Below are 144,179 nucleotides of genomic sequence, written 5' to 3' on the forward strand. Positions count from 1 at the left end.
TAAAAGGAAATGGAGCATGGGCTTCAGGGCTGGCTTCCTGGTGAGCTTCCTAGGTATCTAGGGTCCCTGGGAGCTCAGGCTACCAAAGAGCTGCAAGCCAGAGCTTCCAGGCTTGCTCTTTTCCCCCTCAAGCTCCATTGCCAAATTGCTGGACTGGTGAGGTGGCAGGAAGCCAGACAGGTTTTATAACGTAACTTTGTTGAAATCAAACCGTCTCCATGGAATGTCTTGATTTCAACAAACTGGCAAATTCTGACAAACATGTTTCATTAGAATTTTTCCGATCAGCTGTAACTGTAATATAGCAGAAGCTTTAGTTTTTGGCTAGTGATTAATTTTTTTACCAAGTGATGTGTAAGGAAAATTGTCTCGTGCCTCAGTTAGAAGCTTGTCCATGAGTAATGTTAGGGCTCAATCATCCCTATTATGTGGATTTGTTCCCTGCGGAGTGTCTGATATAGAGGTCCTCATGGCATGAACAGAGCATGAGTGTGCCAGGAGTGTTCCTAGAGCCTCTGGGATGTACCCACGGTATTGCTGCTGCTCTCACTTCCTGCCTGCCACTTTAGGGGCCTTCGGGCACTGGTGGCCCAAGCAGCCCTGGCCAGCCCAGGATAAAAGGCACAAAAGGGGCATAAAGTCACCATTATCCTCCCTTCACTGATCCCTGTGGTGAGATCAGCTCCAGCAGAGAGAAGAACCGAGTTCTAATTGCGATCCTGAAAACTCATTTTGATCAAAACCTTCAACAACAAATTTAAACAGAGGTTTTCACTGGAGATGCAAATAGTTGTTCACTAATAGCCATGTACAGCCAATGCAATATCTGTCTATACTGAAAGGGAAGAAAAAGGAAGCTTAAAAAAATAGGCCATGGACTGATGATATGAAGATGGACCCAGTTTTAGCTATAATTCAGGCTGAATTTCTGTTATACAAAGAATTTTTCCAATATGGAACAAATTGCCAAAGTCAGCAGTAAAAAGCAATGCATATCAGTTCAAGAGGGAAATAGACAAATTTATGGAAAATGAGGAAATCCAGAGAGATAGCCAGAGGCCAGATTTATGGGGATAGGACTAAATGATGAGATACAGATTTATCTGTATTTCTTGGTGTTGTAAGTGTAGGTCTTAATGGACCAATAGTTTCTGGCTCTGGACATACCTATGTTTTAGTGTAAATGTTTGTCTCTAATGCAGGAACAAAAACAACAATGGGATGATAAAATCTAACTGTGGTGGAAACAAGCTCTCCATATGCAATTGTGGTTTGACTGTTTTGTTAAGCTTAGTTTTTTGTCGTTTTTTGGCAGCTCTGGTTATCCCAGTGTGGGTGTGTGTGTGTTTGTGTGTGATCCTCATCTTCTTCTTGGTTTTGACATAATGATGGGATCAGTATCTAGCTGTGTTTTCTAGCAGGAGAGAGTGGGGAGAAAGCATTTTATATTTTGTACCCACAATGAAACTAATTACTTATAGGTGCGAATTAGGTCCAATTGCAGTCAAGGGGACTACTTATGGTAAGTGTTAGACCCCGTAGTAAGTGTTTTGTGGGATCAGGCACTAAGAAACGATGCTACGAGCAACATGTAAAATGCCAACAAATTTTATGGGGTGCACTAGCTTTAACCATAAAAAAACGTTCTGAAATGGGAATGTGTCTCTCTGATGTTTACTTTCTTGCATATGGATTTTCCAGTTGGATTTTCACCTTTTTAATAAACCCCTTTTTGGACACACTTTTACCCAGAAAACAAAACAAACAAAAAAGCCCAGGAGCTTAGGTGTTTTGCACTGTCCTCTTTGAAGTTCAGGGCTACTAGATTTGCTCTCCCTAGGGTTAGGGCTTCATGTAAATATAGTGAATAAATATGATGTAGCTGGGTGCTTCCATAGCATGGTAATCAGCAGTGATATTGCAGTCTGCCTGAAGAGATTTCATCTTTCATATGTGGGCATTTAGGATTTAATCCTCAGCTATTCAGAATTTATACTCAGGGCAGTTAAAGAGAATGAGTGGGGGGACGGAAGGTGGCTCTCAACCATTTTTCCATTCCCATTATCCTGGGCTAACTATAGGCCACAATGGCCCCTAGCATAAATTAGAACAGCCTTAGAACTGCTCGAAGTTACCCCCACTGCAGCCGGACGCTCTCTCTACCAGCTAGGGATCTCTGCACTTCTCTCTCCACCGTCCCCACCCCCGACCCTTGGTACACCTCCTCCCTGTTACAAACATGCCTCCGACCTGGAAGAAGAGAGGCAAGGGAGGTGGGCGGCATAGAGCTGATTATGTTGGCTTTATGCCACTCAAGGATTTTCCTGTTTCCAAGGAAATCTGTTTACCTATTAAAAAGAGCATTCTTGCTGCTTTGTGCTGCCTTGTAGCACAACTAGAGAAGGTGCTAAGCATGTGCCCTTAATATTCCCTACTTGGTCAAAATAAAGATAGCAGGTCAATCCTTCGCCAGGCCTAATTTCTACTGATGTCTGCAGCCTTTGCCTAGCAATGTTTTGTTTGCACTAAGAGGGAGATCAGAAAATCTAGGATAGCTGATCCTATGAATTTTTGCAAGGCCAGTTGCCTATTAATCCCCATGGATGTCTTATCTGGATGCAATCACATAATAGGAAGGCAATAAGCCTATTAAGACTAACATACCAAACTTGGGCTATAGAGTATCCTGTCATAACTTTTTATCAGCCGGCAGACAATGTGATGGATTGTATAAACAGTAGTGACTAGCAGTATAATGCTTCAGTACAGATGAATAACTGGCCACGCCATCTATCAGGGCTAAGAGTTGCATATACCATGCTGCACTAGTGGAATATAATCTGCACTGCAAGGAAACAAAAGGAAATCTTTGAGACCTTCAGATCCTTGTGAGATATGAATGTATTGTCATGAGAACCAAAATGACCTGTTAACTTCTACAAAAACAGCATATGCTCAGCATAGAACTTCATATTAGAACCAAATGTGCTCATGTTAGTTTTGAACCATCATGTGAACATTATAGAAAATAAAGTGTTGACTGCACATTAGAATTTAACTTTTCAGGGAAAAATCTTTTAAACATCTCCTGCTATAGTACCCCTTTGAAGGAGTATCTTTTAAATGTTCTTTAAGGATGTATATTAAAACCCAAACCTCACTTTCTGAATCTCCCCTATTAACCAGGGCAGAAAAGGGAAGAGATTATGAAGTAACATTGACTGATTTCTTATAATCTTGCAAGAATTGTGATGTTCAAGAGTGCCTTTTTAATGAAAGCAGGGCTTCCAATTCCTGTAACATCAGTTGGGAACATAATCTAAATTAGAAACATATGCTGAATTTGGGGGGTGGTGGAAGGGGAGAACAGGAGAGGGAGCGGTCTTCCAGTACTAGGAAGTATCCAAAAAAGTTAGTGCTGACATCAGTTTGAAAATAAAATGCATGACAGAAGAAGAATTCACAAACAAGTATTTTCTTCTTATTATTTGGGGATGGGTCTGGGAGCTAGGATTATCTGCATATTGACAGAAGTGTGTGTTTGCTCCTGGCGAAATGAACCCAACACATTCATTCCTAAATAAGAAAATGCAGGAGGAAAAGGCCCTGTTCATCCATCACTAAGAGCTATTATCCTTCTTCTTCTGGGAGACAAGAGATTTTTGCTTATTGAACCAGGGGATGATACATATTTTATGGGGGGAGGGAGATATTAAGGAGGCTTATTGAGGTTCCCTCTCCCTGTTAATGTTTCATATTTCCTCCTCAAACTAAATATGTTTATGTAGCCACAGCAGAATCAAACAAACTGCTACCCACCTCTGTTCCTATAAGCATTACCTGACTGTAAGGTGATGATTATGAATAATTTCTGGAATACTTAGGTTGAGGTGTACCTTCATCTTTCCTAGATAGGAAGAGCTGTCATTAGCTTGACTGTACCTGTGTTGGGTTTTTTTTAAAAACCCTCTTACATGTGCTTTATGTCTTGCCTGAGCTCAAACATGTCAAAGTACTTTCATTCTCCTCATAAAAACACCTTTGTATTCTGCCTAATATATGTAAACATCACGATCCATGTCTGAGAATGTTGGGAATTTTATTAGGTCCATAAAGTTTTTTAGTTGCAGTCTAGTCCAATGGGTCCAAAATAAACACACACAGAGCAAGAGTAACAATTTTTTACTTACTTCTTTCCCTTCCCTTCCCCCACACCCCTTAATACCAGAGAAGCTCTAAAACAACTTTGCCACTGTAGTTTCTAGGGTTATATCTCTTTGCTATCTAAGTGAAGGAAGAAATAGGCAGTCAGAACGGGGTGGGAAGCAGCTGAAACTCAGCTATTCACTGATTCATTTTTATCCTGGAGTAGTGAAAAAAATTGTGAATAATTTTATAACAATTCTTTTTTTCTTCCTTAGTTCTACTCTTGGGAATCTGGTTTGTTGAGAGTGCTTTTGTAGCACTCTCAGCTCTGCAAGTGGAGGGAATGAATGACCACGGTGGTGAGATGGAAAAATGGCTCTTATGATGGCGCGGAGTATGAACTTTTGGACTACAAGGTCAGCCTGAGGTCCTGTAGAGTTTTTGTTCAGGGACAATCCCCTCTTGCATCTTGGTGTCCCTCCCTCTGGCTCTGGAGGTATCTTCTTGAGTTTCTCAGCACAGTTCTTGCATTAGCCAAAGAAGTCACTCAGTGTAAATTTTTCAATCCATAGTGTCTCTGCATTATGCTCTTCTCTGGAAAAAATTCCCACTTGCTAACGCAGGTACAGTTCCACCATTGGTAACAATGACCAGCATCACTGTAGGCAAGACTCCGATGGCCATTGACATTTTAAGAACAACGTCATGGAAACCTACTCAAGACTTCAAGCTGCTTGAGACCCCAGTCCTGCAAGCTGCTTGAAGAGGCTGCTGGTGGATAGCGTTAGCAGTGTCTGTCAGCCTAAAGCAACCTGTTGGGGATCGTAGGGGGCCCATGTGTCTAAAATTATTTGTGTGTGTATGCCTTTGTTAAACCTCTGTGTGGAGCATGTTGTGTTATGCCTAGACAGTTTAACAGTACCTCAACAATCATACCTTTTAAAATCATTCTATAAGATGAGAGAGAGTACACTTATAAAGTTTGCAGATGATACTAAATTGGAAGGGGTTGCAAGTGTTTTGGAGGATATATTAAAATTCAAAATGTTCTGGGAACAAACTGGAGAAATGGTCTGAAGTAAATAGGATGAAATTCAATAAGCACAAACGCAAAGTACTCCACTAAAGAAGGAACAATCACTTGCACACATACCAAATAGGAAATGACTGCCTCAGAAGGAGTACTGCAGAAAGGAATCTGGGGGTCATAGTGGATCACAAACTAAATAAGTCAACAGTGTAACACTGTTGCCAAACAAAACAAAACAAAAAAAGTGAACATCATTCTGGGATGTATTCAAGACATGAGAAGTAATTCTTCCACTCTGCTCCATGCTGTTTAGACCTCAACTAGAGTATTGTGTCCAGTGCTGGGCACCACATTTCAGGAAAGATCTGAACAAACTGAAGGAAGTCCAGAGATGAACAACAAAAATGATTAAAGGTCTAGAAAACATGACCTATGAGGGAAGATTGAAAAAACTGGGTTTGTTTAGTCTGGAGAAGAGAAGACAGAGAGGACATAAAAGGTTGTTACAAGGAGAAGGCGGAAGAATTGTTCTTAACCTCTGAGGATAGGACAAGAAGCAATGGGCTTAAATTGAAGCAAGGTCAGTTTAGGTTAGACATTAGGAAAAACTTCCTAACTGTCAGGGTGGTTAAGCACTGGAATAAATTTCCCAGGGAGGTTGTGGAATCTCCATCATTGGAGATTTTTAAGAGCAGGTTAGATAAACACCTGCCATGGATGCCACCTGCCTAGAAAATACGTAGTCCTGCCATGAGTGCAGGGGCCTGGACTAGATGACCTCTTGAGATCCCTTCCAGTTCTGATTTTATATTTTCTTTTTTGAGGTTTCCTTTTATACCTATCAGGAACATATTACTGATTATACTTTTAAGGTTAAGGAATCAACAAGGATGGCTGTCAAGTTGGAATCAAAATAATGGCTCAGAGCAGCTCCAAAGGAACTATTTGACTGTCTATCCAATAATTGCAGCATCAGAGCCAGAAGATGTTATGATGAATTTGAAGGGGAAAAAAATTTGAGGCAAAACTATTTTTAAGGGCCAAGACCAAAAGGGATTATTTGTTTATATAATGCAGCCATTCCATTTCAACATTCTCAGAGAATTATTTCTGGAATGCAATAATTGGCATGCTACATGTTACAGTTCCCATTCTTGGTTTGCCATAAAGCTTATGGTACATGCCGTGTGAATAGAGATAGGCAGCTTCCTTTTATCATTTAGGAATTTCTACAGAGAATAAAAAGTGAATAAAATTTTAAAAAGTGAATAACTATAATTAACTACCATTAAGAACTAAATAAGATACTTATTTTTGATCAGAGCATCAATAGATATTACAGATGGGTTTAACTCTAGCAAGAATGAGACAAATTCTACTGAATGCTATGGGCTGGAATCTCATTTGCAGTAAGGGACCTCAGTGTAAATGAGATTCGGGCTCTTTATTTTTCCAAGGCCAGATTGCCCCTGATCTTTGTGTTAGTGTCTAGGGCATGCAGGGAAGGCTCATGGAGCCACCTGCCCCTTGGATGCTCTGTGCAACAAACAGACAATTGCAGTCCCTGAATTCACACAGCGACTACTCCCTCAGCATGTACCTGGAGGCACAAATTGCTGCAAAGGGGTCGGATGTAAGTGCGCCCATCTCACCACACCCAGTTTGGCAGTAGCCTATAGGGCTGTTAGTCAAACTGGGTTGCACCATCCTACGGCTAGTACAGAGGGTTCAGTATATTCACTCCCCTGGGCATGGGTTGTTCAGAGAACCACACCCAGTTTGGCAGTAGCCTATAGGGCTGTTAGTCAAACTGGGTTGCACCATCCTACGGCTAGTACAGAGGGTTCAGTATATTCACTCCCCTGGGCATGGGTTGTTCAGAGAACCACACCCAGTTTGGCAGTAGCCTATAGGGCTGTTAGTCAAACTGGGTTGCACCATCCTACGGCTAGTACAGAGGGTTCAGTATATTCACTCCCCTGGGCATGGGTTGTTCAGAGAACCACACCCAGTTTGGCAATAGCCTATAGGGCTGTTAGTCAAACTGGGTTGCACCATCCTACGGCTAGTACAGAGGGTTCAGTATATTCACTCCCCTGGGCATGGGTTGTTCAGAGAATGGTTGTACCCCCTGGGTCGCAATCCTTTCCAAGCTCCCCTGGGTTGATGAGGCTTTGGACGCTACCTCATCAGATCTGGGGCTAACTGCCACAATCTAGCTCATAATGGGTAATAAAGCCTCTTACATTATTTTGCAATGCAAATGCAAAAGCTCAAGCTGACTAGCCTGCCTTCCAGGGAACCAACCACAAAACAGAGAAGCAAACCCACAGAAATGTTTTCTTTTCAGGGCTCACAATTCAGCAAGCATTGCTTCTGCTTATGTCAAGGTGATGTATCCAAATCCACTGACTTTTCAGCTCTGCAGCCTAAAAAATGCAAGTGTATTAACACAGCCCTGCTTGCAGATAGAGCAGCACTTCTAACCTTTAAAAAGGAGTACTTGTGGCACCTTAGAGACTAACAAATTTATTTGAGCATAAGCTTCCGTGAGCTACAGCTCACTTAGCTCATGAAAGCTTATGCTCAAATAAATGTGTTAGTCTCTAAGGTGCCACAAGTACTCCTTTTCTTTTTGCGGATACAGACTAACACGGCTGCTACTCTGAAACTTCTAACCTTTGTTAATCTATTCGGTCACCACTCCACTTTGAGCATATAAACCTCCCCCATGGCTAGCCTTTCTGCATATCTCTGGACTCTGCACATATGTTACAAGACTGTCTTTTAGACTCCTAACACATTTAATGAGAGCAACTGAATGCTCAATACAGTCTCAAAGAATATGGGAAAAATACTTTACTAGTTCTACCCCCCCCCCCAAATCTAACTAGCTCTCACTCTTGGAAAGGGTAATGTTTTCTTTTGTCAATTACATTATATTAATTTTGTCTCTTACAGTGAGAAAAGAAAGAGCAGCAGTCATCAGGTGTACCCTTTTAAAGGAAAAAAAAAAAAAAACCAGAGAAGGCTGGCCTAGTAGTTAAGGAATCAGCACTCCATGCTCTTCCAGATTTCTTGTGTTAACTTGGGCAAGTCACTTGGGGAAAATTTTTAAAGGCATACATGGCAGTTAAGCAAAGTCTATGGGCGTTAGATTTGTGTCTGCCATCTGTGCCTTTGAAAGTCTCCCTGTTAAGGTCTCTGTGCCTCAGTTTCTTGCAATAAAGAGTACTTCCCTGCCCTCACATGGTGGTTGTGAGGATAAATACGCCAATGATTTTGAGGCACTCAGGGCATTGATATACCTAGATAGGATAAGAAGGTTACAAGCCACAGGAGGCCAAATCCTGAAGTCCTTACTCTGTTCTCATTCAAACAAAACAAATGTGAGTAAAGGCTGAATAGAAACTGACTAAAGACAGACATTTGGTGAGCATGTTTAGTTGATCAACACTTGATATGCGAGTGGAGCGCAGCAGAACTATTACAGGCGAAAGCTAACAGTTAGATCTTTATGTAACCATTGTGTCCTTCCACTGAAAAAAAGAAAAGGAGTACTTGTGGCATCTTAGAGACTAACCAATTTATTTGAGCATAAGCTTTCGTGAGCTACAGCTCACTCGATGAAGTGAGCTGTAGCTCACGAAAGCTTATGCTCAAATAAATTGGTTAGTCTCTAAGGTGCCACAAGTACTCCTTTTCTTTTTGTGAATACAGACTAACACGGCTGCTACTCTGAAACCTTCCACTGAGAGGGATAGTATCTATGTGGCATCTGTTAATGCTGTTGTTCAGAAAGGTAACATTTAAGAATGTTAGGAACTGCAACAAGGCTTTAATTTAAATAATTACTTTCACATAAATCAACACGTGCTTGAAAGTTAATGCTGCCTGGGGGGAGCCACACGCAAGCTGAGACTAGTGTGGGCTATATGATAAGGTACTTAGAGCATGATAATAGGTGAAGAAACAGGAAAATGAAGAGAGATTTATCATATTGATCAAGTTATTTCTGTCTGGCTGTGTCAACACTGAGTGTCTTGTGCCAGAATTGGATGCGTGACTTTTGTCAGTTTAACTTAGACTGCTGTCCGTGGCCCTAGTAATTTGTATGCTTCCATATGGAATTCTGCAGTCAATCTCCTTCCTCTGCTTCAACACATAAGGAATCCTTTAAAAATTGGCTTTTCTAAAGATTTAGGAGGAAAAACCATGTTCCTAGCCCTTAAAGGTGTATTTTAAAAAAAACTAATGAGCAACAAATGCTAGTAATCCTTGTATGGCTTGTATCTCCAAACATACACTGCATGCAGAAAATATGAACTAGTCATTGAATAAGTGGCAATGTGAGAGAGTTTTATTCCTGGTATTGAAATAAGTAAAAGAAATCCACTCTCGTGGGCATGAGATAATCCATCAAGATACCTGCCTGTTCAGGGTGACCATATAGCACCTGTGAAAAAAACAGGGCAGGGTGGTGGTGGTGTAATAGGCACCTATATAAGAAAACGTCCCCCAAAATGGGACAGCTGGTCACCCTCTGCATGGGTGATCCCTTGCCTCACTGATAATGCTAGTTCAGTTGTATTTTATTTTATTTTCGTGATGTCAGGAGCCCATTGAAGTCAATGGAAAGGTTCTTGCTGACTTTGGATTAGGCCCATCGTGCTTATAAGATCTACTGAAATGACAACCCTGAGGACTGAACATCTCTCTTTCTACTAAGAGTTGTGATATGGGCAGTTCAAGTTCTTGCACATAATCCAAGAGGCTTGGAGTGAATTCAAGGGTCATGCATGCATCCAATCGAGGAATATATAAAAGGGTTAATATACAGTGGACCTGCAATAGAACCCACAGCCATACCTTTTGACTTCCCAATACTGAAATGTTAAGAAATATTATTGGACTGTTTCCATATGAGTGTAAGTTGATGATCACATTCAAAATGATGTTTCAAACTACAAGGAATTATGGAAACACATGAAATAGGCAAAGCAAAACATTTAGGGCAACTTCTCTTTATCCTCATTTCCAGAATCGTTTTCCATTGTGACAGTTTCAGATGTCACTATCTAAACTCAAGAATGCTTTAGCAAGGAAGGATGATCTTGTGGCTTTGGCAAGGGACTGGGATTCAGGAGAACTGCGTTCATTTCCTATCGCTACCACAGTTTTTCCTGTGTGGTTAAACAAGTCACTTTGGCCCTGCTCCAGCTCTTATTGAAGTGGATGACAAGACTGATTACAGTGAGGCAGCATCAAGCCCTTAATCTCTCTGCCTCAGTTCCCCCATTTGTAATCTGGGGATAATAATGCTTGTTTTGACAGACTTGTCTATTTAGACTGTAAACTCTGAGGGGCAGAGACTGTCTCCTCCTATGTTTACTCCTACGGGAATTCTGTGCCACCAAATTAAAGATTCTTCCCTCGATATTTTAAAATTCTGCAAATTTTATTTGTCAGTAACTGTGGAGGCTCCAGCATGGCAGTGGGGAGCACGGGCCACCGCCTGCACAGAGGTGGGAGATCACCCTGAAGCCCCGCTTACCCTTCTGCCCCCCCCCAAGTGACGTGGACTTGGTGGTGAGGTTGCACCCAACCTTGACACAGTGCAATGACCAGGCCTGCCCCAGAAACAATCCAGGGCCCTACCTGTCCGTGCCAGGTGCACCAGGTATGGACAGGCAGGCTCAGCCTGGCAGGATCCAAGTATGTGGGGGGGAATCCAGGTATGGGGTGAGAGGGTTGTGTGGGACAGTCTGGGTGCCGGTGGCTGAAGGGGGGGTCTGGGTGCGAGGGGCATCTGGATGCACCGGGACTTGTGGGGGGGGCGGGGTTCTAGGTGCAGGGGCAATGGGACTCTGCAGGACGGTCCAGGTGAGGGAGGGGTGGGGTGGAGGTCCAGGTGCAATGGTTGGGGGTCTGTGTGTAGGGGGCTCATAAAGGTAGGGGGTTGAAGTGTGGGGGAGCTAACTGGGGTGTGGGGTGGGTGAAGGGGATGGGGTTCAGTGGTGGGGGTTCGACTGCACAAGGTGAAACTCAGCAGGTGGGGGTGCAGGCAGTTTGGTGGTGGGGTTCTGGGAATGCAGGGGTCCAGAAGCATGGGGATTGGGCACACTGCAGAGCAGCTCCCCATATAGTGATCCCTCCCACTGTGGCGGAGGAACAATGACAGTGAGTGTCCCAGGCTGCTCCTTTCAGGCAAAGAGCAAGTCCAGTGCACCCCACCCCAGCCCAGCCCAGCCCGGACTAGCAGCTGAGCCTGGTGCAGGGTAGAAGCCACGGGTTGGGGCATCCGCAGCCCCACCTCCTCCCCCCCCCAGTGATTTACCTCTCCATCAGCTGCTCCAGACGCCTGAAATGATGTGCCTGTATTGCTGGGGAGAGGCGCGTGACTGCTCTTGCGGTTTCCCTTTGCTTCCCCTTTACAAAGTTATTTTTCTGCAAGGAAGCGAAGAAATCTGCAAGGGACATGAACTCTGCACACGTGCAGTGGTGCAGAATTCCCGCAGGAGTACTATGGGTTTGTACAGTACCTAGCACAAAGAAGCCTTGATACCAGTTAACCTCTGTGTACTATTGTAATACAATTAATACCAAGAGCTTACTATGATTTGAAATATAAAATAGAATGCTTCTACATGTTGAACAGTGCCCAGCACAATGGGGTATGTACTAGTCCATGAGTGGGGCTCCTGGGTGCTATGATAATTCCATAAGCAGTTCTAGATACACTGACAATAAATGTACTATCACAAAATATCTCCCAGCAGCATAATTCAATAAGGAAAATTACTTGCTGCTATGGCAGATACCATCAGCTGGCTGATTTGTTAATCATCTCATTGCACCTAAAAGCCTCAGTCCTTCCCCACTTCCCCCTTTGTGAAAGCTCTGCAAAATAGATGGGTTTTACAGCATGTTCTGAGGGTCAGTAAAATGGGGCTATTTTGGACTGGAGGGAGCATGGGAGTGCAAATAATCAGTTTTGTATTGACTGATATATTTCTCTGTGCAACACCTAACAAGTTTTTGGCACTACGGTAATATAAAGAAATACAAAATAAGACCAGCTGTTTGTAAATTAAGACACATTAAACCAAGAGGCATGCACCACATTTAATGGTTTTTGGGTTAGATCCTAGCTGGAGAATAGAAAATGGGAGACAGATAAAAAGTTTTTATTGGATTCATCTAGCCAACAGGAGGAATTGTTTCCAGTTCTGCTACCACTAGAAATTCTCTGATAGCCTGCAGTAGCCCTCAATCCCCACCAGAGTTCCTAAGGTGCTCACTTCCCATGGTCTGCAGGTGGTGTGACATGGGGCTGGGAGAGCACTGGATTTGTAAGGCATTGGAGACATAGGGGCTGTTATGCAGGGGACAGTGCAGAAGGGAAGCAGGGGCAGTGGAGAATGGAATCATGGAGGGTGCCAGCAGACTGGGAAAGCAGCGGAGAATTAAGCACGAGGAGACGCAGCATGGTGGACATTCCACTACAGGGCTCTCCGGTTGACACTGTTTCCTACTACTGCCTGACCCTTTAGGACCAACCCCTTGACGCATTAGGATGCTTGTTGGGAATCCTTCTCGCCCTGGGAGCATTGCATATTACTGAGGGAAAATAATGCACTATTCTCATTTCTCATGTGTTGAATGTTTGTTTTTGTTGTTGCTTTACTGCAACAAGTGTGTGTGTGTATATATATATAGTGTAATGCAAGGATTGCCAAGATGAAAGGATTTGGAACATGGAGTTTTTACATTGTTACAGTGAAAATTCATGTAAATGGTTCCTGTAAGGTATTCCTGACAGCTTATCACTATGCTAAATCACTTTGAAACTCATCCTTGAACATGCATGTTGTGCTTACTCAGGCTTTGCATACACACAGTGAAGTTTCTCTTGCTTTCTTTTGAGCAGTTAAATCACAAGGCTTATCATCTTTCCCAGTTTGTGCACCATGGTTTTCATGACTGACTCTGAAGACTATAGAAAATTGACTTAATATTGCTCCCCTCAAAGTTATCATAAATAAGCAAATCACATTAATTTCAAAGTGAACAGGATCTGGCCAAGCATTCACCATCAAGCTGAGACAGCACTGTTTCATTCTTCAAAGAAAGACAAAACCCAACCAAGTAGTGGTTCTTCAGAAAAGGCATTTCTTTCCTGCTTTGAATCATGCGCTGTACGCTTACCAGATGCTGTAAACAGATTTTGAACATATCTTTACATAACAGTTTTGCCCACTGACTTTTAGATGTCATCAGCCTTTAAGGAGAATTTGGTGTGGATTGAGGATAATATGTAACCTATGCTGTGTGGAGTGAGTTGTAACATCTCAAGCCAAGTGCTACTGGACAGTGGTCACCACTCAAAGTTCAGCATTTACAAACAGCTTCACTGTAGACTTTGAATAGGAAATAATTGTAAAAACTGTAGACAAATGACCATATCTTAGATGAAGAGTGACTAAGTGAAAAAGAGCTTTTTAATTGCCTTCCAGTCATATGTTGTGTATGTGTTACTCTCTGGTAATTAATTTTATTACTCTTTATGGAAAGATATTTTTGACTGTTAGCAATTAGGCTTTCTAAAAAGTATAGAATTAGTAGATAACTGGGTGTACTGAGAGGCTAGACATGCTTTATCACAGAGATGGCACTAGTCTGGGGAGGAAACAGATTGCTGCATGAGATATGAGCAGGATATATGAATAGGACATGCTAGCAAAAGGATTACAGGGTTATAGATGGCTTTATAAAAAGAGCACATGTGACGGAAAGGGGTGCCAAGAAGATCAACAAAATCTCAGTGAGAAGTGTTGGCATGTAAACATTAAAGACCCCACAAGGCACCATGAAGAAAGGAGATGTTTGTCCAGGAATCCAAAACTGTAGATGAGGTTGCTGAGAGCAAGATTTCCAGGAGAGAGAAGGGGGAGGAGTATAGCAAATAAAGATATGCAATGCAGTACTGAAAAATTTGAGCCTTCAACAGTTCAGTAAGGAAATTCCAATTTACAAGTCATTATATTAAGGATAATAAGTGCAAGGGTAAAATCTAACCAAGAGAATCTTAAACAAATGAAAGAATTGTACATAATACTCTGTAATGCTGTTAAACATAATAGAATGTTGTTTTAACAAGGGTAGGGTCAAAAGGTCAGTTCTGTTGATCAAGTTTGGCTAACTTGTACTTGGGAGGTGTGTACCTCAGCTCTCGAGATGAAAGTGAGATAGGCTGAGTGAGTAGTTCACAGTCAGCTAGCTACAATCACAGCAGAAATGACGTGGAGTCTTTCCCCCCACATGAAGCCACCAAATGGACATGTTTGCTTATTCATGAAAATCCCTAATGCCTACAAAGTTGAAGTTCCACAAGGATATTTTTGCTGGGTTTTGCAATGTTATCTCCATTACATTTGGTAGTGGTACTTCTTTCTGGAACAAAAATCCATATATTATTTCTTACACTTCCAGTATATCTAAGCTAGTCACTTTCCCACACTCTCACTGCCGTTCAAATTCTTTGGTAGTAGCCAGTATAATAATAATTATGAATCAGACATTGGTTTTAAGGCTTACAGACCTCTTTCATAAAGAATCAGTTTTCTCAACCATTTGCAATGTTCATACATCTATCACCATTAAAAGGTAGCTAGACCATCTACCAGGACTTGCCAGGCACAAATACTGTATTATGTCTGTGGATTGTACCTCATTAGGCGCTAAGTAGTGTTTGACAACTCACTGGCACATAATCCAAGTCTTTGCTATTTACCAGGGGGTTTGAGTGGTTTGTGGTCAGTCAAAGTTTAAACAAATCGATGGAAGAACTATTTTGTAAATTTTTCAAATGCCTCTATTACAGTGAGAGGCTCCTCAGTCTGAGCAGAATAATTCATAGCATGAATTCTGAATGATTCAGTGTCATGGAGTAGTATGCAACTGTCTGACCACCATGTCCATGCTATTGTACTTTGTTAACTCATGGCTACTTAGAATCCACAAAAAGAAAAGGAGTACTAGTGGCACCTTAGAGACTAACCAATTTACTTGAGCATAAGCTGTCGTGAGCTACAGCTCACTTCATCGGAATGCATCCGATGAAGTGAGCTGTAGCTCACGAAAGCTTATGCTCAAATAAATTGGTTAGTCTCTAAGGTGCCACTAGTACTCCTTTTCTTTTTGCGAATACAGACTAACACGGCTGCTACTCTGAAACCTTAGAATCCACAGTTACAACAGTTGGCTGATAGACACAGATGAAGGTAAGTAGATCATAGATTGTAGGAGTTTCACTTTGCTGAATACTTGTTCTTGTATTATGCTCAAACACCAGGTGATTCCACTTTCTAGGAGTTCATTCCAAGGATGTATTGTTGTAAATCATAACCTAGGATTCATTTCATTTTTAAAATGGCTTCAGGAGATTGCATGAACTTATTATTTCCTTAATGGATTTTACGTTCATTGAATCTGATTTTATGCCGAGCTTGCTTATACTATGTCCCAAGAAGCCCACCTATTTCTGACACAGCGGCCAATATATTTATTGAGCTTTAGACCTGAAGACTTGGTTGTTTTCATAAATCTAGATAACCTTCTATGTTTTTTTTTTTTAAATGGGAATATACCAGGACAGTGTCCACACAAGCCACTACCCCTTTCCAGGTGCTGCGGTAGTTCTATCATTTCCTTTGGAAGGCATTAGTGCAGTAGCAATGCCAAAAGGAAGTCTGCAGAAATATTACCATCCAAAAGGCATACTGAAAATAATTAACCTGGCGCCATTTGGGTGTAAAGCAATCTGCCAGAAACCACTTGTGGAATCTAAAAGGGAAAATACTTGGGCATTAATCTTGGAAAGATGTCATCTAATGTGGGTAGGATGTATTTCTCTCCAATCTCCTCTGTTCAGCTGATTCAGGTCAATGTGTGTGCTGACTGTTCCATTTTTTTTATGTGCTATAAACACTGGTATACACCATTCAGTGGGCTCTGAAATCTCTTCTGTAACACCACATCTAGCCATTTGAGCTAACTCCTCTTTTACTGTAGGAAGCATTAAATTGAAATTTCTGTCACTGTCTAGTTGCTATAAGCTATTACTCCATCACTGAGTTTAGGGAATCATCTGCATAGTTCTATTTCCTCAAATTCTACGGTGTTCTATTTCTTCCACCCAGTACCCAAGCGTCATTGCCACAGCTACATCCGAGCTTATCAAGATACTACTTTTGGACCACTGGAGGCATATGACCTATATTTCCTGTAACATTGTTTTGGAGCTTTTGGTCCACCCATAGATATTTACATTCACCAATCACACCAAGATACCCAAAACATTTTTCTAACACATAACTAACTTAAACTACAGAATATCTCTCCCTTGTGCCTTCCTACCCCTGAATGCCATGCCTTTGCCTCTCTGTAAGTCTTTCTGCTGCTTCTCCCTCTGCTAGGGTTCCAACCCCTGAGGATTGCCCTGAAGTCTCCAGGATAATCTTTAATTCATGATTATGTCATGAGATGCAACCTCCAGGAATAGGTCCCACCAAAATTGGCCACCCTACGCTCTGCTTCTTCAAGCCCAGAAAGCTACCATCTGCTTGTCTGCTGTCCTACTCCAAGCTCTGCTGAACTTCTACCCTAACTCTCCTGTTGAGGAATTCGTCTTTTCTTCTTTAACGGCTGCAGTGAACTGGCGGACATCTTTGTTGAATTATCCAAAACTACTATTCTGTGTCTTCCTCAGAGGAGCCTTCAAATACAGATCCCATAAGATATCTGAGAGAGAGACTATTTTTCCAGCTATGCACTAATCCAAAAATGTAAAACAACCATCTGCCTCTATGCTACCTAATTGCCTGCTTTATTTAGATCTGGAATTTCTCACACACCTATTTTGTTTATGCTAAATTAAACAGTATTTTTGTACCATATGCACGTTTTAGCAGGTTGCTGTCCACTTCTGCACATCACTACCAAATATAATAAACATCACTGGTACAGTACTGGTCTCTGGAGTATCCGACTATTAATTTATATTCATTACTAGTCTTTTGGGGGCAGATCCTGCTTTTTTGTATTCCCCATCTGCTTTACACTAGAAGGTGGAAGTGTGGGGGTCAGAATACTAGGATCTCATAAAGGGAGTTCACACCCTCCACACATACGTATCTAGCATTCAGGGGAGCTTTGAAGACTGGCTCATGGCAGAGTGATTCTGTGTTCAGTGGAAAGAAAAGGAGTACTTGTGGCACCTTAGAGACTAACCAATTTATTTGAGCATGAGCTTTCGTGAGCTACAGCTCACTTCATCGGATGCATACTGTGGAAACTGCAGAAGACATTATATACACAGAAACCATGAAACAATACCTCCTCCCACCCCACTCTCCTGCTGGTAATAGCTTATCTAAAGTGATCATCAAGTTGGGCCATTTCCAGCACAAATCCAGGTTTTCTCACCCCCTCACCCTCCTCCAAAAACCACACACACAAACTCACTCTCCTGCTGGTAATAGCTTATTCAAAGTGACCACTCTCCTCACAATGTGTATGAAAATCAAGGTGGGCCATTTCCAGCACAAATCCAGGTTTTCTCACCCCCCCCCACCCCCATACACACACAAACTCACTCTCCTGCTGGTAATAGCTCATCCAAAGTGACCACTCTCCCTACAATGTGCATGATAATCAAGGTGGGCGATTTCCAGCACAAATCCAGGTTTTCTCACCCCCCACCCCCATACACACACAAACTCACTCTCCTGCTGGTAATAGCTTATCCAAAGCGACCACTCTCCCTACAATGTGCATGATAATCAAGGTGGGCCATTGCCAGCACAAATCCAGGTTTTCTCACCCCCCCCCACCCCCATACACACACAAACTCACTCTCCTGCTGGTAATAGCTCATCCAAAGTGACCACTCTCCTTACAATGTGCATGATAATCAAGGTGGGCCATTTCCAGCATAAATCCAAGTTTAACCAGAATGTCAGGGGCGGGGGAGGGGAGTAGAAAAAAACAAGGGGAAATAGGCTACCTTGCATAATGACTTAGCCACTCCCAGTCTCTATTTAAGCCTAAATTAATAGTATCCAATTTGCAAATGAATTCCAATTCAGCAGTTTCTCGCTGGAGTCTGGATTTGAAGTTTTTTTGTTGTAAGATAGCGACCTTCATGTCTGTGATTGCGTGACCAGAGAGATTGAAGTGTTCTCCGACTGGTTTATGAATGTTATAATTCTTGACATCTGATTTGTGTCCATTTATTCTTTTACGTAGAGACTGTCCAGTTCCTCAAGGGCTTCTTTTCCATGGGTCCAGATGATGAAGATGTCATCTGGATGTCATCTGGACCCATGGAAAAGAAGCCCTTGAGGAATTCCACCATGATTTCAACAATTTCCATCCCACCATCAACCTCAGCCTGGTCCAGTCCACACAAGAGATCCACTTCCTGGACACTACAGTGCTAATAAACAATGGTCACGTAAACACCACCCTATACCGGAAACCTACTGACCGCTTTTCCTACCTACATGCCTCCAGCTTTCACCCTGACCTCACCACACGATCCATCGTCTACAGCCAAGCTCTGCGATACAACCGCATTTGCTCCAACCCCTCAGACAGAGACAAACACCTACAAGATCTCTATCAAGCATTCTTACAACTACAATACCCACCTGCGGAAGTGAAGAAACAGATTGATAGAGCCAGAAGAGTTCCCAGAAGTCACCTACTACAGGACAAGCCTAACAAAGAAAATAACAGAACGCCACTAGCCGTCACCTTCAGCCCCCCAACTAAAACCCCTCCAACGCATTATTAAGGATCTACAACCTATCCTGAAGGATGACCCAACTCTCTCACAAATCTTGGGAGACAGGCCAGTCCTTGCCTACAGACAGTCCCCCAACCTGAAGCAAATACTCACCAACAACCACAAACCACACAACAGAACCACTAACCCAGGAACCTATCCTTGCAACAAAGCCCGTTGCCAACTGTGCCCACATATCTATTCAGGGGACACCATCAAAGGGCCTAATAACATCAGCCACACTATCAGAGGCTCGTTCACCTGCACATCCACCAACGTGATATATGCCATCATGTGCCAGCAATGCCCCTCTGCCATGTACATTGGTCAAACTGGACAGTCTCTACGTAAAAGAATAAATGGACACAAATCAGATATCAAGAATTATAACATTCATAAACCAGTCGGAGAACACTTCAATCTCTCTGGTCACGCAATCACAGACATGAAGGTCGCTATCTTACAACAAAAAAACTTCAAATCCAGACTCCAGCGAGAAACTGCTGAATTGGAATTCATTTGCAAATTGGATACTATTAATTTAGGCTTAAATAGAGACTGGGAGTGGCTAAGTCATTATGCAAGGTAGCCTATTTCCCCTTGTTTTTTTCTACCACCCCCGCCGCCCCCGACGTTCTGGTTAAACTTGGATTTATGCTGGAAATGGCCCACCTTGATTATCATGCACATTGTAGGGAGAGTGGTCACTTTGGATGAGCTATTACCAGCAGGAGAGTGAGTTTGTGTGTGTATGGGGGTGGGGGGGTGAGAAAACCTGGATTTGTGCTGGCAATGGCCCACATTGATTATCATGCACATTGTAGGGAGAGTGGTCGCTTTGGATAAGCTATTACCAGCAGGAGAGTGAGTTTGTGTGTGTGGTTTTTGGAGGGGGGTGGGGGGGTGAGAAAACCTGGATTTGTGCTGGAAATGGCCCACCTTGATTATCATACACTTTTTAAAGAGAGTGGTCACTTTGGATGGGCTATTACCAGCAGGAGAGTGAGTTTGTGGGGAGGGGGGGGCGGAGGGTGAGAAAACCTGGATTTGTGCTGGAAATGGCCCAACTTGATGATCACTTTAGATAAGCTATTACCAGCAGGAGAGTGGGGTGGGAGGAGGTATTGTTTCATGGTCTCTGTGTATATAATGTCTTCTGCAGTTTCCACAGTATGCATCCGATGAAGTGAGCTGTAGCTCACGAAAGCTCATGCTCAAATAAATTGGTTAGTCTCTAAGGTGCCACAAGTACTCCTTTTCTTTTTGCGAATACAGACTAACATGGCTGTTACTCTGAAACCTGTGTTCAGTGGCTCTACCAGTAGTGAATCCACCAGGCATTCCACTCGGCTGCAGAGTGGGTATGTAGGAACTGAAGGGTACATAATGCATAGTATGTTAATTTAACACTATCTGCTGATACTTAACCAAGCATACTATGTTCTGTGTGTATGCTCAGTCAGTTTCACTAGACTTGGAGGTGTTCCTTAACTCCATTTCTGAAGATAAGCATGTCAGTAATATTTCACTGTCTTTGCAATTTTTAAGCTACATATTCTCATCACCATAGAAGCAGCATGAACAAGTGGAAGGGGCAGGAGACTGGGACCTTAGAGACCTGTAGTCTATTCTCTGTTCTGCTACTGACTTGCTATGTGCCCTTGGGGATATCATTTAAATACTTTTGTAAAGTACATCTGAAAAGGCTTGTATTAGAGTTAAGTATGACTAATATTATTATTTACTTCAATACCCTAGGGAGAATGCCATCCGGGTCTGGTGTTTTACTGATTTTGAAATTCACAGGTTACTCCATAAATTCATCCATAGTCTTCAAACCCTTAAAGTCAGGCTTCGATTTCCTGTGTAATAGCAACTCCTCACCCCCAACCCTGTAATCTTCTCGGGGAAAGAATGATGCAAAGAATTAATTTAACATTTCTTTGACTTCATCCAAATAGATTGTCTCCCACTGCCTTCTGATATATTTAGATATTTCTTCATTGGTTATCCCTGTTTAGCAGATGAGAACGTTAAAAAAACACCAACAAACGTGATTCAGCCATAGAATTGACTAAACACAGGATTATGGGAAGGACACCCATAATTCTGCATACTCTCAATAGAAGGTCCAACTGAAGCAGCTTTCTTTTTCCAGAAACATTACAAATGAAGGCCAGGATTTTCAAAAGAGACGAACGATTTTGTATGTCTCTGCTTTGGTTGCCCTAGCAACCTTAAAAGGGCCTGATTTTCAGAACGTGCAGACCAGCTATCTTCTGAAAATCAGGCCCTCTAAGGTGAATCAGGTTAAGGGCACCTAAAAATCACTAGTCACTCTTGAAAATCTTTGCCACGCTCATAAAAGTATGCCGGGGCATTAAAAAACTATTTTGAATCTCAGATCTGAAATTTGCTTAAATCCTAAAATAACACCCAATCCTGATTTTTGTTGTTGTTGTTCATTTGGGTATGCTTGAATTCCAGTGGGAGGTCTCACATGAATAAGGGAATTAGGATTTGTCCTTGTCCATGCACGTGTCTCCTCACATGTGTCAAGTGAGCAGGATTTAGCCTGTGTGCATGTATATAAGCATACATGAAAGGTTAGCTTGCTAATACTGGGGAATTCTTTTGAACATACATACTAACATAGTGTTTGGTCCTGGAGGTAAGAGGCTGAAAAAAGAAATTTAGGAGACTGCAACCAAATAGAGAATTGAATCATCACCATCTTTCCACATGTGTGGGATATATTTTCATATTAATGCATACAGATACAATACATATTAATGCAAACTCCCTCTGCACAGAAATGGGAATATCTCAGAAAAAGAGTAATAAATATGAGGAATGTTATCAGACAACACTAGTGAGGTAAAGAGCTCTTGAGTGTGAGAAAGGAGGAGGAGATTGTTTTGTTTTAAAAAGTTCCCCAAGGAGAGAGATGAAGAAGAAAAAAGTTCTAGTGATCTTTTTCTGTGCCTGAGACTCATGGCATCCTTAGACTCCATACAGCACAAGTAACTCTAAGAGCAGTTTACTGTAAGTAATGTAGCATGAGTGCATACTTTTTTGCGGTCCATATCTCTCCAGAAACATAATTTATTCCTAACTATATTCCTGTTTTGCACAAGTTAAAATTGCTAGTGAACTGAACTGGAAACAAAATTAGTTTTTGGTAGAACTTTTGGTAGAAGTGCTTGTACTTCTACTCAACCACTTCCCGAATATAGATTCTTACTCTTGTTTCTATTTAGCACTAAATGTAAGATCAACAGAGCATGCATCTGAAATGTCATTTGAGATGGTATCTGTCTCTCTGGCCCAGACTGCCCTCTCCAGTGGGGAAAGCTGTGGGAAGGGACATTTTGCAAGGAAGTCTCCATGAGGAACTTCTCATGGAGCCTCCCCCCATTCTCCCACCAGAAGGAGGGAGTCTGCTCCACTGTCGAAAATCTGCACCTAAGCCTCTGTCCTCTTCCCCCCCCCTCCTAACCCCAATGGCTTATTCCACTCCCTGGCAGTATGGCTCTATTGGAGCCGTGTTACTAAGTCTTCCCCATGGCTGCAGCATGGGACACTGGGGTGAAAAAAATTATTACAGTCAGAACTGCATCTTCCACGTGGGCAGAAGAAATATATGACTAGATGACAGCGGTAACTGATAGTGTGTGTATGGGTGGGAGAAAGTGTGGAGAGGTAACTTCAGAATGTCCATCTGTGGAAGTCACTTAAACACCTCAAATCAAATTCTCTATCACATCACTTTCTCCCTGCAAATACTTTTGAAAATGGGATAGACCAAGATCTTCGGCATTATAATACCACATAGGGTACCTTTTTAAAACTAAAAGGTTGGGACATTGCTAGAATAAAAGATTTTAAGGGACAAAGACAAAATCGGCCAGACCACTCCGATGAGTTTAGGCCAAATTTTGTCCTTGATCAAGAAAATTATTAAAGATAATTAAACACCACAGAACTTGGTCTTCCATTAATTGAACTACTGGGAATTAAATAATCCGCAAATGAATAAGCAGATCCTCTTGTTAAATTATGATAGTCACTCGGAATTTCTGCTCATGCTTTTACTTGATTCTCTTTTACTGGTTATATAAATACAAAAATAACGCTTTTAACAAAGTACAACACAAAATTGAATATTTACAAACATTTTAACTTGAAAGAATTGAGAAACAGTATACTAACTACTAGGTTTTTTCTTATTACACCCTGGCTTTTTTTTGGCAGCTAGCTAACAATACTCATTTGCAAGCCTACATTTTTGTGAAAGGGGAGATAGCAATTTTAGTAAAGAATCACGTAAGTGGTGCTAGTAATTTCTACAATTCAGTACAAATATTTATGTGCAAAATCTGTCATTTGCAACTTAATTTAAGTTATTACGTGGAGTATGTTTGTTTATGTAGTAGTACAATCTCCTTACATTTTATGAACTGTGTAATTGTGTGTTTAGATCTCCTGGGGCCTAAAAAACCTCAACAACATAATGTTTAATTGTAACTCTTATAAATGTTAACACTATTAAAGTTAGAAAGGTTAGCATATGTAGCATAACAATGATAGTGTGAGGATATAGATTGACATTCAGTAACCAATATAATTTAATCAGAGACACACGTTTTGGGAATCTTGTCCTCCCTTCTATTTAAAAAAAAAAAGTTCTGCGTTAGTTAACCTTCCAATTCCCAAATATCAGGAAACAGATGCCAATGTTTAGAAAAATATATGCTGTATAATATAGTATAAATACCGCAATATTTCTTCACATTTGTAGCAGTCATTCCCTTAAGAAATTGGAAGGCTCAGGGCATTGGAAAAGAGATATACACAGGGTGAGATTCTCAGCTGGTGTCGCACCATTGACACCAGTTTAACTAAACTGTCTTATACTGCTACTGTCTGCTACAAATGTCTTAGGCCATGGGTACACTTACAGGGGATTGACGCTGCTGTGATTGATACAACTCTGTTACGCAACCGGAACAAGAAGAGTAAGGTAAGTTGACAGGAGAGTATCGCCCGTCAACGTAGCGCAGTGTAGACACCGCAGTAAGTCGACCTACGCTACATTGACTCCAGCTACGTTATTCACGTAGCCTGAGTAATGTAACTTAGGTCAACTTACCCCAGTAGTGTAGCCAAGGCCTTACCCTCTTTGTCTCATCTGTTTTACCATTTTAGAAATGAGGGAAGTAAGATGAGCTACTTACCAAATTGGTATGTGGAGAGCCTGAATTGGTTAGCATTGCCAAGGCATTTTGAGCCTCTCAGAAGGAAGGTAACATACATTCTTTAATTGGATGTCTTTGACATGCATGAAATAGTATTTGTTATTGGGCTTGTTAAAAGATTTGTTTCCAGTCTTGGAAGGGAATGGGCAATATCATCTGGATTGACTGTTATTGACAGGAGCACTTAGGGAGTGATGGGATGCTGGATTTTTTTCCCTTCGAAATTTCATCAACATTTTTTATTGAAAGTTGAATGCAGATCAAAACATTCATGTCCTTAACAACATAGGGGACACCAGATTTAATTGGTGGGGGGTCCTTTAATACCTCAGCCTGTGGTGAATTGCTGCTCATGTCAGTCATGAATAGATACCTATTAGAATAGAATAGACACTTGTGATAGACCTATCACTGGAGCTTCAAGATTATAGTGACTAATAATTAGTATAGCGTCTGGCCACCATTGCATGCAGTAGATATTTCAAAAGGAAAAAAGTGAAAATCCTGATACAGCTATATATTGTGCATATAAAATCTAATACAAATGGACTTGAATGCAGTTAAAAATCCTATCGTCATGCTCTCGACAGACATTACAAAACAAGGTCCCAATCTGCTATCATGTATGCACATAACTGCAGAATGTAGTCTTAAAATAATTCTGATGATATTTTTAATAAGGCCAAGTCCAAGGGTGTAGTGAATAGTTGGTCCAATGGCTTTATTGTTGCAAGAACAGCAATCTATTACTAATCTGAAAGTTGTTGACAATCTTTTCAAAGACACTTTTTTCCATGTTTGTTTTTTTATTTTCTGGCTGAGTTAGTATATATCCCGTGAACTTTCTCATAGTTCTTTGCATTCATCGCAGTGACATCTATGGTGAAGGGGAGAGTGAGTTTATTAATCACAGGCTCCCCTCCTGCTGAATGTAGTCAAGAGACAGCCTGTGACACATCCAGCAGCTGTTTCTGCTTTATAGATCAATGGAAATGTTAAAGGAGAAGATATTTCCCTGTTCCATTCAAAAGCAAATGCCAGCAAGTTTTGAGATCCAATAACTTGCTGTTGGACACCAAGAATTTTCTTTGGTTTCTTATATTTAAAAAAAAAATTGAGCTGCCAGAAAGTCATCAAAATATACACTGCTTTTAAATGACATCTTTTACAGGCATAAAACTACCCTGCAGTTATCAACAGCAGCCTTGCCTGCTCATGGGAGTATGAAGTGCAAGTTTAGGATAAATCCATATGCGCACATGCCCACCAAGTCCTGATCAAGTGTGGTGGTTTCTGCTTACAAGGCTGTATAGAATCCATGGAATAAATCCTTGCTGCAGAGGATGTAAAGAAAAGGTGATATTTAAATCCAAACAAAGAAAAAATGCACGTCTCTCTCTAAATTATCTCCGTCTTTTCTGACAACCCTACTGAGTGGGAGAAAGGGGAGATTTCATGTCTGCATTCCCTCATTATTACAAATAGATGGGAGCACAAGGTCGTATTCTCGGCTATGGTGCGATTGTACTTCAGGTGTGTTGGCAGCTTTCCAGCTACAGATTTGCCCTCTGTTTGGGAAACAATTGCTGCCAGTAAACAGGAAAAACATTTAAGCTATTTTGACCGGGAAAGCTAATCTGTGGCTTAAACCTACTCATTCAGCAACAATGAAATCCTTCAAGACTTTCTTTCGTCTTGCGCTTTGGTTTTGTGTAAAGAAAAATGTACAGGGTCACTGAAGGATCTGTTCAGTTCACATGTCTGGGTATGTTGCAGGAGAACTGGCATCTTTTGAGCCATGCTTTCTCACCCTCATCCTTTTGAGAGGGAGATACTGGTGCCTTTAGACTTTACATAAATTACTTGGGGAACTGTAACTTTAAAAACCTAGGGCCAGATCCTCATGTAAATTGGCATAGCTCCAGTGCATTTAATCTAGTAGAGGAGCTGTCCTATGGAGTTAAATGAGCTATTGCTGGCTAATTTCAGTAGCAAACAATAAGAAAAATGGACTTCCAGAGATCATATCCCCTATGGGAAAGGGGGTTTCCCTTCTTGGGGATTGGAGACATGACCCAACTGTGTTCAGGGATCTGCAACTGCCCTCTACACTACTCTCTGGGCTTCCACTCTTCCCTGCCAACATAGTTCAGCCTTTAAATGCTTTGACTCTGTGGCTTCACCCGAAGGATAGAGAAGCAGTCAGTGCCCAGAAATGTGAGAGTTAATTATGCAGTAAGCAACATTACCAGTGTAAATTAATTCCATTAGACTCTCTGATTGGCTTTTGTGGAATGTAGAGGAGAAGTCCTTGCTCTTCTGTGCAGCCTGTCAGCACCCTGCCGCCGCCCATGCACCGGCCTGCTGCCAGCATGCAAAAAAGAATAGCTGGGCTGGTGTGTGTGAGGCGGGGGGAGGGCTGCCCTAATTATGCTTCTGCATGAGGCCTCTAAATAAGAGTGCAGTCAAAGACCGTATCCAGAATGGAACGAATACCCTAGCACACTGGTAGGAAGTCCTGCTGCTGCTCAGCCATAGTTGATGGCATCAGAAAGGGGAAAAAATTCCAACAGTTTAAGGATAATTTATTAGATTCTGTGCTTAGCCTTTTAGCCTGTCAAGGAGCAAACTGTTCTGATTTATTAAGTGCTGTGATGGCACTATAGGAGAGTGAAGTCCCCTGTTTGTTCATTCGCATAACATTTACAAAACAAACACTGCAAGATTCTCAATAAAACAGCATCTTTTGAATGTGCCTCATCTTAGAGTGGTCTCTCCATGTCAAGCGCTCAGAAGATATTTCAGACTTCAGGCCCCTTTCATCCTAAATCTCTTCCTCCTTTATTAAGACTCTCAACAAGGGTGCTGTCTTAGGGGAGCCCTTCCAGGAGTTCCCTCCTGCAGCACAGCATGTGCCCTGCCTCAGTTTCCCAATTCAAAGTCGCCAGATATAGTTGAAACTGTCTTCTTAAGTATAAATATAGCCCTTGGGGTTTCATTTGTTATGAGTCACATGCACCTAAACCCTAAGACCACAAGTCCCAATGATCTATCAGCAACCAGACCCAGCATCTCTCACCGTGCTGCAGCATCCAGCCCTCTCTGGACTTCTGGTGTCAGCTCTCTGCTGCTCTCAGCCTTCAGTCCTTTCTCACCTTCTCTGGCAGGAAAAGCCTCTTCAGCCTTCTGGCTTTGGCTCCTGAAGGTCAGCATGCTAGCACCTTCCTTCTGCTCTCTGCAGCTTTCCCCAGAAGATCATCTCCAGTCTTCTGACCCTCAGGCAGCTCTCACCTGCCCCCTTTCCTGACCTGACTCCCTCAGACTGCTCCTCACTGGGACTCCACCCTCTCACATTCTTCCTGATCCTTTATAGTTCCAGTTACTGCTCCATCCTTCTGTTCTGGCACAGGGGAGCTGGTCCTACTTCATTTACAGGGGCCTGTGACAGGTACCAGTTGTGACTGTTTTTTCCCAAGTAAAGTAAAAACTGGATGGAGACCACAGACTCATTTCATTGAGGACATCAAACTGCCACTGGCTGATAACAGCTTTTAAACTCCACTACTAACCTGGGCAGGACTAGAGGTAACCTAAAAGTGAATGACTCCATGTGCCATTACCATTGCCCCAAGAGAGTTCTCATTAAAAATAATAGTGTGCTGGTCTGTATGTGCAATGCCAAAATGTGTTACATGGGTGAACTGGTCTTCTCATGCAGTTCTTGTTACTGTAGTGAATTTACAGCTCATATACGGTATCATACATGAGGTATGCCAAATACCTATTGAAATAAAAACAATATCCATCAAAGAGTAATCTACATCTGGTGTTGCTGCCTCGCAGATAGTTCTTGGATGAACAAAGGCTAGGGGAGGAAACGCTGAACCTAGTCTGAAAACATCTGGTGGTTGGCACTGCAGCTCAGCTCTTTCTTCAGGCAATGCCTGAAGCTGTGCTGTCTTCCAAACCTCTTGGTGTCCCAACCTTTGGATCCAGTCAGTATCACGGAGGTGGCAGGGAGGGATTTGATCCTAAGGCAAGCCTCTGCCTTCTTATTTTCATTGCCCAGGCATGTATGCCAAAGGTGCAGGCACAATGGTCTCTCTCTTCAAACATGTTGATTTGGAATGTGAGGACAATGTGCACCAGTACATTTAAATGGCCTAGGGGAGGTCAATGACTCTAAAAAGTCTGCCATCAGCTACAGAGAGCTGGAGAAATCTGACACGGATATGGCCGTTCTCTCTGAAATCAGACTAGCTGACAGAGGTTCTCTACACGAGACAAATTACACTTTTTTTCTGGCATGGAAAAAGGAAACAACACCAGTGTCAACATAAGGTGGCTTTTGCAGCTAAAAACTCATTAGCATCAAAGGTCAAATGTCCTGTTGCAACATCAGCATGTGTTTATATCTCTAAGAATATCTACTGCAGCTGGCATTGCCAATATCATCAGTATAGATGCTCCAACACTTTCCTGCATTTCTGAAGAGGAGAATTTGTTCTGTCAGCAACTCTATAACATCATCAGTAAGCCACCATCAGAGCGATTCTGTTTGCAGGAAGACTCTAGTGCTAGAGTTGGCTCAGATCATGAGGTGTGGCCACTGTGTATTGGCCATCATGGAGTGCAGGGAAAAAAGGAATGACAATGGGCAACAACTACTGGAGTGCTGCACCCACCGAGGACTGTGCTTTATCAACACCTAATTCAGAAGGTCTCATGGAGACACCTTGGCTCTGGACATTGGCACCAAGTGGATTTAATTGGCACCTGCAGAAAACACCTACAGGACGTTCTCCATACTTGTAGTTTTCACAGTGCAGATTGCAACATGGACCATGTGCTTGTATGCTACAAAATCAGGCTTTCACTGCAGAAATTCCATAGTAGCAAACAAACCTCTTGCCTACGTATTAACATCAACAACACAAAAGACCAAGGAAGGTGTTTCTAATTTACTATGATGATAGGGAAACTATGTCATTGATTGCACCTTCCCTGAATGCTGATGCAGCATGGAACACACTCACAATGAGTGTCTATACAGCTGCAGTCTTTCCTTTTGGAAAAAGGACTGTACAAGCAGATGTAACACTGGGAGGAACACTATCACAAAGGTCCAGAGGTCACCCAGAGGTCCAGAGAGGCCCGGGCCACTTCCAGCTTTTGAGGCCCCTAGCCATAATAAAAGTAAAAAATGATGACACATGAAAACAAAATAAGGAACCAAAAGAAGAGCAAGACATAATTTGAATATTTTTTTATTTAACAAATGCTTTTCTAGCCTTTTTCTGTGCAAATGCACTAATTATTGAGGAAAAAATCTAGCTTTTGTGCAATGTCACAGTTGATATTAAGCACGTTGAGCCCATTCAAATGCTCTTGTCCCATAGTTGAACAGTGATAGTTCTTTACCTGCTTCAACACATTGAAGGTGTGTTCACCTGAAGCCACTGATGCAGGCAAACTTACAAAAATATGCAATGCAATTGTGATATTAGGAAACACCCCAGAGAGTCCGAGTATTTCTTGAAGCAATTCCTTTGGCTTGCAATCCAATTTAAAGTTTGTGGAATATATTTGTTTAAGGAAGATGACCTGGTCACTGAGATCTTTTGAGATATCTTTGTTGTACTGTTGCTGAAATTATTCAGCTGCAGAAAGTAGATCTCCATTACTCAGTCTGTTGAACTGCCAAAGAAACCCGCAAAGGGTACAAATTAGTTGCAGTGACTCAAATCGACGTGTAAGACCTGACTGAATAGAGTCAATGATGACAAGGAATACACTGACCCTTCAAAGCTGCTCGGCATCGGATTCAGTAGGTAAGTTGCGATTGGTGGAGAACTCAGATGAAATGCCAGTATTCTGTGCTACTAATTTGGACTCTGTCAGGATCGCAGCCCATTGTTCATGAATCTGTTGAATGTCATTGATAAGACTTTTAATGTCATCCCTCTCAACATCAAGTGTAGCATTGCGTGCTTCAATTACCAGATTAGTTTGGTGGATCATTGTAAGTAGCTTCATCCGTAAAGATGACATCAGAATGCACTCAAATTTGGACATGTGCTTCTGAATAGACTGAAGTTCAGTTTGAGCCTGTGCAGTGAGATTCAAGCTCATTTAAAGCCTTTCTGACTGAATTCAAATGCTGTGCAACTGGTTGAACACCATCAACCTGTGCAGACCATCTAGTTCCTTGCAGTGAAAAGGAAGATATTGCTTCAGAATTTCCCACCTTTGTGGGAAATTTTAAATGTTTAAAATGTTCTAGTGTTAACAAATGTTCTGCTGTAAATAAGTAACTTATCCACACTTGAAATGCTGTACTGTAAATAAGTAGCCTATTTACACCTGAAATATTCTAAAGTAAATATGTAGCCTATCCGCACTTGAAATCTTCTACTGTAAACATGTACACAAATGCTGAATGGTAGACAAATGCTGAAAAGACTTAATACAAAGGAATACTAATTAAGAACACAAAATGAAACAATCAGACAGGTTATTATCCTTATCACTTAATCAAAACTCAAGCACGCAAGGTATAATATAACAGGCTGAGCTGAAGACAAAGGGATGACATATATATAGTAAACACAGACAGAGGGATAATGTCCAAAAATTTCAAACGTGTGTCCTCATGAAACTCACCGTGCAAGATTGTCACCACAAACTTTCACCTTGAATCTGGGCCTATAGACTATGAAAGCCTATGATGATGGCCAAGTTACTAAGCGAGGGTCAACCAACCAACCAGTCACCTCTTTTAGCTACCATATGAAGGTAATAATGAGGAATTCTCACACATAAATAATTCCTTAGTCAACTAGATGTAAAACTATAAAGACAGTAAAATGTAACAATTCTCTACCTTTCAACACGCACTTGATCCAGCACCAGCCACTAATAGTGGTTTGTTTATATAATCAGCTGATCTGAGAGGACACATTCATCATGGTCTAATCTTGTGCCATCAGAACCGATATATTTTTATTAATATTTATGAACATTTTAAACTCTTTAATATGACAAAATCTATATCAGTTAAAAAATATGTCTTTATCAAATCACATCTCTTATTTGGTTACATTTGCAGCTCTAAGCTGAGAGAGTGTGTCACATTTTGGTCCTATAGGGATATGCATAAAAACAAGTTGTGAAACTTATCAAATGCCAAAAAATTAACAAGTGTCTAAATTTGAGGCCTCCCTTTGAGCTTGAGGCCCAGGCCAAATGGCCCTCTTTTCCCACCCCTCCTGATTGGCCCTGCACAAACTTGATTCATGTAAAATCACTATTTTGGAAGTGGTGCTAAATGTAATCCTCAGGCTTCTGAATATCAAAGAACTTGATATACAGCCATCTAGAAATGAGCTTGAGAAGGCAGTCACCTCTCTAGTATCAGGAAAGGCCACAGCAAAAGATGGAATTCTAGCAGAAGAAACAAGGACAGGTTGTGCTTAAATATCTGCACAATGTCTTGCTTGTCTGCTGGAGGGAAGGAGTGGTGCTGTAAGACATGAAGGATACCATTATCATAACACTGTATAAAGTAAAGAAGATAAGTGTGACTGAAACAACTACAGATTAATCTCTCTCCTTAGTGTTGCTGGTAAGGTATTTGCATAGGTCATTCTCAATAAGACTGCAAGTTCTAAATGAATGTGTATATCCAGAAAGTCAGTGTGGCTTCTGTGCCGGTAGATCAGCTGTTGACATGGTCTTCACACTAAGGCAACTGCAAGAAAAGTCTCAAGAACAAAGAAAACCTCTTTATATAACCTTTATAAATCCTACAAAAAGTTTTTGACCTGGTCAGCAGAAAGGGCCTCTTTCAATTGCTAGGGAGAATTTGGCTTCCCCCAATGCATTTTAGTTTCATTCCAACCTTCCATGACAGCATGAAGGCTACAGTGTAGGTGATTAATCTGATAGCTTTGAAATCTGCAGCAATGTCAAATAATGAGGTCTTTTGGCACCAACACTCTCTTTTTCATATATTTTTTTTCTCTGCTGATTTGGTCATGATTTCTCATCTAGACAGATGCAAAACCAGATGGGTAAACTCTTCAATATTGCATGTCTAAGAGCAAATAGCAAGGTTGAACACCTGTTTCTTTTTGCTGAAAATACTGTGCTTGTCACACAAAGTGAAGGGGAATTCCAGAAGCTTTGCAATATCTTTGTGTTAGCTTGTGATGAACTTGTCTGTCTGTGTCAGACAAGGTGTGTTGTCTGCACCAGAAGTTTTAATAGCTGACATTATGCTAGCAGTTGTGCAGAAGTTCGGCTATTTAGGATCAACTATATTGAATGACCTATCTCTAGATGACAAGCTTAATTCTCACATCAGAAAGACTGCCACCACATTGACCAAGCTGACCAAGTGCATGTAGGATAACAGGAAGCTAACATTGAATCCCAAGACAGGATCCCAGATGTGTCCTGAGCATGCTGCTGTATGGTGGAGAGATCTAGGCCAACGACAGGAAGCCTGAGAGAAGGTTAAACATCTTCATATTTCTTCATATTTAAAATACAGTGAAGTTGGAAACCAAAGTTTTTGATATTGAAGTACTTGATTAGGCCTGGCAGTTTTGCTTTTTCACTAATCTGTATTTAAAAAGCCTTGGCTGGCTCAGTCATTTGAACAGATACATGATGGATGCATGTATGGAAAAGCTGTAGTGCTTCAAGGCCTCTGGGCCGACCTAAGCTCAGGTTCATGGATGTTTGCAAAAGGGATTTGAAAACTTAACATCTGCATTGCAAGCTCAGAAGAGGCAGCTAGCACCCGGCTACACAGCTGGGCTGTGCTTCACCAGGGTGTCAAAGAGGTGGTGGTGAGAGAGAAAGAGAGTGAGAGCAGTGCACCTCAAGTGCCGGTTGTGTCGGTTTCATCTTCTGACTCTGGGCTTGTACCTACACCATCAGTGGCAAGGACTGCCACTTGCAGTGCTGCAGCATGACACATAGTAAGTGAACTGTTTTGGCACTAATGCTATTGTCTTTCAAGACCTGCTTGCTCTCTGACATGAGAGGTTCAGGGAGGCCTAGCTCTGTCACCAGAGCCAATGGGTTGGCAGATGGGCAGATACTTGTAAGAAACCAGACACAGGGGAGTCTGGCCTCTTGGAAACCAGCCATTAGTCACATAAGTGCACCTATAAATTATCTGGGAGCAGTGTTGAGCAGCCAGTTCAGCCAGAAACCCAGCATGTTGAAGGGACTGGACCAGGAGCAGAGATTTGTTGGGGAGCACAGGCCTACAACTGTCAGCAAGAAGAAGAGACTGGGGCTGTGTACTGGTAAGAGCTTAGGATCTGGAAGAGACCCAGCCACATCTGAAAAAGAAGAATGATCTTGTGGATTAAGGAACAGGCTTGAGCATCAGGGAACTTGAATGATTTGCTGTGTGACTTTAGGCAAGTCATTTCTGTTTCACCATCTGTAAAATGGGGCTAATGTAAAGCAATTTACTTTGTAAAGTGTTTTGAGATTTGCCGATGAAAAGGGCTATACAAGAGCTAGGTATTTATTATTATTCCTAGTTCTGGCACAGATTTCATGTCTGAACCATAGTTACCCAAATTTGAAATGTGGATATACCAACTTCCCTCATTGAGCAGTTGTGAAGCTAACTCCATTGATAAGTATGTTTAAATCCTAAGATGGAAAGGGCTGTGAGTTCCACAGTAAATGTTGTTGTTGTTGTTGTTGTCACAGCAGCATCCTGGAGCTTCTTGAAAAGCCTGATGTGATTGAAACGTCAGTTAGACAGCAGGGAAAGCAGCTGGGATGAGGAGCTATCTTTCATGAATGGTGTCAGGGTCAAACTATTCACTGTGAATAATTTCTCTCACCTTTTTCTTCAAATCTATTTGTAAATGTTGTTTTCCATTGTGACTAGCTCTAGAGTTGATTTCAGTAGGATTTGCTGATGATTCAACAACTTTTACCCATCTAAATACTTTTTTAAAACTAGCTATAATGGTGTTGGGTACACACTCCCTGCATCTTAATAGTTCCTTCGTGAAGCGTGCGTGGTGGAAAAATATGTTCAGCATGGTCTGCTTATCTCACAAGGACCTTGACTGGTTTGGCCACTTAGGGTGCACCAGAGAGTAAGGTCTCTCACAAACTTAAGCATTGGCTGTGGAAGTGCAGCTCCTTTTGAAGAGTGGGTGATCATTAAGCTTTTGCTTTTTTTCTCTAGACCATCTTTTAAAGGCCACTGAATGACCTTATGCATTGCAGAGTAACATTGACTTCAGACTTTTTTCTTAAAAGTCTGCATTCAGACCATATATTCTCTACTCATACAGCAAATAGCTTTCTAATAACATTATTTTAAGGGAAATTTAGTGCCTGTGAAAAATCTCCACATTGATAATCCTGGAAAAAGGAAGATCTTTGTTTCTGGGACAAATACAGTCAAGGCAGCAGCAGGTCACACTTCTTCATATTGCCTCACCAATGTGTGTCTCAAGCATGGTCCAGAAAGGCCTCAAAATGTTCAATGGTAGTGAAGATGGGGTGAAATCCTTGCTCCATTGAAGTTAATGGCAAACACCTATTGATTTAAATGGATCCAGGCTTGCATCCTTTGCGCCAGTTCAGTCTTGATCTCTGCTGAGACTGTTGGCAAGAGAGCTAATTCGTAACAACTGTAATCTTTATAAATGCTGGCCCAGAACCACCAACTGCTTTCACATATATTACCAAAGACATATCAGATACTCAGTCTCCACCAACATGCTTGGATTTCAAATAACTGTGAAAGATCTCACTGCCAATATAATGTACCATCTACTCCCCAGTGTCTGGTTGCTATGTAGCTGATATAGCTATGGCCTTAATATAGATGAGTCACAGGTTTGCCTTGATTCACTTGCTTCTTGCAAAAAAAAAAAAAAAAGAGCTATACTGTATTAAAATAGTGTATTAGTATGAGAATGTTGTTTCATTTCAAGAGTCAAGAGTTCCAGGCACCTGGTGATGATGACGACAATGCAGCCGCTATATCAACTCATCTGTTAACAGATTTCACAAGATGAACTTGAACTTGGTCAGATCTTGGTGCTATAGGAAGTGGTGCTGGTGATTCAACAGAAGGCACTTTCCCCTTTTGAGTCACGTTGAACCAAATGACTCAACACAGTACTGGAGGGGCACTGCCTGACTGACTTTTGGATGTGTTCTCAAACCAAGATCCAGACCACCTGGGGTTATTAAGGATCCCATGGCCCTTTTTTTGAAAGGATAATATGCTAACTTTGGTAATTTCATGAAGTTTTTTTCACTACATACATTCCCCTGCAGGTTGAAATTGCAGACAGAGGGAGTGGTGCTAATCTCCAGTAAGCACTGTGAACATCACCCCCCAGAACCACCCAACTCCAGCTGTCAGCAGTCAGAAATGGTGGTTTCCCAGGTCCATAAGCCTGCCTTGGCAGCTGGCAGGAGCAACAGTACGCCCCCAGGACCAACCCAGAAACAAAGAAATTGATAAGTAGATGACTTTGCTGTACTGAAGAGAGAAGGAGCAGGGAATGAATTAGACACTGTGGGGCCTGATTTTTTTATGTTAATTAATTGCATGTTCAATATCCATAACTGTCATATATGCAAAGTGTCACTCATATGGAGAGACAGTCTCTGCCCTCACTCTCTCATTCTGGACAGCTGAAATACCATGCATCAGCAGGGCTGCAGGGCAGAAATAGGGCTTCCTCTTCAACTTCTCCTCTCAGCTACTAGACGCTACTTGTGGAGTGAAGAGACAAGCCATTCTCCTCCCTTTCTCACAGCTTCCTTGTTCACACTGTGCCCTGCAGTGCAGCATAGTGGTGCAGAAAGTGGGATAGATGACCAGCACTAATGCTTCCTGGCCCTGAGATGCAACATATGACAAAGATGTGGTCAGGATGTGAGGCATGCAGGAGCAGAGGGCTTACAAAGAAATTCTGGAAGAGAAAGGACTCGAGAAAGGGGAAGGAGGAGATTGGATCACTGAGGGAAAGAAGCCAGTGGAAAAATAGCAAATGCATAGAAAGGGACAGGTGGCAGGCAGGGAAAGGGACAGGAGTAAGAAATAAATGGGATGAAGATGAGGAAAAGAAAGAGAGAAACCACTGTAGGTACAAATAGGGATGGCAAGTCTTGTAACTAATGCACAGGACTGAGGGTCAGGACTCCTGGATTCCTTTCCCAGCTATGCCATTGACTCAGTGTATGACCTAGGATCTCCCGTGCCTCAGTTTCCTTTCTGTAATGGAGGGTAATACTATTGACCTACTTCCCAGAATCTTAAATATTCATATTCATTTATTACTATTAGAATGGGGGAGACAGGTAGAAGCAGAGAAGGCTTTCTCATTCAGCACACTGCCTTCTCACTTCTTCCTAGATCTCCATTAACATGCCAGTGTTCATCCCAGCTACTTGTGCTGGGCACTGGGTTAAGGAGTTGGATCTTAATGTGGGGCTTGAGTGCTGCAAAGAGGCTACTGCATTGAAATGAATAGTGCCCTAAGTGCCTTCTTCACAAACAAATACATTTGCTGGACATTGCACCTGGTCCAATTTGACAGAACTTGGTTTCCATTCTCTCTTCACCAAAAGGGTTCTAGTTTAATACAGCATCTGAAGGGGCTGTGGCATGTTCCTCATCATGTCCCCAGTTCTGTTTGCTATTGCATTGGCCCTCTTGTTAGTGGCTCTTAAGACTGACTTAGACATAGGACACAAAAAAGGGCTGCTGCACTCAGTCTCTGTTTTATTGCTGTTCTAGCACCTTCAACAATCTGCTGCAAGAGCTTAGGCTGACTTTGCATTTTTTGGCCTTGATCTCGGGCTTTAAAGGTAATTAGGATAATTCAGAATTCACACCCATCTCCCTGAGGGATTTGTTTGAAATACATGTAATGTGAGTTTTAAGGTTTTCTTTTGACTGGAAATATTTGGAAATGTTCCTCTCCACTGGTTTTAAAAGGTGTCATTTTTTTATGAATGGCGAGACGTTGATTAATAAAATTCCGAAAGCATTAACTAAACTGCGTAAACTCCAACTTTTTATTATTCTGATTTGTGAAAATAAATGTAATAAAAAAAATTCCCAGCAGCTCTGTTAAATTGTACCCTTAGCAGTCTCCCTCCCGATAGCATTACCAGATGTTTTATAATGCTAGACACAGGGCCATTTGCTATTTTCTCTCGGGGAAAGCAGGAGCTTTGGCACAAACTCATGATCCTTCAGCTTGTGAATCTATATCTCAGCTACTTTATACATTAGCCTTCACTTTGTGAGGGGGAAGGGCTATTTGCAGTCTTCACACTATAAAATATCTAAAAGGGTCCCAGATTATTTCTCTGGTGCTTTCCCTTTGTCCAGCTCTCCTGAGCCAACTAGAGAAGAGTTAACAAGAAGATCCTACACTATGCTTACACCAGAACTCCAATGAAGGCCCATCAGTGTTCTGACTATTCAAGGATTACAGGGCTGGGGGTCAGTAAACAGCGTTTAGGCTCTATCGGCTATTGACTTCTCAAAGCCAGATTCTTCAGGGGCATAATCTTTCCTTTGCAATTTGAAATTCAAGACTTTACTCATCTGCCAGTGATTGAAAAGAAATAAGCTATCTAAGGGGTTTAGATAAAATAGGCTATATTACAACCCTTTAACTTTCCTGGGAACATTTCTGCTCCTAGAACATTGAATTCTGGAAGGATTTACAACTTTGGTTGTGTTTGGGATGCTGACTGTTCAGAATAAGCACCCACCCTACACGTCTGAGTTAGTTACCACAGGAGATTCATTTGTAAATAGGCCTAACTTCTTCCTACAGCTTCTCTCTCTCCTACAATTTCTCTTTATACTGCAAAGGCAATATATTGTTGAACTTAAAATGGGCTTTGGGACCGAAGATTGAGCTGGTTATTGAGTGGAGTGGATTCATGAGGAGTAGGTAATATATTTAAAGACTGGGTAGAAGCCACTAGAGACAATGTAATCTGATTTATTGGATTTAACATAATTTAGAGTATGCTGGACCATACTGTCATGCTTCAGGATTTTATCAGGAAACTTGCATTCAATATTTAAGAATCTCTTGATAGACACACTTTCCTTTATTATCTTGGCTTTAAACAAGTCACTCCATGTATCACAGCAGATTTTAGACGTATATAAAAAATTAACTTATTTAAACAGCAAAGTATTCCAAGAATTAGGACCAGCAAGGGAAATAGATTTGTGTTTGATCATTTTCCAAGAGTGTGGGTAGATTTATTTAGAAAAACAACACTATTTCGATTACCAAATTCTCTTTCCTTTTGCTCCAGGATTGTGTGGACCTCCAATCAGCCATCAAGTTACACTGGGGTAGATTCTCAACTGGTATGAATCAGTATAGCCCCATTGAGCTACATCAATTTACTGAGAATCTAGTTTATTATGTCTACTACTAGGGGTATGTCTACACTACGGAATAAGGTCAAATTTATAGAAGTCGGTTTTTTAGAAATCGGTTTTATATATTCGAGTGTGTGTGTCCCCACAGAAAATGCTCTAAGTGCTTTAAGTGCATTAACTCGGCGGAGTGCTTCCACAGTACCGAGGCTAGAGTCGACTTCCGGAGCGTTGCACTGTGGGTAGCTATCCCACAGTTCCTGCAGTCTCCGCTGCCCATTGGAATTCTGGGTTGGGATCCCAATGCCTGATGGGGCTAAAACATTGTCGCGGGTGGTTCTGGTACATATCGTCAGGACCCCCTTCCCTCCCTCCCTCCGTGAAAGCAAGGACAGACAATTGTTTCGCGCCTTTTTTCCTGAGTTACCTGTGCAGACGCCATACCACGGCAAGCGTGGAGCCCGCTCAGGTAACCGTCACCATATGTCTCCTGGGTGCTGGCAGACGCGGTGCAGCATTGCTACACAGTAGCAGCAACCCATTGCCTTCTGGCAGCAAATGGTGCAGTACAACTGGTAGCCGTCATCGTCGTGTCCGAGGTGCTCCTGGCCACGTTGACTGGGAGCGCCTGGGCAGACATGGGCGCAGGAACTAAATTTGGAGTGACTTGACCAGGTCATTCTCTTTAGTCCTGCAGTCAGTCCTACTGAACCGTCTTATGGTGAGCAGGCAGGTGATACGGATTGCTAGCAGTCGTACTGTACCATCTTCTGCCGGGCAGGCAAGAGATGAGGATGGCTAGCAGTCGTACTGTACCATCTTCTGCTGAGCAACCATGAGATGTGGATGGCATGCAGTCCTTCTGCACCGTCTGCTGCCAGCCAAAGATGTAAAAGATAGATGGAGTGGATCAAAACAAGAAATAGACCAGATTTGTTTTGTACTCATTTGCCTCCTCCCCCATGTAGGGGACTCATTCCTCTAGGTCACACTGCAGTCACTCACAGGGAAGGTGCAGCGAGGTAAATCTAGCCATGTATCAATCAGAGGCCAGACTAACCTCCTTGTTCCAATAAGAACAATAACTTAGGTGCACCATTTCTTATTGAAACCCTCCGTGAAGTCCTGCCTGAAATACTCCTTGATGTAAAGCCACCCCCTTTGTTGATTTTAGTTCCCTGAAGCCAACCCGGTAAGCCATGTCATCAGTCGCCCCTCCCCTGTCAGAGCAATGGCAGACAATCGTTCCGCGCCTTTTTTCTGTGCGGATGCCATACCAAGGCAAGCATGGAAACCGCTCAGCTCACTTTGGCAATTAGGAGCACATTAAACACCACATGCATTATCCAGCAGTATATGCGGCACCAGAACCTGGCAAAGCAATACCGGGCGAGGAGGTGACGTCAGCGCGGTCACTTGAGTGATCAGGACATGGACACAGATTTCTCTGAAAGCATGGGCCCTGCCAATGCATGCATCGTGGTGCTAATGGGGCAGGTTCATGCTGTGGAACGCCGATTCTGGGCTCGGGAAACAAGCACAGACTGGTGGGACCGCATCGTGTTGCAGGTCTGGGACGATTCCCAGTGGCTGCGAAACTTTCACATGCGTAAGGGCACTTTCATGGAACTTTGTGACTTGCTTTCCCCTGCCCTGAAGCGCATGAATACCAAGATGAGAGCAGCCCTCACAGTTGAGAAGCGAGTGGCGATAGCCCTGTGGAAGCTTGCAACGCCAGACAGCTACCGGTCAGTTGGGAATCAATTTGGAGTGGGCAAATCTACTGTTGGGACTGCTGTGATGCAAGTAGCCCACGCAATCAAAGATCTGCTGATATCAAAGGTAGTAACCCTGGGAAATGTGCAGGTCATAGTGGATGGCTTTGCTGCAATGGGATTCCTTAACTGTGGTGGGGCCATAGACGGAACCCATATCCCTATCTTGGCACCGGAGCACCAAGCTGCCGAGTACATAAACCGCAAGGGGTACTTTTCAATAGTGCTGCAAGCTCTGGTGGATCACAAGGGATGTTTCACCAACATCAACGTGGGGTGGCCGGGAAAGGTACATGACGTTCGCATCTTCAGGAACTCTGGTCTATTTCAAAAGCTGCAGGAAGGGACTTTATTCCCAGACCAGAAAATAACTGTTGGGGATGTTGAAATGCCTGTATGTATCCTTGGGGACCCAGCCTACCCCTTAATGCCATGGCTCATGAAGCCGTACACAGGCAGCCTGGACAGTAGTCAGGAGCTGTTCAACTACAGGCTGAGCAAGTGCAGAATGGTGGTAGAATGTGCATTTGGACGTTTAAAGGCGCGCTGGCGCAGTTTACTGACTCGCTTAGACCTCAGCGAAACCAATATTCCCACTGTTATTACTGCTTGCTGTGTGCTCCACAATATCTGTGAGAGTAAGGGGGAGACGTTTATGGCGGGGTGGGAGGTTGAGGCAAATTGCCTGGCTGCTGGTTACATGCAGCCAGACACCAGGGCAGTTAGAAGAGCACAGGAGGGCATGGTGCGCATCAGAGAAGCTTTGAAAACCAGTTTCATGACTGGCCAGGCTACGGTGTGAAAGTTCTGTTTGTTTCTCCTCGATGAAACCCCCCGCCCCTTGGTTCACTCTACTTCCCTGTAAGCTAACCACCCTCTCCTCCTCCCTTCGATCACCACTTGCAGAAGCAATAAAGTCATTGTTGCTTCACATTCATGCATTCTTTATTAATCCATCACACAAATAGGGGGATGACTACCAAGGTAGCCCAGGGGGGTGGTGGAGGAGGGAAGGAAAATGCCACACAGTATTTTACAGTTTACAACTTTAAAATTTATTGAATGCCAGCCTTCTCTTTTTTGGGCAATCCTCTGTGGCGGAGTGGCTGGTTGGCCGGTGGGCCCCCCCCCACGTTCTTGGGCGTCTGGGTGTGGAGACTATGGAACTTGGGGAGGAGGACGGTTGGTTACACAGGGGCTGTAGTGGCAGTCTGTGCTCCAGCTGCCTTTGCTGCAGCTCAACCATACACTGGAGCATACTGGTTGGTCCTCCAGCAGCTTCAGCATTGAATCCTGCCTCCTCTCATCACGCTGCCGCCACATTTGAGCTTCAGCCCTGTCTTCAGCCCACCACTTGCTCTCTTCAGCCCGCCACCTCTCCTCCCGGTCATTTTGTACTTTCCTGCACTCTGACATTATTTGCCTCCATGCATTCGTCTGTGCTCTGTCAGTGCGGGAGGACAGCATGAGCTCGGAAAACATTTCATATCGAGTGCGTTTTTTTTTCTTTCTAATCTTCACTAGCCTCTGGGAAGGAGAAGATCCTGTGATCATTGAAACACATGCAGCTGGTGGAGAAAAAAAAAGGGACAGCGGTATTTAAAAAGACACATTTTATAAAACAGTGGCTACACTCTTTCAGGATAAACCTTGCTGTTAACATTACATACATAGCACATGTGTTTTCGTTACAAGGTCGCATTTTGCCTCCCCCCCACCGCGTGGCTACCCCCTCAACCCTCCCCCCTCCCCGTGGCTAACAGCGGGGAACATTTCTGTTTAGCCACAGGCAAACAGCCCAGCAGGAACGGGCTCCTCTGAGTGTCCCCTGAAGAAAAGCACTCTATTTCAACCAGGTGACCATGAATTATATCTCACTCTCCTGAGGATAACACAGAGAGATAAAGAACGGATGTTGTTTGAACGCCAGCAAACATACACTGCAATGCTTTGTTCTACAATGATTCCCGAGTACGTGTTACTGGCCTGGAGTGGTAAAGTGTCCTACCATGAAGGACGCAATAAGGCTGTCCTCCCCAGAAACCTTTTGCAAAGGCTTTGGGAGTACATCCAGGAGAGCCGCGAATGCCAGGGCAAAGTAATCCTTTCACATGCTTGCTTTTAAAACATGTATAGTATTTTAAAAGGTACACTCACCGGAGGTCCCTTCTCTGCCTGCCGGGTCCAGGAAGCAGCCTTGGGTGGGTTCAGGGGGTACTGGCTCCAGATCCAGGGTGAGAAACAGTTCCTGGCTGTCGGGAAAACCGGTTTCTCCGCTTGCTTGCTGTGAGCTATCTACAACCTCATCATCATCATCTTCTTCGTCCCCAAAACCTGCTTCTGTGTTGCCTCCATCTCCACTGAAGGAGTCAAACAACACGGCTGGGGTAGTGGTGGCTGAACCCCCTAAAATGGCATGCAGCTCATCATAGAAGTGGCATGTTTGGGGCTCTGACCCGGAGCGGCCGTTCACCTCTCTGGTTTTCTGGTAGGCTTGTCTCAGCTCCTTAAGTTTCACGCAGCACTGCTTCGGGTCCCTGTTATGGCCTCTGTCTTTCATGCCCTAAGAGATTTTGACAAAGGTTTTGGCATTTCGAAAACTGGAACGGAGTTCTGATAGCATGGATTCCTCTCCCCAAACAGCGATCAGATCCCGTACCTCCCGTTCGGTCCATGCTGGAGCTCTTTTGCGATTCTGGGACTCCATCATGGTCACCTCTGCTGATGAGCTCTGCATGGTCACCTGCAGCTTGCCATGCTGGCCAAACAGGAAATGAGATTCAAAAGTTCGCGGTTCTTTTCCTGTCTTCCTGGCCAGTGCATCTGAGTTGAGAGTGCTGTCCAGAGCGGTCACAATGGAGCACTCTGGGATAGCTCCCGGAGGCCAATACCGTCGAATTGTGTCCACAGTACCCCAAATTTGAGCCGGCAAGGCCGATTTAAGCGCTAATCCACTTGTCAGGGGTGGAGTAAGGAAATTGATTTTAAGAGCCCTTTAAGTCGAAATAAAGGGCTTCATCGTGTGGACGGGTGCAGGTTTACATCAATTTAACGCTGCTAAATTCGACCTAAAGTCCTAGTGTAGACCAGGGCTAGATGCTATACTAACTTCCATAGATGCCTAAATTTTTAAGGCCAGAAGGGATCATTAGATGAAGTAGTCTGATCTCCTGCAACAAACAGGGCAAAGAATTTCCCTTAGTAAAACAGATAACTGTGCCCATGAAGGGTATGTGAGCAGGCCCCCACATGATTTCCCTCTCCCATCTAGATCATTTTTTCAGAACGTAAAAGAGTAATATTATAAATTAAGAGTTTTGATAATTTATCATCCTTGGGGTATCTCTCTTGAGACTTTTTTAAAAGTGCAATTGGGACTTCAGTGAGAGAGGTGGCTGCTTAACACCTCAAAATGAGGCCAAGAATACAAATATCATGGGACACCAAAGCAAAGCATCTGGATGGGTGCTGTGTTGACAGCTCTGGTGATGTGAATCCTTTAAACACACAGAACAAGAGCCGTGGCCGTTCCCCACGCTACCACCCCTACTAATGCCTCAGCCCTTTTGGGGCAATACTATTTCTGGGAAATAAGATGGTATTGAAACCATGCCCAAACAATCCTAATGCAAAAATGCGATCTATTGTTCTCAACTCTGTGAAGTTTTATGGTCTCAATAGCTCTGTCAGATCATGTGCTTGCTTTTGGACTAGTCTGGGTTCTTCTGTTGGCATGCTGGTCTGGCCTGATTTTGGGTTTTGGTACTTTGTTTTTTGAGGCTCACTCTTCATTGAAAGCATAATGGGCAAAGGGCAATGAGTCTACAGGCTGATGTCTAAAGGTGCTCAACTGATGGTGTTTTGAAACCCTGAAAAATTGCAGCTCTACTTCAAATTTTTTGATAATCAGGCACATAGTCTTCAAAGTTTTAACAGGCTTAGAATTAACCCTGGAGTCCACCAACATCTGCAACCATAATTTACGATTGCCTTTTATTTGGTGGGTTTAGTATATTGTACATAAGAGGATTCTTTGAGACTTTGGCAGCCCAATGTACTGTTTCACGATTCAGCTGTGCTTTTGCCAACTGTTTGGTTTTTCTTTTCTTTTTTCCCTATTGGAAGACATTCTTAAATACTTAATTTGGAGCTTTGGTTTGGAATGCACTTTATCAGACACCTTTTTGGTGCCAAGACCCTTTACACACTCTATTAAGGCTAACTTTCCACATGCTAACATGTTTATTTGTAAAACAGCTTTTACAGTCAATGTGTATTCCAAATGGTATAATGTAAAGCATGATGGGTTGAATGCATCTGTAGAGGTACTCTGACTTTAAAAGAATTACACCAGGAATGAATGTGGCTTGATGTGTTTAGGCAGTATTGTTCCTGCACCTTGTCTCTACCTGTTCATTCTCTCAGGTTAATTTGCTGGAAAATGCCTGCTTAAGTGTGGTGAATAGCGAGTGATGAAACCCTTATGTGAAACTGTTATAAAAATATAAGGATTACAATGATGTTAGCGAAATATCATTGCAAAACACTGCCTGATCGAAGAAAGTAGGCCAGTTCCACAGCCCCTTAATAATACTTTGCCCTTGTATAAATGCGTTTCAGCTGGAGATCTCAAAGGCTTTACAAAGGAATTTCAGTATTGCTGTAATGAACTCCCAGCCTCATTACTGGGTTTCTTCCCTCCAGCTTGTCTGAGGGGGAAGGAAAGTATCCACCCACTAGAGAGCTCCACAGTGCCACGAGTATGGAGAAAGGAAGCAATGTGCTAAGGTCAGAGGGTACCAAGCCTGGGAGCAGAAGCAATAGGAGGATGGAGGCAGCAGTTTGGTAACTGCTGGGGAGGGAAGGCTGTGCAGTAGTTAGCTCAGGAGTGGACAATGTTTGCCTGAGAGCTGGAGAGAGAGCGAGACAGACAGATAGACCCTATTGCTGGCAGAGGGGTACCACCCTGACTTCTTATACCACTGTCTTGGACTGCCTTTTGGGGGAGGGTTGGGCTCATGTTTTGTAGCCATTATGGTCATTTGAACATTTTTGCTTCCTTTTTGCAGCCCTCATCAGCATGATCTGCTGCTGCTCAACACAAATGAATTTTTTTAGAACCCATCAAGGGCTAAAGCCGGAAGAGCCAAGCAACTAAATACTTGTCTCCAACCTCCCAGTAGTGAAGGCCCGGTACCAGACTGGTGGTCCCAGTGTGACCTTGGTTACATTAGTACAGTGTGGTCAACTCGAGATCTCTGGTCTCTCAGCTCTTGAAAGCATTTGATTAGATGGGAATCTCATCTTTTTTTTTTTTTTTAAATCAGATTCTAGATTTTATAGTTCATAAAGAAAAGCTTGAAATACATGAATCTAGGGTAGCCTGAAAACCCAAATACCGGAAGGCAAACTAAAAAACCCCACCAAATCTATTTTTTCTACATTCATGGATTTTTAACCCACTTCCCAATTTTTTTTAAAAAGGCTGACTCATGATTTTTGAATACTGGGGTTGGCAATTACTGTTATTGCCATTTTCTGGCGGGGGGGACTGAGGCACAGAGAGGCAAAAGAGCTTACCTAAAGTCACCGAGTAAGGCAATATAGAGCAAAGAATAGAGTGCAGGTCTCCTGCTTCTCAGTCCAGTGCTTTATTGACCAGACCATGGTGTCTTACTAGGTTTATTCTCCTTACATAAGCACTTCATTAGGCTACTCACTTGTACAGGGATTACGTGTGTGAACAAGAGTTTGCAGGGTAAGGGAGTTAATTTAATTAGATGGACTATATTGTACCCATCACCCCAGTTAAAGGAGAGTATTTTTCTTTAGATACTATGTTGACTCCACCAATGGTGGATTTTGAATGTTAGATTATACTGATTTTGGGAATAAACCTTATTTCCTGGCACTCACTGATTTCATGAATTACTGGGGCTGCAATTTTCTCTGCAACTCCCTGAAATTTGCCTTTCCATCTGAATTTGCATGCACTTGGCAACCATGATCTGTAGGAAACCACCACCTCTCCCTCATAAATCTCATTCATTTACAAAGAGGGTGAATTCTTCATTCTGCCAACACTCAGGGCATAGCCTCAAAGTGACAGGTTCTACAGTGTGTATGCTTCTTTCATTCGTGCACTGCCTGCTCTTGTTCCTTTTAACTAACGGCTACATGGAGGGCAACATATGGCTCGTGTTTGAAGAAGCAGTAATTGAAATGTAAAAATCATAAACCATAAGTAGCCAGGTGTCTGCTTTTAATAATATTTTATTAATGGGATAAAACTGCATAAAACAGTTAATTGAACATGAAGCAACCTATTTTTAGTGATGACAAAGTAAGAGGGTTAGGGATATTTGTACAAAAAAAATTCAGATGCCATTCTTAGAAATCTTAATTGTCAACAACTTGCGCTCTGACACTTATGCTTGTTTTATATTATTTGCACAGAAAGAATGCAGAGGTCAATGGTGTAGTACTTAAATCCTCTTGCTTGATTCATACAGAACAGTTTTGCTTGTGCTGTATTTGGTAGAAAAGAATTCAAGCCAAAAAGGAGGCAGGGACTGAAAAGCACGATACAAAGTGGTCCCATCTTTTAAAAAAAAAAATCACTAAGTCAAAGGCCCGTATAAACTTGAGTAGGTTTATATTTGTCTGACACATGCAGTTGATACTAAAAACTTAGTATCTACTCTGTCAGCAAAGTTACCTTTTTAAATAACGCTAGCATCCATAAGGTGCTAGGCATCATGTAAACACAAAAGACTGCATAGTTTCTCCTCTGAAGAGTTTATGCTAGTCTGTTCTGTTACACAGCCCTTTAAAAATGACATGTAAATTTCCCTAGCATTATTTGGTACAACACTTTCCCATTTATGTTTTCATGGTAAATAACTATATCATAACTGAAAACACTGTACAATTCAATACTTCTTTCTCTACAGCTCTTTGTAACGTTATGCATTGTTAAATGGTTTTTGTCAAGAATCTACAGAGTCCAAATACTTCCCAGGATCCTAATTCAGCAAGTCCTTGGTATGCAGCAAGCCCTTAACCACCTGATTACTTTAAACTCTAATTCTCATGGATTGTAGTGGGCCTTAAGCACATGCTGTACGTGGAGCATGTGCTTAAATACTATGCTGCACTTCAATGGAGTTAAGCCCATGCTTAAGTGTTTTGCTGAATTGTGGCCCCTGGTAATAAGACTCCATTATAACTGAGCTGGGTAAGTTAATGTGTATCGTGCAGTTGTAGTAGGAAGAGGGCCTGAAACATAAGCCCATGTATCAGAGGCCTGAGGCCTGGGCTAAAGTAGTCAAACTTTGCTGATATAAAGCAAAGTTAAGTTGTAAGCAAGAGGCAGGCCCTGCTCACAGAATCTGGCAAGAACAGGGCTAATATTGCAAAAACACACATTCCTACATGGTGTTAGGCATAACAATGCACATTCAAACACATTCCAGAAAGCTGGTACCAAAACACCACAACATCAAACACATTCCTCAAAGATAAAAGGAACACACTGACCTGTCCTAAAAATGAGGTCAGGATAACAGTGTAATGGATAAAAATGTACAAGGTGATGGGTGGTAACTGGCTATGTCAGAGGGTTTCAGCTAACTACGTCAGAGGAGCAGTACATAACTTGTTTGTATTAATATATAAAAAGATATCTCTGAGAGAGTGTCTTTGGTGGACCGAGGGATAATGAAAAGTCCCGCCATTAAATAAGCTAGTCCATTGCAACGAGCATACGTGTGTTAGTGTACTATTGAGCCAGAACATTAGGACCGTGCTTCATTAATATTAAACCTGACCAAGTTCCTTCGCTACAAACCAAGTTTGTGGATTTATTGGACCATTCGATTGGAGCCTGCTGTACAGGCCATTTGGCCAGAGTCAGTACAGCACACAGGAAGAACACACATGCGCAGCCAAACATCTGACCACAACAGTCACAAGAAAAAAAAATAGTTGTAATAACCATCAACAAACAACTAGAAATTCCCAGGTGGCACCTAGCTCCCATTTAAATCAATAGTAAAATCCCCTTTGACCTCAAAGGCCCATAAAGAGATTAAATCTGAGCACATACCGTGGAAGAAGTGAAACACTACCTTCCTACATCCAAGGCAGAATCTGCATGCAGGAGTCTTATCATTATCAATCTTATCATTGTCAAGATGTGCATGGAGTTTCTCTGAGCCTTTTGCATTGTGCAACCAAGCCTCTCCACCTTTTACAGATGTACCCCACTTACCCTTGTTTATTTTATTTTAAAGAGCTTGGGGCAAATTGTCCCCTCTACTGGAATTACCCACAAAGAGGAAAGGAAACCCCATGGATGCTCTTCTTGTAGAATGTCCCTGGCAGTACTCACTTTTGGGGATAGATAATCAAGACCACACAACCAGTGGATCCCAGGAAATCTGGGATCTTATATCACTGAACACAGAGGGCTTGTGTCTCTGCCCTTATGCTCCCTGGAACTGCCCCTTCCTCTGGATCCTTTGTAAACCTCCTAAGGAAGCAGCACAGAGACAAAAATAAGGCACATTCCTAAACGTGTGTCAACATGCCATCTGTTTACCTAACTCCTAAAATGCACCTTGGCCCTGAAGTCGGCTCAATATGGGTGAAGCTGTTGCATGGGTCTGTGTGCATATTGGCGGTAGGGGGGTTCACACACACACAGATCCACTTGCAGGGATGGGATCAATATATACTGGTAAATAACTATATGATTTCTTTATGTATATGTGCCTAGTCTTGTAATACAGAGAACCTGGATATTCATTTCTCACAAACACTCCACTGCATGTCAGAAGGGAACTTAATTAATCTCTTGTGAGTCTATCTGGAGCCTGTTAGCTTTGATAATTTGTGTAGTGGAGGAGATAATAAAAAATGTTGGCATTCCAAACTGGTTTAGTTTGTGAATTTCCTTTTCTTTATGTCTAAGATTGCAAAGTGGGTATCACCTAATTTTTCTTTTTCTAACATCATCCTAAAGAGAAACTTTTCCAAACAGATCATCAACCTTACCCTGAAGCAATGGCTTGCAGAATGTTTTAATTCCTGTGACAAGGAAAGGAAAGGAATTGCAACATCTACATCAAACAGATCTAACAGAAAATTCTATCCTTGAACAGTATATTTTGAATGAAAAAAATAGAGAACTGATAACTAATAGGAAAGGAGGGAACCATAAAACATTAAGCAGCCAAATGACTGTGGCTTGATATATCTGCCTCAAATTTTCTTTGACTTTACCTAAAAGACGTTAGCACTGAGAATAGAAGAACCACAAACAATGTAATGCTTTCATGACAAAATGTAAATAGTCTATGTACCAAATTATCTGCAAAGATGCAGAAGAGAATGAATTACATTTTCAATTCTTTGACTGGGTGAGTCAAAAAGGAAAGTAAAATGCAGCACTACAGTGTTCATCTAAAAGAGAGGTACTAAACCTTTCGTAAAGCAGTTGATCCTGATTAGATGAGCCCAAACAAATCTTTGGGTATAGTTGGGATGGATAGGGTAGTTGAATGTTGTATGTTTCCTCGCTTTTAATGTGATCGTGATGAAAGAAAAACAGTTCCTCACACATCTCTTGCTTACAATATAAGGCCTTGAATCAGGTTGCATAGACTTTTGATGATGTTTTTTCCAAGTGACACAAACTAGGGCCTCACAGAATCAGAGTTTAGGTGAGCAACCCATTATACCAAACATGACATTTGTATAAGGTTCCCAGATAGAGGCCTTAACCAAACAGAGTCAACTGATTAACAAAAGCCCAGGACTGAATCTGCGGGGAGGAGCAAGTACTGCCAGACAAAAGTACATGATATAGGAGGAATTTAGGGTGGCACAATATATGCAAATTAGGGCTGTCAATTAATCCCAGTTACTTCAAGCAATTAACACAAAACAAATGAACTAGAATAAAGTCACCATTATTCACAATTTTAATTGCACCATTAAACAATAATAGAATACTAATTTTAATGTATCAAATATTTTGGGGGTGTTTTTCCATATTTTAAAATATATTGATTTCAATTACAACAGAATACAAAGCGTACAGTGCTCGCTTTATATCTGATTACAAATATTTGCACTCTACAAAAGATAAACAATGGTTATTTTTCAGTTCACCTCATACAAGTACTGTAGTGCAATCTCTTTATCATGAAAGGGTAATTTACAAATGTAGAATTTTTTTACATAACTGAACTAAAAACCAAAACAATGTAAAACTTTAGAGCCTACAAGTCCACTCACTCCTACTACTTCTTCAGCCAATTGTTTAAGACAAACAGGTTTGTTTACATTTATGGAAGATAATGCTGCCTGCTTCTTATTTACAATGTCACGTGAAAGTGAGAAGAGGCATTCACATTGCACTGTTGTAGCCAATATTGTAAGGTATTTATATGCAAGAATATTCTGTCCATTCATATGCTTCAATCACCATTCCAAAGGGCATGCTTCCATGCTGAATTTAAATTGGCACTCTGTTATTGTTTGACAGTGAAATTAAAACTGGGATTAATTGCGACTATTTTGAAAAACCTTTTGATTAACTGTGATCATTTGACAGCCTTAATGCGTGTGCACACGCATTCCCCCTGCCCCCAAGAGTAGTTCCTCTGTTTTGTACTTGGGGACTCAACTTTTTAATGATATAGTTAACAGAGTCTATGCCACAAAATACTAAAGATGTAGTATCTGCATGAGTGACAGTCCCATCTACAGGTAGGGCACACTAATGCATGAGCAGTGCTCTGAATTTGAGCAGCAGGTTCTTTCCTCCTCTGACACTGGTCATCACAAAGCTTGATCCAGTCCACCTCGCAGTGCCTCTCTCCATCTACAAGCTGAATCTGTCACCCAAAGCAGCATTCTGCACTCCTTTCCCAATCATCCACAGAGATTCCAAAGGACACGAAGTCATCTTTATAAGCATCTCAAAATCTGTGCAGTGGTCTGCCTCTCTTTCTAGACCCTGGGCGAGCTTCAGAGTTTGGCACACTTTTCGGAATCCTATAATCCAGCATTCACTTGACATGTCCAAGCCACCTGAGTCCTTTCTTTCTAATCAACTCTCCCATGAATGACATATCAACATGATTTAACACTTTCATATGTCACTCTGTCTTGCCATGTTATTCAAAGAATTTTAAGCAAGCATCTGCTAGGAAAGCTGTTTAGTCTTTTGGTATGTTTGGCATAAATTGTCCATGTTTCTGAGACAAATGGAAGAGTGGATAAAACATGTGTCTCAAGTATGGATTTTCACTTTAGTTGACAATTAGTTATTGGTCCAGGATCTGTCTTGCAAAAGACCAAAGTTCCTGGCTCCTTTGCCAATTCTGAGCTCAGCATCAAGATCTACATTGCTGGTAACAGCAGAGCCAAGATAGCAAAATTGGCCAACAACATCTAGATGAATACCATCTAAGGTGATATCTGGAACTGGTTCTGAAGAGTCTTGGTGCATGGTAAGTCTTCTTCAAGCTTATTGCTAGCCCAAAGATTTTGCACGAATCAGAGAACTTGGTAATAAGATGTTGTAGGGCATCAACACTATGAAAATCAGGAATGAAAAATCAATAGAGATGGAACCAAAAGATAGGCACTCTGCAAGTTTCTTTGGGGGCAGGTTGAAACACCTGCCCACACTTTTGGATAGAATATTTTAAAGGAAAGAGATGCTCTTCAGATTTGACACCTTGGATACAACAAACCCTGTAAGAGTCGCCAGATTCAGTCTCGAATGTTATGGCCTGATACGATTGTCATGGGACATAACATCCTCTAATGGGCTGTAGCAGAGCACATGCTCACCCTATGTTCTGATCAATCCATGAGATCCCTTATCTAGCTGAAAGAGAGCTCCCTACAGAATTTCCTCTGGGGCAGCGTTGCTCCACACCATGACCAACACGGGCAGTTCCTTATTCATACAATTGAGTTCATAGCATAGTCAGCTACACTATAATCAGAATTGCTATGTCATCACTTCACTGCATTGAATCAAAGTGAGACTTTCATTCTCCTTTGCTATAGATTGAGTTTCACTATATCAAAGTGGGTTCCAATGTAGTGAAACACTGATAACTAGTACTGCCAACATGGGTGGCGGTCTTTCAAGGAATTGAGTTGGAAAGCTATAATAGTCTTCCTGATTTCTTGATCATATTTGTCCCAAAGACTTTGGGTAATAGGCTAGCTGGCCCCTTAAATGAAATTGGGCTTAGTTCTCCAGTTCCAGTCCAGGTGTGCCATAGTTTGGTGTGATTGAGGAGGTTAGGGCTGCCTCTGGGAGTTATAAATGTCAGGTCAGAAGCCTGAGAGGGGAGTTCAGAGTCATGAGAGACAGGCACACAGATGGGGACAGTGACGGAGTGAGACTGCACATGCGTAGAGGGAGATTTTTAGAACTCAGAGTTACAAAAAGAAAGACTCCAGAGGTCTAAGAGTAAAGAGAGCTCGGCCGGGCTGATAGCTTCAGGAGGGGATGTCCCTGAAGGAGGGAGCCATGAGTTCCCCGGTTGAGCTGTGGAGCCGGATCAGACTGGTGAAAGTGGAGGCTAGCAAGGCAGTCAGGAGAGTCACCTACAAACTCCCCCAGCCCTGACAGCCAATGCCAGAGAGGGCTGAAGGCTACAAGTAGCAGAGGGAGATGCCTGATGGGGGCCAGAGAGGGCTGAAGCTTGAGGAAAGAGCCCACTGACATCTCTGGGCAAGAGTTGGAACAATACATGGGAGCTGAGCTGGGGTACCGTGAGAGATACCTGAACTGTACCAGAGTCCTGGGATGTGGTAAGAGACCAGAGTCATACTTGGTATTGGATGGCTGGGACAAAGGTACTGATTGGAGTGTGCTGGGGAGCTCTGGTTTATGGTGGTGGGATTTTGGTAATAAATTAACTCCACAAAAAGTGCTACTGATAAACTCAATACAGCCTTTGGAGTATCTGTGAAGAATCAAGAGGAAAACTGAGGCAAGAGACCCCTTGCAGGACTTCCCTGAGGCCACAACTATAGTAGCCATTCCATAGGAGGGCATGCAAGGATTTCCAATTTACTGTTGTAGGTTCTGAATGTTTTATTTCAGAGATTTATGAAGCTTAGGGCTGTCAAACGATTAAAGCAATTAATCGCACTATTAAACAATAGAATACCATTTAAATATTTTTGGATGTTTTCTATATTATCAAATATGTTGATTTCAATTACACCACAATACAAAGTGTACAGTGCTCACTTTATATTTATTTTTGATTACAAGTATTTGTACTGTAAAAAACAAAAGAAATTGTACTTTTTGATTCACCTAATACAAGTACTGTAAATGAAATCTCTTTATCATTAAAAGAGAACTTACAAATGTAGAATTATGTATAAAAAAACCTGCATTCAAAAATAAAACAGTGTAAAACTTTAGAGCCTGCAAGTCCACTCAGTCCTACTTCTTGTTCAACCAGTCGCTCAGACAAACAAGTTTGTTTACATTTGCAGGAGATAATGCTGCCCGCTTCTTATTTACAACGTCACCTGAAAGTGAGAACAGGCGTTCTCATGGCACTGTTGTAGCCAGCATTGCAAGATATTTACATGCCAGATGAGCTAAAATTTCATATGTCCCTTCATGCTTCAACCACCGTTCCAGGGGACATGCGTCCATGCTGCTGATGGGTTCTGCTCGATAACACTCCAAAGCAGTGCAGTCAGATGTATGTTCATTTTAATGATCTGAGTCAGATGCCACCAGCACAAGGTTGATTTTCTTTTTTGGTGGTTCGGTTTCTATAGTTTCCGCATCGGAGTGTTGCTCGTTTAAGACTTCTGAAAGCATGCTCCACACCTCATCCCTCCCAGATTTTGGAAGGCACTTCAGATTCTTAAACCTTGGGTCGAGTTTTGTAGTTATCTTTAGAAATCTCACATTGGTACCTTCTTTGTGTTTTGTGATATCTGCAGTGAAAGTGTTCTTAAAATGAATAACATGTGCTGGGTCATCATCCGAGACTGCTATAACATGAAATACATGGCAGAATGTGGGTAAAACAGAGCAGGAGACATACAATTCTCCCCCAAGGAGTTCAGTCACAAATTTAATGTATTTTTTTTTTAAAAAAAGCATCAGCAGCATGGAAGCATGTCTTCTGGAATGGAGAGCAAAGCACGAAGGGGCGTACGAATGTTTAGCATATCTGGCATGTAAATACCTTGCAATGCCAGCTATAAACGTGCCATGCAAATGCCTGATCTCACTTGCTGGTGACATTCTAAATAAGAAGAGGGCAGCATTATCTCCTGTAAGTGTAAACAAACTTGTTTGTCTTAGTGATTGGCTGAAAAAGAAGTAGCACGGTGTGGACTTATAGGCGCTGAAGTTTTACGTTGTTATGTTTTTGAGTGCAGTTATGTAACAAAAAAAATCTACATTTGTAAATTGTACTTTCACAACAAAGATTGTGCTACAGTTCTTGTATGAGGTGACTTGAAAAATACTATTTCTTTCATCATTTTTACAGTGCAAATATTTGTAATAAAAATAATATATATTTTGATTCGGTATTGTAATTGAAATCAATATATATGAATATGTAGAAAAACATCCAAAATATTTAATAAATTTTAATTGGTATTCTATTGTTTAACAGTGCAATTAAAACTGTGATTAATCACAATTAGTTTTTTAAATAGTGATTAATTATTTTGCGTTAATCACATGAGTTAACTGTGATTAATCGATAGCCCTAATTAAGCTATTTCTCCTGCAGGACAGCAGGGATTTGGGGAGTTTTCAGAGGTAAGAGTTCAAGCTACTGTAACCTTTGGGTTGGGTAGAGTTTACTTCATTGTCTTTCTCCAGTGCCTTAAAACAAATAAACAAACAAAAAAAACAACTCCCATAGAAAAGCACATGGAGACCCAGAATTCAGTCTTTAAGCATTTTCAGAAAGGACTGCACAGGGTCAACTTCTCCACTTTCAAATCCAAAAACCCAAAAAGGAATTAACTTAATTCTTAAGTATCAACTTTATAAAATCTTATGATAAAGAAAAAAAATAACTACAACTTAAATTCTACAACATAACATGGCTGTCTCAGTTATACATAAACAAATTAAATCTAAACAGGTCAGTCCCCACAAAAACAGAGTGGGGAGAAATTTAAGTGTTCCCAGAAGCTTACACAGAGTTCACCTGAGTCTTAAAGAGAGTCTTTGATCACCAAATCTATACAGTTTACTGAGTCAGAAGCAATGTCTTTCCTCCTCGTGCTTGTTGAAAAATTTTAGCTAAAATTCATGCATACTATTCTTCCTCCTCTGCTGAAATTATGGTTAGCTAATAAGCTAAACAATTAATTATTCAGTTAAGTATACAGATTAAAAAGAACACCTCTTACAAGAAAAATACAAAACGGAGACTAGCAAAATAAATGACTCTTTCCCCATTATCACGTTTAAATAAAAGAAAAGTTACTGAATCATACTAGTTGAGACAATTTAACTAAAACAGTTTGGCTAAAAACTAAATATTCAAAGTATACAATTAAAATAAAAATCTTTCCCCCCTTTCTATAATTAACACTGCCAGTTGGAGGGTTAACAATATGTGATATAGCATGGCCAGAAGGCAGTAGGAGAGTGAGATAGGAGAGATAAGTCCTTTATGCCCTGCAGAGGGAAGAAAGGTTTCTATAGATTAATTAAAAGCACCTGAAGCCAATTAGAGCACCTGAAGCTAGTCACCTGATAAAAAACCCCTGCTTCAATCAGCTAGGGGAAGGAGTTGAAGTAGAGGAGAGTTTGGAGAAGTGCCCTGGCTGGCTAGAAGACCAAGACCCTAGGTAAAGAGACACCTGGCTTGGGCGGGGGGCAGGAAGCCCCACAAGTCAAAGAGCAGGAGAGGGAAGTAGCCCAGGGGAAGGAAGCACTAGTTCAAGTGGTTTACTACTATCCCAAGGGCCCCTGGGCTGGGACCCGGAGTAGAGGGTGGTCCTGGGTCCCTGCCTCTCCACTACCCTTCTCTGGGTTACTAGTAGGACAGTAGATACTCTAGTTCAGAGACAGGAAACTGTGCCCTGAACCCCTCCCCCCCACCTCCAAGAAGAGGAAGCATGAGACCCCTCCTAATCATACCAGCAATTTGCCACAAATATTACTAACCTGCTGCAAAATGCTTCAAAGGCAGCGAAAGCAGCCTGCTTTCTGCTCCTGGGCTCAGCTTCTCCCAGCCCACACAAAGCATATGGCCTTTTGTAAAGCAACTGCCCTGACTGTTTTCCCTTATGCATTGGTGCTGGGTTCCTCCAGACCTAGGCGGTGTTCAACCCCCTACTCCGTCCCAGGCCTCGCCCCTACCGCATCCTGCCTCTTCCTGCCCCAAGCCCCACCCCAGACCACCCCTTCTCCCAAGTCCCTGCCCCCTCCCTGCCTTTTCCCTGCTCAGTTCCGCCCCCTCCCCTGAGCATGCCCTGTCCCTACTCCTCCCCAGCATCTCCTGCATGCCACGAAACAGCTGATAGCAACAGGCGGGAGGCGCTGGGAGGAGTTGATCGGCAGGGACACCGGAAGGTGTGAAGCACTGGGGGGCGAGGGAGAAGAAAGAGAGCTGGCTGCCAGTGGGTGTTAAGCACCTGCTAATTTTTTTCAGTGGGGCTGCAGCCCTAGAGCACCCACAGAGTCAGCGCCTATGCCCTCATGGAGTCTGAGTCCAGCAACAAGGAACCTATTGAGCATACCCAAAACTACCACACCCAATTCCAGAAACTTCTGAGTGTGGAGAGCTAATTGTGCACCTGCCTAGCAACAGGGACCGAGACACAACTCATTCCTACCCACCAGCAAATAGATCCCTTAAAAGAGATAGCTCCCTATTATGCACATGGTTTACACTACCAGGTTGTGCAGTCACTTAGTCGCTAGTTGTTGTATAGGCCTTGCTCTACTTTCTGGCTTTACATAAAGATTCTCCCTGTGTGTGGCCACTAGTGACTTACGTATGCAGTGTTTTGGCAACAACCCACTTGTTCATCTAAGTGGTGAATCTCCCATCCCTGTTGTGCTTAGTGTGAAGTGTTATTAATTAACTCCTGGCTGCTGACCCTGAAGATATTCCAGACTCCAGGAAGTGTGTGCTGTTGAGTTGAAGTCCCTCTGCCCAGAGACTCTGTGTTCTCCACTTGATCACAGGTGCTCCTTTCTATGAGGGCTTTAGGTTCATATTTTAAGCCCTGTACCAAATACTTTGTGGACAACCAATGGGCTCCTAGAAAACAAAGTCAGTTATTGAGGCTCTACATCCCTACTAAAATCAATTGCAGTTCTCTCTCCCCCCCCCCCACATACACACACTTAAAGTCAACTGGTACAGGCCCTGGCCTATTTATGGGACCCTTGCTGCAGTTGCCTTTACTCTTAGAGCTCTGTTTCCTTGGCACCCCAACTCCCCCTCTAGTACTGCTGTGCTGTTTGATTATTGCCCTTTCCCACCCTATTTTGTGGTTCCAGACCACCGCTCTTCGATCCCCTCTTCTTAAAGGCACAGCAGCTCAGAGGCTACTTTGCTTTTCCCTCCAGAGAAACAAAGCTATCAGTGCTCCTCCTTGGAACCCTGTATCTGTTTGTAATTTGGTACAAACATAACTTTCCTACATAATTGTGGGAGGATGCCCTAGGGGCCGCAGATCAGATGCTGATTTAGTTGAAAATCAAATGTTTCCTTGAGGATAGGTACCAAACACCGTTACAACACTGCAGCTTTAAGCATAGAGATTCAGAAAGCTGTGCTAGTAAACTTAAAGCTCAGGATAATTTCTTGTGGATAAGGATCAGGATAAATTGGTTAGTCTCTAAGGTTCCACAAGTACTCCTTTTCTTTTTGTGAATACAGACTAACACGGCTGCTACTCTGAAACCTGTTCTTGTGGGGTGTCACTGTTTCCTGTGTGCGCAAGTGATTGCGTGCACAAAATTGCTCATGCCTAAACTGAGACAGCTACATGTTGAAAATTGGCCCCTTTATGGCAAGAGACTCAGGAAGCACACCGTCCAAAGGTAATGTTTAGTTTATAATTCAATTAAATGTTTTATCATATTTGAAATGCATTAAAACTGGCACACACTTAAGTATCAGATAGCACAGCTCTGCACGCCACATACTTTTATTTGACTGGTGTTGGTTAGAGAAGACATTCTTGATTATTTTATTTAGATAGAAACACACTTGAAGACCAGATACCACTACTACTCGTTACCAAGGAAGATGGCCCAGGGCACTGCTCAATACCCAAGAGTCTCCCTAGTGCTGTTTTCTGGCTGAGAAAACAATGGGTTACATCCAGGAAAAATATGGGAGGATAAACCTGAGCCTAGAAACTGTCAACTTCATATCACTATAAATGGTACCGATATAAAAATAAACTCTTAATTTGATTATATGTGTTTTCCTTGGTATGCATATGACTGGATCTATGTGTGATCCAAGGACCTTTCTCCTATCAGGCTGTCTTGAAAGACAGAGCACTCAAAGCAGTCTAGCCTCTATGCACTGCAGAAATGTGCTGACACTTGGAATGGGGTTTTCACCTATTCTTTCATTGTGAGAGACCATTTCCCTTGCTGGTCAGAGACCGTCTCCTCCCAAACAGACATCCCTATGAGCCTGTGACATCTTGGTCATCACAATAAACTCTGTGATAGAGAAGAATACAACTAGAGCTGGGGAAAGAATTTGTGAAGAACTGTTTATTCAGCTAATTTTTGCCTCTTTTCCTCTGTGAATTGTCCCCAAGTGGATGGGAATTTTTCCGAACGTATTTATTGTTCAAAATAATTTGAGTACCCGGTTCTCTGCAGTTTACAGGCAGAATTTCCTCCAGGAGATCTCTGGTGTGCAAGGGGAGCCTGTCATCTGCTACACACCTTGAGAATGTGCAGCTTACTCCCCTCGTGCTTCTGTTACCACCAGTTAGTGCAGAAGACATGGAGCTCTTATGCCCTATTGCGTGATGTGCACAACACCAAAGGACGAGGAAAAAGGAAAAAAGCAGGGTCTTCAAACCACAAAACAGTAACCCATTACTTAAGTGACGAGCCACACACCTTTAGCACTGGATTGCGGCTAATATATTTGCACAGAAGGAGTTAAGAGCTGACTCTTTTTTGACAAAACATAAATTGAAGCATTTCACAGTCTGTTTGTGGGTAATTTGCCAACAGGAGAAAAGGCTACATTGGCTGCATAAATGGCTCATTCCAAAGTGTTTGCCCAGCCCTAGCACTGACGATATTGCTCAGACTTAAGTCCTGGTTATGATGGGGGTAACCACCAGTAATTGTATTTTCCCATGAAGAGATGGGCAGTGATTGTACAACACAAATGTAAGACATATTGATAATTTTGCATTTCCTTTGAATGACTCAAGCTATTTACAGGTTTCAGACCAGCAGCCATGTTAGTCTGTATCCTCAAAAAGAAAAGGAGGACTTGTGGCACCTTAGAGACTAACAGATTTATTTGAGCATAAGCTTTCGTGAGCTACAGCTCACGTCTCTAAGGTGCCACAAGTCCTCCTTTTCTTGAAGCTATTTAGTACACATCATATTTAAATTTTCGGGCCTCTGTTACACAGGTCAGACTTACTAGATGATCATACTGGTCACTTCTGAACTTAACATTTATAAATGTATTGAATTTCATACCAAGACTACACACTGCCCTGTATTCAGTGCTAGGAACAAAGGCTAATCTAGCCTAAGTCTCCCACCTCCCCCCACATTTTTGTCCCAATGTCCAAAGCCAAAAGAAGATATCTTTAACTGATCAGGAAAACATTTTAAAGAAGACAGTATTATAACACTGACATCTAATAAATCTGAGAAGAATATGCCAGAATGAAGCCTATATTTTCTGGGGAAAGTAATGTGCTTTCCAATTAATGGAGAAAATCACATAAGAGGGAGTCTGAAAAAGTTGAGTCAACTAAAATTACTGATGCACGTGAGTGGGCCAGATCTTCAGCTGGGGAAAATCATTAATGGAGCTATGCCTGTTTATACCAATCAAGAATCTAGTTCAAGTATGTTGAAAAGTGGTGATACAGTTCCCTGTTGATCCTAATCAGCATCAGAGGTAAATAAAATGAGACAAGGAGAACGCAACTGAAAAGAAAAAGATTTGTGAACTTTGACAGACTACTAGCCTGAACGCTAATGTAGAACTAAATGAAACAAAACACACAGCTGGAAAGGTATGCATCAAATTCCTCTTGTATGCTCCTTTCTCTGGCACTTTGTTCTCTCTACAAAGGGTGCACTAGGTTTATAGCACAGAAGACTAAAAATGGAAAAAGTAAATGGCTAGGACGTGGTTATGCTATATTTTCCTTCTTTGACAAGGGAGTATTGTATAACAGGATTTTGCTTGGGTCTCGATTTTATTGTTAAAATAATTATTCTTCTACATTCAGTATATGAAACGAGCTATGTTTTGGGTCTATCACACCTCTCATACTCGGCCTTTTTGTAAATTTTTCAAAAATTAATAAAAACATTTGAAGAAAGCTTATGAAAAATGCTTTGGCAGTGTACTTTTTTTTGGAAAGGGAAGCGCTCTGATGGAATCACACTTCTGTGTGCTGCCGTAATTATATCTTTAAAGCTCTCACCCACTTTACCCGACTAGGTATGAAACTAGAAATATAGACAGATGTATTTTGAAAACAGTGATCAGATTCTGATCTTAGCAGCATCACAATTGCTCTGGATTTACACGGGTATAGTTAAAAATCACAATATCATCAGAAAAAAATCCATTAGTAAACCTTGAAGTAGGCTCTCTCTATATTTTATATCACAGCCCAATGACAGTCTGTATACAGAATTTAAAATAGAATAGAATTTCATCATGCCAAAAGCTGGTATGGGGAGGATAGATCACTCAGTAATTGCCTTGTTCTGTTCATTCCTCCTGAAGCATCCAACTCTTGCACTGTCAGAAGACAGGACACTGGGCTAGATGGACCACTGGTCTGACCCATTATGGCAATTTTTGTGTTATGTTCTTATCACAGTATCTGAATTCTTCTGTAACATCTAAACTAGCTGCTAGGCTACAAAGGACCTGCAGACTCTGAAACGAAAGAGATTTGGTTTGGTTTAGCATCAGAAAACCACAGCAAAACAAAGTACTGTATCTTAGCCTCTTGGATCTGTAAGACTGGCCTATAAAACTTACTAAAAATTTCACAAGAAAGACTGTTCTTGTATTTCCTTCTTCTACATAGGCTGGAAATACTATGAGAAAAGCCTGTCTTATGGTAATTTTGGTACTTCCTCCTACAGTCCTGACTAGACATATGTAAAATTGAGAAAGTGGAAAAAAGTTTTAATTACTATTCTGATTAAATGATGGCTTGTTTGGCACGGGCCACGTGCTTAATACAGTGCAAGACAGAAAGATAAAATAGCCCTTGCCCCAAACATCTTAGTTTGAAAAACAGACATGGAACCAAATCCAGTTTTTAATTCACCTTATCTCAGGCAAAACTCCCATTGAATTCTCAATGGGAATTTTGTCCAAGGACGGTCTGCAAAACCTAAATAAGGACTTAAAAAATTGACCACAGAGAAGGCAGAATCCAATGTGAGAAAATCAGTCAGCTACAATATTCTCAAACCTTTTCGAAACCCCAGAAAATGTTCTGTCTGGATTTGGTTTGAGCGTTGAGTGAAAATGGAATCCATTTTTATTATATTTGAACTGGCTTACCCCTCTTTATAGGCTACCCCAGCAGAATAAAAATATTACAAGCAGGTGTGACTGATTAATGTGTGATGTGTGTTTGTATCTGTGGGAGTTCCATTTCTGAGGCAGAACTTCACGACTACCATATCAAATGTGCATAAGCCCAGCAATAGAAATATATATATATATATCCATGGACAAGAGAATACAATCTATCAGATAAGTATTTTTCTCCCACCCTGCTTTTTATGTAGCTAAGGCACAAAATCATTGATGGGGAATAAGCCATGATTGTATTGCTAGAGGACCTGATCAGATGTGTCTCATCCACAGACAAAAAGATGACACATGTTTCTTGCATGCATATTTCTTCTGAAGCTTCTACAACATAAGGGATGATAGTTGACTCATTGTTTTATGTGGCATGAATCCAGCTCCATGGAGAAAAACACCAAGGTTAAAGGGTGAGTAGTTTAAAATCCCAATAAGGAAAACATTATTGCTGAAAAAACAAAGTTCTGGTTTCAAAGTTTTATGAGTGATTTGTTATCATTTGCTCATTAAAATAAGAGGCTAATAATACTGGGCTTTAACCAGGGATAATTTTGGAACAGTTTGTTTAAGCTTCCTTAAAAAGCTTTGCAGAAGCCCTTCATTTCCTGTAATACCCCTTACTAAAGCGGTTGTCCTCTCCAGAGCAGAACCATGCTGAACCATGTAGTGTTTTGTGATATGGAAATAAGGATGATGCCACCAACTCCCCTTCAGTTACAAATTTAAGCCCTGATCCTGTAAAAAGTCAGGCATATGAATAACTTTACTCATATGAGTAGTAGACTCCAATAGGTCTACTCACTTACCTTAATGTTTGAAGAACTGGGCCCTAAAGCAGGATTTGAAGTGAGGTCTCCAGACGTGTCTGTGGTAAACCCAGGACAAACAGCTACGCGGGGGGGGGGAGGGGGGAGTAATTAATCAGTCCCAGAAGGTTAAAAGGCCCCTCCCTATCCACTGAGGAGAAGTAACCACAGGTTCAGCTGAAAAGGGGTTGCTAGAGAACCAGTTGGGTTCAGCTGACTCCAACTGCTTGAGACCTTTTAAAACCCTCCCCTGTTAGGAAAGGGGGGAGGGGGGAAGTGAGAAAAGCTGGGAAGCTGCCAGTAGGCTGGGTGCAGCAAGACACTGAACCTTTGCAGGAAGGGAGGCTGCAGTCCCTCCCCAGAAGAGAAAGGAAAACAGGCACAAGGGACTGACTGAGGAAAGGTATAGCCTGACTTTGTGCCACCTAGAAGGACTGCCTTGCCCAAACCTGTGTGTCCAAGGCTAAAAAGAACTGAGCCTGCTGAGGTGAACAAGGTACTTTGCCACACATGGTGTCAGGGGTGGGATAAGTGAGTGAGGCTCTGTGACAAGCAACTCAGGGCAGGGTAAATCAGCCTCCCCCCGCCCCAAATATGAAGGATGTAGTGAAGGCATTGGTAAAGGCACACCGTGGCCCAACAAGAGGCTACCAGGGTACAGATGGCTGCCCAGCAAGAGACAGTGTGAGTCCAGAAGGAGACAAACCAATTACTGATGAACCAGGTGGCCCAAGATCGAGCTACCCTGAATGAAGTGGTGAACCAGTTAAAAGCCCTGACCATGCTGACGTACGGCCCCCAGGGGGCCCGGCCGCTGCGGGCAAGCACCTATTTACAGACGATGACCATGGACGATGACATAGAGGCATATCTCCTCACATTCGAGAGGACGGCCCTGTGGGAGGCCTGGCCACAGTGGGCAGGTATCCTGGCTCCGTTTCTGTGCAGGGAGGCCCAGAAGACCTATTTTGACATGACGACAGAAACAGCTATGGATTATCCCCAGCTGAAGACGGAGATCCTGGCGAGGTCAGGTGTGATGCCAGCCATATGGGCCCAGTGCTTCCACAAGTGTAAATACCGGGACAACAAAGCACCTAGGTCCCAGCTATTTGACTTATTCCACCTTAATTGCCCGGAAGTGGCTCTGCCCCGAGACCCACGGCCTGGAGAAAATTGTGGAAATCCTAGTGTTGGACAGGTACATGAGTGGGTTGCCACCGGACCTAGTAGGGCCGTTGGAGAAGTCAGCCCAGGGCCATCAGTGCATACCTGTAGTGCTAGATTATGCCACCCGATACCCCGAGGCCGTACCCCTATGGAACACCATGTCCAAGACCATAGCCAAAGAATTAATCCAGATTTTTTTCTAGAGTAGGGATACCTAAAGAGATCCTGATGGACCGAGGGACCCCTTTGTGTCTAAGTTAATGAAGGACCTATGTGCGATGCTCCACGTACGGACCCTAAGGACGTCAGTCTATCATCCCCAAACCGATGGCCTTGTCGAACGCTTTAATAGAACACTAAAGAACATGATATGGAAAGTGGTGAGATGCGACAGGAAGGACTGGGATGCCCTGCTGCCTTACTTACTGTTTGCCGTATGGGAGGTTCCTTACGCTTCCACTGGATTCTCCCCATTCGAGCTGTTATATGGTTGCCACCCCCCGGGGCATACTGGACATGGCCAAAGAGGGCTGGGAAGAACAGCCGAACCCAGGGAGAAACATCATTAAGCATGTGTTGCAAATGAAAGGCAGGATAGCCCAAGTCGCCCCCATTGTGCGGGAACACATGGAGAAGGCACAAGGGGCAGCAAGCTCCTGGTGAGGTGGCAGGGGCCATACGAGATAATAGAAGCCATAGGAGAGGTCGACTATAAGGTACAACAGCCTGGTTGCCGGAAGCAGGAGCAGATCTACCATATAAACCTGCAGAAATCATGGCAGGATAGAAAAGCTCATGTGGTTGTGCTAAGGGCACCATCCCCTGAAAGCAACCAGCCTGACCAAGTGGGAATATCCCCGGAGTTGACTGCAGAGCAATGATCTGAAGTGATCAGCATGATCAAACGCAACCAGGATGTGTTCTCGGAAAAGCCAGGCAGAACTACTGAGGTTCACCATCACATTCTCACAGAGCCTGGAGTGAAGATGAATGTCAATCCCTACCGGATCCCAGAGGCAAAAAGAGAAGAGATCGGGACAGAATTCAGGAAGATGCTGAAGTTAGGAGTCATTGAAGAATCTCATAGCCAATGGTCAAGTCCAGTGGTTTTAGTGCCTAAGCCTGATGGCAGTATGAGTTTCTGCAACGATTTCTGAAAGCTGAATGAGGTGTCCCAGTTTGATGCATACCCTATACCCTGGATAGATGAGCTAATTGACTGATTGGGAAAAGTACAATTTTTGTTCACCCTTGACCTGACCAAGGGCTACTGGCAGATCCCCCAGCCAAGGCTGACAAAGAGAAGGCAGCCTTTGCAACACCAGAGGGTCTATATCAGTACACTGTCCTCCCCTTTGGGTTGCATGGGGCTCCTGCTACTTTCCAATGGCTCACGGACAAACTGTTGTGACCACATGGCAAGTACACGGCAGCCTATCTCGACGACATCATTATATATAGCCCCAACTGGGAGACACGCTTGGGGAAAGTGGAAATAGTCCTGGACACCCTGAGGAAGGCAGTGCTGATTGCAAATCCCTCCAAATGCTCAATCGGGCTAGCTGAAGCCAAATACCTTGGGAATATAGTGGGGAGGGGCGTGGTGAAGCCCCAACTCAACAAGTTAGAGGCAATACAGAAGTGGCCCCGACCACTCTGGAAAAAGAAGGTCAGAGCATTCCTGGAACTAGTGGGGTACTATAGGTGGTTCATCCCTACTTTGCTACCAGGGCATGCTCATTAACGGACCTAACAAAAGTCCGGGCCCCAGACATAGTAAAATAGTCTACCATGGCTGAAGGTGCTTTTGCAGATCTGCGGACGGCCCGCTGCACAGACCCCGTACTGGTAGCCCCAGACTGGGAGAAAGAGTTTATCCTACAAATCGATTCCTCTGAAGTAGGGTTGGGGGCAGTTCTTTCATAAATGGTTGGATAAGACGAACACCCAGTCCTCTTCCTCAGTAGGAGGATCCTGCCTAGGGCACAGAAATATGCCGTAGTAGAGAAGGAATGCCTGGCGGTAAAATGAGCCATAGAAAGCCTCCGCTACTATCTACTGGGACGGACGTTTACCCTTGTCACAGACCATGCCCCTTTGCAGTGGATACACCAAAACAAAGACAAAAACACGAGAGTAACAAGATGGTTCCTGAGTAACAGCCATGTTAGTCTGTATTCGCAAAAAGAAAAGGAGTACTTGTGGCACCTTAGAGACTAACCAATTTATTTGAGCATGAGCTTTCATGAGCTACAGCTCACTTCATCGGATGCATACCGTGGAAACTGCAGCAGACTTTATATACACACAGAGAATATGAAACAATACCTCCTCCCACCCCACTGTCCTGCTGGTAATAGCTTATCTAAAGTGATCATCAAGTTGGGCCATTTCCAGCACAAATCCAGGTTTTCTCACCCTCCACCCCCCCACACACAAATTCACTCTCCTGCTGCTGATAGCCCATCCAAAGTGACAACTCTCTACACAATGTGCAGGATAATCAAGTTGGGCCATTTCCTGCACAAATCCAGGTTCTCTCACCCCCTCACCCCCCTCCCAAAAACCACACACACAAACTCACTATCCTGCTGGTAATAGCTCATCCAAAGTGACCACTCTCCCTACAATGTGCATGATAATCAAGGTGGGCCATTTCCAGCACAAATCCAGGTTTTCTCACCCCCCCACCCCCATACACACACAAACTCACTCTCCTGCTGGTAATAGCTCATCCAAAGTGACCACTCTCCCTACAATGTGCATGGTAATCAAGGTGGGCCATGTCCAGCACAAATCCAGGCTTTCGTACCCCCCCCCCCCTTTTTTTTTCCCCCAGGGACACACACACACAAACTCACTCTCCTGCTGGCAATAGCTCATCCAAACTGACCACTCTCCAAGTTTAAATCCAAGTTAAACCAGAACATCTGGGGGAGGGGGTAGGAAAAAACAAGGGGAAATAGGCTACCTTGCATAATGACTTAGCCACTCCCAGTCTCTATTCAAGCCTAAATTAATAGTATCCAATTTGCAAATGAATTCCAATTCAACAGTTTCTCGCTGGAGTCTGGATTTGAAGTTTTTTTGTTTTAAGATAGCGACCTTCATGTCTGTGATTGCGTGACCAGAGAGATTGAAGTGTTCTCCGACTGGTTTATGAATGTTATAATTCTTGACATCTGATTTGTGTCCATTTATTCTTTTATGTAGAGACTGTCCAGTTTGACCAATGTAAATGGCAGAGGGGCATTGCTGGCACATGATGGCATATATCACATTGGTGGATGTGCAGGTGAACGAGCCTCTGATAGTGTGGCTGATGTTATTAGGCCCTGTGATGGTGTCCCCTGAATAGATATGTGGGCACAGTTGGCAACGGGCTTTGTTGCAAGGATAAGTTCCTGGGTTAGTGGTTCTGTTATGTGGTATGTGGTTGTTGGTGAGTATTTGCTTCAGGTTGGGGGGCTGTCTGTAGGCAAGGACTGGCCTGTCTCCCAAGATTTGTGAGAGTGTTGGGTCATCCTTTAGGATAGGTTGTAGACCCTTAATAATGCGTTGGAGGGGTTTTAGTTGGGGGCTGAAGGTGACGGCTAGTGGCGTTCTGTTATTTTCTTTGTTAGGCCTGTCCTGTAGTAGGTAACTTCTGGGAACTCTTCTGGCTCTATCAATCTGTTTCTTTACTTCTGCAGGTGGGTATTGTAGTTGTAAGAAAGCTTGACAGAGATCTTGTAGGTGTTTGTCTCTGTCTGAGGGGTTGGAGCAAATGCGGTTGTATCGCAGAGCTTGGCTGTAGACGATGGATCGTGTGGTGTGGTCAGGGTGAAAGCTGAAGGCATGTAGGTAGGAATAGCGGTCAGTAGGTTTCCGGTATAGGGTGGTGTTTATGTGACCATTGTTTATTAGCACTGTAGTGTCCAGGAAGTGGATCTCTTGTGTGGACTGGACCAGGCTGAGGTTGATGGTGGGATGGAAATTGTTGAAATCATGGTGGAATTCCTCAAGGGCTTCTTTTCCATGGGTTCGGATGATGATGTCATCAATATAGCGCAAGTAGAGTAGGGGCGTTAGGGGACAAGAGCTGAGGAAGCGTTGTTCTAAATCAGCCATAAAAATGTTGGCATACTGTGGGGCCATGCGGGTACCCATAGCTGTGCCACTGATCTGAAGGTATACATTGTCCCCAAATGTAAAAGATCAACTTCCTGGACACTACAGAACCACTAACCCAGGAACCTATCCTTGCAACAAAGCCCGTTGCCAACTGTGCCCACATATCTATTCAGGGGACACCATCACAGGGCCTAATAACATCAGCCACACTATCAGAGGCTCGTTCACCTGCACATCCACCAACATGATATATGCCATCATGTGCCAGCAATGCCCCTCTGCCATTTACATTGGTCAAACTGGACAGTCTCAACGTAAAAGAATAAATGGACACAAGTCAGATGTCAAGAATTATAACATTCATAAACCAGTCGGAGAACACTTCAATCTCTCTGGTCACGCAATCACAGACATGAAGGTCGCTATCTTACAACAAAAAAACTTCAAATCCAGACTCCAGCGAGAAACTGCTGAATTGGAATTCATTTGCAAATTGGATACTATTAATTTAGGCTTAAATAGAGACTGGGAGTGGCTAAGTCATTATGCAAGGTAGCCTGTTTCCCCTTGTTTTTTCCTACCCACCCCCCCCAGACGTTCTGGTTTAACTTGGATTTAAACTTGGAGAGTGGTCAGTTTGGATGAGCTATTGCCAGCAGGAGAGTGAGTTTGTGTGTGTGTTTGTGTCCCTGGGGAAAAAAAAAAGGGGGGGGAGGGATGAGAGCCTGGATTTGTGCTGGACATGGCCCACCTTGATTACCATGCACATTGTAGGGAGAGTGGTCACTTTGGATGAGCTATTACCAGCAGGAGAGTGAGTTTGTATGTGTATGGGGGTGGGGGGGTGAGAAAACCCGGATTTGTGCTGGACATGGCCCACCTTGATTACCATGCACATTGTAGGGAGAGTGGTCACTTTGGATGAGCTATTACCAGCAGGAGAGTGAGTTTGTGTGTGTGATTTTTGGGAGGGGGGTGAGGGGGTGAGAGAACCTGGATTTGTGCAGGAAATGGCCCAACTTGATTATCATGCACATTGTGTAGAGAGTTGTCACTTTGGATGGGCTATCAGCAGCAGGAGAGTGAATTTGTGTGTGGGGGGGTGGAGGGTAAGAAAACCTGGATTTGTGCTGGAAATGGCCCAACTTGATGATCACTTTAGATAAGCTATTACCAGCAGGACAGTGGGGTGGGAGGAGGTATTGTTTCATATTCTCTGTGTGTATATAAAGTCTGCTGCAGTTTCCACGGTATGCATCCGATGAAGTGAGCTGTAGCTCACGAAAGCTCATGCTCAAATAAATTGGTTAGTCTCTAAGGTGCCACAAGTACTCCTTTTCTTTTTGCAAGATGGTTCCTGTCACTACAACCCTTCCACTTCAGAGTACAACATAGGTCCAGAATCAGCCTGGCAATGCGGATGACCTATCGAGAGTGCACTGTTTGCTGACCCAAGTAGCCCAATCCCATAGTGTTGAGCGGGTGTGTGTGTAGGGGGAATATGTGGTAAACCCAGGACAAACAGCTACAAAAGAGTTGGTATTAATCAGTCCCAGAAGGTTAAAAGGTCCCTCCCTATCCACTGAGGAGAAGTAACCACAGGTTAATAAGGTTCAGCTGAAAAGGGGTTGCTAGAGAACCAGTTGGGTTCAGCTGACTCCAACTGCTTGAGGTACCTTTTAAAACTCTCCTCTGTTAGGAAATGGGGCGGGGGGGAGGAGTGAGGGAGTGAGAAAAGCAGGGAAGCTGCCAGTAGGCTGGATGCAGCAAGACACCGAACCTTTGCAGGAAGGGAGGCTGCATTCCCTCCCCAGAAGGGAAAGGAAAACAGGCACAAGGGATTGACTGAGGAAAGGTATAGCCTGACTTTGTGCCACCTAGAAGGACTGCCTTGCCCAAACCTGTGTGTCCAAGGCTAAAAAGAACTGAGCCTGCTGAGGCAAACAAGGTACTTTGCCACATCCCATATTGTTATAATCAACCAACCAAAATATTACAACTCAAAAACTGCATTAACAAAGTTAAGATTATTGATGTCCATTCCTCACTAACACAACCACTGAAAATATAATAAATCCTGAGTCAAGCTTCTTTCACAATAGGGTGACCAGATGTCCCGATTTTATAGGGACAGTCCCGATTTTTGGGTCTTTTTCTTATATAGGCTCTCAATCCCCCCCCACCCTCCGCCCCTCTGCCCTGATTTTTCTCACTTGCTGTCTGGTCACCCGATTTCACAAACTTTAGAAATCACTTCTTTTAGACTTTGTATTTCAAATCAGTATACTTACCTATAAATAAGAATAAAAACTCCCTTTGAACATAGGTTTTTGTGCTGGAATATCATACAATTGTTTGGCACAATAGAATCTGAATTCTACAGGTTTTTGGCGTGGTGGGATATGCCATGGTTCTAAGTGGTGCAATTAACCTGGCTGTTCTATGAATTTATTTGTAGGGCGCTCTCTCTCGTCTAGCAAGGAGCTGCCATCTGTGGCAGTGACATGAGAACAATATGTAAATAGCTTCCAAATGGAGTTACTCATTAATGCAGACAGTTCTGAGAGTGAAAGCAAACCGCATTTGGCAAAAGAACTTCTTTATGAGAATGTCATTAAGGAATTCAGACTGCAAACCACAAAGTGATTCATATCTCTGCCGACTAACTGCTCTGCCCCTGTTTCTTTCTTGTCCATTAAGCATGAAAATATCATTTTGGGTACATTTCCCCAAATTACTGGTCCTGCTGATATCACACCACAGCTTCATCAGAAGGCTGATGCCAGCTTCTGCCCACCTGGAAGGACTTCTTGGACATCTCATGTGGAAGCACAGCAGAAATGGAGTAGGCAAACATGAGGTTAAAATGCTGAACCAATGTAGGTTACTTTCAGTGCAGAAGAAAGGAGAAGGCAGACAAAGTACTACGTAGTTGTGGGATAGTGCTGGAGGATTCATAGCACCTGGCCTTGATTAGCCTGCATCCTCACTACAAATTACGTGGGCTGCCCGCCTGGTCTGAAGCAAAACTCATGCCTATGTCCTCAGCTGTACCTGTTAGCCTGGTTTTAAAGAACCTTAGCCCAGGTGAGAGGCTTTTCTGCATGGATAGAAGGAGATTTAGGGGCAACCCCCTGGTTAGAATGTGGGCTAACTCTTCATTGAAGACATAACTGAAGGGAATAAAATAAACTTCTTGATACACACTGGTGCCTTTGTTGGCAGTCTCAGCAGAGAGCTCAAGAAATGAATGACTAAGCTATGCTCACCAGGTATATTGGAAGGTCAGTGTGGGGAACCTTGCACTGCAGCTGTCCTGATCATTCTGGAGTTCAGTGGTTATGGAGCTTCAATCTCCACTGCCGTCATGCACACTCAGCAGTTCAAACCTCTCCTGAAGTACAATTTTGTTACGTGGCTAGATTTTAATTCAATTAATACTTTGTTTTTTAAAATATGTTTTTAATGTAAGAGAAAAAGCTATGATCATGACTGCTTAACTGTTGGCATACTTAACTTCAGTTGCAGAAGTAAATTGGATAAAAAAAAGTCAATAGAAAGCTGCAGAAAGATTCTTAGCTTAGGAAGCAACCTTAGCTTTCTGTGGTCTTCACTAGTTAGCATGATATGAAAATGAGTAACATATGATAGGATTTTAAGTCCTTGTCTGTAGGAAACATATCATAGTTTAAGTGGTTTGGTGGAGAGGTTTTCATATTGAATGTGGTCTTTGTTTAAGAGTGGCAGCTAGGTCTCCGTTTTCTTCATTTTTTCCTAGTTCGTACTATCAAGTAATACTGTGCAACTTGTCTAAAGCAACACATGTTGCCATAGATGACAAATACAGGATGTTTGAATAGAATTCATTCCATTAGCATGAACTTGTGTTGTCCAATGTTGATTAAAACACTAGAAAGAATCCTAAACCGCACTTGTATTGCTGTATAAGAACCCAAAAGTGCCTCTCAAACCAACAAGAAATCATTGGATTTGCCTAAATGTACTGCTGCTGGAGTTAGCGTAAAAGCATCCTGAAGACAAGATGTTCACAATAGCTACCTAAAGTTCAGCTCCCAAGCCCATATTTAGGGACCTAAATAAGTAGCCTGAATTTCAAAACTGCTCTGCACTGTCTAGCTCCCACTGACTTCAGCAGAAGCTGCTGAGTGCTCAGCACTTTTGAAAACCAGGCCACTGTATAAAGAAGCACCTGAGTAACAGTGCTAGAGAAATGCCTCCCATTTCTTTCTGCATGACTATTCATTTGAATTTTTAAAACCAATTCCCCTTATGTGTGTTTACAACCCTACTGTGTGCCTGTTGCAAATGTTCTGTCCGAGGACTATCAAAAATGAAAGACACCCTGAGGAGAGAGACATGTCAAGGCTTCTACTGATCTCCTTAAAAGAGTGAGTATATGGGACTTCAGTGGTGCTTTGGCTATTGTTGGCCCTGTAGACATTGTTTAAATTTCACCCTGAAAGAGCAATTATTAAGCAAGGATTTGGATTTGCAAGTATTTATTTTCACCTGATGCCTGGTTCTAAGAGTTACACTCATCTAATCGAGAAACAGAAACATACCACATACCCTGGGCATCCAGTCAAAACAGCTGATATGTCTAATATCAAAATCTCTCAACCAACTGCTTGCCAACAAGCTTTAGCACAATAATTCTTAGCCAAAAATCATTTGCTAAATCATTTAAAATTAAAAATGAAAGAGAAAAATGAACCTTTATCTGCAGCAATTCAGGAACAGTAAAATGTGAAATGTGTCCAACAAATTATTCATTACAGATTATTCATCCAGCTGTACACATGAGCAATAATACAGAGCACTTATATATCTTCTTACATTTTTTAAATGCTGAAAAACATTAGTTAATACCACACCATCATGAGGTAGGTTGGTAATATTATCCCCATTATACAAGCTAAATAATTAAATAGAGGTTAAATGACATGCCCAACACTGCACAGTGAGAATTCATGACTTCCTGGCTCCCATTCCCATGCTCCATCCATCAAATTACTTTGCCTCTTTGTACATGGGAAAAGGTTTTTGTCTAAGAGTAGCACCTTGGTTATTTGATTTTTCCCTCTCTCCACACTTCTCCCCTTAAGCTTTCTTTTTAGCGTAGGAAAATATTTAAATATGTCTGCTTAAAGTAGATCCACAAGGATAGATATTCCTTTATGTCTTCACGTCTGCCATAACAAAATGTTCTTTCCTTATTCTAAGGGCTTTGTTAAATCATTTGCGATAAGGACTTGAGATAATATCAAATCATCATCAATATCCTAGTTATCTTCTTTCAAATGAACTGGCCATAGCCCATTAAAGGATTGCCCTTAGATATATTCCTTACTGAAGTAGTCAGTATAAATTATGGCGATGCAGGCACGGTGTGTGTCATCAGTAGGAGCATCCCAGAACAGTAGAGGCATAAATTAAAGGCAATCTGATATCGTTCTATGAGAGAGATCCATTTCAACTTTGCTTGTGGGAGTTTCTGTAGAGCTATTCTTAATGTTTCTTATGAAGAGAAAAAATTAAAGTTCAGTTCTGGCACTGACAAAGGACCACAGCCAAAAGACTGTCCAAACAGGAGTGCCGCAGTACTGCAGTTCAGAACCTCTGCTCCATCAGGGGTCCAGAGTTGGGTAGTGCAGCCCAATAGTGGGAGGCAGTGGATGGGGCTGCCTCTGCCACCTATGTTTCCCGCCCACAAGTTAAAGATACCTTTCCATAGTGGAACCCCTGCAGTAGCATAGCTCCCACTTGGGCAGGTAGCAATTTGTATCCGCCATGTATCAGTGGAGGTAAATCAAGCCAAATGTCTGTCTGGCCTGAGGTGCTGGACCGTAGAGTACTAGTCAGTTTACAGAATATACTGGATTCTGAAATGCTCCTTAAGATGCACTTCATGCCAGGTGAGGAATACTGGAAGTGTTATAAAATAGCAGAGGTACATTCATCCTGCTTTGGTATGAATGTCCTCAAATCCAGTAGTCTGGCAAAAGATCATGACTAGAATTGCTTGAATTTTACAACACGAGCTACATATGATTTTTAACAGTTATTCTGGTCATCTAGTGAACTAAGGTCGTTAAAGCAAAAGGAGCTAGCTTTGCCTATCAGCTAGGTCTACTATGTGCCATTCTCTGGCATTTAGCAGGGAGTGGGCATGGTGCAGCAGAGCTGTGGTATGCCTGATAATCCATGCCATAAAAATCACTGAGACCTTATGCCAATGACAGAAATTAGAGAACCTCTTCCATTGTTCTTAAACTAAGACCAGCTGGTGAAAGATTGGGATGCCATAACCAGCTCTCAGCAGCCCTCTTTTTTTCTCCGCACTTGAACAGAACTTGAGCATGGTGGAGAATCTATCCCAAGACGTTCGTTGAGAGCTACTGCAGCCACAAAGAAAGTCATCCTGCCTGATTCTATCATGATTGTGCAATAGGATTTAACCTAATAAAAGTCTCGGGTCACTAGATGAATACCCTTGTGGAGGTTGCAAAGTTTGGGAGTGTTTTTAATTAGGTTAAACATATTGTACAATGATGACAGAATCTGGAAATCCTTTGCTGAGTTATCTTTTCTTATGCATAAACCCTTATGCTTAAGGTCTTTTTAAAGCTCTTTTATCTGGTTTTCATCCAGATGATGGCCAGTCTCTAGATACTGGATTAGCATTTTTGATGCTCTTGGAACTTCTGCCCCTGTGGTTTTTCTTGCACAATACGGATTTTTTTTTTAAATGCAGATCACGTACTGCTTACTGGTACATTATCTCTGATAATTAAGCAGGATTGCAGTCTTTCAGTCACACACAGATATATGTCCATGCTTTTATTTCGAAGTTTTCAATAAACATTAAAAATATTTTACAAAAATATAAAGTTTTGCATAGTGTCATTCACACAAAGTAATATTGTTGCCAAGTAAACATCTTTAAAACTTGTCATGAGAGCTCAACATGTTGCATGATATTGAGTAAAAAGTAAGTATTGTCAGATATCACAAGATCTTAGGAATTCTCATGTAATATGCATTCTCTGTATTGTGCTACAGTTGATGTTTCTCAAATGACAGATTTAACATTACGTACTTTGGATTGACATGATCATCTTCTGTGTCATTGGTTGATATAATTTGATTCCCCTCCTCCCCCAAATAATTTAGGGACTGATTCTAATCTCACTTACCCAGGTTTAAGTCAGGGATTGATGCTCTACTGAAGTCGGTAGAGTTATACCAGTGTAAAGATGGCATAATATCAAAATTCAGTGTAACTGCAGCATACAAATCAGGAAACTTCTAAAATCACTGATTTACCTAATGATATTACACACAATTATAGCTATCTATATGTTTTTGTTTCATTTGGAGAGAAGTTACTGTCTGTATTTTAAAAGAATTAAGATCAATTTCAATTTTGTGCATGTCTGCATGATTTTACTGCTAGCAAAATTGCAGAACAGCTGAGATATACTCACAGAAGTGGCCATTGCAATTGGCCTTTACTTCTGGACAGATCTTCAAAGTCACATACAAATCAGCAGTTACACTTCACTCTTCAGTGATATACCTTTAAGAACATATATGCTGTTAACATAACAAAAAGGATTAACTTGACAATATGTGGTTGGCAGTGGAGAATTTCTGCTTTGTTTCCAGGAATATGAGTGTCATTATATTCCACCAGGTGCGATTATATGTACCTTGAGATCTTTTGATTTTCTGTTATTTTGGAGAACTACAATATCCTATTACACTAAAGACATCACGTTGTTTTGTTTTCTAATAAGGTTTTTAAAGAGTAGTCCCTAAGAATAATGAACCTTTTATAGAATATTCTAAAGTTTTATATTCACCAGAAGTGTAAGCAAATGACAGAGGGGCCAAAGTTTGCCTAGATGCCAGCTTTTCACAAAAGAAAAGCCTCATAAATCACTCACACAAACTGTCAGTGCTGTTAGCAACTCCCTCTGGTTTCATACAAAAAGGGACTGAAGAGTGTGTTTAGCACAAAGCTCCTTTACAGCCAGAGGATTCCTGCCTTGGTTTATTTTTCTTTCCTAATTGCCCATAGTGAGGGAAATCTGGTCCAAGCTGTGGAGCCTTTTCAAGCAACTCATTATTAGATGATTAAAAAAGGGTGACAAGGTTTCTTCATTGCTCAGCAGCTAATTGCACACAGTAGCCTGTATCTCTATCAGAGCCACTTTGGCATCGTTTATCTCTTCCTGAGTTTCTTCATCACGAACATTACTCACTCACTGAAAAAAATATATATATTTGAAAGAGAAACAGTGTGGCTGTCTGAACCACAAGTTATAAAGCTAACACGCACACACACAAGATTCCTTGTGTCAGACAAGAAGAACATGGGCTATAAATCCCATCTTTAACTTTTATTCATCTAGACAGTTTTCATTATAGCAGATGTTGTGTAAAAATTAGCTGCAGCTTGTGGCTAAATGCAGGAAGGTTTATGGAAAGGGGTTTCTGAGATTAAGCTTCATTTCAAAAACTCCTGTTCATAAAAACAAAATTGACATACATTGTTGGGCACAGTTAACTTAAGGTACAGATTCCACTACAGGTGATTAAAGAAAATTGCACGTTTCATGTGACCAAATGCTGTGGGGGTGTAACATTTCACACTGTTTCTGTTTAATATTTGTATCCACCTCAGGCCTGTGTTTAAGTGTCTTGTACAGTGATGTGTAGAATAAATACAGGATATCGGACAGAAAATTACAGAAGAAAGAGTCATTTTGGAGGTTTGTCTTCCTATATCGCAAGCATACCGAAAATATAAATGCTGTTCCCCACTACATTGGTCTACAACTAGAAGAACATGGTATAGAGAGCCTCTTCCCATCATCTTTGTGAAGAAGGCAGCACAAGATCTCTCCATAGCACTCAAGAAAACACTGGCAGTTGTGTATAGTTAATGTACTGGCATGTATACAACGTCCCTAGTGGTGTCCCCCAGGGATCTGTACTGGGCCCAGTCCTATTTAATGTATTCAGAAATGATCTGGAGAAAGGGATAAACAGTGAGGTGGCAAAATTTGCAGATGATACAAAACTAGTCAAGATAGTTAAGACCCAGGCAGACTGCGAAAAGCTCTAAAAGGGTCTCTCAAAACTGGGTGACTGGGAACAAAATGGCAGATGAAATTCAATGTTGATAAAGCAAAGTAATGCACATTGGAAAACATAATCCTAACTATACAATGATGGGGTCTAAACTAGCTGTTACCACTCAAGAAAGAGATCTTGGAGTCATTGTGGATAGTTCTCTGAAACATCCACTCAATGTGCAGCAGCAGTCACAGTGAACAGAATGTTGGGAAACATTAAGAAAGGGATAGATAATAAGACAGAAAATATCATATTGCCTCTGTATAAATCCATGGTACACCCACACCTTGAATACTGCATACAGATGTGGTCACCCCATCTCAAAAAAGATATATTGGAATTGGAAAAGTTTCAGAAAAGGGCAACAAAAATTATTAGGGGTATAGAACGGCTTCCATATGAGGAGAGATTAATAAGACTGGGACTTTTCAGCTTGGAAAAGAGGCGACTAAGGAGGGATATGATAGAGGTCTATAAAATTATGAGTGGTATAGAGAAAGTAAATAAGGAAGTGTTATTTACTCCTTCTCATAATAAAATAAGAATAAGGGGCCATCAAATGAAATTAATAGGTAGCAGGTTTAAAACAAACACAAGAAAGTATTTTTTCACTCAGCTGACTGTCAACCTCTGGAACTCCTTGCCAGAGGGTGTTGTGAAGGTCAATACTATAACGGGATTCAAAAGGGAACTAGATAGATTCATGGAAGCTAGGTCCATCAATGGCTATTTGCCAGGATGGGCAGGAATGGTGTCTCTAGCCTCTGTTTGCCAGAAGCTGGGATTGGGTGACAAGGCATGGATCACTTGATGATAACCTGTCTGTTCATTCCCTTTGGGACACCTGCCATTGGCCACTGTCAGAGGACAGGATACTGGGCTTCATGGACCTTTGGTCTGACCCAGTATGACCATTCTTATGTTCTCACTCAGGATCATAGGGCCAGATTTCAAAGGTGTTTATGTGAAAGATGCAGCTAGAAACCTAGTGGGATTTTCAAAAACATCTATGCAGATCAGGCAACTAAATCTCATTGATTTCAATTTGAGTTGGGCAACTGACCTACTTGGATGCTTTTGAAAATCCCACTAGGTTCCTAGCTGCACTTTTAGGCACATAGATACCATTGAAAATCTGGCCCTCTGGTTTCCATATATGGGGAAATTTGTGGGGAAATATCTAGTGCCTATGCAGTGAAAAAGTGTTAGAAAAAAGAAGGCTTGCCTTTCACTCTGGCTAAAAGGATTAGCAAACTGCATTTAACAGCATGTCCTTCTTGGCTGTGTGTGTAATCCTGCTACAGTCAACAAGATTCCTTTTGGAGATGATGAACTGAGCAAAAATCTCTGGTCCATCCTTATGCCTGACAATGCTCGCAAATGGACTCTGAAGGCTTTATACAGACTTAGAGGCAAAATTCTGAGCAAAGATCTATGCAAGTGACATTACTAATTGCAAAAAAAAAAAAAAAGAAAAAAAATTAAACAAGGGAAGAGATGTACTGAAAGTATGAGCTACATCCACAAAATTGTTTCCAAACAGGACGTCCTTCTACAGCTTTTTTAGGCCTATATCTGATGCCAAACTGTTTACCTGGTGAAGCTGGCTCAGAAAATAGTTAGAACATATCAAAAGGTATGGGGAAAGCATTTTTAAAAAAGGCTATCATCATAATCCTACTTCTAAAGACAGGATAGTTACTGAATCTTTCTGCAAACAGCATCTTGTCACGGACTAAAAAGTCCTATTCTTCCTTTCCCCTCTCCTCAGCCCCCCAGAGTGGTCCTCCAACTGTGCAGACAGAGCTATCTTTCATATAGAAAATTTACTAGATTTTGTACATTTAGTTGTCATTGATTTATATTCTCTCCCCATGGATTTTGTGACTCCTCTTCTAGACAGTTCAGATTCAGGCTTCTTACTGTAACATTTGCTTTCAATAAGAAACAATGTTGATTAAATTATATTTTCCATGCCAAAACCAGTAATTATTTTCTGGCATTTACCCTTCAAAGGTCCTATTTATTAATTTTTTCCTAGCTTACTGGTGTAATAAATTCCCAGATATTAATATAAAGAAATAAAATATTTGGATTGTAATAGAAGAAAATAAAAGAAAACTAACCCATATACTTCCATTTGTATTCCTGAATCCCATGCTCTCTTAGCAGCTAGGAAAGAAATATTTTGTGTAGTATATATTTTATGTTATGCATTATGTGCTATCCATTATATAAGTATGTATATGCATGCATGTGTGTGTATATGTGTGTGTGTGTGTGTGTGTGCGCACACACACACACACACACACAGAGTAATATGTATGCTGCAATAAAGAGAATTTTATACCATTGACCCATGCAACCTTTGCACTTTAGGCAGATCTTCAGAACATTAAATTGACATTGTGGAGGTGGTATTAAGGAAAAAGGAATAATTTATAAACCTTCACACTCACAATCCTGTATTTCTTGGCTTTGAATTAAAATGACATTTGATGGTGTTTTTAAAACATATGTAGCTAGATTAAATATAATTGTAAAGCCAAGTACAAACAAACAAACAAAAGTAATAAACATTTTGTTCCCACCTCAAGCCACTGGGAATAAATTATCATTAAAGGAATGTGTTAGCAGAGAGAAGAAGAGCATTACTGATGAAAGTGCCACCGGGGGGCGGGGGGCTAATCAATCAATCATAGAAGTTTGTATCGGTGGTATGTAATTATTAGTTAAGAAACCGAGGCATTGGCCTTGATCTTCTTGGAATGAAAAGCTGTTTTCTTTGCCTTTTTTGCTTTAAAAGTGAATTTAGGCCTTATGAAAGAAAATGGGCTCACTGGCCTAGGAGAATGAAGTCTTATGTTTAAACCATATAACAAGTATAGCACTGACAATGACAATGCAAAACTTCCCCACATTACCCCATCTCTGTTCTGGAGGGACCATCCCTAGGGACAAGAGGGTAGTCAAGTCTCCACTACTACTCCGTTCTTAACTTCACAGAGATTAATTGACACTCTTGTTGGGAGTTCTAGTTCTGATGGCATTTTTACGATACTTATGCCTGTTCCTCGGGACCAGACTGCCATTATCAGTTTATTTCACATTCTGTGGGCCACCAGCTGGTAATCATTAATGATAATGATTCCTGCTTACTACTGAGCTGGTCTGAAGATGAAGAAGTGACCTACAGGTAAACGGTTCCATCTCCCATTACCAGATCCTTCAGCCATTATTTCCTTTTCCCTTCCAAGCAATACGCTGTTTTTAAAAATAAAATACACAGCCACTGTGTCAAATATTTAAATGCTTGAACTTTTTTTTTTAAAAAAAAATCTATTTGCTGTAGTCTGGTTGTTCAAAAATAGCCCAAAGACAGCTCCTACAGCCAACATTTTCTTTGGTCATTTCACAAGATGATTGAAATGTAAGAGAATTATTCTCTACCAGTATTGCCTGTGGCACCACTAAGACTTCCAGTGAGCATCTGAATATTTTCTACTTGCATAACAAAACGAAGACAAGCATTGTAGTCAACTTATGTAGGTGTGTGTATATGACATACTGCACAGAGGGACAAATTCTGGCCAGAGCCACTCCCATACCTAAGTCAAAGAAAGGGAATAACTCATAAGGAAAGTAACTGTATCTCAGTGAATGCACCAGTGTAAACTTGCACCAAAGTCTAGCCTGACTGCAAATGCCTGGATTGCCAAGTCTACCTGTTTAATGTGAATCCTGGTATACATAAAGGATAGAGCACCTCTGCAAGCTGAAGCTAAATGTGCTGTCATAATGGAGGTGGAGATGGCGGGAGGGCTAGAAGCTGCATGGAGGCAGCATGGATTCCATGGTCATTTACCATGATTCTTTGGCTTAGGCGTGTGTTTGAGGCAATAGTCAGGCCCAGATCCTCAAAGGGAGACACCTAACTCCCTAAATACCATTGAGGATTAGGGCCTCAGTGCTAGATCTGCAAGACCACCCAACCCTGTGATTTCAGCAGAGGATACTGCACAATCATAGGTCGAGAAGCGCTATGGATTTTGTGAAATAAATTATTCCCTTTCATGATTTTTTTTTAAAAAACACAGACGGGATATGGCCTCTTGTTCACAACTCTTGAGACACACCTTGATAATACGTTCAGTCCAGCTCCATTCTGCAGTCATTTCCTAAGTAACCTACAGCCACAGAATCAGAGAACATGGAGTAGGAGCTCCTCTGCCCCCCAACCAACTGCAGTATATTTTTGTATCATTGCATACTGTAAGGAATATTGCAATACTTACAAATACTGTAACATACAGTAGTCATTACATCAAATGGTGGCAATAAGGTGCTACTTTTAACCTCACTGGTTTGAATTACAGTCCAGGAGGATAAAAGCAGCACTATTCTACAACCCACTATCTACATTTTATTTGCTTTTTATTTACATTTTCCCCCTAATTTAAGTGCATTTATAGTGGTCATGAAAGGTACCAGCTTGATATCCCTGGAGACCAAACGAATTGTGCTGGCTCCATGCTCAGGAATGAATTGCACCCTAAGAGGATATTGTCCCTTTAAGGATTAGAGACCGCTAGTAAGAGAGAGAAACCGCAAAATGTCAACTGCAGCATCACACCCCTAACATAAAAGGGAAACTAGTTGGCGTGTCACAGTTTATACTGTGCTGCAGTCTTTGTGCTGTGATGCCAGTGACCATACATGGAAAAACCTTGCATAGAAAAACCTCTCTAATGGAGTTGCAGACATGTAGTCACGCATTGGCCCTAATTCAGCAGAGCACTTAAGCACATACTTACTAGCTCTAGTGAGTTGGGGCCTAGGGTTGGTTCTTGTGACATTCACTTACATACAGGAGTCCAATTGTGCTGGTGGACAATTCCTCCCTACCCACCTTGAGTCCCATATTCTGGCTGCTCTGATGTTGGATGTAACACTAGCCACTGGGGTCGGTTGCTACTGACCCTGGTCGTACAATTCATTTTGGACTTAGTGTTCAATCTGAGCAATAAGAAATGTAATAAAATTTCTCTTAAATATTTAAACCTAAATATTTTCATTAAAAACGGGTTTTGACTTTCAATAAAATGGGAGAAGATGGAGCGTCCCACAGTTAACTCGTGGGCCTAAGAGTCAGAAAACCCCGGGTTCTATTCCCAACAGCATCACAGGCTATTTCAACATTTCTGAATAATTTTTTTTCAGAACTTTTCATTCTGAGAAAAATTTTAACGGTTCAAACTTTTGTTCCTTTTGGAATGAAAACAAGTATTGTGCTTATCAGAATTTCCCATCGGACAAGAATTGTGGTTTCCAGTCAGCCCTGCCTGAGATAGAATACTGTATGTCAAAATAGAAAGAGCAAGCTTTCTTAACCTCTTTTTTAAGGCTGGGACCTAAGAGAATGTATCTCCTCATTGTGACAATGGCTCTCACATGGCACAAGATGGCTTTTTTAAAAAGTAGGACGGCACCGTGTGATGCCATCTTGTGCTTAAACTGTCAGCTAAAAAGGCTCTAGTCTTTATTATTGAAAATAAAATCTTCAGATCATGGAGAGTAAAGTGATGCAGTGTTGGCGGCCTGAATCTGCACGCAGCCTGAAAGAATAGCTCTTGGAAGTGAGAATTGCCTCTATTTGTGTTAACGCTCAAGCATTATAATGGGATAGCAACAGGCACTGCTGACCAAAACATGCACTACAAAAATAAAGGGACCATGATCCCCTGATGTCACTGCAGTATTGATACTACAGATCCCTTTCTGGTTTCAATGGGCAGGATTAGTCTGAATTCACCCTAACTTCCCAGTAGACTGTTTCAGATCACTGCAGCACAATTTTAGATTACTGCCTGGTTTTGACATTTGAAGAAGATAATGCTTACTTCAAGTTTACCAATGTAGATTTATGTCGTCCTCAGTGCTTTACAAATGAGAAACGTAGATCTTTGAAAGATAATACATCTATAATGGGCTTCATCTTGCTTTGGTTGACATGAATGGCAAATTGTCGCTGACATCAGTGGCAGCAGGATCAGGCACAGCAGGTTGGCCATAAAAATGTATTCATTCATATGGTCATTTGTCTGGGTCAGGGTACACAGCTGTGAGATATATTTTCAGATTAGAAATATTATCCGTAACTTTTAAATTATAGAACTATTCGGTAACATTGAAGATATTGCATACTGTTTTCAGCGACTGAAACTCCGACAGCTTTGCTCAGTCATCGGAAACATATGTACAGATTTCCTGAAAGGGGGTGGGGAACTTGTAAAAATTCACTGGGGGTAATATGTCATTTTGAACTTAAGAGGCTGAAAAATCAATGAAGATGCAGTAACTTCCCATCTCATGAGAGTGCAATGCAACATTTCTAGGAGAATAAAACCCATCCCATTTGCCAGTGTAGCATGCAGAAGCATTCTATGCAGACTCTTTAAATTGGGACAGATTTCTCAGTCTAGAAACAAGCCCCAAGGCTGAACATTTGGGAAATAGAAATGTCTTACTGGCACCAAGAAAGGGGTGGTCTCTCCTTTTCCAGCATACATTCAAGGTACATGATCATTTCTCAATTTAACAAATGTTCTGCAATATACCGCAGTAATTAAAGGAAACATGTTTTTCTCATTTATCTCATTTTAAACGCTTATAAAGTGTACTGCAGTGAATCATAGCTCATAGTTTGTGTGTAATTTGGCACCTATTTCCTCTAAGCCTCTGAAAAATGACACACATAGATCAACAACGTATACACAGACATGAATCACTATGAATACTAGCTAGGTTTTGTGGGGTGGGGGAAGAGATTGGGGTCCCACCAGTGCATAGCCTGAGAGAGGTGTGAAAACTTTTTGATGCTAAGATGAAAGCTTTTGTTCTTTTGGAGCCACTTCTGAGCCCCCCCAACTCAAAGGGCTGCCTTTACTCCTCAAGGTAATAAAGATAACCCTTGCTCTTATTGGCTCTGTGTTGCATAATGTACATGCAGATTTCAAAATAATCTTTTTCATTAAAAAAAAAAAGATAAGAGGAATAGAATTCAGAACCTTCTGCTCCTAAAACACAAGCCCCTGTGAGTAGAGATAAAGGACATTCTCTGTTAGCTAACAGTATTGGGGCTTATAGTTTGCAAAGTGGTCTTAAAGGATGACATTCACATACACTTCACCGAGTCATTATGTTAGACACATACACACTAGCCATCATGCTTTGAACGCTCCTTAGGATGATGGAATGAGGCACTTGAAGGCAGTAGTGGTACACTTCATTCTTCCACTTATTCGAGCTGAGCCAGAAAATATGTCCCTTTTGGTGGCACAAAAGGTCATAAACCTTCCCTAAATGGAGTTCCCGGGAAGCAGAGTTATCCCCAGCTAGTGTAGAATAGAATTTTTAATTCAGGTTTCAGCATAGGTGATGCCTTGGGCAAAATAAAGGTCTTCTGAATAGGTTTTGTATTGTGCTTCTGTAATAGTATTCTTGCTTTGTTTGGAAGGGCAAGTATCTATGTTAATACCAGAGTTTGACCCTAATTGTTTTTTAAAACAAGTTTAATAATATGCTACATAAATTGGATGAAGAATCAACAGTTAAATAAAACATCCAGATTGCGAGTACTAAATGAATATTTCCATAAGGGCTGAATAACCTCACAGCTGCCTTTTCAAATGTGCTGAGGATAAAAACAGTGGACATGAACGAATTGCCATGAATTGATACAGACGCATCAAATCATGCTGTTGCAGGATCAGATTCTGTCTAGCCCAGTCATGGGTATACAGTGGCTAGGGGAGTGGTGTAAGGGGTCTGTCCTTCTCTTTCAGTGGTCCATATAAGGACTGGGTGAAATTTCAGACCCTCCCTGCTTATTCCACAAAGGGCGGGGGGGGGGGGGAAGAGCATGGCTCTGTTCTGTTGTACATCAGCTAGAGGGAAAGTAAGCTGCTCCTTTAAGTGGGTACAGCTGGGGTAGTAGAGTCACTGTGTGCCAGGAGCTCTGGGAAATTCTCTGGCAGAAGGTCTCCCTATGCTAGCTCTGGAGCAGGTCTGTTCCACACTGCCACTTAGTATGGGATGTGCCCACAAGGCTCAATTATGCCCTAAATGACAACTAAAGAGGAAGATAGTTGAATTTTTGCTGAAATGGGCCATTTTCTAAATGGTATTAACTTCCATTTGTTTTGAAAGATTTTGGAACATGAGGAAAATATTTTTTTAAATAGGCCATACATAAATATTTAAAGCCAATTTGGGGATTATGTAAGATGTAGAGTGGTGTTATAAAAGCCTTTTTCAGTGGCTATTTGCAAACTACATGAAATGTAGATTTTTTTTCAAACATACATTACATTGAACTGTTTTTTCTGAAACATAGAAGGTAAAAAAGCAGCAGTTACGTACACAAAAATGCTATCTTTTCAGTGGCACTTCCTTGTGAAGAAAAGAGGTAAAAGAACAGACTCAGCTTTCAATTGCCCTATGCTAAGGAAAGCTCTGATGTGTTTTAACTCCATTTTTGCCATTTGTGCCATAACACAAGCATCTCTTAGTTAAATCATAGAGAATTCAACTTGAATCCACCTGCAAAAAAGATGGGTTCCATAGGGTACAAGAGGGCCTTACGGAAATATCCTATGGAATTTATTCAAGAATGATAACCTTTCTATAAGTTTTTGACATATCCCACAGAATGTAATTATATAGAATGGTATCACACATAGAACACTATAGGATGGTTCAAAAAACTTATAGGAAGGATATGATTATTAAGTTATGTAGTGTTTTACAGCAATTGTTATAGAATTTTATCAGTTTCAACCTTATGAAAAAAAGTGCTGTAGAATTTGATAAAGGAGCTGGTTGGCCAATGGGGAAAGGGAAAGGAAAGAGGGAACCAATGAGGATTTGGAGGAGAGCCATTGACATCAATGGAACTATGACAATTTACATTAGTTGGGGATCTTCCTCTTGGTCTTTAGCAGCTTGCCTCCTCATTAAGGGGTGGGGGAAAGGAAATAGGAATCCTGACCCAATTATGGAGAAGAAACTTAGTTAATATAGCTATAAGTAAAACATTTGCTGAACAGAACTGAGGTGCCAATGAAATACTTTGGGATTTTGCAATAACTTTTATGATATGAAACATTGCCAAAGTTTATCTGTTTTTGCAAATTCTGCAGACATTTTCCAAAAGAAGCAAAAGCTTTAGTTAACAAATACTTGTAAAACTTCACTGCCCAAATAAACTTCTCTCTTAGCTATTCGTGAATGTAACCAAACTTAGAGATTTTTATGTGAACCTCTTTGCACAAATTTCATTTGGTGTGCAAAGCATGTGCTGGTGATTGGCAAATTGGGGCGGGGGAGGAGACTACTAGACTAGTGATACAAATTGCATTATCATTCAAACACAGAAGACGATTGAATTTATCTATTTCCAGTTATGCCTTGCTCTCTTGGGTTTACCTATGAACGGGCAGCCTGGAATTCACTTTCGAAATCAAATCTTCTGCGTAATAGAGTAACTACTCATGAGGGAATTGTGTCCCAAGAAAAGAAAATTCAGCACACCATATTTTAAAATGCTGCATATTTCATTTGGCAGTGAATAAATGTGGAAGCTCCACCATGGCAGCGTAGAGCACAGGCCACGGGCTGCGTGGAGGCGGGAGATCACTCTGAAGCTCTTCTCTCCCAGGACGCTGGTTCAGCAGTGAGACTACACCGGACCCTGACAAAGTGCAAAGGCCAGCCCTGCTCCTCCACACCAGGTGCAGCAAAATAGTAAGCATGAGGGTCGAAGTCTTACATGCACATCCAGCCCTGGCCCCCGATCCAAGTCTGGGGCAAGCAGATTCAGCCCAGCAGGATCCGAGTGTGGGGAGATCCAAGTGTGGAGTGAGAGGGTTCTGTGTGGGGAAATCTGGGTGTGGGCAGCTGTGTGGGAGTCCAGGTGTATACGGGTGCACAGGGGCTTGTTGGGGGGTTTCCAGGTCTCATCAGTGTGGACGAAATATGGGAGCAGAGGGGCAGGTTTCTGCAGAGGGGTCTGGTTGTGGGGAGGGGTTCTAGGTATTGAGGGGTCCAGCTGCACAGGGATTGGGCAGACGGGGGAGCAGCTTCCCGTACACTGAACCCTCCAGCAACAGTGGAAGAGCAATGGGGGCAGAAAGCAAGGATGTGTGTGGGCTGGGGAAGTTTCTGGGGGTGGATCTGACCTGGCCTCAGATGCTTCTTGCAGGAGAAGAGGAAGTTCTGTCCTCCCCGACTCCCCCCAGCCAAGCCAGGACTAAGAGCTGAGCCCACCACAGGGTAGGAGCTACCAGCCGGGGTGTCCTCAGTCCTGCCTCCCTGCACAGTGATTTACCTCTCTGCTGGCTGCTCTGGGCACCTGAAACAACGCGCCCGCTGCTGGGGAGGGGCATTTGACCACACTTGTGGCTTCCCTTTGCTTCCCCATAATTCTCTGCGGTGAAGCAAAGAAATCTGCAGGGGACATGAATTGTGCATGCACGCATGCAGCAGTGTAGAATTCCCCCAGGAGTAAATAACTCAGTCAAGTACCATTCACCTCTCTGTACAATTTCAGTAATACATCAAAAGCACTTTAATGCTCCTGCCCCTAACAACAAAATACAACACTGAGATGAGTGGAGTAGGCAACAACCCAATCTTTCAAGACAAGTACTTAATCATTCTTTTAAATTTCATGAGGTTGCAGTAACTGAGGAAAAAAAGCAGCTACACTGGGCTTTAGTGGTATTTCTTTAATATACATTAACTAGTAATGTCATATAATAAATGTTTTTGACTAGTAATTAATTTTCATAAAGCTAAGGCTTTTAGATGGCTACTTAAGCCACAACAGAATCATTTTCAGAATGGCACCAGAAAGTATATGTACACATTTGATGTGTTGCTATTGGGCATTAAACCTCAATTTTGTGTGCAACTAGCCCAGATTCAGGTTAGGGACTCATCTAATGGTGAATCTGCTGTTGATTTCAATGTTCCTTGGATCAAGACCTGACTGTAAAACTGGAATAAAAACTCTAGAACATCTGGTTGTGGTAATAAGGAGGGTAACATTATTTGTACTGATTAAAAATGAATCTAGGAGTACTGTTCATAACAATGAACTTGACAAATTTCCTTTTGTCCTATTTGTGAACTATCATAATTTTCCCAATTGTTTTTTGGCCCTTGTTCATCAAGTCATTTGCCCAGATAAATTACATCCTGTGGATTACCCACAAATACGTAACTATTCACTGTGTGTGATTGGTCACCTAAGTCACATGATGCTGTTTCTGTTCCCTGCCTGGAAGACTGAAATGTTTAAAACAATAGAATAGCAAGTGATAAGGATTGAATAATGAACAGCAAAGAATGACAAATACTGCTCTTTGTACATGAATTTTCACAAACAGCACCTCAACACATATTCATATGTAAAGAACCAGTTGCCTGAACATTAATGGGGGGGGGGAAAGAGGCATGAATCAAATTGTGAGTTGGATTTTGCAAACATTTTTGGGAATACATTATCCTTATTGTTCATCCAGCTCCAATTAAAAGTTATTTTGTAAAATATTGGGAGGAAAAGCCATTTTTAAATATTTGATTGAAAAAGTTACCTAAGGGATTTGTAAGGAGGGAAATTGGGTGTCCAGATTCCTTAGCCATAAGGAACTAAACATGTGTTAAAATAAATTTCAGAGGCCTATGATACCTTATGGAGATGATGAGACAACAGCAGTTGTTGGAAATACAGTATCTGCACCACAGCAATGTCAATCACCAATAAGATTCTTTGATTTTCATTCCATTCGTGCAGTGTTTCAAGCAATACTACATACGCTGATCATCAGCAAAGTGACTAGGTAATGAGTGTTTTCAAATTGGAGAGAGAAGGTAATATCTTTTATTAGATCAACTTCTGTTGGTGAGAGAGACAAACTTTTGAGCCACACAGAGCTCTTCTTCAGGTCTGGTTTTCAAACTGATCATTATATTTTGTTTGTTAAATGCACAGCTACACAAAACAAAATGTATAATATTACATGTAGGACATGGATGTTTTTATTACTGTATTAGACATTACCATTTACTCTAATGTCTACATATGTTTGTTAATAACATTTGTATATATAAAAGTTTTGCCTGAGTAAGGACTTAGAAAAAACTTCAGAATTTTGCCCAATAAATTAATTTATTATTATGAGAGCAGTGCCAGTGAACCATTTGCTGTAGAGTGACAGAAAATATTAGATTGGACATGGATACGTCAGCCTTACTCGAACACAGTTCTAATGCTCTGTCTCCCTCTTCATCTCCCTTGTTTCCTCACTGAGTTCCCCTCCCTTTGCTCATGTTATCTTTCCTTACACTTATCCAGCCTTTTCAGTTACTGTCCATGGCATGGGAGTTCTTCTCATATGCCTTCCATACTGTCAGTCATTCCAACATACAACAGGCTGAACATCTCCATAAGGTGGACAACCACATCAACTCTATACATTGGCTCCACCTGAACTGATGGCTACGGGTAGACACAACACATGTGCAATGGAATCAATGGTGTGTCCTAAAATTACATGTTCTCACTACGTATTATTTATCACTGCTCTCAAGAACAGAATGGAGATAATTAACATCTTTTCATATGCAATGCTGGACTACAGTTAGGGACAGATCTTAATCTGGGGCAAATTGCATTAGTTCCATCTTGACCTTAGCTTTTTTAACGAGTGATTTTAAAAGCAGAAGAATAATCTTGTTTCATTCTCAGATTGAAACTACTGTTAAGAATGGGCCATATCATATGGACATGCAGTGTTCAGGGGTATATGGTGAAATTCTACACAATACATTGATTGTCATTCCTTTCTGAAATATGTTGGCCTGTTTTTTCTGTCTCTTGCTTATGAACTTTAAGTTGATTTGAAAGCAAGAGATAAAAATGAATAAATAAATAAAGAGGGCAAGACAGAAAAACATATTTCATGAGTGTAAAACAGACTTCTACATTTCACTACATAAAAATTAAAACTCTTGAGTATAAGAAATCAAATCTGTAACCAGAATTTTGGCCTGGGAAGTGGGAAAGTAAGGAAGGGACGATGAGAAGTAAAGCTCATGTGAGTTAGAAGTGAGAGAAACAGAGCATTCTGGAAATGTTTCATGTCAAAGAAAGAAAATACTTCTTAGGTCCCAGGCACCCCACTATCCCTCTGTCTTGGCACTGGGCCTGTAAATGACTAAGTTCTATGTGGTGAACAAGTGTGGCTGTTGGTCATGTGGTAGATTCTTCTACCTTTCCATGAATTGTCATTAGGGGTTTATTACAGCACAGCCTTGGCACAGTGTGTTAAAAATCACAGGCACAGCACAGCAGTCAGTCTTGGATGAAGAGATTTGCTTGGGTTGCCTGTAAAGATAGTCTGTAAAGAATTCAGGCTAGAATAAAATTCTGGGGAGAGGCTAAAGTAAGGAAAGGAAAATCAGCTTAGTTCTGTCTCACCTGTGTATCTTTGTTCTGATATGGCGATCATCACAGTAGCTGAGCTGGTGTTTTAGACTCCCCCCGCATCCCAAAATGTAATGTGCTGAACCAGAAGTAGAGTTAGGTGACATTTTTCCCGATAACTTTTTTTGGTGAAAAATTCAGATTTGAGTCAACCTAAACATTTCACCAGTTCATAAAACAAATCTCAGTCCTCAAATTTGCTGAAAACAAAGAAACAAAAAGATTCTGAAAAAAATCAAAGTATGTGTCTTGACATTTTTGAAACAAAATATTTCTTTTTTTTGTTTGAAACAACTTTTCAGTTTGAAGTTTACCTTAATTTTTTTTAAATAAAAAAAGGTCAAAAATGAAAAGTTTCATTTTTGGTGAAACTAAACACTGTTTGACCAGCAATCAAATTTTCTCAATTTTTTTTTTGTTTTGCCAGAAAATTGAAAAAGTTTTCACTGGGGATTGTCCCAGAATAATTCCTTCCCACCCTCCCCCCTGCAGTGTTTCAGTTCAGCCACCAAACCAAAAATATCAGTTATTCACACAATTCTAACTAGGAGTCACTTCTTTTTTTAAAAAAAGAAAGTGTGGTTTGAGCATTGGCCTGCTAAACCCAGAGTTATGAGTTCAATCCTTGAGGGGGCCATTTAGGGATCTGGGGCAAAAATTGGGGATTGGTCCTGCTTTGAGCAGGGGGTTGGACTAGATGACCTCCTGAGGTCCCTTCCAACTGTGATCTTCTATGATTCTAAAGTAGTAGGCTGTCAAAAATATGACCACTATCCTAATTTCATTGTCCCCCTCCCACCCCAATCAGAAGCAACAGCTGACCTGGACCAATCTAGTGTTCATTACAGCATCACAAGAAAAATAAATCACAATAGCAGATGGTTTTTATTTTAAATTTACAAACTAAAATGAAATACAAATTTTAAGGAGTCCTAAATGCTTGTTATGAGTTCCTTTGTCTGAAGGTAAAAAAAAAAAAATAGAACATTGCATGAAGGTTAATTTTATTCAAAGTAGAAAAAGTGTTAGGTCAATTTTACTGGGTAGATTACAATGCCAAATAATTGCTCAAAGTAAGATGTGTTAAAATGTAAATGTCTGGTTGGCTGAAATGAAATGACTGGTATCCAGCCATCTGTTATACAAAAGGGTTAAACAGACACAAAAGTGCTTTTCCTGGAAGACATCTGCACAAACATTGATTAAGTAATTTCATAAAATTCCTAGTTAGTAACTTACCAGTTGATGAGGTGATAGTGTGTACTGTAGGTTTGAGTTCCCTGTTATTCTGCAGCAGCTAAAACAACATAGATGTGCATTTCTTTTTCCATGAGCATTATTGCCCAAGGAGACACTGGAATCAAATCCAATGTAACCTACTGAGAGAGGTCTGTAAAATATTTTCCTGTTAACATCAGACTAAGAAATAACTTGAAGTTCCAGAAAACTGAATGCCACTTAGACTACATGATCATCGCCAGGTCAGCCAGCATGGCATTTTGTTTTACTAGTTTAAGGCTATGTTTATTAGATCAATTTAATTCACTTTCATTTTAATTCATTTTAAATGCTAAAGACTCAACATCATATATTGTATATATAAGACTAGATTTCAGCAGTGGCCAACGGTATCTTTTTTCAATTTCCAAACTATTTGAAAGTTGCTATCTTTTTCTGTTTCCAGACGCTGGCCTTGTCATGGTGATTCATGCCTTCATGACCTCTGTGCTGGATTGCTGACTGGAACAAACCACCTTTGGAACTACCCTTGAAAATCACTTACATAGTTTGCATCTGTTGCAGAAACCAGCAGTATGACCTCTGGGCCTTTGCGAGAGAAAGCTGGTGATGCCCCTTTGCATATATTATTGTACAGCCATTTTGATGCATGTTGTGCCTGTCATACAGTCCCCAGTTCAGCAAAATTCTTAAGTACATACTTAACTTGTCAGGCTTGCTCTCCCTGAATAATTAATGATCTGGAGGATGGCATGGATTGCACCGTCAGCAAGTTTGCAGACGACACTAAACTGGGAGGAGCGGCAGATATGCTGGAGGGTAGGGATAGGATACAGAGGGACCTAGACAAATTAGAGGATTGGGCCAAAAGAAATCTGATGAGGTTCAACAAGGACAAGTGCAGAGTCCTGCACTTAGGACAGAAGAATCCCATGCACTGCTACAGACTAGGGACCGAGTGGCTAGGCAGCAGTTCTGCAGAGAAGGACCTAGGGGTTACAGTGGACGAGAAGCTGGATATGAATCAACAGTGTTCCCCTGTTGCCAAGAAGGATAATGGCATTTTGAGCTGTATAAGTAGGAGCATTGCCAGCAGATCCAGGGACGTGATCATTCCCCTCTATTCGACATTGGTGAGGCCTCATCTGGAGTACTGTGTCCAGTTTTGGGCCCCACACTACAAGAAGGATGTGGAAAAATTGAAAGAGTCCAATGGAAGACAACAAAAATGATTAGGGGTCTGGTGCACATGACTTATGAGGAGAGGCTAAGGGGACTGGGATTGTTTAGTCTGCAGAAGAGAAGAATGAGGGGGGATTTGATAGCTGCTTTCAACTACCTGAAAGGGGGTTCCAAAGAGGATGGAACTAGACTGTTCTCAGTGGTAGCAGATGACAGAACGAGGAGTAATGGTTGCAAGTTGCAGTGGGGGAGGTTTAGGTTGGATATTAGGAAAAACTTTTTCACTAGGAGGGTGGTGAAACACTGGAATGGGTTACCTAGGGAGGTGGTGGAATCTCCTTCCTTAGAGGTTTTTAAGGTCAGGCTTGACAAAGCCCTGGCTGGGATGATTTAGTTGGGGATTGGTCCTGCTTTGAGCAGGGGGTTGGACTAGATGACCTTCTGAGGACCCTTCCAACCCTGATATTCTATGATTCTATTAGTACATTCCCAGGGAATCGGATGGGACTGTACTTAGTAGCTAGCTCAAGCTACCACCCACACCACTATTATCACATTGCAATCTTTAGCAGGCAAGTTCAAGCAGAGCTAGTGCATGTCTATCTCTTGTGCTGAGAAGCACCCTTCCAGCTGCCGTGTAAACATACTATACTTGGGGAGGGGGAGGCAGAGGCTCTGAGGGCCCAGTTGCCTAGCAGTTAGCACACCTGACCTCCAGCCCTTTGTCCCTCTGTTGGGGGGTAGTAGAGGCACCTGGTTCCGGACCTTAGGCCAGGAGTGTTTTGGCCTCCAGCCATATCTGGGCCTTTGCACTTAAGGAGGCTATGTTAGGGGGCCCCAGGACCTCCCTCTCCACCAGATCCCAGCCCAGAGCCTGTGGGAAGCAACACTGGCAGGGTCCTCGCTGCAGCAAGTCCAAGTCTGCTGCCTTGAGCTACTTCCTACCTATGTGCTTCTTCAGTTTGGGGTGTGGCCCCTACAGTCCATCACTTAACCAAAGAATTCAAATGAGCAGGGTCCTATCGAACCTGCTGGCTCCCAAAGGGGGACAGTGGTTGGAGAAGGCACTGCCTATGGGGCTTACCTGCTCTGTGGTCCCCTCTCATGCTCAACATTCTGTCTGGCTTCCCAGGGACATGTTCATCTCTTCTGCTGCCTGTCCACCACCCCTGTGCCTGGGTTCTGAGCTCCTTTTAACTCACGCCGCCAGTTGAAGCATGCTCAGTGCCGGAGGGGTGGGGCTATCTTGGCCCAGTATTGCCTTTTAACTCCTCTGGGCCGAGTCTGGGGTTTGTATAGCCCCATCATATATACTTTTAGAGAGACACACAAGTACAGTTCATAGCTGGAAATACTCCTTGCCACAAAATTCCTTAGAGATCATTTGTTTGAGGCTGGGGTTTTTTGCTATGCTTTCCAAGCAGCACAGCTACCCAGGCCTCAGCTGAGTTGAAATGGAGAAGTTCACAGCTCTTAGAGCTATTGTTTCAAGCTGTCTGAAGACTCAGGCAAGCATTTATTTATTTAGGAATGAGTGTTGAGATTCTGGAGCACAATTCTCTGGCAAGGGGTGAACCTCAGATCCTGCTTTAATACAAGTGTAGAGATGAATTCTAGAAAGGAGTAGGGGACACGACATAACTATAAACATACTTGACTGTTCCCTCCCTTTTGTTAACAGTGTTTAAACACAGTACTAAAGCCTCTGGATTTGAGGACCTCTCTGCCCAGGATCGGCTCGAGGCACTAGCAAACCAAACACGTGCTTGGGGTGGCACATATCCAGGGGCAGCATTCCGGCCACCCTTTTTTTTGCTTGAGCAGTTGTGCTCTTGGAGCTTGGGGTGGCAAAAAACCTAGAGCTGGCCCTGTCTCTGCTGAGAAGGATGTTGGCAGGTTCACCAAGTCCATCTACTGTAGCCATTTCTCCCACAGAGTGGTCCTCCCCACCAGCTCAGGTCATTTCCCCTGAGTCCACTGTAAATAAATGAAAGGTTCCTGCAGATGCTAGCAAGAACTTAGCCCTTTGAAGAGTGGACAGCAGAAACCTCTCACATTCCAGAGAGTCTCAGACAAAAGAGCCAGTACGTGGCTGTGTATCTTGAATGGATCAGCTGCTCTTTTTTGGTGTATGTGGGGGAACGTACTCTTCAGTTCAAATTATTAATATTAATCAGCATTTATAGTGGAGTAGCATCTAAAGGTTACAATCTGTCACAAACTATCATGTATATAATACATGGGTGTGCATATACATACAGAATGTAAACATTTATACTACAGTACTGCCCTAAGACTAAATGAGAATTAGGCCCACATTGTGCTAGGAGTTGTCTAAAAACCTGGAGTTCTTACAGTCTGAAAGACACAAACAGATGAAGGGGAATGACATACAATCAAATGGTGATGATTGGTGCACTTCTGTCAGTTACATGAATTGTTTTTTTTTTAATTGCACACTATATACATTTAGGTTACAAGAAAACCTATTAAAATTAGCTTTTCACTTTAAATCTATAATAGATTTACACTAGTTACACACACAGTAAGAAGTTCAGGATCCATGCTAAAACTATAACAAAGCTTCACAGTGAGATATATGCAAAGGAAGGTGCTAAGTGAAGGCCAAATAAGCATTTATTTAAGTATATATATACACGTATACACACTGCATATTGAGGGCACAAGAAAATATACCAAAAAGTAGTCTTTCCCCCTTAAACAAAATTCCTACATATTTCACAAAGAAATACACCCAAAGAATAAAGTAAAACAAAAATGAATTTGCACATACTGTACCATGACCTCAAATTGTTACTGGCTGTGTTGGTGTTCACTTTTTGTGATCAGTTTTGGATGATCAATTCTTCTGCATGAAAGCAGATCTCTAGTATAAGGTTTTAGTTTTATTTCTTATTGCATAGAGTCATTGTTTAATAGGAAACAAAATGAAGATAGAATTAGTGCACACCTACAGAAATTAAAAAAGCAAACAGACCCCCCCAAAACATTTGAATGCGATATTAGGGAAATAAGAAGTATTCTTGTATTATATTTAAAGCAGACTCCTAAATGACTAAAAATATATATAGCTATTTCTTAAAATAATACCAGAAGAACTGAAATGTCACGGTCCCTGAGATCTGTTTAAATACTTGCATTATTTTGGCACTTTTGGCAGGTGAGCCAAAAGTTATCTGTTGAGAGTGAGAGACTTGTTTCAGTTTTCATACCCAAGAATCTGAACAGAGCTCTTTAAAAAGAAAAAAAAACAGGGGGTGGAGGAGGGTGTTTTGAGAAGCAATGATGACACAAACATATTAGCATATTTAAATATAAGATACCATACTGACAAAGCCTAAATATAAATGGTCTATTGGAGTAGTTAAGGGTCTTAATCAATTTCCAAAAGAGCCTTTACAATTCCTATAGGTCATTTATGTAAAGGAATGTATGGGGCTCCAATGGGTTGTAGAGGTCAATCAGCACCATCAACAAAAAAAGTGCCTAATGAGCAACTTTGAATTCTTGGAAATCAATGTCCTAGAAAGAATATGGAGACGAGCAGGGCACTGATAAGAAAGAATGAGGTACCCAGAAGAAACACAAGATGCATCTGAGGCAGTTCTGCTTTGAGTGCTGTCAGTGAACCAAGCCACTGGCAGTGGCAAGAGGCATCTGTCTGCTTACCAGAGCTTGTTTTCCTTCATCAACCACAATATGAAGCATTAGCTGCTAAGAGCATTACCTGCTGGGTCCTACTTATTCCAACAGCCCCAAACGTAGTTTTTCAAAACTTCAGAGGCCTTTTATGACCACAGTCCCATTTCCACTTATAATTAACACATTATACAACGGTTCAGGAGAAATATTTTAATCCATAAGCCTCAATTCAATGATGCCCTAAATTTATATCACTGACCACAGCTATACTTCTATATTAAGAAAAGGAATTATAAACATCTGAGGTTTCACAAAGCCAGGAGAAGGTAAATGTGGTACTAATTTGTTTGAGAATGGGTTAAAAAGTTTCTCATAATGCATTTACAATAAAATATTTATAAATGGAAACATCTGACTTCTATTTTTCAGGTTAATAACTGAAATAAAAAATCTTGGAGTTTAGGAATAAAATGTTTCATTAAACGACCTCTTTAGGTCTTGTTTCAGGAAATCTCTAAGGACAGTTACATTTTTTTGTTTTCTTTAGCAGAAGTCACTGAGGAATAACGCTAATACCTGTGTCATCATCTTATAAAATAAAATGTAAGGCTCATTTTGCAGCAATATTCTTACAATTTTCACTAAGCTACACTAAGCTAGCAATACTTCATCCTTGACATTTTGTAATCAAATCTCTTCATTTGGCCTCGTGCTTAATACTAGTCAACAGAAAACACAGGGACTCTTCTTTCTAAAATAAAAAGTAAATTATTATGCTGTGTTAATTTTCTTATTCCTCTTAGCCCCCTACTTTTAAATAAACCAGACAAGAATGAGTCACTGGTCAGCAGTGCTGTGTTGGCATGAAAGTAGATGCCAAGATATATAAACCATACATAGAACTTCTTCCAGTGCAGACTTTTTTCAGTTCTCAATTGAGGGCTGCTTATTTAATATCCCATGTTTTTGAGGAGCCCTTTAAATAAAACCCTCTAATTATTCTTTTGAAGTAAACATAGTGCTTATGAAAAGTGCCAGAGTCAGACTGACAGCCTTAGACACTGAAGCCATCCATCAGTACACAGGACAGGTTGGTAGCACAGACAATCGCTGTGGAAGCGCAAAATTTATGCTTGTTTCCTCTAGGCTTTACACCCTCCCAAAATTGAGATGGTAACTCAGCCTCCACATAACAATGTATTCCTTGGCCTCTGTGCAGTACCTGCCAGTGGTCAGTGGTTTTTGTGATGTGCTCAAGTGGCCATGGGAACAGGACTGAGATCAACTTTCATTTCACACAGGTAATTAAATGGTTAATTAAGGTTACAACTGATCCAGCCATTTTAGAACTCGTAACCTCGAGGTGAAAGGCTCTGTAAATGCATTAGCAATCCCAGAAGCCATCAAGTTCCACAATTGCTAATTTTCCGTATTTCACATCTGTTTAGGCTGAGTCATTAGGATGACCAGCTTTTGAACGACAGATAAAGAAAAGTCTTTTGAAAAATTAACATTGTAGTGGAGTTCAAAACTCTCCCTCAGCCTTGTCTTGCTTGTCCTTGTGAGCACTTCAAATTAGGGTTTGCGTGTTCATCTATGTAGAGGTAGTGTCCAGCAGATTTGGTCATTACCAGACTATGACTAATAGTAATAATGGTGAATATTACATCAGTCTTCTTCATTCTATCCTTTGCAATTCCCCTCCAGTACTGGGGAACTCTCAGAATGCAAGAGGGCTCCAGAGGAATAGCACTTACTCTTCGTCTTATGAAAACAACTTGAACAGTGCTACTAGTAAATCTTATTTCCAATTGTGTTAATGAAGCTGCTAGCAGATTTCACATGGCAAAACCTCCCTGAAAGTCCAATGCTGTTACAGCAGTATGCCCTTAGCAGTACACTAAGACTCAAGAAAGTAATTCTGGGTCCCCCTGAGGCACATATATTGGTCCATGTAATAGTATTATATCAGTCCCTTTGATCAGGTAGTTATTACTAGATAAATCAAGGAAGAATCTATCCCTGCTCAGAGTTGAACCTGCAAGAAAATCCAAAAAGCAGTAGGTAAAGGCAAATCTAGCTACCATAGCAGCCCTTTAGTAGGCCTCAAGTCACTACGGAGTAGTGCCTGATTTGCTGTAATTAATTTAATATGTTTAGTCTGAACAACATAATTTCAGTCCAATAGAAGTCTGAGAAGTCCCTGAGACATTAGTGTTAATTGAAAGTGAATCACAAATTCAATAGCACTTGAACAGCCTCAGCAGCACTTTGGAGATTCGAAACCTGCCAGATATATCATAGCCATCCCCGACAGTCCCCAGACTCTTTTAGTATCATGTTGTATTACTACTGTCTGTATCCATTTTGATCACTTATGGGTCATTCTCTGATATAAACTGGTTGTTTTAGAACATATTTATTGGTCTACACACCACTGTTCAGCAGGTGGTAATTCAAAGGGAGACCAAGGTGATCTTGCCCATGAAGGGGAAATTAACAGTATGCATAGTTCATTGTAACATACTGCACAGTTCTCCCTTAGACACAATTGTGTTTAGTAATCACACAGCATGTTAACAAAATATTATACTCTGTGGATGAAATCCCACCCTTACTGAAGTCAGTGAGAGTTTTGTCATTGATTTCTGCAGGGTCAGGATTTTATCTCACTAAGTTAAACATTTCTAAATTTAATTTGACAAACACAAATGAACTAGTCAAGAAGGATTAAATATACATTTTGTTAGCTATTGCTATTGGTAGTATCCACCACATTTTTAAACAACTGAAAATCAATGGTGACTTCAGAAGCAAAGTTAGGCTAGCACTGAGTGCTTTTTGAAAATCCCACTGGATTATATCAAAGGCGTGGTTTCTGAGCTTCACAGGCCATGAACAATTCATCTATAACACACAGATCTGCATAAGAGTATTCATTATTTGTTGTCTCTCTGAAGACTGTCAATGCTGGCTTCAAATACTATTGTCACAACTTCCAAGGAGTAGGGAATATCCTTCTTGAGAAACATGAGTTAAGACAGATATAAGACATTATGTCCTAGTCTAATTTATTTAGAAGTATGTACATTTCTGAATAGGAATGTTAGATTGTAAAAGGAAAATAAAGCTAATAACTCACAGATAATGCACTCCACGTTGAGAATCCAGCAGACACCTGTAGCCCAGTCCCCAGGTATGTCCCTCCCTATGTTTCTCTCAAACACTGTTCCAAATGGTTCTTTAATTGCAAAAGTATTAAATCCTAAAACCATTCTTCCCTCGTCAAATGGCCTTGACAGCTTTGAAATATGAAAGGAAACCCATTTTAATGCAGGCATCAGCAACCTTCCCTTTTAATGCAAGGGCTCAAATGTCTGTTGACAGTAGATAATCAAGTTCAAGAGCACAACTTGTTCTAATCAATTAAATGAACTCACTATTTGGTAGGTTTGCAGTGATTAGCTCTGAATGCTCAAAAATAAAACACTTCAATGGATTTATTATTTCCACAGCTTTACCACCTTGTTCCATGCCACAGACCTAAAAAAAAGTCAGAAATAATATCAGCCCTATGAAGCGATAGGCCCCAATCCTGAAGTTAATCAAAGCTTTACCTGCACGGGGTCTGCAGGTTCAGGCCCTAAATAATTAGAAACCACATTTCATTTTGTAACATTTCAATATATTTTTTAAAATCTAACTATGACTCTGGGCCTGATTCTACTTTCATTTACATTGGTTTGATACCAGTTTAACTCTACTCATGATTTATGCCAGTGGGAGATCAGAATCAGTCCATTATATCTTTAGGGACATATATAATTCAAACAACCAGAGTATAAGTATACCTAAACTAACTTCAGGCTGAAGCTTGAATAAATGGATGAGTTGAGCACCGTGTCTTAGATTAACTAAATTTGGGTTTTGTTGGACCAACAGAGGAAGTAAATTCCAGATTCCAGGCCCACTGCTGGAAACAACCTGCATGCAGCCCTTGAATGTTCAAATCTCAGAACATCTAGCAACAGTGCACCTGATGGTGGTATATGGGAAGGGGTTTTAGCCATTGGTGTATCTGTAGCAGTGCTGTACCAATATATATCCTTGCTGTCGATGTGTTGCACACGTGTAAAAAGTGACCTGATTTGCATTTCCAGTGCAAGTCACTTTTTACATTGGAATAATGCACCTACACGAAGGGTTTGAACTAGTGCAGCTGTAACAATGGCTAAAATTTCAATGAGGAAAAGGCCTAATCTAATTAAGATTCAAACCACATAGCTGATACAGACCTGGCTTGAATTGCACCCAGATGCAAATAGGAAGTTGCAGCATCATTGCAACATGTTTCCATCAGTCAACCAGTCAAGCTGTTGCTGCAGTGGCCCTATAGAGTGCACTACAATATAATATTCTGGAGGTGCCAGCAGTCTGGATTACTGTGCCAAGGTCCACATCTGAGAAAAACAGTCTTGAAGATCATGCTAAGCACAGGTGAAATAGTCTTGCCCCTCAAACTTTATGAGTCTCCAGAAGCAATCAAACGTACCCCTAGATCATGGAGCTCCTTGAGGAAGGGTAAGTCAAGTGTATGAAGAATGACAGCTGAGGCACCATCACCACACCATATTCTTTAGCGGATTCTCCGAACCAGCTTTCCCCGGTTACCCAGACTGAACCTCATCCAGCTCACTCTTATCCAAGTAGCAATCTCAGGAAGGACATTTGGAAAGCAAAGATGCCATACCAGCTTGGTCAAATGAAAAAGGAAATGTAGAACTGCGTGTCATCATCACATCTCAAAAAAGACACTGTCTCATCAGAGACCTCATCATCAAATGGAGGAATTAATGACTGCTATCAAGAGATGGTTTGTTGAGCCAAAGACAGCACATTTGAAGAATGTCAGCATCAACCTATGCTTTCCTAACTATTTCCAACAACCACAGACCAAACACCTTTCCATTTCACTATCGCTGCCATGAGCGGCACGGGTCCTCCTCACAGATAGTAGCTGAAAGTTCCATCCACCCAACTAGAACTTCAGCTACCTAAACTGGTCAAAAGTCAACCAGACCTGATGTGATGTTTATCCTCTTCAGACATGGATCTCTTCATATCAACATGGTAATTCTGGCCAAATAATAGAAGTCTTATTTTAAAAAAAAACAAAGTTCAAACCTCAGTTTCAAAGGGCATGACAGCCTGGAAGCATCCAGTTATCCACCACCAGAACAGTTCCAGTGGATGAAGCTTTGTGGATGCTATTATGAATGAGACCAAAACCTTCTTTGCCTTCATGTCATAAGGTTTAAAATATTCTACATTCCAAAATCTGTTGATTTTGGAAAAGGACAATTGTCACCTGCAAACCAACCCTTGCTATAAACATTTAATCAGTCATGGACTACCTATATACCAATGTGACCTCTGCAAATGACATGTGGGAAGAGGACATTATGGACCATTGTATTGATAGTTGTAGACAACAGATGATCATATTATACTATCAAGCCATCAACAGAATAGTTCACTAGCTATATAGCAGTCTCCCCAGAAGATATCTGAAGATAAACTCGGTCCATTCCTTTATGAGCTAATTAAATAGGTCCAGTACTGATTGTAGCTAAGGTGAGCTCTTACTTCAAAACCAGAAACGGAGCTCAGCAGGCTATGGTAGAGGTGTCATCCTTATCCTCTCCCGTCTCAATCCAGAAACAAGATCCAAAATGTACCTAGTCACTTGGGATACAGAAATGTTTATCCTGGTGGTCATGAGCAACCAAACCTATCCAGAAAGGCTTTTACCTACATGAATATTGATGTTATCCATGAAAATAGGCCTGAGTAATCCAATACCAGGCTGGATAAAACTCAGCCAATTCAGCGAGGGAGTATAAGGTGCAAGGGAGGGACATTATCAAAATTCTTCCCAAATGTATCCTGTCAGATAAACTCAGACAAATCCATTTTTAGACTGTGAATTCTTTGCAGTGGAGTCTGTCTCTTATTATGTATTTTTACTGTTCCAGCACAATGGGGCCCAACCTGGCTGTGGCCTTGCACTACCATATTACAAAAGTTAAACAGTAAAAATAAATAAATAATAACACATCTCTTAAAGTTTCTGAAATGTCCAAAAATCTCCCAAGGCTCATGTTGAACGGAGTACCAGTTTGGAGAGAGTTGGTTTAACAAAGGTCTTGCTGCAACATCCAGCCAGGATTCGGTTTTATGTGAAAGTCAGGGGCCTCAATCCATAATGATATCATAAAGCATTTTTATTATCTTCCAGTCTTGCATTAAAAAGCATGAAAAAGAGCCAGGTTCCTGCCTGCTGATGTCGTATGGTCCAGAGATGAGTCCTAAGTCAAGATGAGCTTGATCAATGGCAAATGTCATTGGCCTACATCTGATGCAAGTCTTATCTTCCCTTATTTTTCTCTGTTGTCACAACAGGGATCAGTGATGACAAGCAAACCCTGACATATCTCCAAAATGTGGCAACAATGCTTAACTTGCTTAGATGCCTTAGAGTGCCTATCAAAGTATCATGGCTGCATCAGCTGTCTACCCAAGCAAGAATTTACGGAGTAGGTCACAAAGAACATCTTAAATCTCTTCTCAGTAATGGAAATATTCCCAACAGTGAGAAGCCCAATTCACCAAACTTCCCAAAAGTCCCAATAAGACCCCAAACAAAAATTACCTTTTCACCACATCACACCTACCCTAACCCCTAGACCTCTCAATCCCAATGAGGAGGAGGAGGGAGACTACATAATAGATTTAAGGAAGAAGGAAAAGAGATTTAACTGTGCCTAACAGGACATTCCTAATAATACAAAAATAAAGAACCACCATATCCCTGCAACAAGTTAGAATATGGTTCAAGCTCCTTTGAATTATACCACAACCTATTATACATTTCCTAACTTCACACTTGCAAAGATGGAGGGGTTTCAAAACACCCAGTCCCTGCTGCCATTGAGATGAAGATGGTTGAGAAGCAGTGTGGGAAGAACTAAAGAAAAGTTCCCAAAGACTTGTTCTCCAGACAGCTAAACAATATGCTCTCTCTCCCGTCCTCCCAATATCCCAACAGAACAATTCCACCTTCAGCTCCCTATTCCCCTGTCAACAAATCATTGAACTCCCCCTGTATCCTACATAGTTCCTGCCCAAAAGACATCACTCAGCAAAACCCACCATTTACCTACTCCCTTGCCTTCCCCTTGCAAAATACAAAAAAGACTCTGGTTGAAAAGGTGGAGCTCTTTTTAAAGGCTTTGGCCTCTACTCCCAAGTGGTAGTGGTGCTGCGATGGGTGCACAACCTGGTGGGACCTTTAGTCTCTTTCCAATGGCTTCCTCCTGCTCTTCTTGAGAAAGGAGGCCACAGAAATGACAACAAATAGATCAATAAATTAATAGCAAAGTCATGTCAAGTGATGTTACTGAGAAACAACTGCAAAGGACCTCTACAATCAGACCAGTTTTCTGTTCACATGTAGAGTGAAAAGTACTAACTGCTTCAAATTACGACTCAGTGGGGTAAATCCTACAGTCCTCTATCAGAAAGAAGTCCCTATGAGTCAATGGGAGTTTTGCCTGAGAAAGGGTTGCAGGATTTGGTCCAAAGTTTGCTTTATCTGCTGTGCATAATTGGTGGATCACTGCAAAACTTTGTACTGTAGCTATATAAAATAAAAATGTTGTGTGCTTTTATAGTCTTGTGAATATAGAATGTACCAGAACATTTTACTTTCTTCATAAATGGCCATTAAAATGCTAAAAAACTAAACTACCCCTTTAAGCCCTTGGCTATAAATCTCGTAAAACATATTCACGGCTGCCTTTCGATGCTGCCAAAAGGCTTCTGAGAGAAGAATTAAAAGGGAAATCCAGATTTATTTTGCAGGTATGCTTTTCTTTCTTTTTCTTTCTCTCTTTTTCTTTTTGCTCTTAAGAGTTGTTGCTTGTAAAAGGACAGGTAAAGTATTTTAGCTGCAAACATTTTAAAACTTCAAAAGATGGGATGCTCCATGCTCAGAATTGTCTATCTTTAACACAGTTGCTCAAGATTTGGTGTATGCAAATAAATTTTTGGTAGCATCTTTTATTCTGAATCTGGATATAATTACTTTTCTGGGAAGAATTTACATGTTTCAAATGCTTTCAGCTTCTTCTAAGACTGTCTTATTCATAGGCTATGGACAAATGTAAGTAGCATAAGTGATCATCCCCAGAATCCAGAGATTAGTGTCCCATTTTGAAATGAAACTGGATTTTGAATGGATGAGATTCACAATACTTAACAATCAAAAATGTAAGCTATTAAAAAGAAAATTCCCACTTTTACTTTTAAAAAGTAGGCAATACATGAAAACAATGCCCCTGTGTTATTGCTTTTGATTCAATGTTCGCTCTAGGCATGTGGTGCATCATTTAATAAAGAGATGGAGGGCCACATTTTCTGCTGGCATCTAACCAGCTTGTGAATGTGCAAATTTGAGGGCAGGTTCCAAACTTCTCAATGATCATGTGTGCACACATGCGCATGGGCAAATGCCTGTTTTCTTGCACAACTTACTTGCACGGTTTTTCTGGGAGAAAGTTTAGAGGCCATGGCTGCAAATGTAGCCAAGAAAAATGATCTTATCAACCCATGCAAATTTAATTTTAACAACTTGACATTGCTGTGCAGTCAACTTTTCATATCATTTCTCATCTTACAAATATCCGGCAACTTTTGAGAAAAAATGTGGAGGATTCTAATCCCAATTTCCATTACTTTATTAAGTGACTTTGTTCAGGTGGTGTCTGGAATTGGATCACTTCACGTCTTCAGCAATGGATGGAACTGACTTACTGCCAGTAATAACAACCTAATGGGTTTTGGAGTTCATAAGAAAAAAGTCTATTCTAGCTAGAAATGGTAAAGCAGCATAACAAATCTTCCAAAGACCTTTGTGAAAATCAAAAGAAGTACTAGGGAGGTGGGGAGTCCTGGATGCTGAAAACGCTGACTTTTCATTTAATTTGACAGTGACATATAACCAAAAAGTTTTCCTGAGACAGCAAAACAATAAAAGAATTTGTAGACAGAATATTAGGAAAAATGTCCTAGTGGTGAGACCTATTAGTCTGTGGAATATCCTCCCAAGGGTAGCCTAATCATTTGAGTAATTTAAAACTGGACTGGACAAAGCACTGGAAAATATACCGTGAATGAGGAACAATCCTATATTGGAAGGGGGGATGCGCTAGATTACATAATAGGTCCTTTCCACTGCTAATTTCTATGATTCTATGAATCATAGAATCATAGAATCATAGAATATCAGGGTTGGAAGGGACCCCTGAAGGTCATCTAGTCCAACCCCCTGCTCGAAGCAGGAACAATTCCCAGTTAAATCATCCCAGCCAGGGCTTTGTCAAGCCTGACCTTAAAAACCTCTAAGGAAGGAGATTCTACCACCTCCCTAGGTAACGCATTCCAGTGTTTCACCACCCTCTTAGTGAAAAAGTTTTTCCTAATATCCAATCTAAACCTCCCCCACTGCAACTTGAGACCATTACTCCTCGTTCTGTCATCTGCTACCATTGAGAACAGTCTAGAGCCATCCTCTTTGGAACCCCCTTTCAGATAGTTGAAAGCAGCTCTCAAATCCCCCCTCATTCTTCTCTTCTGCAGGCTAAACAATCCCAGCTCCCTCAGCCTCTCCTCATAAGTCATGTGTTCTAGACCCCTAATCATTTTTGTTGCCCTTCGCTGGACTCTCTCCAATTTATCCACATCCTTCTTGTAGTGTGGGGCCCAAAACTGGACACAGTACTCCAGATGAGGCCTCACCAATGTCGAATAGAGGGGAACGATCACGTCCCTTGATCTGCTCGCTATGCCCCTACTTATACATCCCAAAATGCCATTGGCCTTCTTGGCAACAAGGGCACACTGCTGACTCATATCCAGCTTCTCGTCCACTGTCACCCCTAGGTCCTTTTCCGCAGAACTGCTGCCTAGCCATTCGGTCCCTAGTCTGTAGTGGTGCATTGGATTCTTCCATCCTAAGTGCAGGACCCTGCACTTATCCTTATTGAACCTCATCAGATTTCTTTTGGCCCAATCCTCCAATTTGTCTAGGTCCTTCTGTATCCTATCCCTCCCCTCCAGCGTATCTACCACTCCTCCCAGTTTAGTATCATCCACAAATTTGCTGAGAGTTCAATCCACACCATCCTCCAGATCATTTATGAAGATATTGAACAAAACCGGCCCCAGGACCGACCCTTGGGGCACTCCACTTGATACCGGCTGCCAACTAGACATGGAGCCATTGATCACTACCCGTTGAGCCGGACAATCTAGCCAGCTTTCTACCCACCTTATAGTGCATTCATCCAGCCCATACTTCCTTAACTTGCTGACAAGAATACTGTGGGAGACCGTGTCAAAAGCTTTGCTAAAGTCAAGAAACAATACATCCACTGCTTTCCCTTCATCCACAGAACCAGTAATCTCATCATAAAAGGTGATTAGATTAGTTAGGCATGACCTTCCCTTGGTCATGAATCCATGAATGAATCCATGCTGGCTGTTCCTGATCACTTTCCTCTCATGCAAGTGCATCAGGATTGATTCTTTGAGGACCTGCTCCATGATTTTTCCAGGGACCATGAAAAGCCACCAGAGATACCATTTTGAGAGTGATGGATTGTTGGAGTCTGGACTTCAAGACTGCAGAATACCAGACTAGTAGCACCTAAAAGTGATTGTGTGTGCACATTGGCCACAGTTCAATAAGGTTCTTAAGCACATGCCTAACTTTTAGATACAGGAATAGTCCCATTCATATGCTTAAAGCTAGGCATGTGCTCGAGAACCTGGCTGAATTGGGGCAGAATAGAATTCAATAAATTGAAGATACACCAATCAGCTGGTTGCCTCCCCTAAATATGAAGAATTGGGTATGTTCGTATTAGTTCTAGTGGAGTATCAGTCTAATGCTTTAGAGGTTTGGGATTGCTCCATTCTTCTTTTGAAACCAAGGGGAGTTTGGCCACTAATTACAATGGAAGCAGGAGCAGGCTTTTTGTTTTTGTTTTTATTTGTTTTCCTTATTAATTTATCTAAAATTTGAGAACCTGTACATTATTCATAAAAGCACATACAAAATATTGTACTGGATTATTATGCACTTCACGACAGCCCTAATGCCCAGCATAATTAAACTATAATTCAGCCAGTTGAACATAACCATGCCCCTTTTCAACACATCTTCTGAGGGAAAACATGGTAAAATAAACAGACCTTATAGCACACGCTGAAGGTCATCAAATCTGGGCTCTGTCTGACCAAGGCTCCAGAGTAGAGGACCATCCACTGCCCAGCCACAAGCCCCTGCCCATTCAAACTGGGGCCTGTCAGCTGACTGCACTGCCATGGCATCACAGAAGGAGAGAGAGAGAGATGGTTTTCAGGGTAGCCAGGACCCAAACTCTGTACGGCTCAGAACTACCACTCTTTAAAGTTTATCCTGGAAACAAGTGGAAACCAGAGGAGTTCAAACAGCACATGACTATAATGTGCTTCTGGTGAAAAATGCCACTTATTCGGTGGGATGCGCTGTTGTGAAGCAGGTGAAGTTTCTGCATAGACTTCAGGAGCAGCCATAATGGCAAAGGTGACAGAAAAAGAGGAGGACAAAAAAAGGAATTCAGTCCAGCAACCACACTGTGTATACAATAAAGAGTTAAAAGCTCTAACACCCAATCATATTATTGTTTTTACAGACAAAAATCTAAAATGCATTTGCATGCAAACATGGTACTGGCTAAGTCTCTGTGGGATAAAAATGGACAATGAGAAAGACAGATGCATTTTACTCTTAAGGATTTCAACGCAGGGCTGGCGATAAGTTCTGGGACTCTGGTTGTTTCGAATCTGCTAGTTAGTTCTCGGCACCATCTCTGTGACCTATCACTGTCACTTTGCATAATGGAAATGTTCAGCCAGCAGCGAATACCTTGGGGTTTTGATTGGCTAAAATGAAGGAAGCACAAAAATATTTTCAATCAGCACTGGAACAAACTTCACATTGTACAGCTGCAGTGAAAGTACCGTCCCTCTGAGACCCTCTAGAATTTGATTAAGGTATAAGTAAACTTGACTCATATTTTATGAATGTTCATTTTCATGATAAATATTTTAAAGAGACAGAATAGATTTTCATCAAGTGGAAGAAATGAATACTGTTATTTTGATGTGAATATTATGGCTTTAATGTGAAGCAATTCTTAACACCAACTGAGGAAACCAGATAGGTTGAGCCACGAAATGTAATACCAAGGCTTTGAAATTAAACTCGTTTTTATTATTCAACAGGAAGTACTGCCAAAATGTCAGACTTGCACCATGAATTGAGGTGAGAATTGTGGTGATCTCTGGATGTCTTTAAAAACAAAGGAGGGGGAAGCGGAAGAGGGGAGGAAGAGAATAGCTGCAGATATTACAGAAAGATTTATGTATTTTAGTCCAAGAACATGTAGTGTGATTTTTGTCCTGGCATAAGCATCTTTCATTTCACATTGCCACAATGGCTATTAAGTTGTATGTTTTTCCTTTAAATCCACCTTGAATACATTTTACGCTAAAAAGTCAATATATTGTTAATTATTTTAAACTGTTTAACTAATCTTAGTGCATAACGAACTTAATGTCTGAAACTAACACTTTGTTTGTGGAAGATTTTTTTTAACTAGACCTTCCAAAAGATTTTATAAAGTACCATTAAATTAAATTTCCATTATGATTTAGTTACTCAAGACCACAATTTTTCCTACCATGCTACAGCAAGTGGGAAGGAGAATACAGAATTTAATAACTTAAAGGGATATTAGTCACCTCTGAGCACGAGAGTAGCTAATGGCCCTTATAGAGGCCAAAGAGGTGTTTTCTCTGAGCATGCTTTATTCCACAGGGGATATGTTCATGTTGAGCACAGAGAGGGATGTTTAATTTTGCCATCTTCCAGCATAAAAAGGTACAATTGCAGAGGTGGCAGCGTTGTCATCAAGAAGGGATAGATATGTAAGTTTATGACCTTCTCAGACTACATAGCTGTGCAAAAATGTGAAGAACGTATACTTTCAGTTTTTATTTTAAGGGATGAGTCTCTAGGGAGGGGGGAAACTCTGTGAAGTTGCCCTTGTGGATTTCCCCCAAATGGTTCTGTTTAATAAAGAGGCAGGTTTTGTTTCCTAAAGAATGAACTGGGGGTTCTATCCCTGGACATATGTGTAGTGGAGTATCTGGATAAAGTCTTTCTGTTGGTATCCTGGGGCAGATCCTAAAACAGTGTAAGTTGTCATAGCACCATTCACACCAGCTAAGGATATACTCTCCTGTTCCTCTACACTGGCTCTAGGTTCCTCTGCGCCTCCTTTTCCACAGAGAGCTTTGTCCTGCACAACAGAGGTGCAGAATATTGCACAAATAAGCACCAGGTAAAAGCTGATGAGTAAGACAGGGGATGTACAAAGGAACAGATGAGAGCACTATGGCATGGCAACCAATTGAAACCCGCCTATCAACAGGAGCATAACCAAGCGGGGAGTGTATAGCTAAATATCGAATCTCCATGTTGTGATTGTGTTCAAGTTCATGGCTGCTCAGACACATATGGATCTCACCCATCTTTCACCCTGCACTCTTGAGGGTAAAGAAGTGGGTGTGCAAGGGGCTTGAGATTTTGTGCTCAGTGCAGAGGCCCCTGCCTAATGCTGAATTTTATTTGCCATCACACATAATCACTTCTTACACTGTGGTGAAGTGCAACAACTTTGCACTCCATGCTAGGCACTGGATCAAGGGCTAAGTGGTCATTATGTAAAAGCATAATGGAACTTAAATAGCTGTGTTTCCACACGTCATGGTGCTTTTTTTTCTTGCACAGGTTTTAATAGATTAAGTTCATATCTGACTCTCCAAACATGTTTTGCAGTTTTTAAATAAATATTGTTTGTGATGAGCAATGGATAAATACGTCTTGAAAAAGATGGAGAAAAGGCATGCCCGTTAGCAGAGCCTCTGAGTAAGTCATTGCTTAGGTGTTTAACAAGAGGTATTGTGGGCTGGTATTGAAGTGCTTTTGCTAAGTAGCGGAAGTGGTTTCACAAGGAGACATGGAATCTAAGCCCCTGGCTGACGGCTGCTAAGCATGGTATTCCAGGTCTGGAAAAGAGGAACTGGGAAGAGGATTGTCATTTTTTCCACAAAAGAGAAAACATATAAAAAGCTACAACATGGCAGACTCTGGAAGAAAAACAACCTCTACAAAAAGAACCTGATTACAGTGATTCCATCCTAAGCAAAAATAAAATAAAATAAAATAAAATAAAATAAAATAAAATAAAAGATCAATTGGCTAATAAATAAGTTCAATAGCAATCAGAAAGCAACATTGTTTCTGGAGTTACCATATATTTTGAACATCAACAGCATATACCGTATCTAGCAGTATAGGGTAGGGCAAACATGTAAGAACTTCATTTATATATAAGCTATTGCTTCTGCGAACTGTTCCCTGCTAGGCTTAGAGGACATTCAAATCACACAAAAATTCTTAAATGTTATTTTTAAAATACATTGGGACAGGCTCTTCTCTCCGTTGTACCCGAGACTATACTGAAGTTAGAGCTATCTTGGATTTACATTACTAATGAAAGTAGAATAAGACCCATTGTTTCCAGCTCTATGTTTGATCTGAGGAAGATACACTTTGCTAAAACATCACCATTGCAGTAGGAACTTGCTGCATCTGTTTTTATGTAATTAATTTCAAGTGTGTGGCTTCTGTAATGGCTTATGGTTGAATTAGGTTTTTTTCCAATATACACACACACACACACACCCCACTCTTACATGTATTTATGCATGTATATATTTTAAGAAATATATATATTACACAACTGGTTTTACTTTGTCCTAGCACCCAACACTTCTATTATTTCTACATGAATTTCTTTACTATAAGAAATGCATTACTTATAGCAGAGTTGCATGGTGTAACCTTTAAATCTGGTCAAATATTATGGGACACATTTTCAAAAGTGGCCTCTAAAATTGTGCACGTAGAGCTTTTCACAATACCCAAGTTTTTATGCATAAAACTAGGTATCTAATTAGCTTATTTTCATACAACAATCCAATTTTTTGCAAACATTAAAAATAGGCCTGAATTATTTCATGCAGAAAAAAAATCCCCTGACATGTTAAAAACTCTGAGCTCTGAGGGGCAAAGACTGTGTTTATTATTTGTTCAGACCAGGTCTAGCACAATGAAGCCCTAATCCTTGATAGGGCCCCTAATCCAGCAGGATGCTGTTATAATACAAATAATAAATAATAATAATAATAATAATTAATGATGTGGTTTTACAAAACGGATTGATGCTGAAAATTTAGCTGTATAGGTTCAAACTTTCCTGATGGAACTGGTCCAGATTCAAGTTGCATGTATTAATGAAAATGATCTTAAATGATATCGATTCCTCTCAGCCAGATGGATCCCAGAACAAGCTTTACAATCTGAGTATACAGACTTGGTCATGTATAAAAAAAGGATGTTGCTCATAAATGAAGAGTAGGTATTTCGGAGGGGAAATGAGAGCAATTTAGCAGCAAACAGAGCAACCGCAGTATAGAATTGTCCCTATGACATTCTTGTGGGAAAGAAGGAGCTTGAGTGATGTCTAGATGATGCTGGGGTTGGTCGCTTTAGAAAACATGTGGTAGTAGGTAGGTAGATAGACAGATAGGTAGGACGGACTGTTTTCATCTCTGGTTTTATTTTGATCCCATCTCTGGCTAGCCATTCAAACAGTAGTCCACGAACCAAGTAATAGTACAGGGACAACCTGGTATCATACAGTTACTACGCTCATCAACACATCATGGCCCCAAAGGAACCGGATCTGGCAGTTTAAGCATGTGGCCAAGTCCTGCTCACATGCTGAAATCAGAAGCAAACACCAGAGGGAACGCTCATAGTGCTTTTCTGGAGAATCAATAAGAACAATAAGCACATCCCCCACATTCCCCTTCTGCCACCCTGAACAATCTTGCTCGGCTTCACCAATAAGGGCATGACTTTCCATGCAGCTGGTTTGACTCCATTCAACGTCTTCCCTCCTCCAACAGCCACAGGCAGAGGGCCGGCTTTTTCCCAGAGAGAGGAAGTAGTAAAGGGGATTCTAAAGAGAAAGCATGGGCCAAAGCACATCACTAATGGATCCAACCTATTGAGAACTCAGTCAGTCAAGAAAACAAATTTTTAAAATAGATTTTATTTTTACTGTAAAGAAGCTGCCCACTAATTCGTTGAGTTTTAGAACTTTTTATGGTACTTGCACTAAGTTCCCTGGGTTGCTTATTCATTTTTAAACTATTTTTGTTTTGTGATCACTTAAAATGTTTTCAAAAAAGTCTAAAGGTTTCATCAATCTAAATTCTTTTGGGCGCTCTTGGCCCTAATCCAGGACTACCAAATGTCACATCTTGCACAGGATTCACATATTTTGCAGCCTGACACACATTCCTGGAGAGCCCATCGGAAATCTCATGCATCCAGCTGGACTGTGGAAATAACCTGTGATTGCAGCTGTTGGCCACAAATGGCTGCTGTACCTGTTGAGCAAGCAGCCAACTGGCCTCTCTGCCTCTCTTCTTGCTACTCTGCTTGCTGGATCTGAGCATCTCAGGAGCAGCCAGAAAAAGCAGGGGGTGACAGCAGCAGCAGCAAACAGAAAAGGTGGCTGTGGGGACAGAAGATGAGGGACTCAGTAGTGGGCTGAGATTCCCCCAGACAGTGAAACACCACCCAACTCAGGATTCCAGACATTTTAAAGCACATACCCCTGCCACAACTCCCAGTTTTAATGCAACTCTCTGCTCTACCTCCACCACAGCTTGGGATGAGGGGTGTTGTCCTTAAATGGAACTTATTGCAAATTGATTCCATATATGCAAAATAGCCCTTTGAACCATTTGCATAAAATCTCACTCATGAAGTCACACAATACATGGCAGCTGTAATATACAGTCTCCATTGGGGGGAGCGATAGCTCAGTGGTTTGAGCATTGGCCTATTAAACCCAGGGTTGTGAGCTCTATCCTTGAGGGGGCCATTTAGGGATCAGGGCCAAAAATTGGGGATTGGTCCTGCTTTAAGCAGGGCATTGGACTAGATGATCTCCTGTGGTCCCTTCCAAGCCTGATATTCTATGATTCTGTTGTACTATATAGGGACATGTCATCTCAGTATATCTATATTTTTGACAAATAGGCAAACTTCAACTCATTCAGTTTAGATGAGCACCATAAAGTTCCAAAACCTGACAATACTGGAACCAATTAAGTCTGTAGAGTTGGGCTTTCCATAAATTGCCAGTACTTCTGCCATGGTTCTTGGATCTGGACTCAAACAAAGACGTGATTTTACAAATAAAACCTATCTATGTTAATAAAGAACGAAACTGAAGTCTGAACCACCCCAGATCTTTGGGTGTTCAAAATCCAGATCCAATTTTTCTCTTTACAGACCACATTAAAGCCCCAAATCTGAAAGCCCCTAACTTTTGGATGTTCAAAAGCAGGGTCAGGAATCAAATTTTGCAGTCTGATCCCGTCTCTAAAAATAATGGGGCTAAAAGTTAATTGAACTTCATTGAGCCCCAAATGAGGTTCAGTTCAAATCCAGCTTTGGATGATGCTTTAGTAGGGTTGTCTTTTGTTTTATGTGATTTTACTAAGAAAAAAATATTAGAACTGATGGAATAACCTTAACCCAGTCTAGACACAGCAAAAGACATACTGCATAACAATATACAACTGAAGATAGAAAGAAACAATAGAAGTAAAAAAATATCTCATGAGCATCTGCATTATGTCTGTTACAAAACTTTGTCGATTAACTTGATTTACAGCGTAGACTGACAAGGATGTTCCTTTTAGGTTTTAGTGTCTTGTTGAAAAAGACATAAAAGATTACTTATATCCTTTATTGGGGTAAAAATCAGGGTTGATCCATTTTTCAGTCAGAAGTGGGGTTAAGCACGCAATATCCTTTTGTTTCCTGTACTTACAGTCTCTAAATTTGAATTCCCTGACCTTAAATGAAACCACTGGGGACCATTGGATTTGGAAAAAGAAATACTGTACTCATGCTACACGGACAGTGAAGTTATGCTGGACATAAAGCATGCAAATTAATGTGATGGTTAATTTACAGGGCATAGTTTATTGTTATGCAGTTGCTTTGGTTGCGGGTAATGTCTGACTAATCTCAGTTTCTATCAATTGTTACAGCATAGTGATGGAGGAGAGAGCACACAGTCGAGAGCTGGGAGTTACCAAGGTCTAGTTTAAATTGAGGGAATAATTCACAATGAATCATTTTATTTGATGAATTCAGCCTTATTTGCTACTTTGAGTATGACCACAAACAGATTGTGACTTCCTCAGTTTATTTTTTATTCCAATTTATTTGCCAAAATCTTTGTGAGTTGGTTTTTACTTTATGGATTGATCACTAGAAGTATGCTAAAAAAATTTTTTTTTTAATAGTTGCTATTCAGTTACTGCTCACAGAAGTCAAGAGCGCTATGTAAAGAGCTGCAAGATGGAAGCCAGTTGCAGTGCACAATAACTTTTATTGTTCCTAGATCACCTAAAAACAATTATGTATCTTCTTCAGTGCCATTAGAGTGACCAGATGTCTCAATTTTACAGGGACAGTCCCGATTTTTGGGGCTTTTTCTTATATAGGCACCTGTTACCGCCCACCCCGTCCCAATTTTTCACACTTGCTGCTGGTCACCCTAAGTGCCATCCATTGGCACTCTATCTCTTAACCATCTGTATATATACAGACAACTCTTCTCTCAAGTACTCTTGTAACACATAGTATACCTTGTGTTCCCTGATTGGATGAGCGTGATGTCGGTTAGAATCAGGAGGAGGCTTGAAGAAGTTGCTGATCTTTGAATTTCTTAGGGAGAGATAGCAGCCTCAACGGAGGTAGCAGATAATCAGGATTAGGGGATTTTGAAAATTTGAAACCTTTTCGTTTCTGTGTCACATGGACCTTGTCTGAGGCATCATTCCAAGAAAAATTAGGTTGCTGCAAAGTTTATTGGCTGCCTGCAGAGTTAAATCTTAATTTTTTGTCATCACATTAATATAAAGTATCCCCATTGTGAGGAACATAGTCTGATTATGGTCTGGTGCATTTAATTACCAAATGAGGATGTTAACATATATTTCCATTTACCATATTTATTGCTCTAAGCACACCTCGTGTATGAATCCCCTTCCTTATCACTGATCCATGACTAAATATTATCCATCCTCTACCAAAAAAAAAAAACATGTAAAGTTGGTAGCAAATTATACATTTGGGGAAAAGAAGGAAACATTGTTTGTAACTAGTGGTTTTAAAAATAATGGAAGCTATTTGAAAATTGCTCCAAAGTGTGCCATAGAAACAGGAGTCCTGGTGGAGATAATTTAGTAGGTGGAATGCAGCTTAGGCGTCGTGGATGCAAAATAAGTGTAACTTATCTGGATATCACCACCATAAGAAAAATGTATGGTAGAAAATTACTGTACAATATATTTGGGGCATCTGTATGTGTGTAACACATACTCTGCCCATGTGATATGGTATGAAAGCTTTCTTGTTATGCCTCCAGATAATCTAGTGTCTCTTTCATTCTTCTCATATTTTGTTCTACTTTTCTTGACAAAGAGGATCAATGATGATTGATAATTTGTTGAAAGCACATCTGGTTTGTTGTTACGCATTTCTGTGGAATGAAACTAAGTTTTGTAAATGTCACTCTATATATTATGAATATGTATAGTTTGCAGCAGAGTATTTGAGCTATGATATGAGAAATAGGAAGGGAATAAAATTTGCCACAGAAGTTAATGCCTTGAAACTCATTGATGGTTTTTAAGCTTTTTTTTTTTTTTTTTTTTTTGTCTGCACTGCTTCAGCAATATAATGGAAAACAAGCCAAGACTTTGGGAGGTAACAAATGCAAATTTTCTCTCCTGGTTTGAAGATCTAATTGCAAAATGAGTGAAACTGGCTAAACTTGACAATCTAACACTTGATGTTGGCCTGACACAATTAGAGTTGTGTGCAGAAACATACCTTACTGCTAGCTGCTTTCCATTTGTTTGACATGTTTTTTTCTGTAGAATACTGCTCCAAAAAGAGGGGAAAAAGAAACGTTGAGAACTCCGTAATATGCAGTTTGTATAATTGGCTTTGCCATGTTGTTGTTAACCGCCAGCATCAATAAACAGTTTTAAGTGCTTTAGTATGTTTTGTTGACTGTACCTAAGTATAAAATCAGTATTGTTCCTAGTATATTCTTTATGAACTGGAAGATTTGCATGCAATGTGAGTAACCCATATCTCTTTGTGTGGAGTAATGAAATTTACCTCTTAGAGTTATCAAAAAGCAACATTTTTTTAGGGCCAAACACAATTACACAACTTCCCAGTTGCTGCACAAGAGTTTTATATGTGTGGGCCAGATTTATTGTTGTTATAAGTCCATTGGCCTCACTGGAGCTACTTACACCATGAAAGACTTTGACCCAGGATGTCTTAAATTTCAAGCCCCACAATGTATGTTTAAAAATTATTTCTGTCACATGATCTCTGTTTCTAGATGACTCCCAATGGAAAAGTCCATCAGAGAACCAGGATTCAGATGTACCATACTTGTCAATCATAATTTCATATTTCATGAAAATAAACATGTTGGGTCAAATTCCTCTTTGATATAACTGCATGGATTTTAGTAATGTTAGACCAAGAATGAATATCGGCCATTATTTTGCATTAACAGGCACGAGGTGCTAAATAAAGTAACTCATAAAAAGCCCACATTGTATGGTTAGGTATTTACATGAACTTTCATAGAAACATCCATTTTGTTATATTTTAAACTGCCCAGTTAACCTGTAAGAAATGGCAGGCACTAAATTGTGCTAGATATTGGCAAGGCAAGATCTCAAGTGCACTGAGGAGGGACAAGGCAAAATAATCATTAAGTATTCTTTAATTTAACTAAGTTTTGATGTTTCTGAAATGAGATAGTGGGATAAGTACTGAGAAAGCCCAGTCAAGAAAATGTTAATGTAACATTTTTTGTTAAGAAATTTGGGCATTTAACTGTATCAAAGTATTTAAAATCAAAACAGAAAAGAAAAAGGTTTTGGAGTCAAATCTCCAAATAGCAAACTTTACTATTATAATTGTTGCTACTTAGGTGTACCTGGTACTTACATTCATTAAGTCCAGAAGTGAGCATTATGATTAGGATGACCAGATGTCCCATTTTTAAAGGGACAGTCCTGTATTTAAGCCCTCTCGCAGGTGTCCCGACTTTTTCTTAAAAACAGACAAATTGTCCCGTATTTTCTATCTCCTCCCCATCAGTACTGGTGAGTCCTGCTGCTGGCCGGATCCCTGCTCATCAGCCACCCTTCCACCAGGGGTAGGCGTGGGGGCCAGTGGTCAACGATGGGGGTGGGTGTGTAAAGCTGGTGGCGAGGAGAAGATGCAGTGTGCGGGGCAAGGTCACTCCCCCTGCTGGTCCATCAGCGCAGCCCCCGCTGCATATGGACTCTCGGCCAGCAGGGCCCAGTCCCCCATCCTGTTTCCGGCATGTGCTGGCTGCACTGTACGAGCTGCGGTGGCTGAAGAGTGTGGGCAGGTGCCAGGTGGCAGCCAGTTACATGTCACCTCCGCTGCCCACCCATCGACCCTTTACGTGCTCTCCCTCTCACTGTCCTCTACCTGCTTTGCCCCTTCACCATCCCCAGCCCCGCTGCTCCTCCATATCCTCCTATGCAGGGCATGACCCACTCCAGCACTGTGTCCCACTCCCTGGTCGGAGCACTCAGCTCACCAACAGTCTGGCTGGCAGGCTCCTTCCTTCCCCTCTGTCTCTGGCTGGGCCGGTGCCCTAGGAAAGCCCAAGGCCCTCCAGCCCAGGGTTCTGGCCAGGAGGAGCTGAGCCCTGCATATACCAAAGCCCCGCACAGCTCTGACACAGGGAAGCCTCTCTGCCCCTCAGCTAAGCTCTGGAGTGGCGGGGAGGGGGAGTGAAGGGGGGTGGGAGGGGGAGAGGAGAGGGAAAGCCATTTCCTGCCTGTTCATGCCCTGAACCTGCAGTCTCCACAGCAGCCCCCAGGGTGGGGGCTTAGCACCCTCTTCAACCCTCTCTTCCCCACCCCCACAAGTCCTGCTTCCAGGGAGCGCAGGGCTGCTCCATCCCCTAGGCATCCTCCTCTGCTGAATCACCTCTCTGGCCAGATTCGCTGAAGCCCCTGCAGTCAGCTGCCCTGGGCCCTGGTGCACAATGCAGCCTTAGGGCTTAACTCCTTCCTGTCTGTGCTGTAGCCGGAGGCAGCTGGGTTATGTCAATGGCCAGCAGCAGCATGGAGCATAGCTGACTTTTGACATTGTGTGGGCAGGAAGGGAGATGCTGCTTCCAGACATATAGGGATGGGGATGGGGGTCGGGGGGGTGGGTGGTGAGAAGAAGAAGAGATGGGCTCTGCAAAGACACAGGCCAGGTCATCCCTTCCCTCCATCCTCCTCCCCTGTGGCTGGAAGCAGCTCCTGTCCCTTCCCTCCTGCACACACAGTGCCAAAAGGCTGTTACTGACCACATTCTGGTGTGAACCCTAGCAGAAATCTGGCTATGTGACCCTGCATGCTCCTCCCATGTGTTGCCTCGGGAAGACACCAGGTATTTGTGCCCCCTATTAGAGGAGACGCATGGGGGAGGCATGCGGGATCACATGCCCCCCAGTTTTTTGGTTGCTCCCCCCCCCAAACTAGACAGACTGGGTGACCCACTGAGGTGAGTCAAGGGGTTGAACTGGCACTCCCTCCCTGACCTCTGCCATGCAGGGCTGGCCTGAGCCACCTGGTATCACCAGCGCAAGCCACCCCCATAGCTTTGCACTCTGGGCTGCTGCCCCACTTGCCCCACCCTAGTTATGGCGCTGCCCTGGGGGAGTTCCAGTCAGATCCTGCCCCCATAAAGGGGTTGGGTTCTGCCCAGCACTCACCCCACGGTGGTGGCTCAGGCAGCTCCTGTGCTGTGGGGCTGGCTGGGCTTGGTTTTCTGCTCCGGGCGTTGCAATGTGTGGGGTTCCAGTGAGGCTCAGGTTTGGCTCTACCCCCCTAACTAGACCAAATTTGTGTGAGTGGAGTGGCACCTGGCTCATGGGTTGCAGTGCCACTTGCTCAAATTTGGCCTACCCGGACTCCGGTCATCATGACGACTGGGTCAAACCTGAGTGGTGCTGGGACCCCAGCGGTTGCAGTGCATGGAGCCGAGAGGCAAGCCCAGCCAGCCCCCTGGGATAGGAGCCACAGGAGCTGCCACGTGACCCTTTGAAACATTCTGGCAACCCAATTTTGTAGCTCTTTCCTAGCAATTTGTCAACATCTTTCTGGAAAGCAGTTTGGACACAAGAACTGGACAATATTCCAGAAATGATTTCATTAATAACATATATAGTTGTAATAACACCTCCCTACTTCTATGCAATATTCCCTGTTTATACATACAAGGATTGCAATTGCTTTCTTAGCCACAGTATCACACTGGTAACATGAATTCAGGGATTAACCCCAGGGTTCCCCTCTCTTTGGGAAATCCCAGGTAGCTGGCTAAACTGGTTTGCCATCCTCTTTGTACTGCCAGAGGAGCACAAAGCAGGCGATACATACCAAGAATACAGTCCAAGATCTTTGTACTAATGAGTTTAAAAAACTAAGAGCCAGACCCACAGAAGACAATAACAAAACTCTCACTGATTTCAATAGCTAGGTTTAATTCTAGCTGAGAGACAAAATGTGTGTGAGATAACATCTTTTATTGGACCAACTTCTGTTGGTGAGAGAGAGACAAGGTTTCTAGCTTACACAGAGTTCTTCTTTGGGTCAACTAATTCTACATTTTAATAAATACATTTTAATTCTAATTTTAGTAAAATTCTAATTCTCCACTCATTGATACGGTGTTCATTGGAGTAACACCATGAAGTCAATGGACTATTTGGTATCAAATGAAATAAAAGAGAAAAACAGACCCAGTAGATTTGGGATCCTGAAGATCCTTACTCATGTGACTAGACCTTATTCTCAGAAGAAGTTCCATTGATTTCAGTCTAGCCTCATTATTTCATACTTCCCAAAATAAATATCAGTTTTTAATGGTTTATAAATTCGCTACTGTTTTGTCTTTTGCTTTTAAAAATAACTAGAGTAATATGAAGAAACTGTGTGAGTATGGTGAGGTCCAAATAACCTTGTTTACTGAATAGACACAGCATGCAATGCCTAGCTACATATATACACTGCTGCTCTGTTTGGATTCTTGCAGCTTCTAAACTATAGAATACAGTGAGTGCCTCTGGAGAGCTCACAACTGATTTAAAGGGATACCACCCAGTTCCTATATACTATAGATACCAGACATTTGTGTTGATGATCTCCTTTGATAGTGATTGATTTCAATAAAATCGTATACCTAGACAAAGGCTGGATACGTACAAAGACTATTTATTACATGTTTACCAACTTAGCTAATGGAATATATTTGTCTAGGTTACTCATTTTCTGCATGTGATTCATTTACCCAGCTGCAGTCAAATACAGCATGTGGTTTTCAGCAAGTCTCAGCTTTTTCATCCATTTGTATAAGTGGGTTTATATTCGTGCACTGCAATGCAGCCAAAATTAAAACAGTCCAAAGCTTTGCTCTATCCACTAACTCTTCACATATCTGCCCAGCTCTCATGAAATAATAGTGCCAAACAAAGTGGGCCAAACCTTGGGGCCTCACTATGACTGTTTCACATCATACCACTGGTACAGAGTTCTGCAAAACCATGTTAGCTGGCTACCCAAGGATTCTCCAACATATGAGAATCCCCAAATAGCACAGACCCAGTTCTGCTGGCACTATGCAATCCTCTGCCAGTTCCTTCAGGGCAGGGGGTATAACTAGAATATCCTTGCACTTTGTTGGTCACCTTTTGCTGGAATGAATCCTTGCCTAACCAAAGCAGTTCCTGGCAAGCCCCAGAATCAGGACGCATAAAGGTAGCATACAGCCATCTTCGTTCCTACCCCACTGAGGACTGCACCAAGCAGCAGTCAGGTGTCCTGAGGTTCAAACCCACCATATTTAAAGGTTGCACATTAAAATCTTTTGTGAACCTGAGTGTCATGTCACTAGTGTAACACTAGAGGTGGGGGTGGGTAACATGACATGCTCCATACATTCAGTTTCTTGGGCTTGAGGGGATTTTTCTTATATTTAGAGGAAAAGGGGTCAGTCTCACTATCCTGGAGAGGGAAAGCATCCCTCTGTTGACATAAGAGGAACATAACAGGCAGTAGCAGTTCAAGCTCCTCTTCCTCACACTACTATTATACCTCAGGAGGATCTTTTTTTCATGTGGGTGAAGGTGACCAAAAAGCGACTACTTCCAGACGGTTCAGCCTTTGTGCCAATCTGATTAGATGGCAAATAAGGTGCCATTTTGTTGACGGTGTGAATTTCTGTCCATTAAGAAACGGAATGAGAGCCTACATCAGCTACTTGTTTTACACAGGCCACCAAACCATACAGATGGTCACGATTTCTAGCTACCACTGACCTGAGCAAAAGGATCCTTATTTCATTACCAGTGCCCTGACCTATCAAGTTCCAGTAACAGCATTTCTGAATTGTTTTCCCCTAGAGTGTATATAGTTAACACCTAAGGCTTTTTGTTTGGGGTTTTTACTGATTTTTACCAAAAAATTTCTGCGTTGTACAAAAGGTTATTTGGTTTGTACCAATTTTCCCCTGAATTTGGGGCATTCAAGTACATTCAAATACTGATTATATTAAGAAAATCTAATACATTACATTAGACAGATGTCTTTTATGTTAATAAATTTATGTTAATAAATTAGTGTAAGTCAGGGGTTCTCAAACTGGGGATCGGGACCCCTCAGGGGGGTCATGAGGTTATTACATGGGGGGGTCACGAGCTGTCACCCTCTACCCCAAACCCTGCTTTGCCTCCAGCATTTATAATGGTGTTAAATATATTAAAAAGTGTTTTTAATACAAGGGGGTCACTGTGTGAAAGGGGTCACCAATACAAAAGTCTGAGAACCCCTGGTCTACGTGTAAAGGCAACATAGTGGAAAATACATACACACACACACATGTGTGGGCATACGTGTCTCTTCCGTTAATGTACAGTTCATGAAATAAATAGCAGCATCAAACTGCTTTAACTTTCAATACTCTTACCTTTCTATGTTTGTTGCTTTTTTCTGTCCTCCCATTCCCCAGTATTAACCCTGACTCTAACCCAGAAATCTGTGAAATTAACATTTTGTACTGTCTTCACCCTTTTAAAATGTTTGTAATAAACATCGACAAACTCCCAGGATATTTTAGAAAGGAGCAAAAGCACACCTGAGGTGGTGGGCCTGGTTATCCTCTCAATACATTAGTTTTGCACTGGCCTTATTCTCCATGGTTTTGCACCATGTGTAGCAAATTACATTTGTGGTAAGAGGGTTTAAAGCACTCCCATTCTAAACAGATAGTTTTACTCCTATTTTTTACCCACTTCTCAAAGATGTAAATGACTATACAAGGTGCAAACTGGAAAATCAAGCCCCTGTATTTCACTGGTATTACTCCTCATTTACACTGATGTAACTGAGAGAAGACTTAGGCCCCGTATTTCTTAAACATCTGGGTTCATTGGTGGTCTAGAATAATGAGTTGTATTACTTACAAAGCTAAAACAACTGATGTTTTTCCAAATCTTAAGAACTGAAGTGACCTTCCGAGCTAAATTCATAAACAAGAATTGGTATTTCCCAACTCATGCTGTTCTTGCAAATTGATGAGATTGACATCAGATGAGAAGCTTACTGAGTTCTGCATGACTGATTCACAAATCAATTACCACATGGCAAAAATGAAACAATATGTTCACTTGAGCAGAAATTAGTTCATTATCATGTCTGGACCAGCCCTTTATGACTGAGGGCTGTCATGAAATGAGGCCCTACAGGTTCATTACTGCCTTCAAGAATACAGATGAACCTTGGTTTTCTAAACCTTGAGTATCCAAACATCTTATCTGAAACTCGGATCTAATCCAATATTCAAAAAATTGCATTGAAACTAAATTTGACTGTCAGCAAAGTGAAATTCCTTTGGTGTGTTCGGTTGAGATGTCATCACTGTTTTTATGATTATGAAAATAATGTAATAAAAATGAGATTTTTTTCCCTGAATGTATTAATAAAGATAATTTGTTAGTTAGTGAGGCTCTGTGACTTCCACAAAGCCCAACCAAACTAAGGGATTGTCACAAAATTTTAAAATACCAGCAGGTTATTTGACATGGAATTTGTAACATTCTGAAAAAGAATTCTGAATGTTTCTGTACGTATGGTCCATTGGGTAAACATAAATAAATAAGACCTTTATTTACTCATTAGCAAGTCAATAAAAGCTCTGATTAATTCAACCTTATGCTCTGGCTTTGTGTATGTTAGCAGGCCAAACAACCTAGCTTCATTTGAAACTGGTTTCCAATTACTTGCAGATGGCTGGAGGTAGATGAAAGACTCCATAAAGGTGTTCCTTATTCTATTCTATACTCCCAAGACTATTGGGCTATGTGCTGACACTTGGATGCTTGTTTTACAATATCATTTGACATGTGGGATTTATGTGTCAAAATTTCTTTTAAAGCCAAGAAAACGTCAACTAGTAAGTACAGAGAAGAAGAAGAAAAAAAAAACCCCAAACCCCTCTGCTTTTTTAAGACAGAAGTCAGTAAATTAGATAGTGCCAAGTCTTAACCCTGTACCAAACACACACACACACACACACAAATTTGACCTGATTGCCAGCAACCTGAGATTCCTTTAGTGTGTTCTGTTGAGATTCCATTACTGCCTTTATCATTAAGAAAATAATGTAATAAAATGAGTCTTTTTCCCTGAATGCATTAATAAAGATAACTTGTTGGTCAAACTCCAAAACCACTGGAGCCACGTTTAATTTTCTGCTTTTATGGATTTAGGATTTGGTATGCTGGGATGTTCAGTCCACTGCAACAATATAATGGGAAATTGTAATGGCATGTTTAGAAAAAAGGGTTCATAATCTACCACCACTGAATCTTTTAAATGTCCTTTTGCAGACATCCAAGATTAAATGCTACCCAAAATGGGTATTTTGTAGGGTTTTACCAACATCACCAAAGGAAAAAAAAATATACCCAATAAACCATTGGAGTTGCTTTTAGTTACTCACCTTCAATCACTTTGGGGGTAAAAGTTGATAAAAAGATCTCCCCCAAAATAAAAAAAAACTCCTGCCATTGCTCCTCACATTAATAGCATGTGTGCATTATTTCATAAAACATCAGATAACATGCTTCCTTATTTGGAGTCAATAAAGGAAAAATAAGTTATGCAAATGAGTTATGCAAAATTATTTCTGACATAGTGCAAAATAGTTCAGAAAGGTATTCGTCATTTGTCAGAGCCCAGCTCTGGCTTTGGGTGCTCTTCAATCAACAAAAACCAAAAACATTCAGAAAATTAGTGAAGCTGCGGACTTCAGTGCTATGTGCCAAACATGATAAATGAGTTACAAATAAACTGTGTTGAAAATAGTAACAAAAGACCTTAGTCTATCAGTTTCATCCATCTCTGTATATTAATGCCTTTCTTTGTTAAGGGCCTGATTCTATGTCCCTTACGCTCAGCAGAAATTACCCCCTCTAGGTGTCCCATTAACTTCTATTGGACTGTACCACTCAACATGAGAAAGATGGTGAATGGGGGGCCCCTACATTTTCAGACTATTTTAAATATCCTTTAAAATTTAAAGCAGAGAATCACTCAGGATGAGATGTGTAGGCTTGAGGGGTTAGTAACAAATTTGTACAGTCAGTAAAACCATGCAGGCTTAAGGGAGGGGGTAAAAATGGGTAAAATCTATCCTCAGTCTGTTATATGGAGTTCCTCCAAACACGCCAAGAGGATTGTAACAAGGTCAGACACTGTGCAGGTAGCTAAAAAGGCATTCACTATGATATGCCCACACTGAAATTTTTTGAAGTGCAGACACCTAGTTCTATTAGCCACAATATGGATGTAACTGGGCTGTATCATGAGATAACACTGTCCTACTGGTAAGGGGGAGTTGAGGAGGTGCACTAGGTCAGAGGGAGCTCCACAAGGAAGTCTGTCACAGAGGTAGAATTCCGCCCAGAGCTGCCTGGCATGATGGGTAGCATGCCCTGTGCTACACATCTCCAGGGAGCAATGGTTACTACTCCCTCTGCACCGGGCACTCTCCATGGGACAGCTGGAGCTGGGAGCGAGGCCATGACACTGAGCCCAGTGTCTTTCTCCCAAAGATATGCATTGAAGGAGCAGTCCCTGTACTGTATGGAGCACAGGACTCCAGTCAAGCCTGGCTGCTATTCAAGGGGCAGAGTGACTGGTCCACAGAGCAGCCAGCTCAATCTGGGCCAATGCTAATTACTTTAAAATGATTAGGGGAAACACACATTAACATCAATAAATGGAGATTGGATCATATTATTGACTTGGGGATCCCCTGTGTCCCCACCCTCATGCATTAACCCTGCCCCCAATTCGAGTGATAGTGTCAGGGGAACATCCCCCCCTCAGAGAGGTAGGGGTGCAGCATAAGACCCCTTTCTCCCTCCCCAGTTGTCTTTCCCTTATTCCCCACCAAGAAAGGGAGAGGCTGCAGCCAGGGGTCTCCCCCAGTCCTTACCCCAGCAGCCCAGGTGTACCTGTGAGGGTGGGTGACCTGGGCCAGCTACAGTAGTGTTTTACCACATGGAGAATTCTACTTGGGTGGTCTTGGTGGAGAAGACCCAGAGAAGTGGGTCTTGAAAATAACACCCCACTGAGATGCACAGGAAAGTTTTCTCTTTTTCAGCGCTATTGCTCCAGGCTGTCTGTGTACGCAGATGTACATCTCTGCACTGAGTACACTCCAGTCACATTTTAAAACTTTGCTTTACTATCATAAGGGCTAAAAACTCACTTTTTAAATGAAAGCTAAAATTCTAACAATGGTATGACTAGAAACTGGGGTTCTAGGCACAGATCTCAATGGTCTAGGCCTTAATCCAGCCTTGAATGATGAAAAATAGAAGCATCTGATAGAAACAGAAGTAAAAACTGATTCATTGCTTTTGGATTTAAGTGTTGTGGGTTTTGGGAAAACAAATCTGACAAATTGCCTGGAATGATTAATTGTATTAGTAACCTAACCCACCTCTGACTTTACTACTTAAGTACCATCTTACTATTGACAGGAATCATTTTCTGGTGCTGGAGAAGTGCATTCTTCAATGCCCAGCTGGAGACATGACTCACTTAGCTAAAGTAGCCTATACTGAGTCTTCTGCCATTTATTAAAGTGGCTGCACTATTAAATAATTAGATTGCTTTTATTTGGTTATGACAATTTCCATTTACTGAGTCTTTGCCAGCAGACGAAAGTGAACTTAGAAAGAGGGTTTTGCTGTATGACTTGCCATTCCGCCAGTAGTTTTAAAGATGAATGCCTGGACTCTCATTGATATCTGATTTCTATGACTTGTTTTGCTACCAGGGGAGGTTTCCACATGTAATTTTAAATACACTCAGTCAGGTTTCTTGTCATATATTGATGATATAGAGCGTCTTTTCTTCACTGTAAGGCTGAAAATTTTTCACCATCTTTAGACTAGCTGTTCATTCTTTGTTAAAGGTAAATTGTGTTTAGGTTGAGAGTACAGATCAGTAATTTGAGGGTTAAAAATACTTACAAGAACAGTGTATTTATCAAGAAATAGCCATTAGAAACCTAGAGGATTTGGAGAACCAGGCTCTCTGCAGGACACCAAGAGACAGGAAGAGGAAGGGAATAGGGAGCCCTGGGGAAATAGAAATTCTGAATGGTTCCTTGTTCCTCAAGTGGACTCCATGAGTCAGTTCCCCACCTCCCTTCAGCCCCATGTGCTCCATTCCTTGATTATTTCCCCCCCATTTCAGTTTTACCTTCATATCAGTCCTCTGAAATCCACAGGACCGGATGCAGCCCTTGGTATGTGGCCAGGAATAAAGTCTGTGTTAGGCCCATGTTTCCTACTTAAGCATGTGCATAACTTTAAGCATGTACTTGTGTGCTTAAGTCCATTCCTGTTCAGGAAACTACTTACTTCAGTGTTTTCCTGAAACAGGGCCTTTGTCATTATCATTAATAACAACCATCAGTTTGAGCTTATTCCTCTCAAGACTTGTTTTAATATACTCATCCTATCTTCACCACTCTTTATTTAAGTGATATAAGCATTTTTTTTTAGAAATGACTAAAAACTGTTAAGAAAAAGCTAGCTTTAATAAATACATTTTATCTACCATTTTAGCACATGCAGTAGTTTCTAATAAAATAAATCAGAATTCACTGTAGTTCTTGTAGCATTTCCTATAGAAAACCCTCCTATATGCAAATTCTAATACCATGGGTCAGATAAAGTTGATTATTATTCATTGTTAGTGGAGACTTCTATATAGTAAATTTGGTTTCTTTTCCTCCATACCTGTTTATTGTGTGGAACACATTATAGCAGGTATAATTACTTGTTTACGGTCTATAGATATTCCATCACAGCATATAGCTGGTCTGTGATTTGTTATCGTGTTTATAGAAAGTGCAGGCTTGTTTAACACCAAAAAAGAGAAATAACACTGAGGGCCAGAAATAAGCCCAGAAAGTCTGAGTTAAATTATATTTGCACTGCATCCTTAACTAATCCCTTTCATTCCTGCGTATTGCAACACGTGATCCACCCAACAAAGCACTTAAGCACTTGATTAACTTTAAGCATGTGATTAGTCCCATTGACTTCAATGTCAACACCTGTTGACTTTGCGCCTACTTTGGGAGGTAAAAACTGAGTTTTAATGGTACCCACAGTATTTGTGAAGATCCTCATAAAGATCAATAAAAAAAATTATATATTATGTGCATGCATTATGCGATTGTCATTCATTGATAACTTCTTTATTGCATACAAAGATTTAATTTAGCAATTCATATATTCCTCACTGAGAACTATATACTTGCTTAGTCTGATGTTTTAAATCCAAATAATCTTTTAGCCAATCATCTGCAAAAAATGTATGGGATTTTTTTTCCTTTCCTGAATAACACAAAAATGCTTAAATGGAGTTTGTTCAAAGATTTAAAAAATATTCACTTATGAACTCAGAACACGTATGAGAACATTTTGATAATTTTTTGGTGGGGGGACTACAAACTAAGGAAAATTGGATCTTAGGAAGACTTTGCCTTCACATCTGTAAGTTTAGTGTCACTAGTTTAACACTGTGTACCAGAGGAAGATCAACCTATGAAAGTTTGCTGAAATGTCTGAGATAACATCTCCTCGTTCTTGTAAATTTCCTTTATGAATAAGCACATTTTCAGCATTACAGCTAGTAATTTATCTTTATTGGCAGCTCCACCCCCATTGTTTGAGCTATGGCCCCCACCTTGGGGAATGCAAGAGGGGGTGATCACTTACATCTGACCAAAAAAAATAATAATAATTGTAAAAACATGGGCTGTACTCAGAAATTGCTTTTTTTCCCCAAGTAATATACATTGGAATCTCAAGCAAATGGAGTGTATAATTCTTTGTGAAATGGGCACAGAGTTAACGCAGAAACAAATACTCAAACACAAAAAGGCATATTTCTATATATTAAAAGGTAATTATTCCTTTTATCAGGATAATCCTGCATTCTCTCCTGCCTCCCCTACAACCTCATATTTTCTTATACATTCAAAGCTTGATTTTTTTAAAATTAAAAACACTTATTTTTTTTAAATGACAAAGCCACAACAGACTTGTGGTAGGCTGCTGGAGTGCAGTTACCCAATTCTGCTACACCAGTCCCTTCTTTTTTGGATGTCAGTCACAGGCTCCAGATGCCAATGTACTGAGGCTAATTTTTTCCATCAGCATCTAGCTCCTTGGCAAACTCCTCCAGCAATTGTGCTGGCTGCCTTGGTCTTTTATGAGGCTGTGTTCCTCACATACTGCCTGGGCAGTTTACTTCTCCTCAATGGTATTTTCTTATACAGTTTACCTTTGACAGTGTAATTGGTGCATTTTTATCTATTAATGAACATGGCCATGAATTATCCTTTCATGAGATTTCAACTTAGATTAATTTATTTTATTAGTCAAAGTTGGGTTCCTGTGCTCAAGTGTTCTTTTCCTATTCAAAGGTGAGTTTCCATGCTCAAATATCTGCCATCTGGCACTAAAGAGTTCATATCAAGCATGCAAGGGGCCCCATTTTCCTATATCACAAGGCTTGTTTAAACAGAGATAGTTCTCGCAAACCTGATTTGTATATAGATCTGATTGTTCACTCAGCCTCTATAGCTTACTTGAAATATTCAGTGTCTAAGCTGACTGACACAAAATTGGACCTCACTAAAGAAAAATGTAAGTGTTTGCTGAATTTCTGACTTTATAGCCTTGGTTTGAAGAGTTTTTATCCCCTTTGTAAGCAAAGCTCCCTTCCTGTAGATATTAAGCAGAATCCTTTGCTAGTATTTCAAAGGAACATTAACTAAGAACTACAGAAATGACAGATCATCACCTGTATTCCCCAATATCAGTATATCAAATATTATCCAGAGAACAATGAATGCTCCTTTTAAGGAAGCTAAAGGGTCGATGATTTGTTGCTATTCAGTTTACATGCCAGAATTTTTTATTTATGAGCTGAGTAATAATAGTGTGTCATATTGGTTTACGTATTAGACCTTCATATTTTAATTAGAAGGCTCATGTTTCCTTTAAAAGGAGGTGGAGAGCCTTTCATTATCCTATCTAAGATAAGTCTTCCGATGAAATAGTTTACTTTCTTTTTAAGGGAAAAATTCCCAATGGTTATTGTTTTGGTAACTGTTCTTTGAGATGCGTTGCACGTGTCCATTCCATGTTAGGTGTGCGCATGCCCCATGCACAGTTGCTGAACATTTTTTCCCTCAGTGGTAACCATCAGGTTGGCTCTAGCGCCCTCTGGTGCTGTGTGCGCACTTATGGAGCAGCATAGGGGATCTGGCCAACCCTGCACCCCGTCAAGCCAGCACCAACAGAGTGGTAGGAGGGTGGGTCGTGGAATGGGCATGTGTAACACATCTTGAAGAACAACAGATATGGAAAGGCTAGTAACCGTTTTCTCTTCTTCGAGTTCTTGCACATGTCCATTCCATCTTAGGTGACTCCCAAGCAGTACCATAGGACAGCAGTTCTCAGCCAGAGGTCTCAACTGCGAGTAGGTTTTAGGGGTCCTCGCAACAAGGCCAGCATTAGACTCATTGGAGCCCAGGGCAGAAAGCCAAAGCCACACTGCCCTGAGCCCCACCACCCAGGATTGAAGCCAATGTAACAGAGAAGTTGTTTAGGAGGTGAGGTTAAGCGTGTTAAGGTCAGCATGTTCTTGTACTTGCATGGACCAATATAACATAAGAACATAAGAACGGCCATACTGGGTCAGACCAAAGGTCCATCCAGCCCAGCATCCTGTCTACCAACAGTGGCCAATGCCAGGTGCCCCAGAGGGAGTGAACCTAACAGGTAATGATCTAATGATCTCTCTCCTGCCATCCATCTCCATCCTCTAACAAACAGGCTAGGGACACCATTACCCATCCTGGCTAATAGCCATTAATGGACTTAACCTCCATGAATTTATCCAGTTCTCTTTTAAACCCTGTTATAGTCTGAGCCTTCACAACCTCCTCGGCCAAGGAGTTCCACAGGTTGACCATGTGCTGTGTGAAGAAGAACTTCCTTTTATTTGTTTTAAACCTGCTGCCCATTAATTTCATTTGGTGGCCCCTAGTTCTTATATTATGGGAACAAGTAAATAACTTATCCTCGTTCACTTTCTCCACACCACTCATGATTTTATATACCTCTATCAGATCCCCCCCTTGGTCTCCTCTTTTCGAAGCTAAAAAGTCCTGGCCTCTTTAATCTCCCCTCATATGGGACCCGTTCCAAACCCCTAATCATTTTAGTTCCAAACTCTTAATATGCAGCTACAATCTCATTGCTAACACCTAGCTGCTGCTATAAGAGGTGGAAATTGATTGTAATGGAGTTTTGTCAGCAGAGCCTTTGGCCCAGTATCTTTATTGGAATCTTGTTCAGTAATCAAGGTGATTTTTCTCTCTCTCAAAATAATTCCAGACAGATTTTGATAACACTCTGAAATCTAATGCTGATAGAGTTCTCCTGTACCATCTCTCCTGGAGAAGCATCCATTACAGGTGCCCCTAGTAAAAAAACCTCTGAATTAAAATGCATCTACACATTGGAATGACTCGTTTTTGCTTGTTCTTCGTCTAACTTTTTTTTTTATTGTCTCTCAATCCAAACTCATTTCAATTCTTTCTTTGCAACCCAGGCACATTTGGAACAAGCATGGCCAAGAGGACTCAACTCTGAAGCATTTGGGGGTACAGCTGTAGCGGGGCGGTCACCCTGGTCCAGTCAGAAAGGGGTTAAAAGCAGCCAAAGGAAACTGCTTGGGTAGTCAGCCACAGGTGTGGTTGCACCCAATTAGGGCACAGCTGGCCCTGATAAAAGGGCAGGCTGAGAGAGTGAGAGGAGAGACTACTGCTCCAGCTGGGGAACAGAGAGGACCAGGCAGCCTGGCAGGGGCAGGGGCAGGGGCAGGGGCAGGGGAGTTCTGGCCTGGTGAGTCCCCAGGCTGAGGCCTTGCTAAAGGCCAAGGGAGGTACTAGAGCTGCAAGGAGGCAGCGGGGGCTAGAAAGGCAGCAGGTCCAACCCCCTTGCCAGTGATGAGTAGCCATTACAGACTGCAGTTTGTCCCTGAGAGAAAAGGCTAGATGATGAATGGCAGTAGCCACTGAGGCAAGATGGGTCTAGGGTGTTGGGGTTCCTGGCGGAGAGGAGACCCAGAGTGCAGGGGCACTGCTGTGGGGCAGCACCCCAAGATAAGGGGCACCGGGGTCTGGGTGGGACATGAGGCCTGAACTGCTACAAGTGGTAGAGATTTACAGAAAGCAGGTACCGGTAGGAAGATACTGGCCAGCAGGAGGCGCTCTGAGGCTGGAATCGTGCTAATTCCCAGATGACCAGCAGGAGGCGCTGCGCAGGTGAATCGGCGCTGCTACACAGCCATGCTCTTGTTCTGATGATATATTCACTCTGTATCTCTGCTATGTTTCTATGTAAGAAATTTTAACTTTTAAATTCGAAATCCCTACTTTTGCAATCTTTTCCAAAATGCTTAACACATTCTTGTTATACCCATTTATAAATATCAAAATAACAGATGAACCCAAAACTCCACAAACACCTGACACATTATTCTCTGAAACATTTTGCAGAGACACTGGTTACACCATAGGGTGACCATTCACTCCTGAACAAGTGAGAACTCATGGAGTTGCCAGTCCCCTATATGGGAATAAACCACATGGGGATAATTTGGCCCTATTTTTTTTTAAATGTAGGTTGTGGATCTTCAAGTTGAAAAATCAAATAAAACAATAAAATGATTTTTTTTGGTGCCCTGAAAGATTCTCTTACCGTAGACCTCAGCCTGTGGCCATTATAAACGTTTTTGCTTTAAATTTCTGTCACAAGCATTAAAAGTTTGACATGCTTATTCTTAGGAAAACTAAGAACAAACAGAAGATAGATGAATTCATCCAGTACTATAAGTTTAGCATGGATTCTTCTAATTAGAGTCCGTTATTCTTGGAACACTAAGAAATGCAAGAAAAGGAACAGATGCATCTTCAGTTAATAACTTTCCTTGCTCCATGATGCTATTCCTCTTTGTGCAGTGACAAGTCAGATTCCAGGACAGAAATTCCAATGCAATTTTATTTTTTTAGCCCCATGAAAAGATAAAAATAGCAATGCCCACAATTCAGTTACTGGCCTTTTCACTTTCAGCAGACATCCACACTTTACACAATCATTCTACAGCTATACTTTGTCTGTCCACATTGAGAAGCCAGTCCTGTAAGGTATTGTGTATGCTTGGTTCCTGTCTCCTAGGGTCCATCAGTTCCCAGAGGTATTCCACACCTTGCAAGATCTGGCTCTTACTGCTTACTTTCTCAGCTCTGAGATTTATTTCTGTTGATGCAATCAGTGCACATAGGATTCCTCACGTTGTGTCGTTTGTATGATTTATTGTGCAGACAAATGAGTAATCAATGATACTAAATCTCAGCCCATAGGCTGGTGGCATGGTAAAAAATGCAGTCTTGTAAAGTAATAAAACTTACTGTAGCCTGCAGTAACCCTAGCCAAAGACACTTTGTTCACACATACTAGCACATAACACAATAGTAATATCATTCCTCAAAGTGAAGAGTAACAAAAGGGATTATGAAACTGGAGGAATTGATTTATGAGGAAATATTTAAAACAGCTTCCTTAATTGGTGACTCTAGATGTGACCTGGCGACATGCTGAGCATTCTCAACTCCCACTGATGTCAGTGGGAATTAAGGGTACCTAATACCTTGCAGGATCAGGCCCAGAGAGGGAGGGTCTTGGTAGCAGTCTACCAATATCTGAATAGTATAGCCAGAGAAGATTTCTTTAGATAGGTACAACTCATTGTACCTGTCTGAAATTGAGAAGAGAAACACAAAGGGAAAACTCCCTGCCAATGAGATCTATTAGAGCATGCATGGAGTAATCTTAAGGGAAGCGGTAGAAGCTTCACCTTACAAAATGTTTTCTACTACATTGAACAAAGAGCTCTGGCTTCCACACAGCAAAACACTTAAGTGCTTAACATAAAGCACCCAAGAAGTCAAAGACTTCAACAGGGATAAAAAGATGATTTAGTGTTTTTCTGTACTGATGCCTAGACAATAGGAAACAATCTATCAGCATGGGGATGGACTCAGTGACTAACAGATTTTATTCCTCTCTAACTTTGCTGACTATATAAAAACAGTACTACACACGGTAAAGAAAAACGGTCAAGATTTTAAGAAGTGATTGAGTGTCTCAATTTTGGGGTGTCCAACTTGATAGGATTTAACAGGGCCTGATTTTAAGGAAGTGCTGAGCATCAATCCTCTGAAAATCCATCCCCTTTAAGAGGTAACAAATTAGGCACCCAAAAATTGAGCCATGTGAAATGACTATTTTAAAATCTTGGCCATAAATATTTCTATATCCTGGGAATAATTTAACTATGAAGATTCTATCAAGGTCTATTGGATAGCTGGATAAGATTCTCTTTTATCAACCTAATTTGATAAGCAATTACACAAAGTAGATTTTAGGGTTTTTTTTCTTTTTTTTCTTGATTGCAGCATGGTTTTTTTACACCTATTTTTGAAAAAATACTGTTTAAACTCATCTCCATTACTAGGAAATATTTGTGACCAAAAGGAGGTTTGAAACACAACACTGCCTCAATATCAAGGAAAATATACTGGAGGTTGTCTTAGTGCTCATGAGAAAAACAGCCCTTGCCAGAAGTGTGTTATATGATGGTGTTTCAATGTGCTTGTGTAATTTGCCGTCATATACAAACTTAACAGTAAATAATGAGCGCAAATATCGAGCAATTAATGTACAACTTTTTTTTTAATCGGGACAATGAGCATGGAAAAAATCAAGATGAATACATTGCTTCAATTTCATGGACAACATGAATTAGAAACAGGCCACTTACATTCTGTTTTAATTTAGTGAATAAAAGGTTTTCATTGTCTCAAAACTCAGTTTATTTTCAGTAACACTCAAGGCTTATTTTTCTTCATCCTTGTGACTTTCCTGAAGTGTCTCACTAACAGAAAGTAGCTATCTTAAGAAGAGTCAATTGATTTTGCTATTTATTGGCTGATGGATGGCACAAACTGCACCTTTCTTCTTGTTAATTAACAATGACTATGGAAAATATGAGAGAGATCAGATTCATTTTTTGTGTTAAGTGTATGTTGTTCAAGCTACAGCTCTGGAAAGTGATTGATGTAAGAATACAATCTCTTGTCTACCATACTTGCTACTCAAGTTTTATTTTAAAATAAATACTTCTAAGAGCTGTCTGTATCAATTTAGTTTAGATGATGAGCTCTCTCTGAAGATGTGCTTCCCCACATCCAGGCCCTAGATCTGAAGGACAGACTAAACTGAACCGTGCCATCAAACATCAAGAAGTTACAGTTTATTGGCACCTCATCTTCTTTGGAACTTACACAAGTGAAAAAAAATGTATAATGAAAGTTCTCATGGTATTTTAAAAGGCAGGAAAAGAAATATCATGTTATATTATTTTTACCACATAATTAAGAGAAGCAGGAGCCAAGGAAGGAAGGAAAATTAAAAGAGGGAGTTTCATGTATATGTGGTCCAATGAATAGGGCACAGGAGTGGGAGACCTGGGTGCTATTCCTGGCTCTGCGACTGAGCTGCTGTGTGACTTCGGACAAGTAACTTTGCTTTTGTTTTCCCTGCCAGCCGTTTTCATCTTGTAGACTGAAAGTGGAACTTGGACTGTAAGTTGGTCAGGGCAGGGGAGCTTTCTTTACACATGTACAGTGCCTAGCACAATAGGACTCCAGTCTTGGCTGGTGCATTCAGCCACTACTGCAATTCAAATAATAAACACTAAAAAAAGACAAAGGGTGAAGTACTAGCTGATCCAAAATAGAAATTACATTAGTAGAATGAGAGCAAGAGAAGAAAAGGAGGTCAAAAAAATGTTCCATAAGAAGTAAACTGAGAGGGGCGACACAGCTAGCATTAAACAAAGTAAGCGGAGTAAAGGCAAAGCCTAGGAAGAGGAGAAGAGATGGGAGGAGTGTGTTCAAAGAGAAAAATGAAAACAGACTGGAAAAAGGGAGAAGAGAAGAACAGATGGTGAAAAGTAAATAAAGCCAGAAATACAAAGATTAGAAAATATTTGTTTTACTTAAGCATCGGTACAAAAAAAAAAAGAGCCTGTAAGAGTGCTAACATATTATTTATTAGCCCACAGGATGTTCACTTTATGGCATCCATCTCTGCTGGCACGTGTATTATTTCAGTTCCCTAGATGAAAATTTGCTTTTTTACTGTTATTTCCAGGTATTGATTCCATCCAGGACCAGTGAGTATTATTCAGGGTAGAACTCTGGTCTGAGAAGTAAGAGAGAAGTTTCTGACTTGCCTTGAAGACCAGGATGCTTCCTCCTGATTTATTTAAATTTAGATACTTCACCAGTCAGAAGAAAAAAAACCAAGAAAACAATAGGCACATTGTGACGTTGGCAGACCAAAGCCCGCTCATGCCAGGGCCCTCAGGCCCCACTGAACACGGACAATAGCTGGAAAACAGTCTGGGTTGCCTGTTAGCATTGTTCTTAAAATAGATATTAGAGTTATAAGAATGTGTTTAGTGCTTAGACTTTATGAAATACTTGTAAGTTACTGCATGAATTAATCTCACTTATTATATTTGTATCCTGTGTTACAAAGCAAACATTGAAATATTGCCTTATAACTATAAAAGTGTTTGCTCTAAAACTGTAAACCCGCACTGTCAAGAGAGAATTTTTACCAAGTGTGAAATACTACTTCACCACAAGAAGTGTCATTCCCTGCCCAACAAAAGAAGACAAGCCATTGTGGAACACCAGAAGACAAAAGACTTTGCTGATTTTTCCCAACATACCCATGAAGTGGAGATGTGCACAAACCTTCATTCCATCAGTCTGAGCTCTGGGGAGAGGCGATAAAAATCCCTGTCAAGAAAAATGATCACTATGCTGTTTGGAATTCAGAGAGGGGAATATTTTGATGCCTAAGAAGGGGATCTCCAAGCTGCTTGGCTTGGGCTAGCCCAAAAGGACATATAGAGCTTGCACATTACAGCCACAGAGATACACAGCAGGAAAAAGCTGCAGGAAAAGGTGACCATATGATTAAAATAGTGAAAGAAACATGATCAGGGCTTGATGTTGCAAACACATGTCAAAAACTTTGCTCATGGGGGTAGCCCTACTGTGATCAACAGGACCCCTTACATGAGCAAAGCTACTCAGTGTTTGTGGAACCAATCCCCTATTTAAGCAAGTTATGTAGCTCTGTGAAAGCAATTCTTACATGATTTTTGTGCCATTTGATATTATGGCAACAAACATATGGCAAAAATACAAGCCATTAGTTATATTTAATTAAATCACGTAACATAATCATGCAATGTAATTCCTATTTGTTGGATCACGACTAGTTTTGAACCCACTTGCTATGAAGCATCAGTGTTTCAACTGATGGGCACTAGATACTTATACTATTTCATTGGTGCACACACCCATGTGCTGGTGTAGTCAATGGAAAATCTGGCTACATTAACTTTGGCCATAACTTGGGCAAGTTGGGAGTATTTTTGGAAGCTTTACAAATATCCAGGGAGAAATAAACTAAAAAGACGCTTGTTTAGTTTGAACAAGATTTCATTAAAAAAAAGTGTCTAAGCCAGTTAAAATTTTTTTTTAAAAGGACCAGGTGGCAAATTGGCAACATTACAGCAAATAAAGAAAACTAGATCTTAAGTAACAACCTTGCTGTTCTTTCCATGATTTGTGAATACTTACACAGACAGCGAAAAGACAAATGGTAAGGTTTGGACTGAAGAGAAGTTGTATGTTGGGAGGAGTGAAAGAGAGATCAAGTGAGACAAACACACTAATTCATACTAAAGGAATACACATACATGCATGATAAGATAAACCCCCATATATAGTATAACAAATACGTGAAATATTATCCGTTAATGGACTCTCTTTGTACATCAGTAGCTAAAATGGTCTTCATGAGATCACCATATTGAAACATACTCATTTCTATTCATTTTTTTCCAGCTATCATCAGTGAGCCTCTAACTGATACCAAACAGCACTTCACAAAGTACCTGATACTGGGAGTTTCTTAAAATATAGATCTAGCCCCTTTGCTATTATGTTTCTATTCTTCATTCTTACACAGAATGAAGGCTTTAAAAATGTGTAATGTTGCAATGTCTCTTCCCGAGTCTGCAGAGATACAAACAGTTGCTCTAAGAATGATGTGAATTGCCCCATTCATCTCAGTGAGTTTGACTTTGAAACCTAATGACAATAGTTCAAAGAATGTAAGGCCAGAAGGGACCTGTTTTGATCATCTAGTCTGACCTTCTGCATAACACAGGCCAGAGGACTTTCCCAAAATAATTATTGTTTGATCTAAACCATCTCTTTTAGAGAAACATCCAATCTTGATTTAAAGATTCTAGTAATTGAGAATCCACCACAACCTGTGGCAAATTATTCCAATGGTTAATTACTCTCATTCTTTAAAAATGTATTCCTTATTTCTCGTCCAAATTTGTCTAGCTCCAATTTCCAGGTATTGGATCATGTTATATCTTTGCCCGCTAGATTGAAGAGTCTATTATCAAATATTTGTTCCCCATGTAACTACTTAAAGACTGATTAAGTTACCTTTAGATTGAGCTGCTTGAATCTACCACTATAAGACATGTTTTTCAATCCTTCTCATGGCTATTCTCTGAACCCTCTTCAACTTATCAACATCCTTCTTAAATTGCGGATACCAGACCTGGACACAGCATTCCAGCAGTAGTTGCACCAGTGCCATGTACAGAGGTAAAATACCCTCCCCGCTCCTACTCAGTAGTACTCTGTTTATACATCCAATGATTGCAGTAGCTCTTCCGGCCACAGCATTGCACTGGGAGCTTACGTTCAGCTGATGATCCACCATAAACCCTAATGACAGGTTTCAGAGTAGCAGCAGTGTTAGTCTGTATTCACAAAAAGAACAGGAGGACTTGTGGCACCTTAGAGACTAACCAATTTATTTGAGCATGAGCTTTCATGAGCTACAGCTCACTTCATCAGATGCATGAACCCTGTCTTTTTCAGAGTCCCTGCTGTCCAGGATAGAGTCTCCAATCCTTTAAGTATGCCCTACAGGCCTTGTTCTTAGATATATGGCCTTACATTTGGGTGTATTGAAACATATGTTTGACTGCACACACTTAACCCTGTGATCCAGATTGATCTGCATCAGAGATCTGTCCACCCGTTATATACTTAATTTTCTTTACAATATTTAAGTATCTTAACCAGCCATTAAAGCAGATACTGGAACCTGTGTCAGCCAGCAGGCTATTGAGTCACACTGTCTCTCTGGCCCAATGAATATTTAACTATTTTGTACGCATGCTACAGCTTCAACAGGAATGATTGAGAGAGATCCACCCCCGCATACCCTATAGCCCAGTGGTTATAGCACTCATCCAGGATGTAGATGAAACAGGTTTTAATCCCCACTCTGCCTGATTTGGAGCAGGGACTTGAACTCAGGTCCCCTATCTCCCAAGTGAGCTGTGTTCAAATCTCTGCCCCAAATCAGGCAGACAGTTAGGTGGCAGCTGAGTAGGTGTTTTGAAGAGCTAAATTTTGGACTTAGGTGCCTACAGTGGCAGTTAGGCACCTAAATCCTTTTGTGGATCTAGCCCCTAGTGCTCACTCTTTCTCCCACAACTCAGTCTGCTTGCAATCAAGTCAATGAGAGCAGGATCATGGCTTCATTTAAGTTCCCATGGCCCTCTTGCAACAACAGGGCTGTTAACCAGATGTTTTGACTAAGTTCCATTCAGTATCATTACAGTCTACTTTCCTAAAATCTCCCATACGTTTATTTGGTATTCGATTCATTTTCACTCCCTATCTGAAATGCTGAATAGAATTTCTGCATATGTTTCACCATGGAAGAGGCTGCACATCACTGGAGAAGTGATTCTTATGTAAGCAGAGTCAGGATAAGCTCTGCCCTGATATCTGGTGGTGAATCGTGGTGGGTTGTGGAAAAGAACTTCAGGGGCTGATCTCATTTGCATAGGCACACCCATCCCTCCTAGATGGTCACTTGGGTTGCTGTAGGAGCCCTAGTTTCTCTGTTATTGGGGAAGGAAGAATAAACTGTTATTATCCTGATTATATGAATCAAGGACAGTGGAACTGTACTTGGCCTTTTGTTATGATGGAGGGACTCACCATCAACTAAGCAGCACTCGCTAGGCAAGGGTCATGGATTCCAAAACCCAGTGAATTGAGAGAGGCTGGGGGACAGGTATTAATATCTGGTGATATGGGCCCCTTGTGAGGGTCCTGCATGCTAATTGCATCTTCTTCTCTCTCCACTGTGGAATATCAGAGCTAGTTTTGATTCTAATGGGAGTCTAGTTACAGGCTGCTATGCTGAATTCACTTTGGGCCAGTGGTGCACCAGCACTAAGGCTCCCCAACTACAAGCTGAAATAACTAAAGAGCTAAAATTACTAAGAGCTGAAATCACTGAGTGTTGTGTTAAAGTAGTGGGGGGACCTGAAGCTACATTGTGGAGCAGCTCGTAGGATGGCTGGTTGAGTGGAGCAGCTGGCAGAGCAGAGCAATTTGTGGGATGGCTGGTGGAGCAGAGCAGAGCCCCACAGAGAGGTGGGGCAATTGGCTTCAGCCCACATAAGGTGCCCCTTAACCTCCCCCCACCGCATTTCCACCCAGGTTGGGAGGTAAAACTCTGTAGATAAACTTTCAAATTCTGGGGCTGCACTGACCAGGGACAGAGACTTTTGGGTTGTTGGACTTTTGGGACTTTGGGTGACTTTTGGGTTGCTGGACTCAAGAACCAAAGGGAAAGGATGTGGCCTAATTTGCTTGGGGTGGGTTTTTGCTCATGGGTTGTGTTATGAATCCTGTTGGTGGTGTTTCCCCAACATAATGCCACATTGTTTCTCTTTGTTATTAAAAGGCTTTTGCTACACTCAGACTCTGTGCTTACGAGAGGTGAAGTATTGCCTCTTAGAGGCGCCCAGCAGGGGTGGTATATATTTGTCCCAGGTCACTGGGTGGGGGCTCGAGCCAGTTTTGCATTGTGTTATTGGAATGGAACCCCTAGATATTGAACCTGGCCCTTGTTGCTGCTAACTCTGACAGGCAGAAGGGTTACACTTAGAGTGGTCGCCCAAGAGGTCAAATATGTCATAGTCAAATATGCAAAATGGATCCCATTAAAAGCAGATTTTCATGTGACCCCAATTTTTTAATACATTCATCTTTTGGGGTGAAGTTTCCATGCCTAAAGGTAAATTTGTTTTTTGAAAGATGGAGCAAAATCCCTGCAACCATTTTTAAGTTATGAGAGAGTGATTCTAACCAAACTTTTTCCAGCACAGCTACAGTAAAAATAGATAAAGTTTGAAACTTGGCCTGGACATCATAATCAATGACGATTACTGCCTTCGCATGCAGTTCCTAAGGAAAGGAGGACATGGGAACAGCAAAACACAGACACTGGACTTCAGAAAAGCAGTTCTCAGCCAACTCAGAGAAATAGTAGGCAAGGTCCCATAGAAAGACAAATCAGGAAGAAAGGGAGTTTAAGGGGGCTGGCAGGTCCAAAAAGATGTAATACTAGAGGCTCAGCATCAAGCTATTCCAATGCAGAGGAAAGATAAGAGCCACAGGAGGCCAATGTGGCTGCATGAGGAGCTTTTTAGCTATCTAAAAAACAAAAAGGCTACATACAAGAAATGGAAGGAGGGGCTTGTCACCAAGGGAGTATACATGGGAATAGCATGAGCGTGTAGGGCAAGGAATGAGTTACAGCTGGCAAGAAATGTTAGAGACAACAAGAAAGGGTTCTACAAATATGTCAGACCAAAAAAAAAAAAAAGAAAGATTGGGAATGCTGGGAGCCCACTGCTCACTGGAGAAGGTAAGTTGGTAACAGAAGATGATAGGAAGGCAGAGCTGCTCAATGCCTCCTTTGCTTCAGTCCTCTCACAAAAAATAACGTGACCAGATGAGTACCGAGGTTATCATAGACAATAAAGGGAAAGGGATGCGGATCAGGATAAGAAAAGAATGTGTCAGAGATCTTCTGACTAATTTGAATGAATTCAAGTCAGCAGAACCTGATGTTATTCACCCTAGGGTGCTGAAAAAAATAATGAAGAAATCTCAGAGCCACTAGCAACAACACTTGCAAACTCATGGATGACAGGAGAGGTCCTAGAAAACTGGAGAAGGGCTAACATAATGCCCATCTTTTAAAAAGGGGGAAAGGGAGGAGCTGGGGAACTATAAACCAGTCAACCTGACTTCAATACCTGGGAAGCTACTAGAGCAATGTATAAAACATTAAATTTGCAAATACCTGGAGGATGAAGGGTGATCACTAGCAGCCAGCATGGATTTACTAAGAACAAATCATGCCAAACCAGCTTGATTTCCTTCTTTGACAGGGTAACTGGTTTGGTGGATAGGGGGAATGCGGTGGACATAACAGACCTAGACTTTAGCATGACTTTTGATACAGTCCCATGTGACTTTCTGATAAGTGAGCTGGAGAAATACAGGCGTGGCAGAACTACCATTAAGTGGATACATAATTGGTTAAAAGAAAAGGAGTACTTGTGGCACCTTAGAGACTAACCAATTTATTTGAGCATAAGCTTTCATGAGCTACAGCTCACTTCATCGGATGCATACTGTGGAAAGTACAGAAGATCTTTTTATACACACAAACCATGAAAAAATGGGTGTTTACCACTACAAAAGGTTTTCTCTCCCTCCACCCCACTCTCCTGCTGGTAACAGCTTATCTAAAGTGATCACTCTCCTTACAATGTATACGATAATCAATACTGCCATAAAAAAA

The sequence above is a fragment of the Lepidochelys olivacea genome (genome assembly GCF_965140295.1).
Source record: "Lepidochelys olivacea isolate rLepOli2 genome assembly, chromosome: 4".
In the NCBI taxonomy this organism is placed as follows: domain Eukaryota; kingdom Metazoa; phylum Chordata; order Testudines; family Cheloniidae; genus Lepidochelys; species Lepidochelys olivacea.